The sequence below is a fragment of the Scyliorhinus canicula genome, chromosome 7 (assembly GCF_902713615.1).
Source record: "Scyliorhinus canicula chromosome 7, sScyCan1.1, whole genome shotgun sequence".
Classification (NCBI taxonomy): Eukaryota; Metazoa; Chordata; class Chondrichthyes; order Carcharhiniformes; family Scyliorhinidae; genus Scyliorhinus; species Scyliorhinus canicula.
In genome coordinates this window covers 43449017-43556252 of record NC_052152.1, presented here as the reverse complement: position 1 = coordinate 43556252, position 107236 = coordinate 43449017, and the positions used below count along the sequence as shown (strand labels likewise).

Genomic DNA, 107236 nt, shown 5'->3' with positions numbered 1-107236 from the left:
TACCATTACTCTATTCATTTCTTCTTGTGCCGTCAGTCCACTATCTCTTGCTGACTCTCCAGGCATTATTCTTCTTCTCCTTGTTCGTACAATTGGTATTGCCCAATTTTGACAATATTCATTGGCTAAATCTATTGCATTGTGGATAATTTCGTCATTCTTCAAATTCAAGATATGAATAAGTCCTCTCAGATCACAAGAAGCTTCATGGAACCCCAATTTCGGATCCTGCAAACGTTTTGAGACTTTATCCACTGATAAAACTGAGTACCAAAAATTTAATAAAGCTATAAACGGGAACTGTTGAATAGAGTTCAGTAGCAATCCTGCATCAGATTTAGTTTCCCTTGAAAATTCTCCTTCCAGCAGGTGTTGAAGGCTTGCAATAACGTTGTCACACTCTTCGTGGATTACTTGCACAGCATCATGGCTGGAACTCCATCTTGTGTCACACTGTCTTTTCACAGTCCGAGTGACAAATGATTTTAACACTTCCCAACGAAAAGTAGATGAAGAAAAAAAAGTAGAGTTTTTCTAGAATGCCAAAAAATGTAACAACAGGTTGCACCTCACTTGCATGGACACAGGACAAATTGAGGCTGTGGTTCTCGCAGTTCACAAACACAGCTTTTGGGTTAACTTCAAGAATTTTTTGTTGAACACCTCCTCTCACTCCAGCCATAACTGCTGCGTTATCATATGCTTGACCGCGACAGTCATTCATGGAAATTTTGTCTTCTTCCAATTTTTCCTGAATTTTATTTACTGCATCTTTCTTGTTGACTTGAAAAAATCCCAGAAATGTCTCCTTTATTTCTACTTTTCTGTTTTCATCAATATGAACGTAACGCAGAATTTCAGAAACCTGATCTTCATGGGCAATATCTGGAGTTGAATCCAGCATTATGCTAAAATATTTTGCGTCCTTAATTTTGGAAATTATATTTTTCTTGACAGTTTCACCAAGAAGATTGATTATTTCGTTTTGAATTCTGTTGGACAAGTAGGTGACACTTTTTGGTTTCTCTTTCCCTCTCTGCAAGTGTTTTGCTAAGATGTCATCATATTTGGCCAAAAGTCTGATTGTTGCTAGAACGTTTCCTGTATTTTCACTGACTGTCTCCCCTGGCTCTGATAACCCAGATATTCCTTCTCCTCGATGTCCACGATAGGCCAGATTCTGTTTTGCCAGACAGGATATAACCTCGACAATCTGTTCAGTTATAGCTTTCCATCTTTTCTTTTCAGCAGACATTTGCTGTTGAAGTTCAGCATCTATCGTAGTTGAATGATGGAGTCGAACTACAAGGTTCAGGTATTCCCTCATGTGAGCTCTATGAGAAGGGCTTTTCTCATGGTCAGGTATTGTTGGATTTAATTTTCTCCAAGTGGAGAAACCGTCTTCCTTTCCAAAGTTTGACACAGACAACAAATGCTCCTTTGAAAACAAAAAGCAAACAAAACTAGCATACTTTCCGATATGGAGAGTATAACAACCATTTTCTCTCCACAATTTCTCCGTTTGTGGAAACTTTATCAAACCACTGTTTGGAAAATGATCTCCCATCCTTCTCAGCAAATGGACCACTTTTATTCTGATATCTTTCAGGGCCATGTTGTAATATTGTCATCTTCAAATGATCTGGAATTGGTTTCTTCAAACAGCCAAAATCGCTTCTTTGCAAAAATATGCAAATATCTTCTTTATTTTCTTCACATGGATCATCATCCTGACAACGAGACTGAGGAGAGAGAGTATTATGTTCTGACCGAGCTGAATCCGTATCAGAAAAATCCTTCTCTGCACCCACATCATCTTTTATTTCTCCAGGTTCTCCTACTTCTTTACTTCTTTTTATCCATGCATCTAATGCCCCTCTTTGATGGGACTCTTCTTCGACTCTGGCCCTCTTTTTTTTCCTGTTCTGTGCTCCACTCGGTTGTACACGAAATACTCGTAACATTTCATTTTCTATCTCAAAAACCGTAAGACGCATGAGAAAATGGGAAGAAAATGGTAAACAATCGGTCAGTTGCAGACGGATAAACCATATTTCATTTCTTTGTTCCTTCGTATCAAATTATTTCACACTGATTCTCCACTGATAATTTTGTGCAATTTATATCATAGACTTGCAAATTAGTGGTATCTGTATTCGAATATTAGCATGTTAAGGAATAAATGTCTCCTATTCCGAGATTAAATGCCATAGCAGTCCTCTGATCATCCAGGCTTCACTCTTACTACATCCCACGTAAATATTTCATTAAATATCGCCAGAAAACCTATAAAAACCGTAGTTGCACCTGGTCAAGGTAAAAGAACTAATCTAGATGCACAAAAAGCTGAAGAAAAGACGAGTTATGACTCGAGGAAACGCAGGAACGAACAGCCACGTCTGCTTGTTGCTTTTGATGGTTGCACCACGTACATCATGCGCATGCGTGTGGGGGGGATGGGGAGAAGGACCATTTTCTCTAGACAGAAAGGGTACACCATGTTAAAGGAATAAAGGGCTAACAACTGCCTCTGCAGTGTGGTGAGCCTCCAAAAATTGATTTATCACCGCTGAAATTTTAAAATTACTATCTTATCTCCTTCTCTGGGGCAGCACGGTGGCCTAGTGGTTAGCACAACCGCCTCACGGAACTGAGGTCCCAGGTTCGATCCCGGCTCTGGGTCAATGTCCGTGTGGAGTTTGCACATTCTCCCCGTGTCTGCGTTGGTTTTGCCCCCACAACCCAAAAAATGTGCAGAGTAGGTGAATTGGCCATGCTAAATTTCCCCTTAATTGAAAAAAATAATTGGGTAATCTGCCACTGCCCCCCCTCCCCCGCTGACAATTACCAACTCCTAAAGAAGGAGATGAAGTTTCCACCTCGAGTAGAATTCCCTCCTCCAACCCCCCCGATGGCAAATGAATCTTCTTCAAGTGCAGAAATTTCGATAGGTTAGCAATCGAACCACTACCGCCAGCCCTGCGGGATGCAAAAAGCTGGAAGGGCATTCAAAGAGGAGACAGAGAGCATAGAGTTTCACTCTATGCGGATGACCTGCTCCTATATGTCTCAAAGCCTCAGGAAGTACTGAAAAACATTTATGCAAATCCTGAAAGAGTTTGGAACCTTCTCGGGTTACAAGCTCAACCTGGGCAAGAGTGAGGCATTCTATGTGAGCCCAAATGGGAGAGGACAGAGCTGGATTTCCCTTTTAAGATAGCCCAAAATAGATTCTGATACCTGGGGATCCAAATAGCCAGAGACTGGTTACAGATCCATAAGTAGAACCTGACAAGCCTGGTGGAGGAAGTCAAACAGGACCTGCAAAAGTGGAACGCACTCCCACTCTCCCTGGCGGGGAGAGTGTAGACGATCAAAATGAATGCGCTGCTGAGGTTCCTCTTCCTGTTTAGATCCATACCGATGTTCATCCCAATGGCCTTCTTCCAAAATGTCTACAGCTTAATCATGGCATTTGTGTTGGGGGGGGGGGGGGGGGTGGTGAGAGGTGGTAAGAATCCAAAAGTCCCCAAACCAACACTGCAAAGGAGGAAAATTAAGGGTGGCCTGGCATTTCCAAATCTGCAGTACTACCGCTGGGCAGCAACAGCAGAAAGAGTGAGGGGATGGGTACACAAACCCAACTCGGAGTGGATGCGGATGGAGGAGGCCTCCTGCTAGGGGATGACCCTCCGGGCCCTAGCCATGGCAGCACTCCAATCCCCTCGACAAAATACGCATCCAGCCCAGTGGTAGCGGCCATACTGAAAGCGTGGAACTAATTAAGGCAACACTTCGGACTGACCAAGATGTCCCCCATCTGCGGAAACCACAGGTTCCCACCTGCCATGCTAGACACCACCTTTAAAAAATGGAGACAGGACGGGGGAACGCTGATAGTTAGGGACTTCTACATAGGAAACAGACTAGCGACTCTGAACCCACTGACAGAGGAATGAGAACTACCGACAAGACAGGAAATGAGACGCCTACAAATTAAACACTTCCCCCGCAAAGAGACAGTAGGAAATGCCAGGGACCCGGAGACCACACTATTATAGGACCTGATGAATACAGACAATAAGGAAGGGGGGTTCTGTGGGAAAATGTATGGACAGCTACTGGACAGGGCCTGAATGCCGCTAGACGAGACCAGACGGAAATGAGAGGACGAATTGGGTATAGAGGTGGGTTGGGGACTCTGGAGCGAAGCAATGAGCAGGGCCAACTCCACCTCGTCCTGTGCAAGGCTCAGCCTCATGCAGTTCAAAGTGGTTCACATAGCATGCCTGACCAGAACCAAAATGAACAGGTTGTTCCCGGAAGTGGAGGACAAATGTGAAAGGTACCAGAGAGGCCCAGCCAACCACACCCACATGTTTAGGGGCTGGTTTAGCATAGTGGGCTAAACAGCTGGCTTGTAATGCAGAACAAGGCAGCAGCGCGAGTTCAATTCCCGTACCGGCCTCCCCGAACAGGCAGCTGGAATGTGGCGACTAGGGGCTTTTCACAGTAACGTCATTGAAGCCTACTTGTGATAATAAGCGATTATTATTATTATTATTTTGGGCCAGCCCCAAACTTTCTGGGTTCTGGACAGCCTTCTCCGAGGTGATGTCCAAGGTTGTGGTGGTGAGGGTGGAGCCATGCCCAAATCTGGCAATCTTTGGGGTATCGGAGCAGCCAGAGCTACACATGGGGAAGAGGGCCGACATCCTAGCTTTCGCTTCCCTAATCGCACGCCGGAGAATCCTGCTTGGCTGCCGATCAGCAGCACCACCCACAGGTGCAGACTGGCTACCACTTGCAGAAGATCAAATACGCAATCCAAAGGTTGGAGGAAGGTTTCCTTACAGCATGGGGGCAATTTGTCGGCCTGTTCCAAAACCTGTTCAAGGCCAACAGCAACTAGTAGAGAGGAAAACTGAAAAGTAAAAAAGGAATGTCAGGGACGCACAAAGCAGGGGGAGGGGGGTGGAAGAGAAGAGGGAGTCTGAGGGGGGACAAAAGGAACAACGCGACGAGAGGGAGAGGGGATAAAACACCACCAACCCATCCACAAGGTGGACGCAGCCGAAATTGGCAGGAAAAAAGGAGGAGAATCGAGGTGGAGGGGGGACACTCTCCCCGAATGAGCAGCGAGGGCATCGCGGGGTTGGGGGAGGGGTGGATAGGAAGGGGGGGAGAGGGTAGCACACTGAGTCAGATGGCAACAAACTGTAAATAGATAGACATAAGAAAAACATTTGTATTAGAACATAGAACATAGAACAGTACAGCACAGAACAGGCCCTTCGGCCCTCAATGTTGTGCCGAGCAATGATCACCCTACTTAAACCCACGTAACCCGTATACCCGTAACCCAACAATCCCCCCATTAACCTTACACTACGGGCAATTTAGCATGGCCAATCCACCTAACCCGCACATCTTTGGACTGTGGGAGGAAACCGGAGCACCCGGAGGAAACCCACGCACACACAGGGAGGACGTGCAGACTCCACACAGACAGTGACCCAGCCGGGAATCGAACCTGGGACCCTGGAGCTGTGAAGCATTGATGCTAACCACCATGCTACCGTGAGGCCCCATTGTGCAGTAAACAAACATGAATTGCAATGTTTATGAAACTGAAAATGCCAATTAAAATATTTTTTTTTAAAATAAATTCCGACAGGTCACCCAACCACACCATCGCCCTTGGTGGCTCGGGAGCCTGCCACCCTAGCAAAACCTTCCTCTGGGCTATCAGGGAGGCAGAGGTCAAAATATCAACTTCTTGCCCCTCCCGCACTCCTGGCTTGTCCAACACGCCAAATATCGCTACTCACTGGCTCGGGGCCGCCTTTACCCCTAAAATCTCCGACCTTGACCCCGAAAAGGATGCCCTAAATCCCGCCAATTTTGAACATGACCAGAACATGTGTGTGTGGTTCGCTGCCCCCCTTAAACATCGCCCACATCTATCCTCCACCTCTGGAAAGACCCATTCAAAGAATCATAGAAACATAGAAAATAAGAGCAGGAGGAGGCCATTCGGCCCTTCGAGTCTATACCACCATTCATTAGGGTCATGGCTGATCATCCAACTTGACAACCTAATCCCACTTTCCCCCCATATCATTTGATCCCCATCGCCCTAAATGCTATATCTAACTGCTTCTTGAAAACATACAATGTTTTGGCCTCAACTACATCCTGTAGTAACGATTTCCAGAGGCCGACCACTCTCAGGATGAATTAATTTCTCCTTATCTCTGTCTTAAATGGTCTACCTCCATACCCTCAGACTGTGAGCCCTGGTTCTGGACACACCCACCATCAGGAACATCCTTCCTGCATCTACCCTGTCTAGTCCTAGTCGAATTTTATAGGTTTCTATGAGATCCCCCCTCATTATTCTGAACTCCAACGAATACAATCCTAACCGATTCAATCTCTCCCCATACGTCTTTCCCGCCATTCCAGATATCAGTCTGGTAAACTTTCGCTGCACAACAGCAAGAACATCCTTCCTCAGATAAGGAGACCAAAATTACACACAACGTTCAAGGTGTGGTCTCACCAAGGCCCTGTCTGATTGCAGCAAGACATCCCTGCTCCTGTGCTCGAATCCTCTCGCTATGAAGACCTACATACCGTTAGCCTTCTTTACTGCCTGCTGTACCTGTATGCTTACCCTCGGTGACTCGTATACGAGGGCATGCAGGTCCTGTTGCACATTCCCTCTCCTAATTTATGGCCATTCAGATATTAGTCTGCCTTCTCGTTTTTCCTAGCAAAGTGGATAACCTTGCAATTCTCCAAATTATGCTGCATCTTCCATTCATTTGCCCACATGCACATCTTGTCCAAATCACACTGATGGATCTCTGCATCCTCCTCACAGTTCACCTTCTCACCCAACTTGCTGTCATCTGCAAATTTACAGATATTGTTCCCTCATCTAAATCACTAATATATATTGTGAATAGCTGGGGTCCTCGCAGTGATTCCTACTGTACTCCATTAGTCATTGGCTGCCAATTTGAAAAAGACCCGTTAATTCTACTCTTTGTTTAAGACCATAAGACCATAAGACATAGGAGTGGAAGTAAGGCCATTCGGCCCATCGAGTCCACTCCACCATTCAATCATGGTTGATTTCAACTCCATTTACCCGCGCTCTCCCCATAGCCCTTAATTCCTCGAGAAATCAAGAATTTATCAATTTCTGTCTTAAAGACACTCAATGTCCCGGCCTCCACCGCCCTCTGTGGCAATGAATTCCACAGACCTACCACTCTCTGGCTGAAGAAATTTCTCCTCATCTCTGTTCTAAAGTGACTTCCTTTTATTCTAAGGCTGTGCCCCCGCGTCCTAGTCTCCCCTGCTAATGGAAACAACTTCCCTACGTCCATCCTATCCAAGCCATTCATCATCTTGTACGTTTCTATTAGATCTCCCCTCAACCTCCTAAACTCCAATGAATATAATCCCACGATCCTCAGACGTTCATCGTATGTTAGGCCTACCATTCCTGGGATCATCCGTGTGAATCTCCGCTGGACCCGCTCCAGTGCCAGTATGTCCTTCCTGAGGTATGGGGCCCAAAATTGCTCACAGTATTCTAAATGGGGCCCAACTAGTGCTTTATAAAGCCTCAGAAGTACATCCCTGCTTTTATATTCCAAGCCTCTTGAGATAAATGACATTACATTTGCTTTCTTAATTACGGACTCAACCTGCAAGTTTACCTTTAGAGAATCCTGGACTAGGACTCCCAAGTCCCTTTGCACTTTAGCATTATGAATTTTGTCACCGTTTAGAAAATAGTCCATGCCTCTATTCTTTTTTCCAAAGTGCAAGACCTCGCACTTGCCCACGTTGAATTTCATCAGCCACTTCTTGGACCATTCTCCTAAACTGTCTAAATCTTTCTGCAGCCTCCCCACCTCCTCAATACTACCTGCCCCTCCACCTATCTGGTTTCCTGTCTGCCAGCCAGTTTTCTATCCTTCTCAGTACACTAACTACCCTTAATCCCATATGCTTTAATTTTACATGCTAATATTTTATGTGGGCTTTGTCAAAAAACTTCTGAAAGTCCAAATATACCACATCCACTGGTTCCCCTTCAGCAATTCTACCAGTTAAATCCTCGAAGAATACCAGTAGATTTATCAAGCATGATTTCTCCTTCATAAATCCATGCTGACTTGGTCCAATCCTGTCATTATTTTCTAAGTACTCTCCTATAAACTCTTTGATTTAAAATAAAAAAATTTAGAGTACCGATTAATTTTTTCCAACTAAGGGGCAGTTTAGCATGGTCAATACATCTAGCCTGCACATATTTGGGTTGTGGGGGCGAAACCCACGCAAACACAGGGAGAATGTGCAAACTCCACACGGACAGTGACCCAGAGCCAGGATTGAACCTGTGACCTCGGCGCCGTGAGGCAGCAGTGCTACTCACTGCACCACCTTGCTGCCCCCTATAAAATCTTTGATAATGGATTTGGGAACTTTCCCCACTACTGATGACGAGAATTGGTCTATAATTCCCTGTTCCAGGCACTACCCTCTGTGTAAAAAACATCCCTCGCACATCTCCTCTAAACTTCTCACCTCGCATCTTAAACCTATGCCTTTGACTATGGGAAGAAACCGGAGGACCTGCAGACACGGGGACAACCCAAGGCTGGAATTGAACCCCTGGAGTCCCTGGAGCTGTCAGGCAGCAGTGTTAACCACTGTGCCATTGTGCCACCCACATTCAGCTAGGTGAATTGGACATTCTGAACAGGACCTGGATTATGGCGACCAGGGGATTTTCACAGTAACTTCATTGCAATGTAAGCCTACTTGTGACAGTAATAAAGATTATTATTAAGACCCATGCTCCTCTGGATCCCCCCCCCCCCCCCCCCAGGTCTAGCCTGCACATCTTTGGGTTGTGGGGGCGAAACTCACGCAGACATGGGGAAAATGTGCAAACTCCACACAGACAGTAAGCCAGGGCCGGGATCAAACCTGGAAATTCTCAGCACTGTAGGCAGCAGTGCTAACCACTGCACCACCATGCGCCCTTGGTCTACTGAGTAATTGAACATTTCCAAAAGGTGAGGCCCCAGCTCCACCGTGAACTTTCTCTAAAATTCCACTTGGAATCCTTCCAGACCCAGAGCCTTCCCAGACGGCATTGAAACGATACATCTCTTCACTGTCTCCAACCAAAGTGGGGCATCCAGACCATGCACTTTCCCCTCCTCCAGCACCAGGGAGTCCAAGCCTGTCCAAGTCCCCTTGCCCGGTGGCTCCAATCTGTAAAGCCCCTGGTAAAAATCCTCAAACGCCCCATTCACCTTACCTCGGTAAGTGACCATCCCACCCCCGGGGTCCTTTATTTGCCCAATCTCTCTCAAAGCCTCCTGCCATCTCAGCTGGTATGCCTTTCCCCCCATGTTGTATATAAAACCCCATTGTACCTGGTGGCCAACTGCTTTCCCTGTAAGGCAACAGTTCAAACTCCATCTGGAGCTTCTGACTCTCTTTAATCAACTCCTCCTCTACTGCTGATTCACTGCCAAAATGGCCTCCACCACTGTCTTTCCATCCTCCCCACCTTCTCCCTATGCACCTTTACCAAAATTAGCCCGCCCGTGATTATCGGCTTTAACGCCTCCCAGAACATGGATGGAGAAACCTTGTTGCTTTTATCGAATTCAACATACGTGCCTAAAGCCACTCAAATCCTCTCACATGCCCCCTTTCTGGTAACAGTGCCACATCTAACCTCCATGGCAGTCACTGGGTGCCCCCCTTCTCCATGCACAGATCCACAAAGTGCAGCACATGGTCCGATATGACAATCACTGAGTATTCTGTGACTACCACCCCTGGAAGCAGTGCTTTATCCACAATGAAAAAAAATCAACACAGGAGTATACTCAGTGTACATGTGAAAAAAGAAAACTCCTTCGTCCTCGGGCGCCCAAACCTCCATGGATCCAAACCACCCCACCATCCCCCGTTATCCACTCCATGAACCCAAACAACTCCTTCGCCACCCACAAAACATCAGCTAGAGAACATGTATGGCAGAGCAGACTAGAAGACACTTTATGTTGAAAGGCATCACAGGCCAAAAGAACAGAGCACTCAGGGATACTGCAGAGGACAGAGCTGAACTGAAGATTTGAGGTGTCAGATTCAAGTAGAGACTGTTGAAAATAGTGGTTTTCCTCAAACCAAGCTCTGCGAGATTTGATCAGACAAATTTCAGCAATGACACGTTGATACCAGGAGAAAATAACGCTCCTCCATTCCACAGTTGGCAAAAACAAACCATTGTTTTGAATCAGCTTTAAACAAGGTTCTACTTGTAGGTACTTGCAGCTGGAGCTTGTTAATTAGTTAATTAGATTAGGCCAGTTTTCAGAGGCTAGAGTCACAGTATAAATCTGAGCTAGTTACAGTGCAGACTTTGTTTGCACTGGAGTGCTGAACTGGTTGCATTTGAGTGCTACAGTGAGAGTTTGGTGACTGAGGGAGTGAGATGAGGAGGGAGTAAGGTGCTCCTTACATTTCATTTCCTATATTCATCAAAGAGCGTGAAGGGAGTCAGGAGTTTAGAGTACAGCTGACTGGAAGCAGAGTCGGAGGGCGGAGGTCCAGTTGGTCTACGGGGCAGCTAATTCTGTAAAGTAAGAGGGGATGGAGGATAGGGCAGTTGCAAGCTCCTCCTGTAGGATGTGGGTGGTGAGCGATACCACTGGTGTCCCCGCTGACTATACCTGCGGGAAGTGCACCCAACTCCAGCTCCTCAGAGACCGTGTTAGGGAACTGGAGCTGGATGAACTTCGGATCATCCGGGAGGCAGATGGGGTTATCGAGAAGAGTTACAGGGAGGTAGCCACACCCAAGGTACTGAACAAGAGTAGCTGGGTTACAGTCAGGGAAAGGAAAACTAACAGGCAGACAGTGTAGGGATCCCTCGTGGCCGTTCCCCTTCAAAACAAGTTTTGGATCCTGTTGGGGGGGATGACCTACCGGGGGAAAGCCCTAGCGGCCAGGTCTCTGGCACTGAGTCTGGCTCTGGGGCTCAGAAGGGAAGGGGGGAGCATAGAAAAGCAATAGTAATAGGAGATTCAATGGTTAGGGCAATAGATAGGAGATTCTGTGGTCGCGAGCGAGACTCCCGGAAGGTATGTTGCCTCCCGGGGGCCAGGGATGTCTCGGATAGTGTCTTCAGGATCCTGAAGGGGGATGGTGAGCAGCCAGACGTCGTGGTGCAAATTGGTACCAACGACGTAGGTAGGGCAAGGGGTGTGGAGGTAATAAACAAGTTTAGGGAGTTAGGCTGGAAGTTAAAGGCCAGGGCAGACAGAGTTGTCATGTCTGGTTTGTTGCCGGTGCCACGTGATAGCGAGGCTAGGAATAGGGAGAGAGTGCAGTTGAACAGGTGGCTGCAGGAATGATGTATGAGGGAGGGCTTCAGGTATTTGGATAATTGGAGCGCATTCTGGGGAAGGTGGGACCTGTACAAGCAGGACGGGTTGCATCTGAACCAGAGGGGCACCAATATCCTGGGCGGGAGGTTTTCTAGTAATCTTCGGGAGGGTTTAAACTAATTTGGCAGGGAAATGGGAACCGGATTTGTAGTCCAGCAACTAAGGAAGCCGATATTCAGGACGCCAAAGCACGTAGTGATACAGTGGGGAAGGTAACACTGACAAAGGAGAGTACTTGCAGGCGAGATGGGTTTAAGTGTATATACTTCAATGCAAGAAGCATCAGGAATAAGGTGGGTGAACTTAAGGCATGGATCAGTACTTGGGACTATGATGTGGTGGCCATCACGGAAACTTGGATAGAAAAGGGGCATAAATGGCTGTTGGAGGTCCCTGGTTATAGATGTTTCAACAAGATTAGGGAGGATGGTAAAAGAGGTGGGGGGTGACATTGTTAATTAGAGATAGTATAACAGCTGCAGAAAGGCAGTTCGAGGGGGATCTGCCTACTGAGGTAATATGGGTTGAAGCCAGAAATAGGAAAGGAGCAGTCACCTTGTTGGGAGTTTTCTATAGGCCCTCCAATAGCAGCAGAGATGTGGAGGAACAAATTGGGAAACAGATTTTGGAAAAGTGCAGAAGTCACAGGGTAGTAGTCATGGGTGACTTCAACTTCCCAAACATTGAGTGGAAACTCTTTAGATCAAATAGTTTGGATGGGGTAGTGTTTGTGCAGTGTGTCCAGGAAGCTTTTATAACACAGTATGTAGATTGTCCGACCAGAGAGGAGGCCATATTGGATTTGGTACTTGGTAATGAACCAGGGCAGGTGATAGATTTGTTAGTGGGGGAGCATTTTGGAGGTAGTGACCACAATTCTGTGACTTTCACTTTAGTAATGGAGAGGGATAGGTGCGTGCAACAGGGCAAGGTTTACAATTGGGGAATGGGTAAATACAATTCTGTCAGACAAGAATTGAAGTGCATAAGTTGGGAACATAGGCTGTCAGGGAAGGACACAAGTGAAATGTGGAACTTGTTCAAGGAACAGGTACTGCGTGTTTTTGATATGTATGTCCCTATCAGGCAGGGAAGAGATGATCGAGTGAAGGAACCATGGTTGACAAGAGAGGTTGAATGTCTTGTTAAGAGGAAGAAGGAGACTTGTGTAAGGCTGAGGAAACAAGGTTCAGACAGGGCGCTGGAGGGATACAAGACAGTCAGGAGGGAACTGAAGAAAGGGATTAGTAGAGCTAAGAGAGGGCATGAAAAATCTTTGGCGGGTAGGATGAAGGAAAACCCTAAGGCCTTTTACACATATGTGAGAAATATGAGAATGACTAGAGCGAGGATAGGTCCGATCAAGGACAGTAGCGGGAGATTGTGTATTGAGTCTGAAGAGATAGGAGAGGTCTTGAACAAGTATTTTTCTTCAGTATTTACAAACGAGAGGGGCCATATTGTTCGAGAGGACAGTGTGAAACAGACTGATAAGCTCGAGGAGACACTTGTCAGGAAGGAAGATGTGTTGGGCATTTTGAAAAACTTGAGAATAGACAAGTCACCTGGGCCTGACAGGATATATCCAAGGATTCTATGGGAAGCAAGAAATGAAATTGCAGAGCCATTGGCAATGATCTTTTCGTCCTCGCTGTCAACAGGGGTGGTACCAGAGGATTGGAGAGTGGCGAATGTCGTGCCCCTGTTCAAAAAAGGGAATAGGGATAACCCTGGGAATTAAAAGCCAGTTAGTCTTACTTCAGTGGTAGGCAAAGTAATGGAAAGGGTACTGAAGGATAGGATTTCTGAGCATCTGGAAAGACACTGCTTGATTAGGGATAGTCAGCACGGATTTGTGAGGGGTAGGTCTTGCCTTACAAATCTTATTGACTTCTTTGAGGAGGTGACCAAGCATGTGGATGAAGGTAAAGCAGTGGATGTAGTGTACATGGATTTTAGTAAGGCATTTGATAAGGTTCCCCATGGTAGGCTTATGCAGAAAGTAAGGAGGCATGGGATAGTGGGAAATTTGGCCAGTTGGATAACGAACCGATAGAAGACAGAGAGACAGAGAGAAGACAGGATGGCAAATATTCAGCCTGGAGCCCAGTTACCAGTGGCGTACTGCAGGGATCAGTTCTGGGTCCTCTGCTGTTTGTGATTTTCATTAACGACTTTGATGAGGGAGTTGAAGGGTGGGTCAGTAAACAGATGATACGAAGATTGGTGGAGTTGTGGATAGTGAGGAGGGCTGTTGTCGGCTTCAAAGAGACATAGATAGGATGCAGAGCTGGGCTGAGAAGTGGCAGATGGAGTTTAACCCTGACAAGTGTGAGGTTGTCCATTTTGGAAGGACAAATATGAATGCGGAATACAGGGTTAACAGTAGGGTTCTTGGCAATGTAGAGGAGCAGAGAGATCTTGGGGTCTATGTTCATAGATCTTTGAAAGTTGCCACTCAAGTGGATAGAGCTGTGAAGAAGGCCTATGGTGTGCTAGCGTTCATTAGCAGAGGGATTTAATTTAAGAGTCGTGAGGTGATGATGCAGCTGTACAAAACCTTGGTCAGGCCACATTTGGAGTAGTGTACAGTTCTGGTCACCTCATTTTAGGAAGGATGTGAAAGCTTTGGGAAAGGTGCAAAGGAGATTTACCAGGATGTTGCCTGGAATGGAGAGTAGGTCTTACGAGTAAAGGTTGAGGGTGCTAGGCCTTTTCTCATTAGAACGGAGAAGGACGAGGGGCAACTTGATAGAGGTTTATAAGATGATCAGGGGAATAGATAGAGTAGCCAGTCAGAGACGTTTTCCCCGGGTGGAACAAACCATTACAAGGGGACATAAATTTAAGGTAAATGGTGGAAGATATAGGGGGGACGTCAGAGGTAGGTTCTTTACCCAGAGAGTAGAGGGGGCATGGAATGCACTGCCTGTGGAAGTAGTTGAGTCAGAAACATTAGGGACCTTCAAGCGGCTATTGGATAGGTACATGGATTAGGGTAGAATAATGGAGTGTAGATTAATTTCTTCCTAAGGGCAGCACGGTAGCATTGTGGATAGCACAATTGCTTACAGCTCCAGGGTCCCAAGTTCGATTTTGACTTGGGTCACTGTCTGTGTGGAGTCTGCACATCCTCCCCGTGTGTGCGTGGGTTTCCTCCGGGTACTCCGGTTTCCTCCCACAGTCCAAAGATGTGCAGGTTGGGTGGATTGGCCATGGTAAATGCCCTTAGTGTCCAAAATTCTATGATTAACCTAGGATAAAAGTTCAGCACAACATCGTGGGCCAAAGGACCTGTTCTGTGCTGTATTTCTCTATATCTATATCTATTGTTTGCAGCAAACTACCCAGCCTTCAGATCAGCAACCACGACACCACACAACCCTGCCATGGCAATCTCTGCAAGACGTGTCAGATCATCGACATGGTACCACCATTACACATGAGAACACCACCCACCAGGTACGCGGTACATACTCGTGAGACTTGGCCAACGTTGTCTACCTCATATGCTGCAGAAAAGGATGTCCCGAAGCGTGGTACATTGGCGAGACCATGCAGACCCTGCGACAACGGACATCGTGCGACAATCGCCAGGCAGGAATGTTCCCTTCCAAACGGGGAAGCACTTCAGCAGTCAAGGGCATTCAGCCTCTGATCTCTGGGTAAGCGTTCTGCAAGGTGGCCTTCAGGACGCGCGACAATGCAAAATCTCAGAGCAGAAACTTATAGCCAAGTTCCACACACATGAGTGCGGCCTCAACCGGGACCTTGGATTCATGTCGCATTACATTCATCCCCCACCATCTGGCCTGGGCTTGCAAAATCCTACCAACTGTTCTGGCTTGAGACAATTCACACCTTTTTAACCTGGGGTCACTCCTATCTCTGGATCTGTAAAGACTTAATTACCTGCAAATGCTCACATTCAAAGCATTGTCTTGCATCTTTGACTTTGTCTGTATATATGTTTCTGGAACCTACCTCTTCATTCCCCTGAGGAAGGAGCAGTGCTCCAAAAGCTAGTGATTTGAAACAAACCTATTGGACTTTAACTCCACATCACAATTATATCAAAACCACTACAATGGAACATAGCAGCTTAAGCAGTTGTTCACCATCACCAGCAAAGGACAATTTGGGATGGGCAACACAGCTTGCCGGTGACACTCAGCCCCCCCTTGAATGAATGTAGGGTTTCAAAAAAAACAAGGAAGATATCTTTGTTCCACTGAATTTGTTACAGGGTATGTATCTTTATTTACAGAGTCTGGTTTGGTCACATTCAGAAGCGGGTTGCCAGTCAGAGAGCACCTGTGAGCTCACGTGCCTGAGGTCACCTGTTTGGAGGGTGAGGGCTTTTATTGTGAAAGCAAGTCAGCTCTGCCCCTGAAACACAACAAACCGGTTCTGCAGGAGAGGGAGAGAGAAAAAAACACCAAGCAGGAGGCGGAGAGAAACTGCCAGTGGCATTTATTACCGGAAATCTGTCCGGCACTTGGCGATGAGTTTGGATAAGTGAAGTAAACGGGGGGAGAGTTTAAAAGGAATTAGCCATGAAGAAACTCGGAGCTTTCATCCTGTTCTCCTTCACTCAGACAGGTAAGAAAAGCGATGGGGAGGGCGAACCCCCTCTGTGCCAAGAATTGATGGCCCTTGGCAACTAACCTGTTGTGTGGAGATCGTGCTCTGTCTTGTAATCCCCACAAAGAATGGAGCGAGTTTCTCTCTCTAATTACCTGGGCGCGCCTGCGTGCTGGCCTCGATGAACAGGTGAGTTGGGATTGATCCAATGTTGAAAGCTCAGAACCGCTTCGAAAGATCAACATCTGCCTTCAGTGAGGGACAGCCGGTGTTAGTTATTGGGAGGCTGACTGGGGTAAACTCAAGGGATCGATGTCGTGGATGGTGCCGCTTTCAACCAGGCAAACCTCAACCCAGAGCCAAAGCGGAGGATTGCACTGGTTCTGTAAACACTCTGTGGGGGAAAAAAATGTCCTGAATTCCTTGTCCAATTACTGTTTTCTTAAGCGAGTAAAATTGTGCTATTTTTTTTCCGATGATTTTTTCTTCTTCCCTCCATTTGTTGGTTTTGGGGGGAGGTTCTTAAACTGGTCTAATATGGAAGGTGTTCTGGGTGGACTCGTCTTCCTCATCGCTCCTCCAATACCTGAGTTCCAGGTATACCTGCGTTACAGCGAGCAGAGCAGAACCACCCCGTGTAACTGCACTTCCACCTTGTTTATCATTGTCTTGGCGTATTCCTAAGAGTGTTAGTGGAGGAGTTTAAATGCAGGGCTTCCGAGAACAATTTTTAATACTTAACTAGGATGTACTTTTTATTATTTCATGCACTATTAGTTAAGTCACTGGAATTTTATATAAAGCTTTTTTTTAACAAACTAAAGTAACCGATTTCCATTACAGACTTTCTCATTTCATCCCCCCTCCCCCTCAGTCATTCTGTTTCACTGTTCACAATTGAGGTATAAAGGGATTGTATTTTTAAATTTGAGGTCAAATGAAGGGATTTTTTTTGGGGGGGGGGGGGGGGGGTGAAGCAATGGTTGTAGCCTGCGTATTAACAGCGGAGTCTGAGGGTGCGACTCTCCCCCAAAATTTCTGAGACAATTTGTGGTGTTTTGTTCCGGGGGTTTTCTGCGGGCGAGTTCCCCACTGCTATTCAATGATATTTCGTCATTATTTTGGGCCCTGGGGAATTTCTCACTGGTTAAGCTCACACTTGGAAAAAAATGTCAGCACTAGGGAGCTGAATTCGGAGATCGAGCTGTCAATTCGAAAGGGTGCCCCGATCACCAAGTAAGCTTGTGGGTGCCCCACATCCCATGGAAAATGTGACCCCTGCCTGCACATGGGCATGATCCGACAACCCCCAAGTGAGGACACCCTGCTGGGGGGTCCCTCCTCTTCAGCCCCCTTACAGCACCCTGCCCTTTCAGGATCTCCACCCATCATCTCTCCAAACTCCAAGGCCCCAACTAACCTGCCCTGCACTCTCCACCCTTCAAACCCACCCTCCTTGCATGGGCATGGCCCCTCCTTCTCACCCCTGACCCTTAGTGCCATCCTGGCACCTGGGCATCCTTACACTGCCACCTGGTACCCAGGCAGTGCTCCTGTCAGCTTGGCAGTACCACACAGGCACATTGGCAGTGCCAGGATGGCAGTGCCAATGTGCTCAGGTTCCAGGGGGAGGGGGTCAGAGAACCCTGACCACCCTGGAGGCTATGGCACCCGTCTGTGCCTTCGCTAAGTAGGCCAGTGGATTAGCATTTCCACCTATGTACAAGGCCCATGTGATTTACATTGCCATGGTGTAGAATGCAGAGGGAGCCATTGTAAAGATCAACTTGCAGGCTTTCCTAGAATATCTAGGACAGAGGTTTTGTGTGTTCAGCAGAGGCTGCATGACTCTTGTGAACTGCCATAGACAGATGTGGGCGCAAGAAGGTCTGTAGATGAAGTGATGCATGCCGCAACTATCTTGAGGATTCTGGGAAACACATCCTGATGTGACCAGAGGGAAATAATTATCTGGAGAGCCTTCACTGCTGGTAGTGGATGTGGGATATTCTCCAAATCTAAGTTACTGCTTGGAGAAAATGGGGAATTTGTGAAATGTGTTGAACTGTTTGTTCAAAGGACTCGTTCCATGAAGTGTGTGATGAGCATAAAAGGGGAATGTTCCTTTGTGCAGTAAGTGCAAGTTGCCTACAAAAATATTGGGTGTGATTCTCCCAAAGTGCAAGCTGCGTGTTTCTGAGTAGTGCCTAGAAACAGTAAGAAGTCTTTCAACACTAGATTAAAGTCCAACATGTTTGTTTCGGATCACTAGCTTTCAGAACACTGCACCTTCCTCAGGTGAATGGAAGGAGCAGTGCTCCGAAAGCTAGCATTTGAAACAAATCTGTTGGACATTAACCTGGACTTCTTACTGTGCTCACCCCAGTCCAGCGCCGGCAGCTCCACATCATAGTGCCTAGAAACATATGGCTATTCAACGCGACTCACATTGTATAAGGGGCCTGAATGCAGAACACTCTGCCTAGGCCGAACATACCCCCGTTTTGTACAGTGGGAACTTGGATGGTGCCCCAATCTCCAAGGTCCCCAAAATAATCCCTGACCTCCCCCAGACATGCGAGCGTCCCCAGCCCAATCACTCGTGCAAACAAAATGGCAGCTTGGGATCTTGGCAGTGCCTATGCCAGCTCACAATGCCATCTGGGAACCTGGGCAGTGCCAGGTTGGCACCCAGGTGGCAGTGCCAGGGCAGCAGGCTGCCACTGATGGGGTACCCAGGTGGCACGAGCAGTGCCAGGGCACTACCCTGCCCAAAAGGCATGCAGCTGGGGGCCTCCGAACCCCTACAAGCGCTATTCTGTCTGGTCCCTGTTCATGGGGATCAGTGCCGAACGGCACTTGCCCGAGATCTCTGAGGCAAAGGGGTTGAATCCCAAACCCTCTGGTATTTGTGAATCCGCACGTTAGAGTGAGGCTTATTGCCCCTCTCTAATATGCAGATTTGCCCAAAAGTGATCCTGCCCATTGTGGGCAGGATTCACATTGCAACATCTTGCGAGATTGTGTTGAATCTCTCAAAGCATTGCGAGCCAGGTATATCCCAGGAGCAGGGTCTCATGGCTTTCAACGGCTGTGCTGTGCCACAGCGAGCTGCTTTTCCAGCGCAGCGTGGCCGTTGGATCGTGCCTTGTGTTTCTTCAAGTGCTTTGTTAGTCAAAGTAGTGTCCTCCTTTCCAACTATGAACTGGATGTTCAAATTTTTTATAAACATTAGCGGGCTCCGTAGGGATTATAACAAAACTAATGAGAAAACAACCATGGTCATAATGAATGGGGTAGCAGACTCGAAGGGTTGAATGGCCTACTCCTATTTTCTGTATATGTGCTTCTGTGTGGATCCTGCACATCACCCTGGTTTTTTTTGTAATATTTGTAAACTCTTGCTATTGCTGCATTCTGTAGGATTTTTTCAGTGTGATTTATTTGACCATGGGTGCTTTCCTTTTTCCTTTCAGATACCACATTTCGCAGATAAGTGTGGTAGTTTGGAGAATTATTTAGTGAACAAATTACCTGAACAAATGTAGTATTTACACAGTGCAAATCAACTTTATTTTGCTCTTCCTCTAACTTCCCAATCTACCTAAGCCTGTCTTTGCAAGACATTGTATGCTAAAAATAACAACTTTTCTGTTGCTTATCATTCCCAGATTTCTATGCAACACATCTCTCATATGATCACTGTACTGAAAATCAATAGAAAACGCAAACAGTCCTGGCTGTTTAACGTTACGAATAAAGGCGTTGTCTGATATCTGCATCCGTTTTTGATTTGCATTGTGCCTGCAGGTCAAGGACGTTGTTCTGTTTGAAACTGCTGCTCTAGTATCACTCTCCCTGTCCTGTACAATTGTATTTCACTGCATTTCGAATTAATACAAAGCTGAAAACCTCATCAGTATTTCTGTTTTTGATCAAGTAATAATTTAAAAAATTAAGGCTCTACCAATTGAAATATTGAAGCAAATCCTTTTGCATCACATTTAATGTACATTCCATGCTTTATGCTGTAAGCGGTCTTATCATTTTTATTTTATTGTCATTTATGGTTACAGTGAAACTTGGCTCACAGGTACCAATGCTTTGTACCTTACTTTTCTATCCTGATTTTAATTTCTGTCCTACCCAAACGTGTGAGTCCCCCGAGTCTGTTGGTGTTGAAAAGACGTGGGTTAAGTATCCAGATTATATGTCTGCTAAAGATGTGACATTAAAAAAAAAGGGGTTAACAGCTAGGCAGACTGTGATGTCACTCATGGGAGGGAGTGATCTGTTTCTGTTTCATTTTCAGCCCTGCCATGTGTCTGTATTTTTTACACCTCTGCTCTTGGGCGGGATTCTCCACGAACCGGCGGGGCGGGCCACTCCGGCGCCGAGGAGTGGCGTGAACCACTCCGGCGATTCCGCACCTTCAGCGGCTAGGCTGGCGCCGGAGTGTTTGGCGCCACGCCAATCGGTGCCAAAGGGCCTCCGCCGGCCGGGACGAGTTGGCGCATGCATGGGAGCACCAGCATGTGCTGGCGTCATCCCAGCGTATGCGCGGAGGGTATCTTCTCTGCAACAGCCATGGCTGAGGTTGACAGCAGCCGGTGCAGAGGGAAAGAGTGCCACCCCCCCGGGCACAAACCCGCCCATGGATTGGTGGGCTCCGATCGCGGGCCAGGCCACCCGTGGACTCAGGGCCCCGTCAGTAAGGGCCTGTTGTGATTTACGCTGGCGGGACCCGCCAAAAACGGGTGGCCACTCGGCCCATCGCGGGCTGGAGAATCGCCGGGGGGGCCGCTGCCAGCAGCCGCTGACTGGCGCGCCACGCTTTCCGCCCCACTAAAACCCTGGTGCTGGAGAATTCGGCAGCTGGCGGGGGCGGGATTCACATGCGCCCCCCCCGCCAAGCGATTCCCGACCCCGCGGGGGTCGGAGAATCCCACTCTTTGTTTCTGAGGAAAGGAAGTTGTTTCTCAGACTGACTTCTGAAAGCTTCTCTCCAAAGGACTTTTTGTGCAAATCTGTAAGCCACAGAGTGTTAACTTTATGACTAAGTCGCGTTTCACGTGTGTCTGGATTTTGCTTAATTGACATTTAGAAGTGGATGAGGAAGTAAACTCCAAGACCTTTTTTTATTTTTAGACCTGTTTAACAGTTAATTGAAAAGCTGTTTTTTTTTGTCCTGGATGTTAATGGGTTAATCCTATGTTAATATGGTTTGTATTAATATAAAAGATCCCTGGTTGTCAGTGAAATCACTCCTGGAATGAAGTATACTTTCCTCACAGTTTATAAATTTTGGGGATCTCATCTGGTTTCCTAATATAAATTGGGATCTGGTCCAGGTATCGTAAGACTGGTTTCAGGATGGCTAAACCAATCATAGGCTATTGAAGGATCTGCTGAACCACATTAAGCACTTTCAAGCAGGGTTTTTCAAAGTGTGGGTCGTGACTTGATGGTAGGTGTCGGGAGAGTCGTGGAGTGATCAGTTGCAGCGTTCCTGCGGTGGCTGCAATTGCGGGAGAAGCGCTCAACACCCACTACCTTTAGGGGCAGCAGGGTAGCATGGTGGTTAGCATAAATGCTTCACAGCTCCAGGGTCCCAGGTTCGATTCCCGGCTGGGTCACTGTCTGTGTGGAGTCTGCACGTCCTCCCCCTGTGTGCGTGGGTTTCCTGCGGGTGCTCCGGTTTCCTCCCACAGTCCAAAGATGTGCGGGTTAGGTGGATTGGCCATGCTAAATTGCCCGTAGTGTCCTAATAAAAGTAAGGTTAAGGGGGGGGGGGGGTTGTTGGGTTACAGGTATAGGGTGGATACGTGGGTTTGAGTAGGGTGATCATGGCTCGGCACAACATTGAGGGCCGAAGGGCCTGTTCTGTGCTGTACTGTTCTATGTTCTTGTTCTATGTACCTAATTATTTATTGAAAATGGTCTGAGCAGGGTGGCACGGTGGGGCAGTGGTTAGCACTGATGCCTCACGGCCCCTAGGACCTGGGTTTGATCCCGGCCACGGGTCTGCGTGGGTCTCACTCCCCACAACCCAGGTAGGTGGATTGGCCATGCTAAATTGCCCGCTTAATTGGAAAAAGAATAATTGGTTACTCCAAATTTATCTTTTAAAAATGTCTTGCCGCACTGTATAAGCAAGGGTCGACCTCGTGTTCCCAAGCAGAGGTTGCACTAACAAAACCTTCACACCTTGGAGCAATTACTGTTCTTTCACATGTTGAATTCAGAAGATGATGGTAGTGATGGAGGCTCAATTCAGCATATACCAGAGGAAGACAGTTTCCTGGCATTGTTAAAGCAAGGGGCAGATGGGCCTCAGGACTGTGCAGCACATTGTCAATGTGAGCCGCCCAAGTTCTGCAGCAACAGGTAGAGTTAGCAAATGGGAACTGGAAGAAATGGAGCTCGAGCAAGTGTCAAGTGAAAGGACTAAACCTACTGTCACTTTACCCCAGAGGCAGTCCAGTTGAGTAGCACAACTCAAGAGCATGACCCAGACTCTTGCACCAGATGATGTGGAGAAAGGTGCTATGATGCCCCAGATGATCATGCAGATGAACATCGGCTGACCAAGTCCCAATAGAGATGAAAGGTCAAAAGTCACAAGCATGTGTCAGGAGATGGAGTTGGAATATTACAGTCAGCAACGTCTCTTAAGCAAGCGGGAGACAATTAATGCGGTCCGTTTAGATGCAGAATCAAGCTAGACTCTGTTTTTGGAACAAGGATGCCTGGATCTGATCCTTCAAAGCTCCAGCTAACTTTATACTTTTGGAGAAACTTGTGGAACTAAATGTTGATTCTGCAAATGCCACACCACACCACTGGGTTCCATGTCATTTGTGGGACGGTCATGCAGGTTACTGGTGATTCCTGGTTGCTGATGAGTCAGGCTGGTGACCAGTATATTCTGGAATGCTTGATATAATTGCCTTCCCTTGTGTACATTGTAGCCATCTCAGTTGGCCACCTACAAAGGACCATGGGAATTATGGTCAACCCAGAACTCAGACAGACTCCGAGCTTGTGTGTGTATTTGCAACTCAGATAGCTAGACGCGATCGAAAACCCCGCTCGTTTGCATTCTAATGGCCCATTTTCCCAGCACAATAGGACTGCATTCAAGAAACCGATACAGTCACAGACTGATTGGCGCCACTCCCTTTTTACTCGGGGAGCCCAAACAGCCAAGGTCAATGACCGCTAAGGACACACCCAGCCCATTAAGGCACCCGCCCCTTTATTGGCCAAAATCAAAGGCAGTGATCGAAGTCTGTAGAATTATTGGGTCCAAGTTAAGGACCGCCCCAAAGAGCATAATCCCAGAGGGATAAGAAGAGACACAGCCATGTGCTCGGTCTCTCTTGGATTCCGCCTATGCCAACCCAAGTGCAGCATAACGACCAGACAGACAAGTTCAAAACCAACGATCGCTACCAGACGGATGAGCCCAGCAGAAACCGAGCTACTTCTTCCACCCAGCCACGCAAAATCCGGACAAAGGCCTTGTCCATCTGCATAGAGCCGGTTGCTCTGAAGTTGAGTATAGGTTACTGTAGTTGTTAGGTGTAGTTTGACCTGTAATGTTTTGTGTTGCATGTTGAAGTAATTTTTGTGTGTAAATAAACAATCTTTGAACTTGAACAGACTAACTGGTTGTGTGGTCCTTTGATTGATATCCGGTAGCCTTGTGGTGGTATCATTTGATACCTGGCAACTCTAAAGAGCATCATCAACATTTATTTATTTATTACATTTATATTTAAATATACATTTAGAGTACCCAATTATTTTTTTCCAATAAGGGGCAATTTAGCATGGCTAATCCACCTGCCCTGCACATCTTTGGGTTGTGGGGGTGAAACCCATGCAAACACTGGGAGAATGTGCAAACTCCACATGGACAGTGACCCAGAGCTGGGATCGAACCTGGAATCTCGGTGCCGTGAGGCACAGGGCTAACCCACTGTGCTGCCCACTAAAGAGCATCATTATTAATTGGCAACTTTACTCTGGTGCCGAAAGGGCAACAACATGCACATCTCTCTAGATTAAAAGACTGATCTCGCTCACCACATCTCCAAAACCCAAATGTGCAGAAAAGTAGAGTTTGGAGAAATTTGAGATGTATTTACTTCTATCTTGCAATGATGAATGCAGTCTTTGTCTTTCATTTGTCTTTTTTGAGCTGATTGGGTGTGAATGCCAGTCCGTCTGTCCCAGGACCACAAGTGTGACTAACACTGCGGTAAAGTATTCGTTCGTTGCAACAACCAACAAACACACCTGAGGAGGTACATTAACCCCTGGCTTACCCACCCTCTCCAACAAATTGAGGGAGCTCAATGAAGATTGACACCATCCACTTATTTGCCGCTTTCCCTTTGCCAATTAACACAAGGCTGCCCTGCCCCAGCTCTGGTATCCACATCATTCTCAGTCTCATGTTCCTTAAGCCTTTTTAAAATATATATTTTTATTAAGGTGTGTGTATGTGTATATCTCTGCACACCAAAAAGAGCAAACTGGAACCTCTTTTGTGTGTCTCTCTCTGTCTCTGTGTCTCCCTCTCTCTGTCTGTCTCTCCCTCTCTCTGTCTCTGTCTCTCCCTCTCTCTGTCTCTGTCTCTCCCTCTCTTTGTCTCTGTCTCTCCCCCTCTCTGTCTCTGTCTCTCCCTCTCTCTGTCTCTCCCTCTCTGTCTGTCTCTCCCTCTCTCTGTCTCTGTCTCTCCCTCTCTCTCTGTCTATCCCTCTCTCTGTCTGTCTGTCTATCCCTCTCTCTCTGTCTCTGTCTATCCCTCTCTCTCTGTCTCTGTCTATCCCTCTCTCTCTGTCTCTGTCTATCCCTCTCTCTCTGTCTCTGTCTATCCCTCTCTCTCTGTCTCTGTCTATCCCTCTCCTCTCTGTCTCTGTCTATCCCTCTCTCTCTGTCTCTGTCTATCCCTCTCTCTCTGTCTCTGTCTATCCCTCTCTCTCTGTCTCTGTCTATCCCTCTCTCTCTGTCTCTGTCTATCCCTCTCTCTCTGTCTCTGTCTATCCCTCTCTCTCTGTCTCTGTCTATCCCTCTCTCTCTGTCTCTGTCTATCCCTCTCTCTGCCTCTCTGCCTCTCCCCTCTCCGCCTCCCTCTCCGCCTCCCTCTCCGCCTCCCTCTCCGCCTCCCTCTCCGCCTCCCTCTCCGCCTCCCTCTCCGCCTCCCTCTCCGCCTCCCTCTCCGCCTCCCTCTCCGCCTCCCTCTCCGCCTCCCTCTCCGCCTCCCTCTCCGCCTCCCTCTCCGCCTCCCCCTCCGCCTCCCCCTCCGCCTCCCCCTCCGCCTCCCCCTCCGCCTCCCCCTCCGCCCCCCCCTCCGCCCCCCCCCCCCCCCCCCCCTCCCCCCCCCCCTCCGCCCCCCCCTCCGCCCCCCCCTCCGCCCCCCCCTCCGCCCCCCCCTCCGCCCCCCCCTCCGCCCCCCCCTCCGCCCCCCCCCTCCGCCCCCCCCCTCCGCCCCCCCCTCCGCCCCCCCCTCCGCCCCCCCCTCCGCCCCCCCCTCCGCCCCCCCTCCGCCCCCCCCTCCGCCCCCCCCTCCGCCCCCCCTCCGCCCCCCCCTCCGCCCCCCCTCCGCCCCCCCCTCCGCCCCCCCCTCCGCCCCCCCCTCCGCCCCCCCCCTCCGCCCCCCCCTCCGCCCCCCCTCCGCCCCCCCCTCCGCCCCCCCCTCCGCCCCCCCCTCCGCCCCCCCCTCCGCCCCCCCCTCCGCCCCCCCCTCCGCCCCCCCCTCCGCCCCCCCCTCCGCCCCCCCCTCCGCCCCCCCCTCCGCCCCCCCCTCCGCCCCCCCCCTCCGCCCCCCCCTCCGCCCCCCCCCTCCGCCCCCCCCTCCGCCCCCTCTCCTGTCCCCCTGTCTCCCTCCCTCTCTGTCTGTCTCTGTCTCCCTCCCTCCCTCTCTGTCTGTCTGTCTCCCTCCCTCTCTGTCTGTCTGTCTCCCTCCCTCTCGCTCCCCTCGCTCCCTCCCTCTCGCTCCTCTCTCCCTCCCTCTCGCTCCCTCTCTCCCTCCCTCTCGCTCCCTCTCTCCCTCCCTCTCGCTCCCTCTCTCCCTCCCTCTCGCTCCCTCTCTCGCTCCCTCTCGCTCCCTCTCTCCCTCCCTCTCGCTCCCTCTCTCCCTCCCTCTCGCTCCCTCTCTCCCTCCCTCTCGCTCCCTCTCTCCCTCCCTCTCGCTCCCTCTCTCCCTCCCTCTCGCTCCCTCTCTCCCTCCCTCTCGCTCCCTCTCTCCTCCCTCTCGCTCCCTCTCTCCCTCCCTCTCGCTCCCTCTCTCCCTCCCTCTCGCTCCCTCTCTCCTCCCTCTCGCTCTCTCTCTCCCTCCCTCTCGCGCTCTCTCTCTTCTAAACCTCGCTCTCTCCTCCTCTCTCTCTCTAGCTCTCTCTCTCTCCCTCCTCCCTCTCTCTCATCTCGTCCCTCGCTCTCCCTCTCTCTTCCTCCCTCTCTCTCCCTCTCTCTCCCTCTCTCTCTCCCTATCCCTCTCTCTCTCGTCGCATTCGGTCTCCCTCGCTTCTCCTACCTCTCCGTCTCCCTGCTCTCCTCCCTCTCTCCTCTCCTCCGCTCTCCTCTCCTCCCTCCTCTCTCCCTCTCTCTCTTCATCTCCTCCAGCTGCCTCTCTCCGTCTCTCTTCCCTCTCCTCTCTCTCTCCCCTCTCTCTCTCCCTCTCTCTCCCTCTCCTCTCTCCCCCTCTCGCCCCGCTCTCGTCTCCCTCTCTCTCCCTCGCTCCTCCTCGGCTCCCGTCCCCTCTGATCTCCTCTCTCTTCTCTCCCTTCTCCTCTCCCCTCTCTCTCCACCTCTCTCCCTCTCTCTCCTCCTCTCCCGCTCTCTCGCTCTTGGAACCCGAAATGGGTTCCTCAATTCTCTGGCCCCTGAAAAGCGGCGTACTCTGGAGGACACCGTGTATCCCCCGCCTGCGGCCATTGCTTGAGACCTGCCCTGCTATTCTCCACCCCTGACTGGCTGAAGTCCCGACGGTGTATTTCTAATATGGTCCCAGCCGTTCGGGAAACTCGCGAGGTGGGTGCGGACTCCGTTGTGGTCTCCGTGGTCGGGGGCGGGATGATCGGAGGGCGGGGGGGCCTCATACAAGCGGGCGGTCCTGGTCAGGCGGGTGGCTGATCGAAGGTCCAGTTCCGTGGTCTGGGTCCGCCATGGAGCAGGGCGCGGTCACTGGAGCCTGCCGCTGGGGGGCGGGGGTGTGTATCTGGAGCTGCGAGCTTCACGAAGGCTCCGTGCGAACCCCCTGCAGAGCTGTGAATCTGTGGCCTTTTGACGCCAGTTTTTCTGGCATAAAAGACCACAGTTTTCACGATGGCGTGGGGACATATTTCCTGAAACGGAGAATCCAGCCCCATGTTTCTGGAATCAATCTAGTGAACTGCCTCTGATGCAATTACATCCCTCAAATAAGTAAGAATCATTTTATCACAAGTAGGCTTACATTAACACTGCACTGAAGTTACTGTGAAAAGCCCCATTCATGAATGCCTCAATGAGATCTCCCCTGATTCTTTGAAACACAAAGTCGCCACATTCCGGTGCCTGTTCGGGTACACAGGGAAAATTTAGAATATCCAATTCGCCTAACACCTTGGGGATTTTCACAGTAACTTCATTGCAGTGTTAATGTAAGCCTACTGGTGACAATAAAAGGTTCTTTATTTTATTTATGTCTTTAGGGACTTGTGGGGGGAAACCTACGCAGACATGGGGAGAACATGTAGACTCTGCACCGACAGTGATCCAAGCTGGGAATCGAACCTGGGACCCTGGAACTGTGAAGCAACAGTGCTACCCACTGTGCCCAAAACTGTACACAGTACAATGTCTTGCATAGTTGCAGCAACACTTGCATACCTTTTTATACTCTATTCCTTTAGCTACAAAGATCAAAATTCCATTTGCCTTCCTCATTGCCTGCATACTAGTTTTCTGTGATTCATGCTCAAGGGCACTCATCCTTCTGTACTGAAGTTCATCTTGATTGGGACTACCTCATGCATCCTTGACCCAATTTCCCTTGACTCTTGATCACCCAACTTCCCTTTCTTGTCTCTCTGCAAACTGACATTGCGAATAGTTCCCTTTTCTTTGGGTACTGTTTCCCACCCTTTCAAACAACCATTGTCACCAAATGCTGTCTCCCTACTCCTCCTCCAAGAATATCTGCTATCAACCTCTCTCTTTACCAACTTCCATCCTGTCTTCATATGTCACCTCCCTACCTTTCCTGTAACCCAATGTTTGAATGTCTCTTTTGTGAGCTGCCTAGCCTTCCCACAGCACTGAAAAGACCCCAATTATAATCCCAAAGATCCCATCTTAAAATAATTTCCAATTTAGCATGCCCAATCTACCCACCCTGCACATCTTTGGGTTGTGGAGGTGAGATCCACACAGACACTGGGAGAATGTGCAAGCTCCACATGGGCAGTGACCTGGGGCCAGGATTGAATCCAGTGCCGTGAGGCAACAGTGCTAATCACTGTGCCATCCATCCTTGTGACCGTGACTATGGTGCATTATCGTTTATGCAGCTTTGAAAAACGTGGCTCCCTTCTCTCTCCACACATAGAACCGTACAGCACAGAACAGGCCCTTCGGCCCTCAATGTTGTGCCGAGCCATGATCACCCTACTCAAACCCTATCCACCCTATACCCGTAACCCAACAACCCCCCCTAAACCTTACTTTTATTAGCACACTACGGGCAATTTAGCATGGCCAATCCACCTAACCCGCACATCTTTGGACTGTGGGAGGAAACCGGAGCACCCGGAGGAAACCCACGCACACAGGGGGAGGACGTGCAGACTCCACACAGACAGTGACCCAGCCGGGAATCGAACCTGGGACCCTGGAGCTGTGAAGCATTTATGCTAACCACCATGCTACCCTGCTGCCCCGCAGGTCTGACTGCAGGTCTGACTGACACATGCAGTCAGACCTGCTGCGATTATCCAGTATTCTGTTTTTGTTGTGCATTGTCCTTCCTTGTAATCTCTGCAGCATTTTATACCATCCTCCTCCAACATTCCTTCATTGCCCAGCTGAATGGGACATCACATAAGCTTTGTTTTTCTTTAATTTGCTGAAGTATCCATAGCAATAGCCTCTCGACCCACCCCTGCATCATTAGCTATGCACATCATCCAAAGACATGGGGTCAGGTTTCACGTAAAGTGATGGCGCACAGCTCCACTCTGTACATCACTCTTTACTGTTCTGCTCTAACCTCTTGCTCAAAAGATGGTGTTCAAGTACCACTTTTCATGTTCAAATTTCTGAATGACATGCGCATTTCTGAATGACATGCGCTATCAGAGGTGCTGTCTTTCAGCTGTGATGTTAGATTGAGGCCTTGGCTCTTGCATGATGCAAGAGATCCCATGGTATTGTTTTGAAGGAGCATAGAAATCTCCTAGTCTATAGATCCTTCTGCTAATATCACTAAAACTGATTATCTGGTCACATCACATTGTCTTTTGTGAAACCTTCCTGATAACATTTTGGCACCTGCATTTCCTGTAAAAATCCATTAAAGTGCTTTGGGAACTCCTTGGAGGTCCTGAAAGATGGTATATGAAAATAAGTATTTTTCTACACCGTTTCTCTGACACACAGCTTGTTTGACATCAGGTTCTGGATGAGCTATGGTTTCCTTCAGTTAAACAGTAAACAGCCCTCACTGCTAATTCCAACCCTTGACACCAATATCCCCCCCCCCCCCACCCTTTTTGTTCCTTGTGTCAGGGTGTGATTCAAACCAAATATCCTGTTTGATGCTGAGCTTCTGATATCCTCTCCATCACAATGATCACCTACTTGCATCTCCAAACTCTGCCTTCTGTCAGCCCTCCTGCTGAAACCCTCATACCTTATCCATGTCGTTCTCTCTTTCCGACGTTGTCTCTTGGCTGGCCTTCCATCATATATCCGGTGGAGCGATGTGAAAACTGTTCCCTTGCAGTGTGTATCGAGCCATCGTCGGAAACCCGTAGAGGAGAATCATTGGCGATAGTGCTGGCTATCATACCTACTCTATGCTTCTACTGCTCGGATCTATTCGAATCCAATCTTCACCGTCTTATCACAATAAGAATCTTTTATTATTGTCACAAGTAGGCTTAAATTAGCACTGCAATGAAGTTACTGTGAAAATTCCCTGGTCGCCACATTCCGGCGCCTGTTTGGGTATACGGAGGGAAAATTCTGCGAATTCTGGAACTGCGGCGCTGGGGACCCGGGTTCGAATCCCGCCTCTGGGTCACTGTCTGTGTGGAGTTTGCACATCCTCCCCGTGCCTGCGTGGGTTTCACTCCCACAACCCAAAGATGTGCAGGCTAGGTGGATTGGCCACGCCAAATTGCCCCTTAATTGGGGGAAAAAAAATAATTGGGTACTCTAAATTTAAATTAAAAAAATAATTCAGAATGTCCAATTCACCTAACAGCATGTCCTTCGGGACTTGTGGGAGGAAACCGGAGGAGACCCACACAGACACGGGGCGGGCGTGCGGACTCCACACGGACAGCGACACAGACAGGGAATGGAACCCGGGTTCCTGGCGCTGTGAGGTCACAGTGCTAATCATTGTGCCGCCCTCTGTGTCACTGCTGCCCTTATGTGGAGGAGCACTCACGGTAGGGCCTCACGGTAGCATGGTGGTTGGCATCAATGCTTCACAGCTCCGGGGTCCCAGGTTCGGTTCCCGGCTGGGTCGCTGTCTGTGTGGAGTCTGCACGTCCTCCCCGTGTGTGCGTGGGTTTCCTCCGGGTGCTCCGCTTTCCTCCCACAGTCCAAAGATGTGCGGGTTAGGTGGATTGGCCATGCTAAATTGCCCGTAGTGTAAGGTTAATGGGGGGATTGTTGGGTTACGGGTATACGGGTTACGTGGGTTTAAGTAGGGTGATCATTGCTCGGCACAACATCGAGGGCCGAAGGGCCTGTTCTGTGCTGTACTGTTCTATTCTATTCTATTCTATCCCACGGGAATTCAGCCTTTCTAAAATTCTTCTGCCCGCCCATCTGCCATGTATTCATTGACTTGCATCGGCTTTTGTGCCACCTTCACCTCAAGTTAAGATTCTCACCCTTCAATTTAAATCCTTTTAGGGGTTCACCATTCCATATCTGTTACTCCTCTACTCCACAATGCACCCAATACCTTGTTCATTCAACTTTCCCCTCTTGTACACCCCTATTACCTGTGCCTTAAGCTGCCAATATCCTATGCAATGGAATTCCATCCCTAGACAGCTTCACCTCTTAAGTACCTTCCTTATCGGCCAGCTCTGTTTTGGAAGCTGGTGAGTGGTGAGGGTGCTGGTTCCTCTTGCGGAGTGCAGTCGGAGTTGGGTTTGTGGCACCATAAGCAGCTCAGCTGTTAAAGGGGGGAGGAAAAAGGGAAGAGCAATAGTGATAGGGAACTTGATAGGGGAACAGACGAGCATTTCTGTGGACATGATTTCAGGATGGTATGTTGCCTCCCTGGTAACGGGGTCAAGAATGTCAGAGCAGCTACAGGATATTCTTCTGAGGGAGGGTGAACAGTCAGTGGTCATGGTCCACATTGGTACCAATGATTTAGGTAGCAAGGGGAATGAGGTCCTGTAATCAGAATATAGGGAGTCAGGTAGAAAATTAACAAGCAGGAGTCGGGTAGAAAATTAAAAAGCAGGACTCCACGGTAGTAATTTCTGGAGTATTCCCAGTGCCACGTGAAAGTAAGTACAGAAATAGGAGGATAAGGCTGTGCATTGCTGGAATGATAGCACAAGAGGGTGGGTTTTTAAATTCCAGGGACACTGGGACTTCTCTGGGGATGATGGCACCTGTATAAGCTGGGTGGGTTGCACCTGAACAGAGCTGGGATTGAGTTCCTTGCTAGTCCTCGCTAAATTCTGGGAGTGTACCAGAGGATTGGAAAACATCCAATGTGACTCCCTTGTTCAAAAAGGGAGAAAGGCAGGGATATATTGACCAGTTATTTTAACACCTATTATTGGCAAGAAGCTGGAGTCAACAATAAAAGGGGAAATGGCTAATCATTTAGGAAATATATGTTAATATAGGGAATATAATAGAACATAGAATTTACAAATTTAGGAAATATATGTTAATATAGGGAATATAATAGAACATAGAATTTACAATGCAGAAGGAGGCCATTTGGCCCATCGAGTCTACACCGGCCCATGGAAAGATCACCCCACCTAAGCCTACACCTCCACTCCATATACCCCACCCTACCTAAGCCTACACCTCTGTAACCCCATCTAACCTTTATGGACATTAAGGGCAATTTAGCATGGCTAATCCACCTAACCTGCACATCTTTGGACTGTGGGAGGAAACCGGAGCATCCGGAGGAAACCCACGCGGACACTGGGAGAACATGCAGACTCCCCACAGACAGTGATTGATCCAAACTGGAAATCAAACCTGGGACCCTGAAGCTGTGAAGCAACTGTGCTAACCACTATGGTAACGTGCCACCCAAGATATTAATGAAACCGATATTAACTATAACAATTGATGACATTGATTACCAGTACTGATTAATTAATTAATTGAATTTAAATTTCACCATCTGCCATGGCAGGATTTTAACCTGTATCCTGAGAGTCTGGATTGCTAACCCAGCGACGTTATCACTAGGCCATCAGCTTCTCCCAAATTGAAGTCCCAGATGACCATAGGCTACTTCACCCTTTTTTGAAGGGGAGTGCTGACTGGTGGTGATTTAACCTGTGGATCACCACACCTCAGGCAAGTTTGAGAAGGCGGAGCCTTCATGGATTGGATTGGATTGGATTTGTTTATTGTCACATGTACCAGGGTACAGTGCAAAGTATTTTTCTGAGAGCAGATCATTAAGTACATGAAAGAAAAGGGAATAAAAGAAAATACATAATAGAGAAACACAAGGTACACAATGTAACTGCATAAGCACCGGCATTTGATGAGCATACAGGGGTGTAGTATTAATCAGGTCAGTCCATAAAGAGGGTCATTTAGGAATCTGGTAACAGGGGGGAAGAAGCTGTTTTTGAGTCTGTTCATGCATGTTCTCAGATTTTGTATTTCCTCCTGATGGGAGAAGTTGGAAGAGTGAGTAAGCTGGGTGGGAGGGGTCTTTGATTATGTTGCCCGCTTTCCCCAGGCAGCGTGAGGTGTAGATGTAGTCAATGGATGGGAGGTAGGTTCGTATGATGGACTGGGCGGTGTTCACGACTCTCTGAAGTTTCTTGCGGTCCTGGGCTGAGCAGTTGCCATACCAGCCTGTGATGCAGCCAGATAGGATGCTTTCTATGGTGCATCTGTAAAAGTTGGTAAGAATTGATGTGGACATGCCAAATTTCCTGAGGAAGTATAGGCGCTGTTGTGCTTTCTTGGTGGTAGCGTCGACGTGGGTGGACCAGGACAAATTTTTGGAGATGTGCACCCCTAGGAATTTGAAACTGCTAACCATCTCCACCTTGGCCCCGTTGATGCCGACAGGGGTGTGTACAGTATTTTGCTTCCTGAAGTCAATGACCAGCTCTTTAGTTTTGCTGGTATTGAGGGAGAGATTGTTGTCGCTACACCACTCCATTAGGTTCTCTATCTCCCTCCTGTATTCTGACACGTTGTTAGTTGAGATCTGGCCCACTATTGTATCATCAGCAAACTTGTAGGTGGGAGTTGGAATCAAATTTTGCCACGCAGTCGTGTGTGTACAGGGAGTAGAGTAGGGGGTGAAGTACACAGCCTTGCGGGGCCCTGGTATTGAGGACTATTGTGGCGGAGGTTGTTGTTCGTTCTTACTGATTGTGGTCTGTCGGTCAGAAAATCGAGGATCCAGTTGCAGAGTGGGGAGCCAAGTCCTAGGTTTTGAGCTTTTGATATGAGCTTGGCTGGGATTCTGATGTTGAAGGCGGAGCTGTAGTCAATAAATAAGAGTCTGATGTAGGAGTCCTTGTTGTCCAGATGCTCAGGGATGAGTGTTGGGCCAGGGAGATGGCGTCTGATGTGGACCGGTTGCAATGGTATGCAAAGTGCAGTGGATCAAGGCGTTCTGGGAGCATGGAGGTGATGCGCTTCATGATCAACCTCTCAAAGCACTTCATTACGACTGAAGTCAGGGCCATCGGACGGTAGCCATTGAGTCAGTTTGCCTGGTTCTTCTTTGGCACTAGTATGATGGTGGTCTTCTTGAAGCAGGTGGAGACCTCGGAGTGGAGTAGGGACAGGTTAAAGATGTCTGCAAATACCTCTGCCAGCTGGTCTGCACAGGCTCTTGAGTGCACGACCAGGGATCCCATCCGGGCCCCGTCGCCTTCCAAGGGTTCACTTTCAGGAAGGCCGATCTGACTTCGGAAGCTGTGATGGTGGGTGTGGGTGAGTTAAGAGCTGCTGGGGCATTCAACAGTGGATTGTTGGTTATCTGCTTGAACCGAGCATAGAATGTATTGAGTTCATCAGGGAGGGGTGCGCTGCTGCTGGAGATACAGCTCTGCTTCGCTTTGTAGCCCGTTGTGTTGTTTAGTCCTTGCCACAACTGCCGAGACTCTGTCTGTGATGTTAGCTTGGTCTGATATTCTCTCTTCAGCATCTCGGATGGCTTTGCGGAGGTCGTACCTGGATTTCTTGTATAGGTCAGGGTCGTCTGACTTGAACACCTCAGATCTGTCCTTCAGTGGGGAGTCAATTTCGCGATTGAGCCATGGTTTCCAGTTGGGGAATGTACGTACTGCTTTCTTTGGCACGCAGTCGTCCACACATTTGCTGATGAAGTCTGTGACGGTGGTGGCATATTCATTTAAGTTGGTCGCTGAGTTCTTAAATATGGACCTGTCCACTGTCTCTAAGCAGTCACGCAAGAGCTTTTCTGTTTCCTCGGACCAGCACTGCACGACCTTCCCAGCTGGATTCTCCCGCTTGAGTTTCTGCTTGTATGCTGGGAGAAGGAGCACCATCTTATGGTCTGATTTCCCAAAGTGCGATCGGGGGATGGAACGGTAGGTGCCCTTGATTTTTGAGTAGCAGTGGTCAAGAGTGCTGTCTCCCCTGGTGGGACAGGAGATGTGCTGGTGGAATTTTGGCAGTACACACTTGAGGTTGGCTTTGTTGAAGTCTCCAGCCATGATGAACCAGGCCTCCGGGTGTTCTGTTTCGTAGTTGTTTTTAACTGTGTACAGTTCGTCCAGCGCCTTCCTCACTTCTGCCTGGGGTGGGATGTAGACTGCTGTGATAATGGAGGAAGTGAACTCGCGTGGAAGATAGTATGGGCAGCACTTCATGGTCAGGTATTCCAGGTCTGGGGAGCAGTGAGTCGCCACATCCAAGCACCAGGAGGAGTTTTTTTTTTAGAGTACCCAATCATTTTTTTCCAATTAAGGGGCAATTTAGCGTGGCCAATCCACCCCGCGTGCACATTTTTGGGTTGTGGGAGCGAAACCCACGCAAACACGGGAGAATGTGCAAACTTCACACGGACAGTGACCCAGAGCCGGGATCGAACCTGGTGGCTGCAGCGCTAACCCACTGCGCCACCGTGCTGCCCACACCAGGAGGAGTTGATGAGGAGGCACACCCCTCCACCCTTTGCTTTGCCTGATGACGTGGTGCGGTCCGCCCGGTGAATTGAGAAGCCTTCCGGTTGTATGTCACAGTCCGGTGAGGTGGGGGTGAGCCATGTCTCTGTGAAACAGAGCACACAGCAGCCTCTTACTTCCCTCTGAGATGTAAGTCTAGCATTAAGTTCGTCCAGCTTGTTTTCGATCACTTGGACGTTTGCCAGGAGTATGCTGGGGAGAGGGGTCTTGAAACTCCGTTGCTTCAGTCCAACCTGCAGACCGCCGCATTTCCCTCGCTTCCTCGGATGTCGGCTGTGGCTGGATGGTGCTGGGATCCGATGGGAGATGTCAGCCCTTGTGGAAGGTAGGTGGTTGCATCTGGCGGGGTTCAGGGCACTGGTTGAGGTAGAGGGGTTGCTAGGGGGGCATGTTTGCCGTTCTGTGGGCACAGGAATACCTTGCAGCGAGTTCGGGTCCACGTGCAGGGTCTCTGCCATTTCAGGAGTCCTGGATCGTGGGCAGGGGCTTCCTGAGGAAGGTTTGGATGAGTTCCGTGGTCTGTTCCCTCCCTATGCGCTCCTGGGGTCTTGAAGTAGGCCCGGTCGGGCCTCCATGTGGATTTTTCTTTCCCCATCTCCAGGTAGGTCAAGTCGCTGGGCGGGCCCCTCCGGGTCGGGTCACTGGGCGGGTCTCTCTGGGTTGGTTGGGTTGGGTCAGGTTTCGTCATCGGAGATCTGGTCGGGAGCTCCAGGGACTGGGCCGGGCAATCTGGGGGCTATGGTCGGTTGTTAGGCCTGGTTGGGACCTCCGAGGTCTGGGTCGGCTCCAAATCGAGGGTCGGGACTTCACTTCCAGTTTGGGCCCTATCCACTTCCAGGTCGTGGAGGTCAGGTTGGGTCAAAAGGTCTCCACGGGCCTCGGAGGATGGTCAAGCCTGCAAGAAAGATAAAAGAGAGAGATTAGTAATATGTTAGTCTTAGAATTAAATTTTAAAAGATTAGAACGAGTATAAGTTAAGCAAAAAGTGGATCTGTTGGGAAGAGCTCGCAGAGAGTCTCCTCGCTCCAACGCCATCTTGGTACATGAATAACCTGAGTCAGTACAGGAATTGAACCCAAGTTGCTGGCCTTGTTTTGAATCACCAAACCAGCTGTCTAGCCAAGTGAGCTAAACCGGCCCAAATTTAAGGGGTGATTTGAGTGTGGCCAATCAACCTACCCTGCATCTTTGGGTTGTGCGGGTGAGACTCACGCAGACACGGGGAGAATGTGCAACCTCCACGTGGACAGTGGGCCGGGATCGAACCTGGGTCAGAGGCAGCAGTGCTAGCCACTGCACCGCTCTGTTGCCCTTGAATGTGTTAATGTATGCCAACTTGTGACAATAATTATAATGAAACCCTGTCAACATGATTTTAAAGGTAAGTCCTCTTTGAAAAATTTGCTCGAATTCTGAGGATGTAACTGGAGAGTAGCTAGAGGGGAATCTGTAGGTGTAGTGTATTTAGATTTGTAAAAGGCATTTGACATGGTGCCACATAAGAAGCTGGTGCACAAAGATCCATGGAATTGGAGGAAGTGTGTTAGCATGGATTGAAAACTTTCTGTCACATGCAGAGTTGGAATAAATGGGTCCATTTCAGATTGGAAGATGGAATTAGTGGAGTACTGCAACGATCAATACTTGGCCTGCAATTGTTCATGGCCTGAAGGAAGGAACTTGATGTAAGGTTTTCAAATTTGCTCATGATATGAAAATGGGTGGAAGAGCATGTTGTGATGAGACTATTGTGATTCTGCAAGTGTATATTGATAAATTGGATGACTTTTTAAAAATAAATTTAGAGTACCCAATTAATTTTTTCCAATTAAGGGGCAATTTAGCATGGCCAATCCACCTAGCCGGCACATCTTTGGGTTGCGGGGGCAAAACCCACGCAAACACAGGGAGAATGTGCAAACTCCACACGGACAGTGACCCAGAGCTGGGATCGAACCTGGGACCTCGGCTCCGTGAGGCAACAGGGCTAACCCACTGCACCACCGTGCTGCCTGATAAATTGGATGACTGGGTGAAAACCTGGAAAATGGAGTTTATTGTGAGGTCATGCAGTTTGGAGGAGGAATCAAAAGTCAGATTATTATCTAAATGGAGAGAGATTGCAGGTAAGTGAAGTTCAGAGAGATCTAGGTGTTTTAGTGCATGAATCAGGTCCAAGAAGGCAAATGGCATTTTGGCCTTTATTGCAAAGGGGTTGGAGTTTTAAAAAATAAGTAGGTTTTGTTGCGATTGTACAGGTCAGTGAGACCTGGAATACTGTGTACAGTTTGGTCCCCTTTCCTAAAAAAGGATGTAGTAACATTGGAGGCGGGCTAATTCCATAAGCCATAGGAGCAGAATTAGGTCACTTGGCCCATTGAGTCTGCTCTGCCGTTCAATCATGGCTGATATTTTTCTCATCCGCCTTCTCCCCATAACCACTGATCCCCTTGTTGATCAAAAACCTATCTATCTCTGTCTTAAATACTTAGTGATTTGGCCTCCACAGTCTTCTGCGGCAAAGAGTTCTACAGATTCACCACCTTCTGGCTGAAGAAATTCCGCTTCATCTCTGTTTTAAAGGATCGTCCCTTTAAATCTGAGATTGTGTCCTCTGCTTCTCGTGTTTACATTTGTAGGAAAAATCCTCTCCATGTCCACTCTATCCAGGCCTGGCAGATTTCCCCCCTCCACCTTCCAAACTCCAACTAATACAGACCCAGAGTCCTCAACCTTCCTCGTACAACATGCTCTTCATTCCAGGGATCATTCTTGTGAACTTCCTCTGGACCCTTTCTTCAATCCTTTGGGGCCCAAAACTGCTCACAATACTCCAAATTAGGTCTGACGAGAGCCTTTTATAGCCTCCGAAGTACATCCCTGGTCTTGTCCTATCAAGAGAGACTAAATAATCTGGGTCTGTATTTCTTGGAGCTTAGAGTGAGGGGCATCCTTATTCAAGCACAAGATTCTGAGGGCATGACAGGGAGTAGATGGTGAGATGTTTTCACCTAGTTGGAGACTCTCAAACAGGAGACATAGTTGCGTGACAACGGTCGGTCATCTAAGACTTGAGGTGCGCAGAAATTTCTTCTTGTAGACGGTGGTGAATCTCTGAAATTCTCTGCTCCAGAGGGTGGTGGAAATCGATCGTTAGAAGTATTTAGAATTAGAGGTGGATAAATACTTGATCAATGAATAAAGGCGCTATGGGAAAATGGCACATATAAAAGGAATTGAGGACTGCATAGACCAGCCATGATACTGAATGGTGGGGAAGAATGGAAGGGCTTGGTAGCCTACTCTGCTTCTGTTTCTTGTATAGTGCAAGGGATGAGTTTTGCTTGTGCTGTCAGAAGGGAACTTGGCAGGGGTGTGGGAACCAAGAGGAAATATTAGAGGGGAGTACCAGGATGCACAAAATACTGAGGGACACTAAGCACCAGTATAGAGAATAGTAAGTTGATAAGTGAATTCAGAGTAAGGGAGAAAGTAATGAAGTTTAAATCGGGGTTACTGCATGTATCTGAATGCACAATAAGATTGGCAAATTACAGGCGCAGATAGCATTCTAGAAATATGATGTTGTGGTAATATGAGACCTGGCTCAAGGAAGGCCAGGGCTGGGTGTTAAATATTCCTGGGTGCAAGGTTTTCAAAAAAAGATGAATGTCCGAGGTATACAGCATGAAAACAGGCCCTTTGGCCCAACTTGTCCATGCCATCCAGTTTTTACCACTAAGCTATCTATCTCTGTCTTAAAGACACTCAGTGTTTTTAATTGCCCTCATTTACCATATTCCTCTATATCCATCTTTCCATCATTCCCATATAATTGTTGATGCTTTTTTAAAAGACCAAATTGCACTGCCTCTACTACTGCCTCTGGCAGCTTGTTACAGACACACACAGCACCCTCTGTGTGGGGTACAATTGCTGCTCTGGGCTGTTTTGTATCTCTTTTTATCCCCACCCCCCTTGTCGCCACATCCCGGCACCTGTTCGGGAACAGAATGTCCAATTCATTGACATCCTTCGGGACTTGTGGGAGGAAACTGGAGCACCCGGAGGAAACCCATGCAGATACGGGGAGAACGTGCAGACCTCAGAGCTACCATGCTGCCCAGTTCCCCCTTCCATGGAACCACCATCCTCCTCTAGAATCCTCTTATAACTCACCGATATCACCCCACCGACATTAACACCTCCTACAGCGAGGAGGCTGGCGTTGTCGGGGGAAAACTTTGTTGCAAAATCTCGAACCTGCAAGTACCGAAATCCTTCTCCCTGTGTCAACCCGTACTTCTCTCGAAGTTTGCAAATCATCCTCCAAGAAACGGATCCTTAATTTCCTTACTCCCCATCTGGAAACTTTGCATCCATTCTTCCCGCCTTGAACCCATAATTCCTCCTAATCGGCATCTGGCCCCCGGAAAAATGCTGTCGAAACTGCCTCCAGATCTTCACCACCGGACTCCTCAAATACTTGCCCAGGTGGTGTCATCGGGAACACTCTCAACCCCAACCCCCATGAGCCGCCCTCCACCTTAACCCACCGGTACTTCCCTCCCCAACCCAGCCACGCACCTTCTCAGCATTTGCCACTCAGTAATAGTGCAGTAAGTTTGGGGGCCTAGCCCCCCCCACAGCCCTCTCTGCAAGACCACCTGCCTAACTCTGCCCCCCCCCCCCCCCCCCCACCTAAGTAAACGTGGTGACCAATTTGTCCACCTCCTTGAAGAAACATTTCCGTAGAAAGTCTGGCAGACACTGAAATAGGAACAGAAATCGCTATCACATTCATTTTAACTGCCTGCACATGGCCCGCCAACAACATAGGGAGGTTGTCCAAATTGGCCTTCACCCTCCCCGCCAAACTAGTAAAATTTATACTTCGGAGCCCACCCCAATCCCGCGTTGCCTGCATCCCCAAATACCTAAAGTGGGTTACCACCCGACAAAATGGCAGCTCCCATTCCCACTCCCGGCTGGGAAACCATAAAATACTCGCTCTTTCCTAGGTTCAGTTTATACCCCAAGAACGACCAAAATCTTTGGAGCAGCCCTATTATATTCCACACCAACGTGCTCGACTCTAAGATGTACAGTAGCAGATTGTCAGCATTTAAGGATATCCTATGCTCCAACACCCCCTCCTCGGCGCGATGGTCAATAGTCAATGCAAGCAACAGGAGGAACATGGGACAACCCTCCCTCGTACATCGGTGAAGAGCAAAGTACCGAAATTCATATTCGTGTGAACACGCTCCTTGTACAACAGCCGCACCCACACCACAAGCCTCGGCCCGATTCCAAACATTTCCAAGACCGCCATCAAATAACCCCACTCTACCTGATCAAACGCCTCTCTGCATCCAGTGCCACCACCATCTCCATCTCCTTTTCCCTCAGCCCGCAACATGATCACATTTAACAACCTTCTCGAATTCGATGTTTACTTGAATAGAAAAGAATTGTACAGGATAAAGATAGGGGAATGGCTCATTTGCAGCGCCAGTGCAGACATGATGGACCAAATAGCCTCCTGCAATGTAACAATTCTGTGAACAAACTTGTCTGAGTGACCTGTACTATTCAACAAAGAGCAAGGGGATGCTCTGGCTGATATTTATCCCTCAACCAGGTCAACTGATTTATCTGGTTGATTATCTTGTTGCTGTTTGTGCAATCTAGCTAAACATCGATTTAGCTGCTGTCGTTTCCTGCATTCAATAGTGACGACACTTGAAAAAGCACTTCATTCATTGTACTATGCTTGCAATATTCTGAGGTCCCACAAATTCCTCCTTTTCCTATTTGTCTAATCCTGGTAGAAAACCATGGATTTTGTTGTGGTTGTAAGCAACGTCTTGCATTGCACAAGTGTAGGAAGTATCAAGTATTGTCCTACTAGTACGCTGCCATACTTTACCATTCAAACTAAAGAAAAAGACAGATTAAAAGAACATCAATGAAATATTGAATCTACAAAAATTATGAGACATATATCCAAATCTACAGTTCCTTTTTTTAAAAATAAGTCAATTGCACAGAACGGTAGATGATCAGTGAATGTGGAGTTGGTCCGTACTTGAGTTTTATTTTAAAATATTGCTCAATTCTTGTGTAAATTTCCTCGATTATGTAGCTAACAGAATACTAATTGTTAATATCTAACTGGACCTTGTCTTGCTAGTATAGTAAAGTGGGAAAACATCGAGATAGCAGAGTGAAGAAAGATGCCAAGATAGGAAAATTATCAAAATTATAAAGCGTCCACTCCCATCAAAAAGACCAGGATGTTGAGACTGTTAGTGGGAATTATTTGTACATATGAAAACATCGGATTGGAACGTCAGGGCTCCCCTAGGAGATAATACTTGGAGCCTTGAGGTAAGAGACGACAATTGAACATAGATGTATATGAATAGCACAAGTGATGATGTGATACTCAAATGACAGATACCTGGGAATTATTCTCAGGGCTGAAGATGATTGGGATAATAGAGGGGGTTAACTAGATAAAAGCTGGGGTAAAGATTAAAGCCGCGCTTTCCCCATCAGATTTTCCCAGTGGAGAAATCTGCAAGAGGTGAGAACAAACCAGACGAGGAGCAGGGTGGGGAGAGAGACACACACAAAAGGTGAGCCCAAAGACCATTTTTCTGCAAAAAGTAATCTCGTGACTGAACCTTTTGCTGGTCTGTACCCATAACAATCAGGGGTTCATAACTTCAAAAAGTGAAGTGATGACTGCAGCAGGATTTCACCCCTTGTCAAGAGGGAAAGAAAGGAAATAGAATTTCCGAGTCTGACCAACAAGTGCCTTGGTAGGGTCAGGATCCCCTTTGGAAATGTGGAAACGTTTACAGACAAAGATCAAAGGCACTTGATAAAAATCAATAAAGAATGTGTGAGAATAGATAAATTTGTCCTAAAATGTTAAAACGGAGTAAAAATTAAACAATATTCCTAATAATGAGATACATAGAACAACGGAACCAGAATGCTGCTGGTTCAAAAATCTGGAACCTCCTTCCTAACAGGACGACAGCGGTTCGCGAAGGCAGAGCCTCACGCAAATTCTCAAGGGCAATTAGGGTTTGGGGAATGGGTAATAAATGAGCAATGCCCACATTCTATGAATGGAGGGAATAAAAAGAACTGATGGTTGGGTAACTGTAGACAACTCGGAGACAGTACTTGAAGATCAAGAAGGCAAAAAAAACCTTTGGGTTTAAGGCACTCATCTTTGTATTCTGAGATCATGGGATTATTAATCAGAAAGATAAAGGGATCAGAGTGATTTGAATTTGTGGATCCTAGAATCTGCCAACCAGAGAAATAAGAGATTGAGTGACTGAACCACAGCAATTTTTTTGAGATGAGCAGCCGCGTAACCCAACGCATGACTGCTCTGTTGCAGTATCTCTCCTGAATGCTGGCACAGCTGTGAGTTGACATTCACAAAGCTAAAAGACAGTTAAAGCAGCAGAGAAGGTGTTTGGAAAGAGACTTGACAGAAAAGTGATGAACAAACCTCAATGAGAAGAGGATCATCCTCCTGTGCTGTCCACAGATTTGAGTTGCAGAGAAGATGGGGGTGACACAGGCAATTGAGCCTGCAATAATTGTGGGAGGGCGATGGTGGAAACTTTGGTTGGTTGAGTAAGATTGGGAAAGGGTGAGGTATGTTACAGGGGAGAGAGGGACAACAAACCTTCAGTAGTGACAGCCCATTGCAATGACTACGATTGGGGAAATGGGAAGGCAAGGGCCACAACAGGGCGATTATCACAACAGCAGAAGAAACCTCGATGAATTTTTGGAATGGAAATTTTGAGGTCTGCAAGAGGAAAATGTACTGGATGTGTGTAATAATGTAATACATTGTACTATACAGCTGCTGTAATTAAAAAAAGGGGAACTAGTCTTTTTAAAGAGAAGCTTTAGAGTAAAGCCAACTACATAAAAGCATTGTAGTTTGAGCTACTACTTTTGGTTTAGTGCACTTTCTGCTAAAAGCTGCAAAGCAAATGGTCGTTTCCATTGCAGAAATATATTGAGGGACTGCCTTGTATCTCGAGCAAATAAATTCCTAAGTGCTTATAAAGCAAAGGCTGACAATAGTGAATTCAAACTAAAGCTCTTCTATTAAATTGGATTTTTTTTTTGGTATAAATTTAGAGTACCCAATTATTTTTTTCCAATTAAGGGGCAATTTAGCGTGGCCAATTCACCTAACCTGCACATCTTTGGGTTGTGGGGGTGAAACCCACCCAGACACAGGGAGAATGTGCAAATTCCAAGCAGGCAGTGACCCGAGGCCGGGATTGAACTCTGGGCTGGGATTGAACCCAGGTCCTCAGCGCCGTGGGCAGCAGTGCTAACCACTGCGCCCTTGTGCTGCACAAATTAGATTTATAATTACTCACAATTTGTTGTGCATGATGATGGCTTCACTGCCAGGATAGGTACTATAGGTAATAATTTGCATTTCAATATCCTCTGGGGGTATATTGCGGTCCATTCCATCTCCCTCAAGCATTGAACCTGTCCAGTTTCCTTCCACTTTGGGTAACAGTTGATGCCTCTTGAGAGGCATTGTATTTTATGTTGTGCCTTGGAAGCCATGAAAATTCCAGGAAATATTCTGGATGTGCTAGGGTATCTGATTTCAAGCTGGCCAATGACTGAATCGCTATCACTGGCTGGGAGGAATCAGCATCATCATCCATAAACCCATTTCTGATGCCTTTCGAGGGAGGTAACGTTTTGGGGGAATGCATTATGTATGTTTTGTGAAATTGGGACTTGGCTAGTCTGTGATTTCACCGCTTGTTTTTGAATCACCAACCAGCACACACTCTCTAGGCTGCTGTGAGATGAATGGGCAAGGTTATGGAAGGCTGGTGGTGCCTTTGGAACAGCAGCAGAGAATAAGTTACCACCTTCTTTAGAGAAATGGAGGGAGCCATTCCAACATAGTTTCTCAATTGGTTTGTATACTTCAGCAAGCCTCAATGTTTCGAAGTGTTTCACACGAGAGTAAATGCTAAAGTATAGTCACTGTTTTTAAATAGGAAAATGTGACAGGCTTTCGTGCATAAAACAAACAATAGCAAGCATTGAAATGAATGAGCTATTAGTTTTGTTGTGATAGGATCTTCCACAGCCAAATGAACAAGCAGGTAGACTCTTCCTTTAGTACAGTAACTGTTTTAGGGTGGGGCCAGTGTGTGTGCAACTCTGACTCGAGATGCAAGATTGCCTGCAATCGAGCCAAGCTGGGTTTTTTCAAAATTGCATTTAGATTGGACCTGCAGTATATTCCAAGATGTTCACAACTGATTAACTTCTTTTGAAATGCAGTCTTTGTTCCATGGGCAACGATTTGTATCAGTCCCATTTAATTTTCTAATCCTGGTCTTTCCACTCTGGTGCGGAATTCTCCATGTTTGAGGCTCAATGCAGTGCCGGGCCGCACCTGCATCTTTCCTGTTGGCCAAAATGGTGGGATTCCGTGCCGGATTCTGCAGTTGGAACCTCTATTTATGCACAGGTGCATTGCCCTTCCAAGTCACCTGGTGGGCACGCAGCAGATTCGTCTGCCTGCCATCAGCTGACTGGTTTGAAAATCTCGGTACCATTATTAAATACACACTCATAAGCACACTCCTCTCTCGGCTCATGTGTCTTCACTAGACCGTGCAGGATATCAGCAATCCAGAGGGAAAAGACAAGCAATCTCCAGAAGAAGTCAACCACCTTCTCCGCCATCAGCTGCGATGCAACTTGGACCTCTACCTACAGCATCTGGAGTCTGTGCATCCCATTCCATTAATAGGTCATCTATCCTCTAGACCCCTTTGTTAGCTTACAATTCAGTCGGGGTAAAACATTCCTCCCCTTGGTCGCTCCTCTGCTTCCGTTGTTAGACTTTTTTATCATTATCCATCTCCTTGCGCCCTCTGCCTGCTAATGTGAATGCTTACACTCCACCATTGGACGGACCTTTAACCTTTTGTTGCAGCGGCTGCATGGTCCCACAGCCTATCCTGTCCAGATTTCAGAACATGGTATATGGTACCAGGGGGTTGGCAACCCTTGTACTCTCCAACCCAAGGTGTAGTATTGATCCAAGACTGTGAGATAGGAGGGTCCATGGATCCAGCAGCACAGTGCTGTCCGTGGGGAAAAGCGCCATATGGAGATGGGAGGGCAGGAACCCGTCAGCCCTGGCAGAGTGGCAGTGCAGCACTGTGGCAGAAAAGCTTTGTTGCACTCTCCTCAAAGTCTGTTATGAACTGAGAACTGCCTAGTGTTTGCCACTCTTTATCAATCAGGTTTTATACTGATGTAATTTCACACTGGCATGATGCAAGATTGGGAGGTCTGATGGGATTCTGGCCAGCAGCTGTTCTAATGAGCATTCAAGAGATGCAAATTCCCTTTTCGCCAGCAGGAAGACCGATACGCCATTGGGAGAATTGCAATGTGATTTAATGGCGGTGAGTTGCCAGCTTTTTGCTCCTGTTAGATCCTCCAATTCCACTTACCATGAGCAGGAAGGAGAATGTTGCTTTTTTTCTTGTAGTGTTGGGACCCTGATGAAATATCACTTTTGGGGAAACCTTGATTTTCATATTGTATCTTTTACACTTGTCAACTTAAACAGCGCAATTGTGAATACAGCCCAAAACAATAAGCGGATTGCTTTTTGGTTCTACACTTCCGCTTTAAACCTATTACACAATGTTGGTTAATTCTTGATTTTTATAGTCATGGTGCTTGGATAGGGGCAGCTGCTGGTGTAGTGATAATGTCATTGAACTAGTAATCCAGAGGCCAGGCCCAGAAGCATGGATTCAAACCACACTAGGTTGCTGGGGGAATTTAAATTCAAAATAAATCTGGTAGAAAAAGCTAGTCTAATGATGACCATGGCACTATTGTCGATATTTAAAAACTCATCTCATTCACGAATGTCGTTTAGGAACAGGAAATTTGCCATCTGTACCTGATCTGGCTTGCATGTGACTCTATAGCTGACTTTTAGCTGCGCTCCAGCTGCCTAGCAAGCCACTCCATGGCAATTGGTGATGGGCAATAAATGGTCACACTGCCAGCAATGCTCACATCCCATGAAAGAATAAAGAGGGGAGGGAAATTAAATTGCTCACTCCTCCACCAAGGCACCATAGTTGCAGTATATCCTGTCAACTGAATAAACTGCTTCAACTCCCCAAGCTTACACACATAACCTTTCTCTCCTCAACTACATCAAAAAATATAGGAGCAGAGCTTCACAAGGACAGTGCCAATTCTAAGTTGCACCATTTTGTATTGTTCCTTGGTCAAAATCAAGCAATAAAAAAATGCAGCTTTACCAGCATAACCAAAACCCTGAGAATACTTTCCTGTAGTATTCTCGCTGTCAAAATCATGTATTTAAAACTGCCTGTTCCATTGGCCACTCTGGGGATTAAAGTTTTGGATGGAGCTAATGGGATAGTATCACATGATCGGCATTTTTATATGTAATTACAACAACCTTTTAATATAGCAAAATGTCCTAAAATGCTTCACAACACGAACGTGACAACAAATTAAATAAGTAAATATCAGGAGCGACTTAAAGCGGTTGGATTCGGGGGAGGCAGGGGTGTTGTAAAGGTGTAGAGGGGAACAAAGAGGTATTTAGGAGGGAATTTCTCATCTCAAGACCTTGATACTGATGGAATGGCAATTAATGGTGGAGCAAAGAGTGGGGGTGGGGTGATGTAAGTGTCCAGAGTTGGAGGGACACTTGAGTTCCTGACATCGATCGTAATGGGAGTGCTTAGAGAGGTTGGTCATGAGGCACATCAACTCCATACTCCCAGAATCCCAAGATCCACTGCAACCAGTCCACAGCTTATGCCACCATCCTTGGAGCATCCCAACCTGTGTTTATGTATTTACATTAATGTATTTTCTTTTCGTGTATGGAATTATCTGTCCGATAAAGAAATCCAATCCAGTTCTCCGAGGGTTGCATGGTTGGGGTGTGAAACCGTGGTAGCCCTTAACTTCTCATCCTCGTGTTCAAATTCTGTCGAGAATTGTGTCATTGATAAACACGGAGGACTGGGAATGTTGGCTGACTTTCAATTTTATCCTGTCTCCCTATTTCCCGACACTACAGCAAATTGTGAAACTCTGCTGCCACCCTGGATTGATTCTGAGGACTGGCTGCTGTAAAGGCTTCAGATTTGGGGTCTGGGACCATCCTCCTCATTTAGAGTCAATCTAGTTTGATATAAGTAGTGTAGGTGATTTAGGACAGAAGAATTTGGTTATTCTCAAGTTCACATAAATTGGAGAATGACCGGCCAGAAGTACATTTGAGTAGTTGAGTCTGCAGTGTGTTAGGTACACTGGTCTAACACTGGATGCAGCTTAGATCAGAAAGATACTCCAGACCTTGAAGTTAGTTCAATCAGGTTTATTGAACTAATAGCACAGTTATTCACAGTTCTCTGTGAGTTTGACTCTCTGCTAACTTAAGTGTGGTGACTCTGTCTGACTGAACCAGACTAGCTCTTAGCCATGTGGTGGAGGTGTGAGATTGTAACAACACCCTTGACTGACTCGCGATGTTCATCAGTGGAAAGAGGCGAAGTGTGAGTGCCTTGTGTCTTTTATAGTCCGATTCCACCACTGAGTGTCTTGCCTGCTTATTGGTCGCGTCCTGTTCTGTGCCCATTAGCTGCTTGTCCGTATATCATTGTGTGTGTCTGCATATCATGACATGCAGGTGGTAAAATCCTGGATGAGCGATTCAGCAGCATATTAGCTAAAATATTCTCTGGATATTTCTGCGGTCAAGTTTTTTTTTTCTTTTGAAGGTTCACTGGAAGGTTAGATGGATTGGCATTGCTAAATTGTCCCATTGTGTCCAAATATGTGCAAGTTGGGTGGGGTTACAGGGATAGAGCAGGGGGCGGGCCTGGGCCTAGATATGGTGCTCTTTTGCAGACTCGAAGGCTGAAATGGCCACCTTCTGCACTGTAGGGATTCTACTGTCCTACTGTCTAGCTGTTAGAACACAGAATATTCCAATAGAATTATACAAAAATTAGTATACTATTCATACACTCTGACTTTCTCAATACCTGTCTCTAAAGTTTTTTTCTCTTTTTTGTGTTTGCAATGGATGGGATGTTTTACGAGCTTCCAGATGAATCATGTATTTTGTAGTTTGCGCAAGCTGAAATTTTCCCGCTAAAGAATGAAAATTAAACGTTAATGTTTTTTTAATAGACTTTAAGTGAATAAAAGGTGCAGAATAAACGAGAGCTGAAGTTAGTACAATAACTGTCCGCGTACTGCTATCAGATACTGTCGCTATGTGCAACCATACTGTGGCAATAGAAATATTGACGTGTTTCCAAAGCTAAACTCTTGTTCTCTTTTGGCCCTACTGCAACAGACCTTTCTGCTTCAATGGGGTTTGCAGTTGCATGACATTCTCTTTCTTCGGCTCTCTGGTTCCTTTATATTAAAGAAACAAAGTAAATGTCAACTTTTCACATACTTGAAGCCTGATTCTGCTCATTCAAAATCTGTGCGCATCTACTTTCCACCAGGTGTCATTGACAACACTGAGGACTGGGAATGCTGGATTACTTTCAATTTTGTCCCCATTTCAGAACACCTACTAAGTAGCACCCTAGCCCCTCCTGCCACTCCTGGCTGTTGCGGAGGACTGGGTAGAATAAATGCTTCAGATCGGGGATCTGAAACCATCCTAATTATATTGGGAGTGATTTTCCGTTGTTAAAAGGTGATTTTAATAGGAGCTCTGGAACAAAACCATTCGAGCGTGGCTCTATGACCTCCACCCTCTTGTTCACAATTTAACATTTCTTTCGGCTGTCTCTCCGGAGCAAGGTCTTTACAGACTTTTAAAATGTAGATTAGTGCATTTCTATTATTTTCTGACTAATCCACTCCACCAGATAAATTCCTTCACAGTTCGCGTCCCAAAAATATTTGTTTGGAGCCTGCCAAAGGTTGTCATATTTCATGCCGTCTCCAAGCAACAATCCTGAAATATAAAACCCGCCTCGAGCATTTATTGTGGGTAATTGTTAACTAGCTGTTGATGGAGTAAAACTGTTTGCTGCAAAGGTGGCCAGCAGCCATGATGTGGTGAGTTGTGCAATAACCAATTGTTGCATTCTAATCTGAGTTTCGTTTGAAACTCAGTTTTTGTTAACCCTTTAAGGGCAATGGACTAAATCATGTTTTGTTTCTTAAAATGCAGCATTTACTGTTTTTTAAAACCCATTTATATTATTTGTATTCTCCAAAATAGTCTATCAATAACGTGTAATTGAGTTTTTTTTGTACAAAATATAGTTCCTAATCTTAATATCGGTTCAAGATATTGTACATGCTGCACTGACGTGTCTAGTACAAAGAATGGCAGAAACAAACTCATCAAGTCAGCATAGGTTTTCTTTAACATGGATTTTTAGCCACTCCTTTACCACACCTAGAGATGGTGCATCAAGGGGTTAGACATAGACAAAGACATAGAACAGTACAGCACAGAACAGGCCCTTCGGCCCTCGATGTTTTGCCGAGCAATGATCACCCTACTCAAACCCACGTATCCACCCTATACCCGTAACCCAACAACCCCCCCCCCCCCCCCCCCCCCCCCCCCAACCTTACTTTTTTAGCACAGTAAGAAGTCTTACAACACCAGGTTAAAGTCCAACAGGTTTGTTTCAAACACGAGCTTTCGGAGCACGGCTCCTTCTTCAGGTGAGCCGTGCTCCGAAAGCTCGTGTTTGAAACAAACCTGTTGGACTTTAACCTGGTGTTGTAAGACTTCTTACTGTGCTCACCCCAGTCCAACGCCGGCATCTCCACATCATTACTTTTTTAGGACACTACGGGCAATTTAGCATGGCCAATCCACCTAACCCGCACATCTTTGGACTGTGGGAGGAAACCGGAGCACCCGGGGGAAACCCACGCACACACTGGGAGGACGTGCAGACTCCGCACAGACAGTGACCCAGCCGGGAACCGAACCTGGGACCCTGGAGCTGTGAAGCATTTATGCTAACCACCATGCTACCGTGCTGCCCACAAAGTTAAAGTGGAGATTCTATTTTCCTGATTAGATTGGCTGCTGCTGCTATCTTAGTTGGCACATTTCTAGCAGTTTGTGAGGCCTTGCCGTAGACAGGCAAGGGTGTTATAAATATGCAGAAGTCAAGCCCTGGCATCATTTTACCACGCAGCCATGTGACCTAAACACATGCCAGGTTCACCAGAGAAACTTTGCAGCAGACAAAAGTTGATCAAGAAGGGAAGATACTTAATTTTCTTTTATTATTAGCCATAAGAGCCCTGCCCTGGGCTTCCTCCCTTTCCTTTGACTTGTGACTGCTTCCGGAACCCTTGCAATATGCTTAGCTGACTGCAGGGGAATCTACTGGTGACCAAAATCCCAGCTTGCCAAGTATTAGTTCTGATTGAGATCGGGCCAAGACTATGGGCATAATTTAACAAAGTTTCTAAAAAGTGTCATTTGTGGTGCCTTTGCTTTGAGTGCTTAGGTGGCAGTGACAAAGTGCCTGCATTCCAGGGGGAGGGCCAGGGTGCCACCCTGCACTATCCCTGGCTACCCAGGATGAGTACTGAATAGCGCCTGAATGGGGACTCCCTGAGGAGGCCAATAGGTACTGAGTATGTAGGTTTAAGGCTTACTTACGTGAGCGCGGCTTGGTCGTGCCCATTGTGGGTGGGTTCCTGACCCCAATGCCTTGCAGGACTTTGGTAGATCCCGCAAGGTGGCATGTAGGAAAGCCCATGGGAGGCTTAACCTGGCAACCACTGACCATGTCCCATTGGGGCGCAACATGGCCGGTAGATCGTGCCCTACAATTGGAAATGGAAGTGGGGCCCATATCCAGACCAAACTACATCACTGCCCAATGCCATGCTGAACTTGTGCCTTGAGTTAACATTGGGATTCTAGTCTAATTGCACCATTCTACTTCTCCATTCTTGTACTTGATATTACTTGAAAGCCAGAATATTAACGGCTATCTTGTTTCCTTTTTTACCTCAAAAAAATAAGTTGACTAGTAAGTTTCAACAGTGGTTTGTTTCAGGATATTGCAAACTCAAAATAATATTCTCCGCTTCACTTCAGATATGAAGATTCCCCTCTTCACCTATGGAATCAAAGCCTTTGAAACACTCCTTTTTTTCATTACCGGAATATATTGGATTTTGGACCCTTTGATATGCCTGTTTAATTACTGACTGACACAGGAACAGTCCTGAAATGATGTACAAAAAGCTCAAACATTTTCAATTAATTTTTGTATATTTTAAACTTATTCTGTTTATATGACCACCCTGGGTATATTGAATATACTTATGCTAAAGTATTTGAACTGTAATAAATCTATTTTGTTCGCTGTTTGTTCACCATGTGCTCGTAAAGGTAACAAAGCAGCGGTGTGGTGATTAACCTCCATACTCATTGATGCACTTGGTTTTTTTTTTCACATGCTGATTTCCCAACAATTAAATGAAGGTCTATGGGGATTCCGGTGGCGGGCATGGTGTGAGTGGGCGCACATTTCGCAGCTCCTGCTCAAGGTGGTTTTGTTGGTCCTTTTCCCCAATTAACAGGTGGATGTTTTAACAGAAAAAGATGCAGGAGTGGTGGAGGAAGACTATACTCCACCGGTGAATGGATTCGTTGACCAGAAGTGGTTTTAGGCGATAGGAGCTGTCGGGATCAAGAAACCTTTTCTGCAACACAGGGAGAGCAAGGTATCATCTCAATGATCGATGGAGCAGCTGGCGGACCTTTTTGAATGGAAATGTTAAGTCAACAGAGAAGAGAAGCTCTGGAAGACTTGGCGAAGACGGTAGAGCCGCTGAACGCGGGGCTCGATCGTCCAGAGCTTGAAATGGGAGACCTAAAGTCAGGCGATTCACAAGGCAGAGGAGACGGTGGGGGAGCATGAGGAGCAGCTTACTTTGTTGGTGGCCGAAATCGGGATGTTGAAGGATACCCAGAAGCAGCTCAAAAGAGAAAGTGGAGGATCTGGGGAAACTCTCCCAGAGACACAGGATTGTGGGATTGCCAGAGAGCATTGAGGGAGCGGAGACTGGTTCTTGTGTAGCCAAAATGCTGGAGGAGCTGCTGGGAGAGGGGGCCTTCGACTGGCCCCTGGAGGTGGATACGGTGCTGATGAAGAAGCCGCAGGCAAATGTGCCACTGAAGGTGATGGTGATGAGGTTACACGATTCCTTGATAGATAAGGAAAGGATAGAGGTGGGCCAGGCAGACGAGGAGATGTATCTGGGATGGTGACGACCTCTGGCTAAGTCAGGACCTGGGTGCACTGACTTACCAAGAGGAGAACTGGTTTCAACAGAGTATAAAGTCTGCACTCTTAAGAAGTGCACTGTTCAAGAAGGGGGTGAAGTTCAGGATGTTGTACCTGGCCTGTCTCTGGGTGACCCACAATGGTCGTGAGTATTACTTGGTACACCAGAGGAGGTGATGGAGTTTGTTAGAGACAATGGACTGGCAGGAAAAGGAGGACATTGAACTTTGGAGGAGATGTTTCTGGATGTTGGCTCTCTCTGCCCGCCCCCCCCCCCCCCCCCCCCCCCCTTTGCTGGGGAGTTTGGGGTTCTTTTTTCTTTAATGTTATTGTTCCTTTCCTGTTTCTCTGGGGCGTGGGGGTCGGAGAATCTTTATTTCCACTCCGGCTTATCTGATCAGATGCTGGATGGTCGTGCTTGATGCGTGCATCTTTTTTTCCTCCTCATGTATTATGCTCCTTTTTTTGTCGTTGTTGTTTACACTGTGGGAGAGTCAGCAGGGGGTAGAGGGGAATCAATAGGGGATAGGATGTTAGGTGCCATGGGTGGGGATTGCCAGGCTAGCTGGGTCGGCTAGTTCACAGGAGCGCAGTGGGTGGGTTGGGGGGGGGGGGGGGGGGGTGAGCAGGTGACTGTGTGTGCTGGTGGGGGACTGCTGACGGGTGGGGCTTTTGAAGTACGTTTGGAGGGGGAGGTTGATCAGACATCTGAGGGCGGACCTGGAGGGTGCGTGACACGATCTGGAGGCTGGCCCAAGAGGGGCTATGGTTGATCGGCAGGGTTGGGGGGGGGTGCGAGTGGGTAGTCAAGAGGTCTCGCATGTTCGCACATTTGAGGAGCTTATAGGTGGATGTGGCATTCTTGCAAGAAATATACCTGAAGATCGGTGATCAGACCAGGCGAAGGAAAGAACAAAGAAAATTACAGCACAGGAACAGGCCCTTCGGCCCTCCCAGCCTGCGCCGATCCAGATCCTTTATCTAAACCTGTCTCCTATTTTCCAAGGTCTACTTCCCTCTGTTGCCGCCCGTTCATATACCTGTCTAGATGCCTCTTAAATGATGCTATCGTGCCCGCCTCTACCACCTCCGCTGGTAAAGCGTTCCAGGCACCCACCACCCTCTGCGTAAAAAAACTTTCCACGCACATCTCCCTTAAAGTTCCCCCTCTCACCTTGAAATCGTGACCCCTTGTAACTGACACCCCCACTCTTGGAAAAAGCTTGTTGCTATCCACCCTGTCCATACCTCTCATAATTTTGTATACCTCAATCAGGTCCCCCCTCAACCTCCGTCCTTCCAACGAAAACAATCCTAATCTACTCAACCTTTCTTCATAGCTAGCATCCTCCATACCAGGCAACATCCTGGTGAACCTCCTCTGCACCCTCTCCAAAGCATCCACATCCTTCTGGTAATGTGGCGACCAGAACTGCACGCAGTATTCCAAATTGTAACATGACCTGCCTACTTTTGTACTCAATACCCCGTCCGATGAAGGCAAGCATGCTGTATGCCTTCTTGACCACTCTATCAACCTGCGTTGCCACCTTCAGGGTACAATGGACCTGAACTCCCAGGTCTCTCTGTACATCAATTTTCCCCAGGACCCTTCCATTGACCATATAGTCCGCTCTTGAATTTGATCTTCCAAAATGCATCACCTCGCATTTGCCTGGATTGAACTCCATCTGCCATTTCTCTGCCCAACTCTCCAATCTATCTATATTTTGTTGTATTCTCTGACAGTCCTCCTCGCTATCTGCAACTCCACCAATCTTAGTATCATCTGCAAACTTGCGAATCAGACCACCTATACCTTCCTCCAGGTCATTTATGTAGATCACAAACAACAGTGGTCCGAGCACGGATCCTTGTGGAACACCACTAGTCACCCTTCTCCATTTTGAGACACTCCCTTCCACCACTACTCTCTGTCTCTGTCAGGTCTTCCACTCAGGATTAGATATGAAGATGCGGGGGAGCAGCACCCACAGTGGAGATCAGATGGGGGATTATTTAGCAGATTAGGTTTGTGAATGGGTGATGGCTATTTGGGGGTATGTCGAGCTGAGTGCCACGGGTGAGGTCTCATCCTCCTCACTATGGGAGACACTGCTCATGTTTGCTTTGTTTGGCTCCTTGTTCCGCACTGTAACAAATCACTGTTTTGTCGATGTGCCATTTGTCAATGTTCTCTGTTGATTATTCTTGTATCTGTGTACGTTCCTCAGCCGCAGAAAAATACTTTTTTCACTGTATTTCGATACATGTGACAGTAAATCAAATCAAGCAGTGATCGGGGTGGGGAAGTTTATATCTATTCGGGCACATAGGGACAAGACGGAGTGGGCTGAGATGGCGAGGTTGATGGGAAGTATTCGGAGGCCTCAAAGGCTGGACTGTTGAAACTCCAGATGGAGTTTGGACTGATATCTACACGTAAGGTGGTGGGGCAGCTGAGTGGTCCCTGCCAAATTTGATGAATTATTACTGGGCAGCAAATGTAGCCGTGGTGAGGAAGTGAATAGTGGGGGAGGGGTCGGTATGGGAGCAGCCTCTTGTAAGGAAATGAAATGAAAATCGCTTATTGTCACAAGTAGGCTTCAGTGAAGTTTCTATGAAAAGCCCCTAGTCGCATAGGGGCACTGTTGTCGGCGTCTCTGCTGTTCTCGTCGGCCAGGTACTCCACAAGTCCAGTGGTGGTGGCGGCCCTGAGGGTGTGGGGACAGTGGCAGCAGCACCTGAGGCTGGAGGGGGCCTTTGTTTGGACAATGGTATGCGGGAGCCATAGGTTCACTCTGGGCTAGATGCGGGGTTCTGGGGATGGCAGCGGGCGGAGATTGAGCGGTTTGGGGACCTATTCATTGGGGCAGCTTTTCCTGTTCGGAGGGGCTGGTAGAGGAATATGAGCTGCCCAGCGGGAATGGGTTCTGGTACTTGCCACCCTTTCCCGACCAGTTGACCCCGGGTTTGCAGGACAAGCTGGTGCCGAAAATGGGTGAGTGAGGGCAAGTGTGTCAGAGATCTACAAAGAACTAATGAACTGGGAGGGCGCCCCTGTTTTCGGGCCTGTCTGAAGCTGGAGGGATTCTGGTGAGGGTTTGCTGACATTATGTTTGAGGTGTTGAGGGTGAAGGCGGTCCGGAGTCCAGAAGTAGCGATTATTGGATTATCGGAAGACCCAGGAGTCCAGGGGGCAAGAGGGGCCGATGTGCTGGTCTTTGCCTCCCTGGTAGCCCGGAGACGGATCTTGCTGGAGTGGAGGGACTCTGGGTCGCCGAAACCAGGGGTGTGGGTGAGCAACCGCACAAATTCCTCCGGGTTGGAAAAGATAAAGTTCACTGAGGGGTTTGCCTGGAGATGGAAACCGTTATCGACTACTTCGAGAATAGTTAATGTGGCAGCGAGGGTGGGGTTGGGGGGGGGGGGGGGAGGAAGAGAGGGAAGAGGAGGAGAAAGAGAGCGAGGAGGACGTGGGGTTTAAAAGAGAGGTAGGGGAGGTGAGAGGTAGTGGCAGGGAGGGTGGACTGTGGAGTGTTATGTATTTGTTATTTGAATTCCTGTGTGCTCTTTTTGGTTGTGTTTGTGCATACATACAAATGCCTCAATAAAAAAAATTAAATGAAGGTCTATTTGTTTACATCTGATACTAAAACAGAGTAAATAATCTAGAATAACCGGAGTCACCGGGTGCCTGATTAAAGCTGCAAACAAATCCAAAAGGTTCAGATAACACTAACCGCAGGAGGTCAAAGCTTCGGCATTGATTAAATGTTTGATCTTTGCAATTTGTTTGCCTTGCTATGCGCCATTTAATATATTTCTGTATTTGTGATTTAGTTTTTGTTAATATGTTAGATTCAGAAATGGGCAAGTTCAGCACACCCAACTGCATCTACGATTCAAGTTTCGTCCCTCGATGTTGCCGTTTGTGGAACACTTGGCTATGCCAGATAGTCTTGCTTTATTGAGGATGCAGAATTCTATTCCATGGTGTTGGTGTTTTGGTGATTATGGGAACTGGTAGGTGATGAAAAATGGCAGTGTCTGGTTGGGCAGAGGGGCGGCTGCTGCCAACCACCTCTGTTGCAAACCATGCCAATCGCCGTTTTGCAGAAGGTGATAGCCAGGGTTTTCAGAATCGGCAGATTGTGTGAGGTCAGTCAGCATCTAACGTTGATTTGACAACTTGCCTCACTGGCCTAGTTGCAGCTCTCTTACACATCTTTGAACACCTTGTTCAGTTGCAGAAGAGATCCCCTCCTAATTCGGAGGCATTGCTATCTGTGAGTTGCTTTTGACTGGAAGAACTGGGCTATTGGAGAAATTGTGAAAAATTAGGCAAATCAGCAGAAAGCTTGGAAGGAGCTGTGGGCTTTTGAAAGGCTTTGGAGTACATGTCATGTTCCCAGGCATGAGGCTGTGGTTGCAGCCTCTTTGTATTGCAGAATCTGTACTGTATGTTCTATGTATGTATGTAATCAGCTGATGATGGAGCAGAGACACTAGAGAAAACGAGCCATTGCAGAAGGAGGAAAAAGTAGGGGTTGTCAGCAGGATGCATTGCCCATCTAGGGTTTCCATGAACACGTCAACCTGCCCCTAAGCCAGGAGTAGTGTGTTCAGTGGTGAGGTTTCACCTGTAGAGGTGGACACCAAACTCCCACCTTCTGTAACTGAATCTGCCGCCACCAATCAAGGCGAGAATGGCTCAACCATAGAATCCCTACAGTGCAGAAGGAGGTCATTTGGCCCATCGAATCTGCACCGGCCTTTGGAAAGAGCATCCTACTTAAGCCCATGCTTCCACCCTATCCCAGTAACCCCACCTAACCTTTTGGACACCAGGGAACTTTACCATGGCCAGTCCACCTGCCCTGCACATCTTTGGACTATGGGAGGAAACTGGAGCACCCGGAGGAAAGCCACGCAGACACTGGGGGAAAAGTGCAAACTCCACACAGTCACCCGAGGACGGAATTGAACCCGGGTCCCTGGAGCTGAGGCAACAGTGCTAGCCATTGTGCTACAGTGCCAACCAGTGGCTGTAAAGGTTACCATGGCCCTCATTTCTACACCAGTGGGTTGTTCCTGGAGTGAGCTTGGAGGCATTGCCATCATTTCATAATTCACCAACCGTTTCTGCATCTGGAAGGTAAGCCCTTTAGTCCAAGAGAAGAAACTTATGCCAGCTCTTCGGTTCATTGTGGTTTTTTTTTAGGATAGCTGGCTTCCCATAGAGCAGGCAGCCAGCAACATGGCCTTGTGGACACCATATTGCCATGGGGCAATGCACCAAAATACAATAGGTATCATTCACTTGACATGCAATCATGCCCATAGCTTCGTTCTAGTAAATGCAACAGTCATGATGCATTTGTCCTGTGTCACTCCACCGCCTATTCATGGTACGATTAATTTTGGTGCTGAAACCTAAGAAAGACAAAGACCCAACGGAATGTGGGTCATACAGACCCATATCTCTGCTGAATGCAGACGCCAAAATACTGGCCAAAATCCTAGCCAAGAGGCTAGAAGACTGTGTACCTGAGGTGGTCACAGAGGACCAGACGGGCTTTGTCAAAGGTAGACAGCTTACCGCGAACATCAGGCGCCTGCTGAACGTGATAATGACCCCCTCCGGGGAGAGAACACAAGAGGTGATCGTCTCCCTGGACGCAGAAAAGGCCTTCGACAGAGTCGAGTGGAAATACCTCATAGAGGTACTGGAGCGGTTCGGGCTTGGAACAGGGTTCACCGCTTGGGTAAAGCTCCTGTACAACGCTCCCATGGCGAGTGTACAGACCAACAATACCAACTCCCAATACTTCCAGCTGCACAGGGGCACCAGACAAGGATGCCCACTGTCCCCGCTGCTGTTCGCACTAGCAATTGAACCGCTAGCAATCGCGCTCAGGGCAGCAAAAAATTGGAGGGGGATCCGAAGGGGAGGTAGAGAGCACAGAGTCTCACTCTATGCGGATGATCTGCTCCTCTATATCTCGGACCCACAAAGCAGCATGGACGGAATCATCGCGCTCCTGAAAGAGTTTGGAGCCTTCTCGGGCTACAAACTCAACATGAGCAAAAGTGAGATCTTCCCAGTACACCCGCAAGGGGGGGGGGGGGGGGGGGGGGGGGGCAGCACTAAAGGGGCTGCCGTTCAATCAAGCCCGACATAAATTCCGCTACCTGGGGATCCAAATAGCCCATGACTGGAAAGGGATCCACAAATGGAACCTCACCAGCCTGACGGAGGAAGTTAAAAAGGACCTGCAAAGATGGAACACACTCCCGCTCTCCCTCGCGGGGAGAGTTCAGACGATCAAAATGAACGTACTGCCCAGGTTCCTCTTCCTGTTTAGATCCATTCCGATCTACATCCCCAAGGCCTTTTTCAAAGCGCTGGACAAACTCATCATGGCGTTCGTATGGGGGGGTAAAAATGCTAGGATCCCAAAGAAGGTCTTACAAAAAACAAAAACCAGGGGAGGGCTAGCCCTCCCGAATCTACAATTCTACCACTGGGCAGCAACAGCCGAGCGAGTAAGGGGATGGATCCAGGAGCCAGAGGCTGAGTGGGTGCGTGCGGAGGAGGCCTCCTGCATGGGAACTTCCCTCCGGGCCCTCGCCACGGCAGCACTCCCATCCCCACCCAAAAAACACTCCAGCAGCCCAGTGGTGACAGCCACCCTCCAATCCTGGAACCAACTGCGGCAGCAACTTGGCCTGACCAAAATGTCGAACAGGGCTCCCATCTGCAACAACCATAGGTTCACACCAGCACTGACTGACGCCACCTTCAAAAGGTGGAGGCAGGACGGGGGGACACTGACAGTCAGGGACCTATACACGGACGACAGGATCGCAACACTGGACGAACTGACAGAGAAGTTTCAGCTAGCTGGGGGGAACGAGCTACGGTACCTGCAGCTCAAAAACTTCCTACGAAAGGAGACAAGGACGTACCCACAACCGCCACGACAGACACTACTGGAAGACCTACTGGACGCAAGTATCCTAGAGAAAGGGAACTGTAGTGACATGTATGACCGACTGGTAGATAGGGACGACACCGTACTGGACGCAACAAGAAGGAAATGGGAGGACGACCTGGGGATGGAGATAGGGTGGGGACTCTGGAGCGAAGCACTGCATAGGGTCAACTCCACCTCCACGTGCGCAAGGCTCAGCCTGACGCAACTAAAAGTGGTACATAGAGCCCACTTAACAAGAACCCGTATGAGTAGGTTCTTCCCGGAGGTGGAAGACAGATGTGAACGGTGCCAAAGAGACCCGGCCAACCACGCCCACATGTTCTGGTCTTGCCCCAGACTCGTGGAGTACTGGACAGCCTTCTTCGAGGTTATGTCCAAAGTGGTGGGAGTGAGGGTGGAGCCATGCCCGATAGTGGCGGTCTTCGGGGTTTCAGAACAGCCAGATCTATTCCTGGGGAGGAGGGCGGACGCCCTTGCCTTTGCCTCCCTGATCGCCCGCCGTAGAATCCTGTTTGGCTGGCGGTCAGCAGCACCGCCCAGAGCTGCGGACTGGCTGTCCGACCTCTCGGAATCTCTCCAAATGGAGAAAATCAAATTTGCCATCCGAGGGTCGGACGACGGCTTCCACAGAACGTGGGAGCCATTCATGCAACTGTTCCGGGACCTATTTGTGGCCAATGTACAAGAGGAAGAATAGTCGGGGGAAGGTAGCGGGAGGGGGGGGGGGGGGGGGGGGGGGGGGCTACAGGTTCGGTACGGGGGTTCGATGGCTAGCTAAGGCCCAAAACCAAACTAAATAAACATGTTGAGGGGGGGGGGGGGGGGGCGGGCGCAGTTACTACTACGAAGATGCTTACCTGTAAATATGTATGTTAATTTTTGCGTGTTTGTTTGTTGTTTTTTTTTGTTCTTTTTCTCTCCTAACAATTTGTAATTTGTTCAATATAAAATATGAAAACTGAATAAAAACATTTATAAAAAAAAAAAATTTTGGTGCTGAATCTAGCGCAGTATTTTTCAAACTTTGTTTTTCCCCGGAACCCACTTTTACCAACCTGTCTACCTTCGTGACCCATGCCGACTGACCTTCGCTACACCATTTTCAGTTATCTTTGATGCAACAGGTGAGCCTGCTTGGTCCTCACAATTTCCCTTGCTCTGCCGTACACCTGCTAAGGACTTCAGCTGATGGTTTAAGGTCAAGCTACATCCATAGACTCCCTACTGTGCAGAAGAAGGCCATTCAGCCGATCGAGTCTGCACTGACCCTCCGAAAGAGAAGCCTACTTGGGCCCAATAGCTTGTCCTGCAACCTCACCTAACCTATTGGACACAAAGGGGCAATTTATCCTGCCCAATCCACCTAACCTGTACACCTTTGGACTGTGGGAGGAAATTGGAGCACCCGGAGGAAACCCATGCAGACACAAGGAGAAAGTGTAAACTCCACTCAGTCGCCCAAGGTCAGAATCAAACACGGTGCTGTGAGGCAGCAATGCTAACCACTGAGCCACCGTGTGGCCCCTTGAAAATTAAGAGGTTTGTCCTCTAGCTCGCGTTTTGAGGGTTTAAAACTTTCATTTGCCAGTACTTCCCTGCATATAACACACATGGGCTTTGCATCGTGATTTGCGTACGCACAATTAATTTTTAAATTTTTTTAATCATACCCCTTTTCCAATTAAAGGGGTAATTTAGTGTGGCCAATCCACCTACCCTGCACATCTTTGGGTTGTGGGGGTGAAACCCACGCAGGTCCTCAGTGCTGCAGTCCCAGTACTAACCACTTTGCCATGTGCCACCCTTGAGTAGGCACAATTAATAAAGCCATACCTCAAGAAATCATCTTTGTACCGTTTTGTTCCCATTTTCAGTTTTTGCTTTGTTGACTGTTGTTAGCTCTCTATAGAGCTGTTTTGTCCTGCCATGGACACTCCTGAGGACCGCTCTCTCCAGCAGATTCACCTGTGAGATCTTCGCATGTTTGTGTCTTGGCCCTCTCTTCCAAATAACAAAACAATCCATCTTCAGTTCTACATAGTCATGTTTGCTTGCAACTAGAAAATTGAGGAATCTCTCCTCTGTGATTTCACAGCAAAAGCACAGACATGCATGATGTCAGTGTACATGCTGGGCGTGTGACCTGCTGTCTGCCTCTGCTTCTAGCCGGAAGACTGCATTGTTCCATTTAAAAGCCAGACACTGCTACCATTCTCGATTTGAAAGCTGGTAGAGGCCATTACTCCCGGGATCTTTTTGATTCAATTTGAATTTTTTGTAAGGCTTAAGTAGAATTTGAAGTACCTGACACCGACCACCTTGATTGTACTTTTCAAAAGTCTGGTTTTATATGCAGCCTTGAACTTGTTCTTTATTTCACGAACTCTCATTTTGCATTCAGTATTTTAAGTATGTAGCAGCGACATAGAATGCACTTTGCAGCACAACGTGCCAGAGTTATATTGCAGAATCCCCATATGCAAACCGTTGACACATTTGTGAAGGCTGCTCGTTGAATATTTATAGTGTGCTGCAAGAAATGCATCTGGACAAGAATCAAAGGGCAGGCTGTAAGGGATTAATTAAACCTCCAGGCGAGTGCATATGTGCCAACACCCACTGTCTACTTCTAAAATAGTCTATTACCTGAACTCTTTGATTATACTAGAACTGGGAGGATATATTGATCAGGAAAGGTTGAACAGATTGGGAATATTTTCTCTGAAAAAGAGAAGGTTGAGTGGTGACCTGATACATGGCTTTGGATTTGGTAGGGTAGGTATGGAGAAATTGCTTCCACGTACATGGAGTCCAAACCTGGAAATCGTGGTCAGGACTTTCCGAGGTCAGGGTGACCTTGATGGAGTGCGTGGGGAATGTGGAGGCGGGCCAATTGGAAGGCTCACCTAGGTTCTACAACACGGCTGCCTGTTTCCACTTGTTGTTTAAACCTCAGATCACCCATGCCCATGTGTATCCTTACCACTGGTGGCTTAGTGGTCATGCCACTGTACCAGAGACCTAGGCCGATGCTCTGGGAGTACTGGGTTGCACAGCAGCTGGGTGCAATTTGAATTGAATACAGTTGTACAGGGTTCATTTGGTGAGACCACACCTGGAATACTGTGGGCAGTTTTGATCTCCATATTTAAGAAAGGATATACTTGCATTAGAGGCAGTACAGCGAAACTGATCCCTGGAATTATGAGGTTGTCCTATGAAAGGCTGAGTAAATCCATTTATATTCCCTGGAGTTTAGGAGAATATGAGAGAATCTCTTATGAAACCTATAGAATTCTAAAGGGGCCTAATGGGGTGAATGCTGAGAGATTGTTTCCATTGGTCAAGGAATCTAAAATAAGGGGGCACTATCTCAAAGTGAGGAGCCAATCATTTAGGACTGAGATGAAGAGAAATGTCTTCACTCGGGGTAGCGAATCTTTGGAATTCTCAATCCTAGAGGGTTGTGGATGTGCCATCGTTAAATAAATTTGAAGCTAGGAGAGATAAATTTTGGTCTTTCTTTCTTGGAGTTGAGGGATATGGGGGGGGCAGGCAGGAAAAGGGAGTTGGAAGCCTAGCCATGGTGGTATTGATTGGCAGAGCAGACTCAACGGGCCATGTGGTCTACTCCTGCCCCTATTTCTTATGTTATCTTGTTCTTCGTGCATAGTGTACTATGTATAGTCTTTAGGAGTTGGGCAGTAATGGGAATTATTTTTAAAACTTTTTTTTTAAAAGAAGAAAATATGAATTATCACTGGTACTGGAAAGGGAAAGAAAACTACTCTAGTGCAAAATCTTGTGTCTATTAGGTTTGTAAAAAAGGCATATTCTGTAAATCATAGAATTTACAGTGCAGAAGGAGGCCATTCGGCCCATCGACTCCTGGAAAGAGCACCCTACCCAAGGTCAACGCCTCCACCCTATCCCCATAACCCAGTAACCCCACCCAATAAGGGCAATTTATCATGGCCAATCCACCTAACCTGCACATCTTTGGACTGTGGGACGAAACCGGAGCACCCGGAGGAAACCCCCGCACACACAGGGAGGATGTGCAGACTCCACACAGACAGTGACCCAAGCCGGAATCGAACCTGGGACCCTGGAACTGTGAAGCAATTGTGCTACCCACAATGCTACCGTGATACTGTAAATACAGCTTTTTAAAAGTTTCAGTAGCTTTCGAGTCCATAGACCACCTGCTGAGCTGAAGCGATTCTCCGATTTTTGAAACATGTATTCATGGTTTTTGGAACTCTGCTACAGTTGTCATAACAAATTCTTCCAGCTACATTAATACATAAACACAGTGCTGCAGATGCTCAAAATCTAAAATAAAGTACTTGGAAAAACTCAGCAGGTCTGGCAGCATGTGTGGAGAGAGAAACCATTAACGTTTCCAGTCTAAAGAGTGAAATGTTTGGACTCCACATTAACTCTGTTCCTCTCTCCACCGATATTGCCAGATGTATTGTTTAAAACCGATAGTAGAATGCATCTAATTTCCATTTCAAAGTAGTGTGTCAATTATTGGAAGGGTGTAGGTGTAGGAGAAACATGACAGTAGAGGCTAACAGGGCATGGCATCTGTATGTGTGACAACACAACATTGGCCAGTGTAAGGTTCAATAGAGTACATGTATAAAACCCATACTTCAAAAATTGTGTGGGGGAAGTACACTTTTCCTGTGGTCCTCACAATGCTGACCTCAGAAGAAGTGTGTGAATATATTGCACTGAAGGCCTTCCTGACCTGCCAAAAGGCCACAGGAAAATGGCGTGCTTTTAAAAAGAAAAATTATTTCAATGTGTCGTTGGCTAGGGCAACAGTTATTGCTCATCCTAAATTGCTCTTCAAACAGTGGTGGTGAGCCACTGCAATCCATGTGGTAACGTAGGTACACCCACAGTGCTGTTTGGAAGGGTATGCCAGGATTTTGATCCAACAACAGTGAAAGAACGACTATATAGTTCCAAGTCAGGGTGGTGTGCAGCTTAGAGGGAAACTTGCACGGGGTGGTGTTCCCAGTTATCTGCCGGCTTGTCCTTCAAGGTGGTAAAGGTTGTGGGTTCGGAAGGTGGTGAAAGTAGCCTTGGTGAGTTGCTGTAGTGCATCTCGTAGTTGGTGTACACAGCTGCCACTGGGCATTGGTAAAGGAAGTGACTGTTCAAGGTGGTGCATAGGGTGCCAATCCCAGAGGAACACTGGGGTGCATGCCCAGAGATCCTTGAAGACACCAGGATGGGTAGATAGTGTAGTTAAGGCATATGGAATACCTGTGGAGAGATGGAGACGGAGTGGTATTGTCACTGGACTAGTGATCTAGTGTAATTCTCCAGGTCTTGCTTCAGTATCTGAGGAGTCGCGAATGGTGCTGATAATTGTACTTTAATCAGCAAATATCCCCATTTTTGACCTTCTGATGGAGAGGGTGCATGTGGAGATTATTTTTGTTGCAAAATAAATAACATCAATATTTTGCAACCCAGTTCAGACTTCCATTAAGAGAACATAAATCTAGCCCAATTAAGAGTCACTAATAAATGTATTGGGGAATTCAGGACATCTTCACCTAGAATGTAGTACCATAAGCAAATAAGAACTAACGAGTAGAAGCTAGATAGGCACATAAGGAAAGAGCAATAGGAACGTATGTTGATAGCCTCCTCCCACCATTTTCACCAATACTATGTGGAATATAAATGCTGGCGTAGACCATTTGGGCCGAACAACCTGTTTGATGTACATGGTGATGTAATGCGCACTTTTCTCAGCACATCCAATACAAGCAATTTTAAAATTTGTTAGTGCGCAAATCATTTAACACCATGCAAATAAGAGTTGAAAACACTTGCTCACGCTCCAATCTCCTTTCAACTTGCACAAGATCTCACTGGCATCTAATCACTGTTTCTATCTTAACCATTCATATTTCCATACCATCTGCAGCCTATATTTGTTTCCTTCCCTGGGAAAAATACTGTTCCCAACTTTCTGACTAATGCCCCTTTCACCTCCTTTCTTTCCATTGTAGTTCGTCACTGGCAATACCAGTAACCACATTGATCGACGCATGAACTCCCTTGCTGGCATCTTCACTGCTATTCTTGGGACTCTCTTTGCTCGCAGACTGTGACCACAATTTGTTTTAATCCTGTGGGGCTCATTTCCATCTTGGTGTTCAGCTTTCAGCTATTAAAGTAATCTGATTTGTTTTGGAAAGATTTATTTATTTAATACTCACTGATGCCTAGAAAGGGCTTATTTTTTCCCTTCCCCACATATTTTAAAACACAACTGAACTGTTTCTAATTGGATAAACTATGGGTAACTTATTGTGTGTAGGCTGTTCTTTCCTAAGACCTGTACACTTTACTTGTTAACCAACCTCTGTCCATATTAACATAAAGCATGTAAACATGCCCTGTCCTGATGTATCCTTCTTTATCCATGTCGCGTTTGTAATTCTGGCATTTAATTTGGTCTTTTTCTGTGTTACACCAGCTGAACTTTGTAGTAATGTCCTTCAAACCTTCCACTATTATAACACTATTATGTGTGTGTGTGTGTGTGTGTGTGTGTGGGGGGGGGGGGGGGGGGTGAGAAGAAGGGAGAAGTTCTGGAAAATGTCTTCCATTCCCAAATCCAGTTATTATAATAAGAATCTTTGTTGTCACAAGTAGGCTTACATTAACACTGCAATTAAGTTACTGTGAAAAGCCCCTAGTCGCCACATTCCGGCGCCTGTTCGGGTACACTGAGGGAGAATTCAGAATGTCCAAATTACCTAACAGCACGTCTTTCAGGATTGTCGGAGGAAACCGGAGGACCCCATGCAGTCACGGAGAGAACGTGCAAATGTCCTCCTTTTGCAAACAAAAACTTGTCTTCGTGTGATTTAGCAGTCTCCTAGTTCTCAATCCAAAATATGTAACATTCCTAAACAGTCAAGTCAGTACTTGCACAATTAAATTCCTATTAGAAAATCCTAGTTCTGCAAGATAAACTGGTTTGGGGAAGGCAGGGTTAAAAAATCTTCCTACTTTTCAAAACGCTGATAAAAGATTGCTCATCCCTGATACTATGCCTTGATTTAAATATGTTGTTTCTGTAGAAGTTGCAACATTCAATCTCTGAGACTATCCAGCAATAATTCTTTCAATAACATTGAAAATCGTATTGTTGTAACATCCCCAGAACTATCCCAGTAATGGGGCTTTCTCAAATATTTTCTCAATCAATTAATAAAACAGCCGTGGTGCATGGTTCACTTGGGCATTCTTCCATCTGGATTGTTCATCCTGTCTTCACCCTCTGCAGCAACTCTGAGCTGCTGTTTGCGAATTATTAAATGGTGGGAAGTCTGTGTGCATCTAGTAGGGTATCAGAACTCCCATTATTCAGCAGTAAAAAGCATTGCTCTGAAGGTGTACTAATGGGCTTGCCTCACTGGTAGAAGCATTGCTTAAGGGTTATTAACCAGAGGAGGTATGTTAAAATCTTATTTCTGTACATCATGGGGTGATTTTGATGTACTTAGTTCAAACCGAAGTAACTACAGATGCAATATTTTATTCTTCCCAGAGCTCTTCTGTTGATTACCTGTATTTTTTTTTCCTTTCAGTCTGCATTGCATTGCTGGTGACTGTGCAGGAGACCAAACGTGTGACGTTGCTTTTTTCTTCCATTGCTCTGAGATGTGATTATTCAACATCTTCTCAGACTCAGGATGTCGTAGTCACCTGGCGTTTCAAGTCTTTTTGCAAAGATCCCATAATGGAGTACTATTCTTCAGGTAAGCATTGCCATTGAACACTTCCTGATTTTCTTTTCCCATTTCCACATCCTGTTGACTAATCTGTGGAATAACCTTTAGCACCTTTTTATATTTATTGAGTTTTAAATTGGGTATTTTTAAAACACTTGAGAAAAGGGTCAAAGCTGGATATTTTATAATTTTGTGACAAATATTGCAACTAGGTCCTGATGCTATATAGTATACTGACGCTTGACAAATGCATGCTAAATGCCCAACGTCAAAAGAAATGATACAAGACTTCTCTCCTAATAGCGTTGTTTGCTACTGGGTGGACCAATGGTCTGTGCAAGTGGCCATTCTGCATATATGAGCCCAGGCAGTGAGTGTTGTCAACCAGGTGCGATGGATTAAAACAAAATCTGAAATAAAGATCAGAAAATGCTCAACACCCATCAGATCAGGCTGCACCTGTGAACAGAGAAAACAAAGCTAACTTTACCAGGTGGTTGACCTTCATGCACACCAATTGTTGAACTCTTAAGGTGCTTTAAACTGTTCATTTGAGAGAAGGAAGAGATGGAAGCGGTTGAATGGCTGGTCCCATGTTACCATCTCAAGAACACAGGAAACCAACAGTAGTAGGGGAATCCCAGACGGGATTTGTAAAGGGCAAGCAACTCGAGACCAATGTTCAAAGGCTTTTAAATGTTATTATGATGCCCTCTAGAAGGAGAGGGGGAGGGGGTGGAGGTGGTGGTAGCGATGGATGTGGAGAAGGCTTTTGATCAGGTGGAGTGGAATTACTTGTGGGAGGCGCTGGGAAGGTTTGGGTTTGGTGAGAGCTTCACTGACTGGGTGCCAGTAGCGAGTGTGCGTATGAACTGGCTGAGGTCAGGGTAAATTTCAAATTACACGAGGGACGAGGCAAGGGTGCTCCCTCTCCCCGTTACTGTTTGCTCTGGCCATAGAGCTATTGGCCATGGTGTTAAGAGCCTTGAGGAACTGGAAAGGACTGGTTCGGGGGAGGTGTGAAGCACAGGTTCTCGCTTCACGCAGATGACCTGCACTTGTATGTTTCAGACCCGTTGGAGGGGATGGGGAAGTAATGTGGATCCTGGGGGGGATTTGGCAATTTTTTGGGGTATAAATTGAACATGGGGGAAAAACGAGATGTTTGCAATCCAGGCAAGAGGACAGAAGAGACTGGGAGAGCTGCCGCTTAGACTGGTAGGGAAGAGCTTTCGATATCTGGGAATCCAGGTGGCCCGGAAATGGGAGGCACTGCACAAGTTAAACCTATCCCGGTTGGTAGAACAAATGGAAGAGGAATTTAAGAGATGGGACATGCTCCCGCTATCACTGGCAGGGAGGATACAGACTGTGAAAGTGACGGTCCTCCCCAGATTTCTGTTTTTCTTTCAGTGCCTCCCCATCTTCATCCCAAAGGCCTATTTTCAAGCGGGTGAATAAGATTATTTTGGGCTTCGTGTGGGCGGGTAAAACCCCGCAAGTGAAGAAAGTGTTGCTGGAGCGCAATCAGGAAGGGTGGGTTGGCGCTGCCGAACTTCTGCAATTACTACTGGGCGGCTAACATAGCCATGATTAAAAAGTGGGTAGTGGGGGGTGGGGTCGGTATGGGAGCAGATGGAGACGGCATCGTGTAAAGACACCAGTTTGGGAGGACTGGTAACTGCACCTCTTCCGTTTTCGCCGACCCGATAGTCCACAAGTCCAGTGGTGGTGGCGGCTCTGAGAATCTGGGAGCAGTGGAGGAGATAGAAGAGAATGGAGGGAGCATCGATTTGGACCCTGATTTATAATAATCATCGGTGTGTACCGGGGTAGGCTAAATGGTGGGTTCCGGAGATGGTAAAGGACAGGCATTAGAAAGATGGGAGATCTGTTTATAGATGGGAGCTTCCCCAGCTTGAAAGCCTTGGAGAATAAATTTGAATTGTCAACAGGGAATGGGTTTAGGTATTTGGAGGTGCGAGACTTCCTGAGAAAACAGGTTCCGGCATTTCCACTGCTGCCACCACGGGGGATACAGGACAGAGTAGTCTCCAGTACCTGGGTGGGAAAGGGGGAAGGTTTCAGATATTTACCAGGAGCTTTGGGATGTGGAGGAAACCCCGGTGGAGGAGCTTGAGGGCAAGTGGGAGGACAAGTTAGGAGGAGAGATAGAGGTGGGTTTGTGGGCGGATGCCCGGAGCAGGGATAATACATCCTCATCATGTGCCAGGCTTAGCCTGATACAATTCAAGGTAGTCCACCGGGCACACATGACTGTGGCCCGGATGAGCAAGTTTCTCGGAATAGAGGACAGGTGTGCGAGGGAAGCCCAGCAAACCATGTCCACATGTTCAGCACAGGGCTAAATCGCTGGCTTTGAAAGCAGACCAAGCAGGCCAGCAGCACAGTTCGATTCCCGTAACAGCCTTCCCGGACAGGTGCCGGAATGTGGTGACTAGGGGCTTTTCACAGTAACTTCATTTGAAGACTACTCGTGACAATAAATGATTTTCATTTCATTTTCATTTCATGTTCTGGGCATGCCCGAAGCTTAGAGGGTTCTGGCAGGGTTTCGCTAAGGCAATGTCCACGGTACTCAAAACACGAGTGGTGCCAAGTGCGGAGCTGGCGATCCTTGGAGTGTCGGAAGAGCCGGGAGTTCAGGGGGCGAAAGAGGCCGACGTCTTGGCTTTTGCCTGCCTGGTAGCCCAGAGACTGATCTTATTAATGTGGAGGGACTCGAAGCCCCTGAGTGTAGAGACCTGGGTTAGTGACATGGCTGGGTTTCTCAGTCTCAAGAAAATAAAGTTCGCCTTAAGAGGGTCAATGGTTGGGTTCACCCGGAGGTGGCAGCCGTTCGTCGACTTTCTCAGGGAAAATTAAACTGTCAGCAGAAGCAGTATTCCAAGGGGGTGAGAGGGCCGGATTGTAGTTTCATGGTTGGGGTATGTGAAGATTGGAAATGGGGTGGGGGGGGGGGGGGGGGGGGGGGGGGGCGGTGAGGGGAAACATGACATTGTTATTGTTGTTATTATTATAAAAACTTGCAAATACCCTAAAAAATATATTTAAAAAAATAAAAGAAACCAGCTCCGACTTGAATAAAAACAGACCAGTAGGTCATTTGCTGAAGGGAAAGTCTTTGTCTGTCATGAATGTTCAGTGGTGCAACAGCGCCATCTGATGTGAAAACATGGAAATGTAGCACAAACCTGTACGAGCAGTTCCTGTTTAATAGAATCGTGCCATGTGATCGTTATTCCAGTGCTTCATTCTAAAATATTGTTGCAATTTATCATTGCAAGTTTACGTAAATTTCAAATTTGTATCTTGCCCTTCTAGAGATTTTAAATTTCAATGGTTAGTAATCAGAATGAGATGGAATATTTAAGCACTGTACCTGTTTTTACACATGATTGCGATTGCTTTTAAAAGTTGGTCTTTTAATTTGCAGATATTATTTCATGATTAATACTGTTGTGTTTTTACCAAAAAAAATAATGGAAATGTAATACTGGGCTTTGAACATTGGATATGGATGATTATCACAACTCCACAGTAATTCTAATACCCAGCAGGACCTGTTATCAGTTTGACACACTTGGCAACATTCTCTTCATCTGAGTCAGAAAGTTTTGGTTCAAATTTCTCTCCTGATTTTAATGTGGTTCAGACTGGCACTCAGTGCAGTATTCAAAGGAATTCTTCATTGTTGAGATGTCAGTGTTCCAGTGGTTCAGGTAGATGTTGACGGTCAGATGATATAATTTGAAGAAAGGCAGAGAATTCTCCCAGGTTCAATATGCCTCATTCAACATGGTGAAAAGCTATTGTACAGTGTTGTGGCATGTGAAGAATGGCTGCAATGGTAGACTAATTAATAATGCATTGTCAATTTTCTTTTGTAATTTTTGGGACATTTGGAATCTTGATTAATGGGATGCGATGTAAATGCTCACTCAGCTAAATCGCGGGCTTTTAAAGCAGACCAAGCAGGCCAGCAGCACAGTTCAATTCCCGTACCAGCCTCCCCGAACAGGTGCCGGAATGTAGCGACTAGGGGCTTTTCACAGTGACTTCATTGAAGCCTACTTGTGACAATAAGCGATTTTCATTTCATTTCATTTCAAATGCAAAATGTTCCTTTCTAAAAGGATGGATAAATCGGGAATAAATGAGTGAAGCCATCCAAGAGCTCCATTGCAGCTCTTGAAAAGGGAACCATCTTTTTAAAATTCTAAAATGGCAATAGATTGCCAAAATTATTTGCTGATATACACATCGATATAATTTGTCAATTTAAGTCATAGTAACATCATAAAAAAAATACATAAAGGGAAATTCTGATGATCTTAAAGGACTGAGCATGTAATCATGGTGGTACAGTGGTTAGCACAGCTGCCTCACAGCGCCAGTGACCAGGTTTGATTCCAACCTTCGGTGACTGTGTCTATGTGGAGTCTACACTTTTTCTCCCCATGTTTGCATGTGTTTTCTCCGGGTGCTCCGGTTTCTTCCCACAGTCCAAAGATGTGCAGGTTAGGTGTATTGGCCTTGCTAAATTACCCCTTAGTGTCCAAAGATGTGTAGGTTCGGTTGTGGGGGGATGGAGTGGGCCTGTGTGGTGTTCTCTTTCAGAGGGTTGGTGTAGACTCAATGAGCGGGGTGACCTTCTGCACTGTTGGGATTCTGTGTCTCAGCCGCCTTTTTGTACTAGGTTTTGAAAAAATGCTTTAGCACCCACCTTGGGCGAAATTCTCCGACCCCACGCAGGGTCGGAGAATCGCCCGGGGCCGCCGAAAATCCCGCCCCCCACCATGGCAGAAATTCTCCGCCACCCGGGAATTGGCAGGGGCGGCAATCACCCCACGCCGATCGGCGAGCCCCCTGCGGCGATTCTCCGGCCCGCGATGGGCCGAAGTCCCGCCGCTGGCCCCGCAGCCGAGGTTTGAACCACCTCTGGTGGCGGTGGGATCGGCGGCGCGAGCGGGGTCCTGGGGGGGGCGCAGGGCAATCGGACCCCGGGGTGGCGCACCCATGGTGGCCAGGCCCGCGATCGGGGCCCACCAATCGGCGGGCGGGCCAGTTCTGTGGGGGCACTCTTTCTCTTCCGCCGCCGCCACTGCCTCCACCATGGCGGAGGCGGAAGAGAATCCCCCAGCGCGCATGCGCTGGTGGTGATGTCAGCGGCAGCTGCCGCTGACGTCACCACCGGCGCATGCGCGAACCGGCGAAGGTCTTTCGGCCAGCCCCAGCACCGGGCGTCAAAGGCCGCTGGTGCCTGTTTTGGCGCCAGTCGGCGTGGTGCCAACCGCTCCGGCGCGGGCCTAGCCCCCAAAGGTGCAGAGAATTCCGTACCTTTGGGGAGGCCCGACGCCGGAGTGGTTGGCGCCACTCCGCTACGCCGGGACCCCCCCGCCCCGCCGGGTAGGGGAGAATTTCGCCCCTTATTCTTGAAATTGCCGAGTGTGAGTAAGACAACCACTAGATGGCAGCACTAAATTCATGTATAAATATGTGAACCTAGAGGATCTTGGCACTCTTCGAACCAGGTGTGACTACACAGCAGTTACAGACACATATAGCTTAGTTAATTCTTATAGTTAAATACAGCTAATACTTATTCTGATTTACTTTATCACCAGTGATAGTTTTGTTAGAGTGAACAAATGCATTATTATTTAATTTGTTATTCATTAAACCTATTTTGCTTTGAATTGAACATTGGTAGTTTCTGTGAAATCTAACCATCAGATCATTCTGGAAGTAAAGCAAAGAGTAACAACATATCACAAACCAGCAATATAACACTCCCAACCACCCACCTCCACTACTGGTTGCCTAACATGTAACAACCTCCCCGAACAGGCGCCGGAATGTGGCGACTAGGGGTTTTTCACAGTAACTTCATTGAAGCCTACTCGTGACAATAAGCGATTTTCATTTCATTTTTTCATGCAGTACCTTCCTATTCAAATCGGAAAGTGAATACACATCACTTGGTCGGATGATGATTGTCTCTGTCAATCGCATTTTCCCATGTCCGATATTTTGAAACTAACAAACAAAAGTGTTCAACGGCTTTTGTTTTGAGCACAAATTATTTATTGTCAATGTGATTTCTCTCCTGGGTTGCTCTCAGCAGTGAACTGGCCTTTAAATCCTGGAAATTGTTGGCAATTCTATCTATCATTGAAAAGTTACTTATCACTTGAGGTGCAAACGTTTTGGTTTACATTCACTGGTTTAAAAAGTGAACATGAAATGGAGTAAGATAGAGAAATAGTTTGCAAAAATAGACTGGAATGAGAGGCATGATTGATGCAAAGTGACAAAAGTTGTCAAAAATGAGAACTTCAGGGACACTGTGGTTTGACAAGTTGAGCGATCACTTTTAATCAGTTCAAGACAAATGGTAGCTGAAGTAAGCACGTGATGAGCACAGGGAATCCCAAGGGGAGAGTGAAGAGATGATGAACAAGGAAGTGAAAGTGCAAGCAAGTTTCCAAGCCTCCACCTTGACGTGTGAATCAGTTTATTATGAATCTCACAATTGTATACACTGCAGAGGGAGCCCATTTGGCTGTCCAGATGAAACATTCTCCCACCAACCCTTTTTTTAAAAAGAAATTCCAAATAAGGGGCAAATTTAACATGGCCAATTTAGTACCCTGCACATCTTTGGGTTGTGGGGGTGAGACCCATGCAGACACGGGGAAACTCCACACGGACAGCGGCCTGGGGCCGGGAACAAACCCGAGACCTCGGTGCCGTGAGGCAGCAGTGCTAACCTCTGTGCAAGGCACATTCTTCATTTTGGGATAGCAGTCTAATTACCTTTTGAATGCTTCAATTGAACCTGCCTCCACAGCACTCTGTTAGTTCATTCCAGACCTTTACACTTGCTATTTGGAAAAAAGATTTTCTTGTATCGCTTTGCTTCTTTTGCTAGTTACTTTAAAACTGTGCTCCCTTGTTCTTAATCCTTTCATGAGTGGGGACGGTTTCTCCCTCTGTGCTCTGTCCAGGTCCCTCGTGATTTTGAATGCCTCGGTCAAATCATTTTTCAGCCGCCTTTTCTTGAGGAAAACAGTCCTAACTTCGTAACCGCATTTCCGCAAATTTATTTAGCTGTTCCTCATTTGAGCTGAAACAAACATTTTGGTAATTGTGTAGTTGACCTCTGCTGTATCGTTCAAGGTGAGGAATGCTGCTGCTAATTACTCAACTAGAGAACATTGAACTGGATGAGCGAGGAGGAAGAATTGAGCAAAAAACATAAATTACAAAAAGATATTTTGGTGATAATTTGTCCCATAATAGCAAAATTAACACGACTTGTCAAATAATGAAGCCAGACACAACCCACAGGATGAGAAGAAGAATTCTAAATTATTTAACTAGTGTAACTAAGTCATACAAGCATTTTGGTTGAAGAAGTATTATTGTTAGACAATAGAAAGACAGGTTGTTGATGGTAAGAAGATCAAAGATGCTTTTACCTACATTTAAAGTAAGTGAGGACTTGTATCTAAGCGCTAAGTCCTTTGATAATAGGATGTGAGGAATATTATAAGTTTCAGTAATTGGCAGATGAAAACATTTTATAATTGCATTAGGGTAAGGTTAACTAGATACATTTTAGATTACATAAAGATGGTTTGAAAATCTATTAATGTATAGGAAGTCGGAAAAGCAAAATCTGTGAACAAATTAAAAGCAAGAAATGTTTGGGGGAAAAAAAGGAGAAGCAATAGATCTTTGCGGAGAGTGCAGGGCAATTGGGTTATTTCGGACCCTATGAGAAATGCTCCAGCACCTGATGCAGCCTTCTTTGCTGCGGTAGTTCTGTGGTCTTCTGAAAGGCAGTGGTAGTACACATTGAAAGGACTTTCATCATTCCAGTGATTTATGGAACAATTTTCTACCATGACCCATTCATTTCAGGAGCGGTAAGAAGAAAGAAATGGATTTAGTTTGTGATGAATTTTCTTTTTCTCTTCCAGCATACATTGCTATGTTGAGCATGGGCCAAGATCCAACCACTGACTGCCATGATGACCAGCGGACTGTGCGAATTATTGTTCAGAAAAGGGGACAAAATGAGCCGATATTAGGACATGAATATAGACAAAGGAAGATTACCATTCAAAACAGTAAGCATCACATTGAGACTGACTGAAGTTGGGGGAAATCCCTACCAACCGTTGTAATAAGATGCTATGATTCTATTAGCTGGCTAAAAGTTTCACCTGTATTCTACTAGGATTAGGGATCTACATGCTGAGCATAGCATAACTAAGATCCTGCTCACTTTAATAATCTTATTAGTGCCACAAGTAGGCTTTTATTAACACTGCAATTAAGTTACTGTGAAAATCCCCTAGTCGCCACACTCCGACGCCTGTTCGGGTACACTGAAGGAGAATTCAGAATGTCCAATTCACCTTTTGGGACTTTATAAATATGCACCACATTACAGTGGGCAACATAATCAAAAGACCCCTTTCCTCAAAAGACCCCTTCCCACCTGAGTTATTCTCTCTCCCAACTTCTTCCATCAGGCAGGAGATACAAAAGTCCTGAGAACACGCACTAACAGCTTCTTCCCTGCTGTTACCAGACTCCTGAATGACCCTCTTATGGACTGAATTGATCTCTTTGCACAATTTCTCTATTGAGTAGTACTACACTCCATATGCTCACCCTATGTCTACGTATTTACATTGTGTATTTATGTATGTTGTATGTTTTTCATGTATGCGGGGGCTGGTTTAGCTCACTCAGCTAAATCGCTGGCTTTTAAAGCAGACCAAGCAGGCCAGCAGCACGGTTCGATTCCTGTACCAGCCTCCCCGGACAGGCGCCGGAATGTGGCGACTAGGGGCTTTTCACAGTAACTTAATTGAAGCCTACTCGTGACAATAAGTGATTTTCATTTTCATTTCATTTTTCATTTGTCTGGACTGTATGCAGAACAATACTTTACACTGTACCTCAGTACACATGACAAATCAAATTCAATTCTATATCCCAATTATCAGAGTCCTGATTTAAAGAAACAATTCCTTGGGAGGGAGCAGTGTGAAGGGGACAATCATTTCATTATGGAATCTCTGTCATATAAATATCCATTGAATGGATTTAAAACACAAAAGGATCCTGAGAGACCTGAAACAATGCATTTATTGACTTTCCCTCTCTATTCTATTCTTTGCTAAACTTGTATCCTAACATTGCCTAAAGCTGTTTGTTCCACTGACTAACATTAAACACACAGCCAATGTCATCTAAAATGGTATATATTTTCTTTGTAGAAGCTGACCTGTGGATTAGTGAAGTGATGTGGTGGGACCATGGTGTTTATTTCTGCACCGTTGAGGCACCAGGAGACACGACGGGAGACTCCGACAAAGAAGTTCGACTTATTGTTTTGCGTATGTTTGTTTCCGTGTTAAGCTCTTTATAAATTATCAGTTCATTTCACTAAAATAGATCTGCAGCATCATAAGGACTAAATAATCGTTATTTGTTTGTTTAACCATTGTGATTTGCTCACGTATTTAGATCGTCACTGTAACAAATAGGAAAGGTTACTACTAACAATCAGTAACCAGTAATCCACTCTGAAGCAACCAGTCAAATTTCTAATTTTCCTCCTTCAAGCTAGTGGTCTAGGGGCAGCTATTACCACAAACCAAAAATTCTCCACGTGCTTTAAGTAACCATGTATGTTCCCGACAAAACCAGCTCTAATCAGATAAACTAACCAACCCTATTTTGACGTCAAAATAATGGTGAGGTTGATAGCTCTCGCTTTTATTTATGTATAAATGGTGCAGCAACTTCCGAGCAAAGCAATTGGAGAGTTAAATATGAATGTCCAAATGTCTCTGCCCAAGAGGTGCTGCTCTATCATTAGCTTTGTGAAAACAACTTTCATTATCAATAAGATAAAGCTGTTCAGTATAGCACAATAGATGATTCAAATTATCTCAGATATTGAAGGCGAGAGTGTAAGAGTACCCTTTTAAAATGATGAGGATTGATGACTTTCAATCAACTTCTCTGGCATAGAAAAGTAATTCTTGTAAGTGCAGTGGGGAGGAGGAACATTTCCCCAACATTTTCGGGGAGAAAATTCATCGGACGGCATTTCATGGTCCCCTGCTGGCACGTTTGCAACCCATAAAGCTCCCCGTGTGGCCCTCCCATCACTCTCAGCAATTTTACTGGATGGGGAATCTAGGACTAAGACGGCCAGCCTGCCTCCCCTCCTCCAACATGAAGCCTGTAATTGGCTAATTAAGCAGTACTTCTGAACTGCCTCAATTTTGACGTTGGCAGGCAGGAATTGGGGTGGAGGAAGCCCAGCAGGTCATCCTGCTCGGGCCTCTGACCTGAAGAGAGGTGAAACACCTCTCTTGGGGACCCCCTTTCCACACCAGTTATCCCTTGGTGCTCTCCACTTCCTGCCCTCTCCATCAAGATGCACACTCTCCTCTCCCCACTGCCTACTCGCCAACTCTTCTGGCCTCGCGCAACTCCTTCACCTTCTGAGACCCCCTCGCCAATCTGGTCCCGGATCAGGTCTTAGAATCTGGCAACTGCTTGTAGTCCCAGTCCGTACCACTGCTGCAGCTAGTGCCACCGGAACTACAGAACTGCTGGCTAATCAGATTGGGGGCCAGCTCTCTGAGGCAGGACATCCACCCCTTGTTCAAGAAGAAGACCCGCCTCCTGCCAAGTGTTAAATGGCTATGAGGCTGCCTTGATCGGTAATGATTTGTTTCCCACCAACTATTTAGGTGGAGGGGCACAAAAACCTATCATTGAAAAATTCTGGCCATTATGGTATTGCCTCGAGAGGAATTGTTCCTCACAGAAGCACAAGGACGTTGGTATTTGAATGGTTTGAATAACTTCGGTTGAATGTCTTGAGAGCTCCCAATATTTGCACTTGTTTGCAAAGTACATCAGTTAAACAAGTCAGCTGCAATTCACATATTTCTCCCAATATTTGCACTTGTTTGCAAAGTACATCAGTTAAACAAGTCAGCTGCAATTCACATATTTATTTGCAGTAGTCTGCCTTCCTCTCTAACAATACAATAGTTCACCAAATCAATTGTGCCTATTAACGTATAGAAATAAAGACTAGGTTGAGGATGTGTGTGCGTGGAAAGATGTTTCAGTCCAAACCAGTTTCTAATGCCTGCTTGTAAATATAAATATGTAAAGATAAAGTACTTGGGTAATTTGAAACTGATTGCTGGCAATCACTTAAACTAAGTAGAATGGTATTACACAGAAACACTGGGAATCCTTCCTTGGCAATGGATTATTTTACAATACTGTCTATTAATCCCTATCTTTTTTCCTTTGTTTCAGATTGGCTAACTGTGATATTTATTATCATGGGTATTTTGCTATTGTTCATATTGATTAGTATCTGTTGGTGCCAGTGCTGTCCACAAAAGTGCTGCTGTTATCTCCCATGCATCTGCTGCCCAAAACATTGTTGTTGCCCAGAGGAAGGTAATATCTGTTTTTCAATTAATTATCTCCTTTCCACACCTCCCCCTATAAAATTGTAGCTAGTGACGTGGAAGAATTTGCAACTGCCAATCCAGTGACCAAGTGACTATGATAGTTTAAGTTGAGGTGTACAGATATATTTCTTAACAAGCCAAAGTTCATCATGAGTATTTCGTCTTCATTCTTGAGACATCATCATCACTGACCAGGTCAGTTTTATTGCCCATCCCTACTTTCCCTCGTATAACCCCATGGCTTGCTTTCAAGCCAGAACACTTCAGAGGTCAGTTAAGAATCAACCACATTGATGTGGGACTGCAGTAGGTCAAAGTGTGTAGGGGCTGTAGGTATCCTTTACGAAAAGACATTGGTGAACCAATTTGTATTTTACCACAATCCCTGATCATTATATACTAAATGAGGCTTTTATTTTTAATAAACTAAATTACAATTCCCGTTGGGTGACTGAATTCAAACTCTCATTCACTTATTTGACTTACTAATGCAGACATCGGGATTGCTTCTGTTAGTTGGGCCAAATAGCCTGGTTCTGTGCTGTAGATTCTACATAGTCAGCTGATTTTTGGGCCAGTGCAAGGGAAAAAGACAGTAAATCATTATTTTAAAAATTGGTTCACTAATATTCCAACCAGATTTTATATAGCCCCTATACCACAATATTTGGCTAGTCTTTAATGCCTTCTGAAGTATCCCAGCCCACCATTCAATTGTTCAGGGCATTTATACATGGAGATTTGCTGATATCGCTGCCATTAGTTAACAGTGGGGAAAAAAAATAAGGCCAGCACGGTGGCGCAGTGGTTGGCACTGCTGCCTCAACGCCGAGGTCCCAGGTTCGATCCTGGCTCTGGGTCACTGTTCATGTGGAGTTTGCACGTTCTCCCCATGTTTGTGTGGGTTTTGCCCCCACAACCCAAAAGATGTGCAGGGTAGGTGGATTGGCCACGCTAAATTGCCCCCTTATTGGAAAAAATGAATTGCGTACTCTAAATTTATAAAAAAAACAGTGAAAAATATTTCAAAGACAATGCTCAGAAGTTTCCAATGTTCTGACATTCTCTTTGAAGTGATTGTTGTTGGATCCAGATTTTCCACCTTGTCCTTACAGCTACTATGCTCCTGTTCTCTGAATATGTGTCTGATTAATTCTATCAGCTCTATTTGCTTTCACATAAACAAATTAAAATTGGGGATTTGGTAATTATGTACAGCCCAATGACGCAGTAACTAACTAGACTATGAATAGTGTGTCAGTTATTTGGATGCCCAAATAATTTCATCACAATCCTGCAGTTGCTTCATGATTATATGCCTACAACTGTCGGATGGGAGATCTGAAACCGACACCTTGAAAATCCAGGCTGGGGTGCCCTCTCAAATCAATAAAAGACCTGTTGTACAGAGCATTTGTCATCACCACATTCCTGTACTGCAGTGAGTCCTGGACTGTGTCTCAGCAACACAAAAGAGGGCTAGAGAAATGTCGGGAATGCAACCACTGCATGCTCCAAATTTAGTGGAAGGATTATTGAACAAATGCTCGTGCCCTCCTTTATGTTAGCTCCATAAGCATTAAGGAAAAACCCCTACAAAATCAACTTTAGACTGGCCACTGGGTTCAGATGCAAAAACCCTCTCCCCTGCCGGGTCCTATTTTCTCAACTCAAAAGGCCAAAGCTTCGATGGAGGATAAAGAAGACGCCTCAGGGACTTTTGAAGCTTGGTGCCATTGACTTTCATCATGTTCTTCTCGATCATTTAGAATGGAGACTACATTTCCATCAAGCTGCATCACACTTCAACACCTTTAATGTGGCAGAGCTGCAGCAGAGAATGAAAGAAAAGGAAGCAAATCCTGCACTCTGGGTCCCACTGCCATACATGTGTACTGCTGTATGTGCCCAAAGATATATGGGTCAAGAATCCATTCGCTCAGTCACATGAAGACCCACAATGAAACTTGTGACCAAAGTAGATGTCATCCTCAAATCAAGGGAGAGCCAGCAACCACCCAAGGGAGTGCGTAAAGAAGGATTGTGTAGAGCTGTATCTTTTTTTTAATATTGTGATGTTCTATGTGACAACTAGGAAGCCAGTTAATCTCAGTTGACTAGATGGTTAATGGTTCTGAATAATACCAGCAGCTTGTGTTTGATTCCTATTCTGGCTGAGATAGACTTAGTACCTGTCCTCTCACCTTCCCCCAAGAGTGGAAGACTAGACAAATCATCACAAATAAAATCTGCCAAGAAAATACCCCAGGATGAAACAGCAGCAGATACTAAGCCAAAGACCTACCTTCGGGAGGAACACGCGTGTATTAGAGAATCCTAAATTAGAATTGGATATTTTCCCACTGTGTCATGATATTTCATTTGGAACTGGATGCAATATTGAGGAGTGCTGATTTCTGCCATTAGGAGTGTGAAGAACTAAATTTTCTTTTAGAAAGGGATCTCTCTAGATTTGGCACCACTGAAGCAGAAAAATCATAATCTGACATGAGTTGCATTTTAGTTTGGGGAATTTATTTACAGTCACTAGATTGCAAGTGGGGTGTTCATTAGTCCCAAAAAACCATTAATATCTGGACAGTTCACTTTTTGGATTATGGAAGGTTTAGTTTTGCTAGCAATAAATTTGAAAGATCAGTTTAATATATAGATATATAATCAGAAAATGTTGGAAACACTCAGCAGATCTGGCAGCCACCTGTAGTGAGAGAAAGAGTTAATGTTCCGGGTCTGTGACCTTTCTCCCTTCACAGCTGCTACCTGCACATTTTCTGTTTTTGCTTCACGTTTCCAGCATCTGCAGTCCTTTACTTTTGCAATTTTTATGTCTGGCAACTAAGTGAAATTCTAGCAACCATTTTAGATTATGATTCGTAATGTACTAGTTATAAATTTCACAGTTATGAAGCCTTTGCTAATGTTTTTGAATAAAATGGTTAATTGGGGCACTGCCTTTTTTTTAAACATTTAGCTCTTGCAAGGCATGAACTAGTCAAACAGGCGAAGAACGGAATGCTGCCATGGATGTTTAATAGGCCTATGTACGCTGAAGATGAAAGGAATTCCCAGTTAAACTCATTCTACATGAATGGGCCATCACAAAGAGGTATGTAGTCCCTAGTATAATTTGTTGCTGCATATATTTGAACTGATGGCTTATTTTTATTCTCTTTCTTTTTCCCCCTTCCCAGTTCCTAAGATATGGTAATATAACATTTATTTTTCACCACTATGCACCAGTAATTTTCAACAATGAGCTGAGGCACCACTGAAAGAAACTTCAAGGCGTTGCTTTTCCATTGTATTTTTTTCCTGCTCCAAGTTTTATTCTAATTCATATAATATACCTTTCATTCAATTCCACTTTTCATAAAAATAGTTTTACTTAAAAAGCTGCACTTTAAAAAGAATAAAAAGTGTGCACACGTGGTCTCTGTTTGGGACTACCGTTAATGCATTTAAAAAGAACCATATGGTGAAAGTAACATTGCCATTCCTGAAACTTGCTTGTAGGGGTAAAACTGGACAGTTGACCATCTCTATTATATGCTTTGTTCAATTATAGGACCACATAATTGTTTTCAGCGTAAAAGGAAACCATTTGGTGCATTGTGTCAGCACAGGCTCTCTGAGTGAGTGATTCACTTAGTGCCATTCTGCTGCCTTCTCCCCACTTCCCTGCACATTCTTCCTCTCCAGATAACAGTCTAATTCAGAATGCCTCAATTGAACCTGCGTTCACTGCATAGACGGTGCATTCCAGACCGTAGCCATTTGCAGCGTGAAAAGTTTTTCCTCATTGCTAGCTTTTGTTTATTTTACGAATTATTTTAAATCTACGGTCTCTTGTTCTTGATCCGTTCATCAGTGGGGACAGTGTCTCCCTATTTATTCTGTCCAGACCTCAGATTTTGAATACCTCCTGTCAAAACTCCTCTCGGCCTTCTTAACGGAAAACAGTCCTAACTTCTCCAGTCTGTCATCATAACTGAAGTTCATCATCCCTAAAACCATTCTCTTCAATTCTTTCTGCTCCTCCCCAAAGCCTTCGCAGCCTTCTTAAAGTGAAGCACCCAGAACTGGGTGCAATACTCCAGCTGAGGCTTAACTAGTGTCTTCAAACTCAGCTGGAGAATTGAATCCAGTTCATGCAACATCTCTGGGCCTATTCATTCACTCTTTCCCTGTGGGATAATTGAAAGCCTATTAAATAGGATTACACAGCACAAAAACAGGCCAGTAGGCCCAACCGATCCAAGCTGGTGTTTTTATTCCACTCGAACCTCCTACCATAGTTTCTAATTTCATATTACTATTGTGACCATCTATTCCTTTCTCCCTCAAATGCTTGTCTAGTTTCTCCTTAAATACATCTATACTATACTCTTCAACCTCATACTCCCTGCATGATCATAGAAAATAGGAGTTGGAGTCAGCAATTCAGCCCATCAAAATTTCACCAATCAATAAGATTATGGCTGATATGATTGTAGCCTTCACTCTACTTTCCTGCCTGCCTGCATCCATAACCCTTAACTTCCTTTTATAGATCAAAAATCTGTCTAATTCAGCCTCGAATATTTTTAATGACTCGGCCTCCACTGCTCACTGAGAAAACAGAATTCCAAAGAATAATGACCGTCAGAGAATAAACTCTTCTCATTTCCTTCTTAAATGAGCAATTCCTTTTTTAAACTCTGCCCCCTTGTACTAGATTCCACAATGAGGAGAAATATCCTTTCAGCATCCACTCCGTCAATCCCCCTCAGAACCTTGAATGTTTCAAAAAGATCATCTCTCATTCTTCTAAACTCCAATCGGTACTGACCCAATTTGTTCTCCCATTCTTCATAAGACAGCCCATTCATTCCATTAATCGGCCAAGCAAACCAACAGCTTCTAATGCAAGTATATTCCTCCTTATATAAGGCGACAAAGTCTATAAAGTTAATTTGTGGCAAAACTTCTCTACATTTATACTTCATCCCCCTTGAAACAAGGTCAACATTCCATTTGCCTTGCTATTATAACAACATCTACATTCTTGCCACCCCGTTGGAAAAAAGTGTGGTGATATGCTTGTGCAGTTTTGTGTATATAGTTGTCCATCAATGTATATAGCTATCGGTGAGATCTAACCATGTAACTCGAGTAATCCAGCAATTGGTAGTAAGTCGTGTAAGAGGATAGTCACACTAGAAGTAGCTCTGGGAGAATTCATTGAATTCATTTATTCATTACTGTCCGTATCACAATTCGTTAGTCATCTTTCCACGTGTTACTGTTGTTAATAAATGATCTTACTAGTCAAAGAACTAGATGTTCTGTGTGCATCGGTGCTACGGCCATAACACTGAACATAACACTGAACATAACTAGATGTATCCTCTGAATTCTATGTTGGATTTCTTAGTGACTATCTTCTATTGATGGCCTCTAGTGGAAAATGGCTCTTCCCCGCAAGAGAAAATGTTTTCTCTGTACCCAATCTATCAAAGCCTTCTACAATTTTGAGAAAATAGACATGACCTGTGAAGTCTTTCCTGATGTGTATACTCAATTCTGGTATCATCCTTGTAAATCTTCTCTGCACCCTCTCCAGTGCCTCTATGCTTTTATAATATGGCAACCAGAACTGCAAGTAGCACTCTTGTCTAACAAAAGCTTGATAAAGATTTAACATAACTTCCCCATATTTGTGTTTTTGATAGCTTTCCCTTTCGTAATGAAGTATTAATATTGTGATATATTTGTTCCTCTACCCCACCTAGACTTGCACCTCCCTAATTTTTCATGTACCACCTCACATTTGTTTGTGCATTCTGCAAGTTTGTTAATGTCCTCCTGTAATTTTCTTGCCGTCCTCCTGAACGTTAACTACCTCACCCACCCCCACATTTGGTGTAATCCACCAATTTAGATATTGTTTGTAATCAAAAATACAATGTCCAAATGTAAATTGTAACCAGCAGTGGTTTCAACACTGGGCCTTGTGGAACATCACTTACCATCTTCTGCCACTCTGAATAACTGCCCTTTATTCTCACCCTCTATTTTCTGGCTTGAAGCGAGCTGGCAATTCATTCTGCCATTAGCCCCCTGGCTCCACATTCTCTGAACTTATTCATTTAGTCTATTATGGGGCAGCTTCCAAAGACCTTTTAAAAATCCAAATAAATTGCATCTACTGCATTACTGTTGTCTTCTCTCATGGTATAACGTTGATCAAACAAGATTTTCTTTTTTGAAATCCATACTATTTATCATATTTATAACTTCTAGATGTTCTTCAACTCTCTCCTTTAGGAAGGATTAAATTTTTCCTACCATTTGAATTTAAGCTGACTGGTCTATAATTCCCTGAACATGTTCTATCTCACTTATTAAACAGAGGAACTTCATTAGCTATCCCACCAGTCATCTGGCAGTGTACCCGAGTTTACAAGTTATGAAATATGAGTAGTAATGGGCCTGGTTCCCCCGCATCACATTTGGGGGTTAGCCCAATGATGCGTTGGGATATCCCTCTAGGATGTTCCTACATAAGGGTCTACTCAGTAATTGTCCAGCAGCGCTAACCATAGGTGGCATGGTAGCGCAGTGGTTAGCACTGTTGCAAACATTCTTTTTTAAATTTTAAATGCACCGATCATTATTCATCTCATCATTCAATATCATGTTGTATCTCCCTTGTAAATACTGAAGTAAATGATTATTTTATATTTCTACCATCTATCTCTCTCCTGTGATACTATCCTGTCGATCCCTTAATTGTTTTATTTCCATAAGGGTCTTTTATTTTTATTGATGTGCCTGTATAATAGTTTGCTCTCTTGTTTTATGTTTAATGATTTGATTTCATTGTTCCTCGTTGCTTTCCTAATAGCCTTTTAGAACTGTATACCTATCTCTTCATATCCTCTCTCTTTTTTACATAATGCTTTTCTAATCCTCAATTATTCTCTTATGCCTACATTCATCCATGGAGTCTCTCTAGTGTTTTGTTTGTTCTTTCCTTTCAGTGCAATATATATTCCAGCACTCTGTTGAACACTATTTTAACAGTCCCATTGTTGTTCTACTTTGTTATTTGTCAATAAAATTGCCCATTTTCCCAAATTCCCTCAAATCTGTTTTTCTCCAATTTATAAATTTGGGTTTTCACTACACTTTATGTCCTTCTGTATCAACATCTTAAAAGTGTATTACAATATGATCAGTATTGCCAAGATGTTCCCTACTATTTCTCACAGCTCTGGTTTACCCCTAATTCTAAATCCAATGATGCTGAGATGCCGGCGTTGGACTGGGGTGAGCACAGTAAGAGGTCTCACAACACCAGGTTGAAGTCCAACGGGTTTGTTTCAAATCACTAGCTTTTTGAGCACTGCTCCTGCGGCAGGTGAATGAAGAGCTAGGTTCCAGACAATTGCCAGGCAAGAATGTTCCCTTACAGTTGTGGAACACTTCAGCAGTCAAGGGTATTCAGCCACTGATCTTCAGGTGAGCGTTCTCCAAGGCGGCCTTCAGGACACGCAACAGCGCAGAATCGCCAAACAGAAACTTGTAGCCAAGTCCCGTACTCGTGAGTACGGCTTCAGCCAGCACCTTGCATTCATGTTGCATTACATTCATCCCCCCCCCCCCCCCCCCCCCCCCCCCCCCCCGGCAACCATCTGGCCTGGGCTTGCAAAATCCTACCAACTGTCCTGGCTTGAGACAATTCACACCTCTTTAACCTGTGATTATCTCTCTCTCTCTCTCTCCAGTTGCTCCATTTGGACCTGTAAAGACTTAATTACTTGCAAAGAATCACATTCAAATATCGTCATGCATCAACTTTGTCTATATATATATATAATATAAATATATATATGTATGTATGTTTCTGGAACCTACTTCTTCATTCACCTGAGGAAGGAGCAGTGCTCCGAAAGCTGGTGATTTGAAACAAACCTGTTGGACTTTAATCTGGTGTTGTAAGACTTCTTACTCTAAATCCAATAGCAAATATTCCCTTGTGGCGTTTTTTACAAATTCAGTTAGAACAGAGTCCTGGACAGATTGGAGGAACTATATGCCCTTATTCTATTTACCTAGCTCTCCTGTTCAAAGAATTGCAGGGTAGTTGAAATCTGCCATGATGATGATTCTGCATTTTGATTCTTCCCATATTTGTCTGGACATTTCTTCACTGCCGCCTTTCCATTATTAGCTGCTCTCTAGACCACACCTGATGGATCCTTTTTATTACCTTTAATCTCTTCCCATGAGGATCCTGTTTTTGTCTTGCACAATATTTCCCAAACTGGTTTCCACAGAACTCCAGGGTTCCATGGTAAATTTGAAAAAAGCTGTCTCCCATCTTGTCCAATGGGAGGTGGTTTTCACACTGCATTGGCTACTGACAGGTGCACTAATCAGCTGCTTAGAAGCCAGGCTCTGATTGGATGAGCTGGAAACAGCAGCAAAGTAAGTCCCGTGTAAGAGCAAAGACAAGCGATGATGGAGCAAGGAATGCAGCTCTCCATTTTCCCTCTCTAGCTTTGCCAAGTAATTATACACTGTAATGTTTAATTTCCAGACCTGATTATGCTGCAGCTGTGTTTCAGTAAACCCTGCCAATGGTCCCTCCCAATGCATGATGTCCTGCAGCTCCCACATTATATTAGCTCAGTTGGCTGGACAGCTAGTTTGTGATGCAGAGCAAGGCCAATAGTGCGGGTTCAATCCCCGTTACTCATGAAGACCTGCCTTTTCAACCTTGCCCCTTGCCTGAGGTATGGTGATCCTTGGGTTAAATCACCATCAGTCAGCTCTCCCCCTCAAAGTGGAAAGTAGCCTATGGTCAACTGGGTCTATGGTGACTTTACTTACTTACATTACTGTACTGACATTTTAACTTTTTTTAAATAGCATTTTCTGTCACTATCTTTAATCGCTTTTAGACTCATTCAGTATAACTCTACTAATTCTCTTGCTATCAATGCCGTCACTTATTTGCTTCCCTTATTCTATTTGAAGGTGGTTCAAAAGCTTTTATTTGAAAGTTTAATCTCTCTTCATATCTTTGTTTTTATTATATAGATTTTTCCACCAAGAACAGCATACCATTGACTATGATCCCTTACAGTTCCTACCCAAACCCTTCTGTTAAGATGCTGGACTATATAGAAAATGAGGTGAAAAACTTAAACACTGTACAGCCTTTACAAAATGGAATCCGTACAAGTGGCAGTGCACCTCCCAGCGTGCTTTCATCACTGAACGAAGTTGGAATTAGAGAAATAGATCGTCGTGTTATCCATCTACCTCCCATATTGGAGACAGTCCGTGAAACCAGCCTCCCTTCATCACAACAAACCAGTAATTCCTCCCGGAGGCATAACCAACGAAGGGCTAGAAGCCATGAGGATATTTTGGATATGGGCCTCCCCAGGAATCAAAGATCTCGAGAAGAATCAAGGTCTAGTCGGAGTTCACAAGACCAAAGAACTAATCGATCTCAAGGGAATAGGAGAGACAGTTTTGAAGATGGTCGACAGAGAGGTCAGTTGGTCCCAAGAAGACAAAATTATGGGGATTATAGTGATGATTCCGATGATGGTAGGTCAAGACCCAGCAGTTCAAACCAGCGGCATGGCAGAAGAGGTTACGAGGAGGACAGGAGACCACATCATCGAAATAATAAAGATTATTCACCTGAAAGAAGAAATAGGCGCAGAGACCAAAGCTATTCTCCACCTCGTGGAAGACGACAAGGATCATGGAGTTCTCTGGATGATTATGATCACCACCCTCGATACGACAGGGTTCGACGGGATGATCGAATGGCAGACTGGTTGGATAACTTGAAGAAGCCATTTAAGTATCATGAGAAGCCCCCAAGCTACCATTCTGTAGATGGAGGATCAGAGCAAAGCAGTGCACGAAGATCTAATAATGGACGACAGTCAGTAAGTTGGTTTTCTTTTTGTTGTATTATTAAGTATGTTTCGGAACATTTAACGCAGTCATTTCTGTCCCTCAGACATGAGTTATAAAAATTTCTTAACTTGCTTCTCCGCTCTTTTGTGTCGTATGCGTTTGAAGATCACATTGTTTGGGTGCTCTGGAGTGCAGAATGGAAGTTGGCACTTCCGATTCTTCCTGAAAGCAAAGTTCTTCATCTTGACTGGGCCATATGTGAAATCATACCCTACAGGGAAAGTTCTTACACCAGCAATATTAATAAAAGAGCCTAACCATATAATTTCATTCATGTAATCAGTTCAGTATTGTGTTTAAATATCAAATTCCAGTCCCTGAATGCTATAATGGAGGCCCAGCTGTAGACATCAGTGTAAATTATGATCCTGAGTTGCTGTGCTGTTACTGTTTGGAGATGGCAAACTATTACTTCTTGCAAGTACTCAAAAATTGAAGTGCTATTTTATGCTGTTTGATTTTGTATTTTATTCCACCCGGCCCATCCTCCCCCACCATTCACCTTATAAAAATGAGGTTGCAAGAAATAAAAGAAATTTGTAAAATAGGTCATTTTTAGTATGTAGTGTTGCTCGCAAAAAAAACATCAAATGAGTGTAACATTTTTTGTTGTTGACAGGAACGAGGCAGTTCTCGCAGTGGTAGAAGTGTAGTGATATGAAGAATCCTCCACTTGTCATATTCCATGATGGATATCTACTGGGTGGGTTGTAATATAGATGCCGACCTTTGACATTCCTTTTAAGCATATGTTTTCATCATGGACTTTCAGCGGAGCGAACTGAAGCTCCAATTTTATATGACTTTAAGAAATGCTTCAGATATGTGACTTTGCAACACAGACAAGAAAACTTACTGTCATTTCTCCTGATTTTAAAATGAACAAAAATAGAGGTGGATACACATTAGAAAATAGAATTGTGTTAATTTAATAAAATAACACTCACTTCACATGGAATTGATGCTACAAGGTCCCTTCCAAACTGTCCTTTGGATATATTTGTACCAGGCCAAACAGGATTGGTAATTATTTTCTATCTTTTGAGGGAATACGCTGCGACCCCGCTACAACGTGATCCGTGCTGGGAGGTGGGGGCGCACACAGTCATCACCAGGGCCCTGACTGCATGTCTCCCCCTGCCCCTCCCTTCAAGTGGCTGCCTCTCCACCTCCGTGTTCCCAGAGAAAGGTGCAGTGACCACTCGGCTTTGGGATAAACTTCTGTAAAACTAAGAGCCAGAGTCTGTGTGGTCATTTGTTTTCACAACCAGGGTGCATGCTTGGCTGTACTCTCACCCTCATGAACAGATGTCAGCCCACCAAAAGACTACAGTCCTGGAGATGGTTGAGTCAGGGAGTCCAGAGGTGGTTACAGCAACAGCAGGACCTGGGGCAGTTGGAAGTGTCGGGGCTGAGAGGAAGCGCAGCCTGCTGCTTTCACAGATATAATGAATGCCTTGTCAGTGAGAAAACATCCAAACCTCCCAGGCCAGGGAGCGGTGAGTGATTAAGTACCATTTGTGAAAGGCATAGAATAGTGTCATTTTGAACTCCTGAAATAGAAAGGATATCAAATTAATAGAAAAAGTGACATTCCGGCATACCATGAAGGACAATGGGGTAGAATTAGGAAGAGCAACTTGAGAAGTTTGGGCTTTTGCACTAAAGCTGCAATGAGGTTGAATGAGAATCCTGAGACTGGGAAGCCACACACATGCTGCTTGGTGTGGGGACAAGGACAGGCCATCTTGCCCCAAAATCGATCCACGCACTGGACCAGGTGAGGAGGAAAACCCAGACTGAAAACCCACTTCCCAATTTCAAATGAATTTCACCACGACCAACAGTATGCCACCAGTAACAAACGCAAGGTCAATGATGGTTAAACCTATCTCCTTTCTTGGCTCTGGTCCCCTCCCCCCTTCTGTGGTGACCAGGGCTTGAGGCCTTGTCTATCTCTAACGCTGCTTCTTAGACAAAAAGGTGAAGTTTTATTAGTTAGCTCTGCTGTTTGGTACTTTTTATTGGTAACTTTTATTGATTTCTCAGTTTTTAAATTCTCAATTTATTGTTTTGACGTTGTTGCTTATGTTTTCTTCATATTTTTTAAAAATCATGTTGTGCAGAAGGGAAATGAGAGGATCGCAAGATTGCTTTTTGGAGGGCTGGCAAATGGGGTTAAACTCTGTGTGTTGGAAATGCTCAGCATATCTGAAATCTGTACTGGGAGAAACCGGGGTCAATGACCCTTCATCAGAGCTAGTGAGATCGTGGACCTGACGTTTTGACTCGGTTTCTCAGGGAGGCACAGTGGTGCAATGGTTAACACTGCTGCCTCAAGGCAGCAAGGATCTGGGTTCGATCCCGGCCCCGGGTTGCTGTCCGTGGTGGGATTTTTGCAACTTGTGTTTGCTCCTTGCCTCTTCCTTTGCTAGATGTAGGATATTCTGAAGTTACATAATCCTTACATTAATTGATTTCTAATTGGCCTCCAGCCGTCTCAAGTGATTTCTCCACCTATTGGATTATTGTATGGGATAATGGCAGAGACTCGGTCTCGATGTCGTTATTACCTCCTTCAGCTTACTGGATGTCTTGAGAGATTGGATCTGTTGGACTGGCAAATACATATATCCCTATCCAAAATTCAACCTATATTTAGAGAAGCCTATATTTGGGGTCCAAAAAGAATCTGTGTTATTCAGAGTTCTAGCACACTGCATTATAGTGGTGTCCCTGTATATAAGAATATTCCTTCATGTCACAAATAGGCTTTCATTACACTGCAATTAAGTTCCGGTGCCTGTTCGGGTACACTGAGGGAGAATTCAGAATGTTCAATTCCCCTAACAAGCAAGTCTTTCAGACTTGTGGAAGGAAACCCGTGCAGACTCTGCTGACAGTGACCCATGCTGGGAATCGAACCTGGGTCCCTGGGGCTGTGAAGCAACTGTGCTACCATAGCTTAGTTCATTATACTAACTCTTGAGACGACCAATGGACATTTCAGTCACTCACAAACTATTCTCATCTCTAAAGAACATGTATAGTTTGGAAGAAAGGATTACAACTGATTGTGTTACTAGATGATTATTGTAGTCTGAAAGACTAGTAGATCAAACATGTTGGGGTTGTTTCCAGATTGAGTTATTTTTAAAGTATCGCTGTTTGCATATTCTATCTCATTTCGTATAAATTAACTGTACTTTGGAATAAATATTTCTCTTGTTGTACCATATTCATTTCCTAAAGGAAATTTTGTAATTATGGGAAAGTGAAATGAATCAAAATTAAACTTGTATATTAATAGATAGGGGACCTGTCTGTCTATCACTTACTGTTTTAATTAGACAGCATCTAATTTTATTTTATTCTGTGCTTAGGAGACTTTTCATGTTTATAACTGGCCGTTGGATGATGTCAGCAAGAATGTATTAAAAAATTAATTATCTTCAGGATACTCTGTTTCATTCAGGACCCATGCTGTGGTGTTCACTGCCTAAACTTCTCTGCTTCCCAATCTCCTCTACTACCCTTTTTTAAACCCACATCTTTGACCCAGCATTTCACTTGGATTGGGGAAAATAATCTTTAACCAGGTGAAATTTGAACCTGTTTACAAGTGTTGATGAAACCAGGTTGATTTTTCAATGAGATATGTGGGGCAATTTCGTTTCCACACTCCTGCCTTCCTCTTCCAATCCTGGCCAGGAAATATCTTGATTTGACACTTTATTCGTCATGCACATTGATATGAAAGAAACATTTGTTTTATTGAAATCTACATTTTCTAGTTGTCAATTTAAAGAAAACTTCTTTCTTATTGTGACAATATATACGATTGAGAAGCTCATTAGGTTCCCAATAGAAAGTAGGGAAATCGGAATCCTCATTGGCCTAGTCCCGCTCGCCTGTCTTATTCCCGGAACCTTGCACATTCTTTCTTTTCCGATAGTAATCCAATCCCCTTTTGAATACGTCGATCGAGTCGAACCTGCCTACACCACCTTCTCAGGAAGTTCACCCAGACGGCAACCACACTCTGGTGAAAAATGTTTCCTCACATCACTTCTACGCCTTTCGCCAATTATTTTGTACTCTCTCCAATGCCTTCACATCCTTCCTCAAGTATGGTCCCTAGAATATTCCAGATGAGGCCTAACTAGTGTTTTATACAACATGTTCTCTTTAGAGTGAAATGCAGGAGCTGCACGCCCAGAGAACATTGGTGGCAGAAATCTCCCAAGTGTTAACGCCAGGGCAGGATTTGTGGTGTCCAACAACAGCAGAACTGGCACTGCACCGTGACTGATTCAAAAACCATTAAGGGGCTAGCACCGACGCCAACACAACCGATTCCAATGAGAAACTGCGGGATTCTCTGGGTTCGCGATTGACACGCTGGAGGCTGAAGAGCTGCAGCCACATATTTACACTTTGCTCTCCACACACACACATCCCAGCCAACGTGATGGCAGCGAGGAGAGCGGCACCCCGTTTTACGGATGCGAGCTTGACATCAGGGAAGCAAAGGCCACAACGTCGGCCTCTATCCCCTCCTGTACGCCCGGGTCTTCCGACACCCCAAAAATCGCCACTTCTGGACTCATCACCACCCTTGTTTTCAGTACCCGGGATATGACGTCCACAAATCCCTGCCATTATCCCCTGCGTTTTGGACAAGCCCAGAACATGTGAACATGGTTCCTCCCCCACATCTAGCACACTTGTCCTCCAACCCAAAGAATTTGCTCATCCGGGCCACCGTCACGTGGGCCCGGTGAACCACCTTGAACTGAATCAGGCCGAGCCTGGCACATGTTGCGGTTGCATTTACCCTCCTCAGAGCGGCTGCCCATACGCCTCCCTCCACCTTCCCACCAAGCTCCTCCTCCCACTTAAGTTTCAGTTCCTCGGTCCATGTCCTCCGCTCCCGTAAGCTCTCCTTATAAATATCCGAGACTCTCCCCTCTCCTACCTCACCCCTGGAAATTACCCTGTCCTGGGTCCCCCTTGGTGGAAGACGTGGAAAGGACGGGACCTGTCTACATATGAAATCCCGCACCTGCAAGTACCGAAGGTCATTCCCCTCGCCAGCCCGAACTTCTCCAGTGCCTTCAAGGCTATGTTAGCCGCCCAGTAGTAGTTGCTGAGGTTTGGCAACGCCAGCCCCCCCTCGCTACGGTTCCGTTTCAGCATCCCCCTCTTTACCCGCGGGAACTTCCCCGCCCAAACATACCCCAGGATGATTTTATTGATTCTTTTAAAGAAGGACCGCGGAATGAAAATAGGGAGTCACTGAAAAATAAACAGGAATCTCGGGAGGATCGTCATCTTCACCGTCTGTACTCTCCCCGCTAGTGACAGCAGGAGTGCATCCCACCTCCAAAACCCGCTCCTCATTTGCTCCACCAGCCTGGACAAGTTCAACTTGTGCATCTTACCCCAGTCGCGCGCCACTTGTATCCCTAGATACCTAAAATATTCCCCAACCAGTCTAAATGGTAGCTCCCTCAGCCTGTTCTCCTGACCCCTCGGCTGCACCACAAACATCTCGCTTTTTGCCATGTTCAATTTGTAGCCCGAAAACCAGCCAAACTCCCCTTGTATTTCCATAATCCCGTCCATCCCTGCCGCTGGATCTGACACATACAAAAGCAGGTCATCCGCATAGAGCGAGACCTTGTGTTCTATCCCCCCCCCCCCCCCCCCCCCCCGACCATTCCCTTCCATCCCCTTGCTGCTCTCAGAGCAATTGCCAGCGGTTCTATGGCCAATGCAAACAGCAGTGGAAAGAGGGGGCATCCCTGTCTTTTCCCGCGGTGTAGTCTAAAATACTCGGATGTCGTCCTGTTCGTCCTGACACTAGCCTCCGGGGCCTGATATAGCAGTTTAACCCAGTCCACAAAGCCTTCTCCAAACCCAAACCGTCCCAACACCTCCCATAAATAGTCCCACTCCACCCGGTCAAAAGCCTTTTCGGCATCCATTGCCACCACTCCCTCCACCTCTCTGCCCTCCGGAGGCATCATAATCACATTGAGTAGCCTTCTTAGATTGGCTACCAGTTGCCTGCCCTTAACAAACCCCATTTGGTCCTCCACAATCACGCCCGGTACGCAGTCTTCGATTCTGGACGCCAGGTTCTTGGCCAGCAGTTTAGCGTCTACATTAATCAGGGGGATTAACCTATAGGACCCACAGACCTCCGGATCCTTATCCCGTTTTAATATCAGCGAGATGGTGACTTGCGACATCGCCGGGGCTAACACCCCATTGTCCCTCGCCTCGTTAAACACCCTAACCAGCACCGGCCCCAGTATACCCGCAAACTTTTTGTAGAACTCCACTGGCTACCCATCCGGCCCCAGGGCTTTATCCGACTGCATGGCCTTCAGGCCCCCCCATTACTACTTCAGCTCTAATCGGGGCGCCCAGCCCCTCTACCATCCCCCTGCCCACCTTTGGGAAGGTCAGCCCATCTAAGAAGCGCCTCATCCCCTCCGGCCACGTGGGGAGTTCCGAGGTATACAGCTTACTGTAAAAGTCCCTGAATACCCTGTTCAGTCCTGCCGGGTCTCCCACCCGGTTCCCTGCCCCATCCACTACCGTCATTATCTCCCTGGCCGCCTCCCTCTTAAGTTGCTGTGCAAGCATTCTGCTGGCTTTCTCACTATACTCATACACCGCGCCCCTGGCCTTTCTAAGTTGCTCTACATCCTTCCCAGTGGATAGCGCTCCCAGCTCCGCCTGCAGTCTCCGTCGTTCCCTAAGTAGCTCTGCCCTTGGGGAGTCCGCATATTCCCTATCCGTCCGTGTCATCTCCTGCACCAGTCTGTCCATAGGGGCCGACCCTATCCGTTCTGTCCCTATGGGCTCGGATTGAGATCAGTTCCCCTCTCACCACCGCCTTCAGCACCTCCCAGAGCACCGCTGCTGACACTTCCCCTGTATCGTTGACCTGCAGGTAGTCCTGCATGCATTTCCCCACTCTCTCACACACCCTCTCATCTGCCAACAATACCACCTCTAACCTCCATTGTGGGCGCTGGTAAATTTCTTTGCAGACCAGCAGGTCGACCCAATTTGGAGCATGGTACGCAATAGTGATTGCCGAGTATTCTATTTCCCTCACCCCCTCCAAAAAGTCCCTACTCATAACAAAGAAGTCAATACGAAAATAAACCTTGTGAACATGTGAATAGAACGAGAACTCCTTCCCCGTCGGTCGGCTGATTCTCCAGGTGTCCACCCCCCCCCCCCACCCAATTTTTTCCATGAACCCTCTCAGTTCTCTTGCCATGGCCGGGACCCTGCCCGTTCTGGAGCACGACCGGTCCAGGTCGGGGTCGAGGATTGTATTAAAATCCCCACCCATAATCAACTTGTGCGAATCCAAGTCGGGGATTTTCCACAGCAGCCTTTTGATGAAATCTACATCATCCAAGTTTCAAGCGTAAACATTCACTAGGACCACCTTCACCCCCTCAAGCTTGTCCCGGACCATGAGACATCTACCACCCCCATCCGCAACTGTGCTGTCCACCTCAAACTTAACCCATTTGTTAATCATGATCACGACCCCTCTGGTCTTGGCGTCAAGCCCCGAATGGAAGACCTGGCTAACCCAGCCCTTCCGTAATCTAATCTGGTCCGCCACTTTCAATTGTGTCTCCTGCAGCAACATTACATCCGCCTTCAGAGCCCGTAAGTGTGCGAACACACGTGTCCTCTTGACTGGCCCATTTAATCCTCTAACATTCCAGGTGACCAGCCTGGTTGGAGGGCACCCTGCCACCCCCCCCCCCCCTCCTCCTCCCCCCCCCACGCTGATAAGCCATCCCACATCTTGGGCCCACCCCCTGCCCATGTGCCGCGCCTCCCCTGGTCCGCCTCTTGGCAGTTCCGACCCCTTCCCTGTTACCTGGTTCAGTTCCCTCCCTCGTCAGCAGATCATCTTGCCCCCCCCCCCCCCCCCCCCCCCAGCAACAACCCCCTGTAACCTAACCCCTGCCATATACTGGCTGTATACACCGCCCCCCCCCCCCCTTGCTCCCGTTGACTAGCTCAAAGCAGCTAGCCTGGTGGCTCTCAACTCCGGCGCCACCATGTCTCACACCTATTGTCCCCCCCCCCCCCCCCCCCCCCCCCCCGCCCATCAACACCACCTCTCCAGAACAACCCTGTTCGAGCAATCACTCTGGGGCTGAGACAGAGAGAAAACAAACAAAGAACAAAGCCACATTCCCAGAAGAAGAAAAAGCAAAGAGAACCCGAACAGCCCCCCAGCACCTTAAACTTTAACTATCACTCTGGCTTTAACTTTAAAACTTTCAGACAGGCAAACACAAACACAAGAACACCCCCAATTTTAAGTAAAAGAGCATGCCGAACGACATCGCTGACACGAAACGCAACCTGTGAACAAATGCAGACATCCCTTAGCTCACTCTAACTTGAGTCAATGGGTCCTCAGTTCGGCACCAGTCCATGCCCCTTAGCGAAGTCCATCGCTTCCTCCAGGTCGTCAAAATAATGTTGCTGTTCCCGGTATGTGACCCAAAGCCGCGCCAGGAAAAGTAGCCCGAACTTGACCTTTTAAAACAGAATCTCTTTAATTTGTCTATAGGCTGCCCTCCTTCTAGCCACCTCCTGGCTCAGATCCTGGTAGATGCGCAGGACACTATTGTTCCATGAGCAGCTCCTCGTGCTCTTGGCCCACTGTAGAACCCGCTCCTTGTCCATGAACCTATGGAACCTGACCACCATTGCCCCCTCCACCCCCCCTCGTGGCTGCCTCGCCTGCACTCTGTGTGCCCTGTCCAGCTCCAACGGACGCGGGAAGAAATCATCCCCCACCAGCTTCTGCAGCATGTCTGCTACATATGCCATGGCATCCGCTCCCTCGGCCCCCTCCGGGAGCCCAATGATTCTCAGGTTCTGCCGGTGAGACCTGTTTTCCAGGTCCTCCAGCTTGTCCATCAGCCTTGATTGCTGCTCCTTCAACTTACTAATTTCCACGTCCGCTACTGTTTGGAAATCCGCCTGCTCTTCCACTGTCTTCTCCAGTGCCTGGACCTTCTTATCCTGAGCATCCAGTCTCTGGTCAAGTCGCTCCACCGCTTTCTGGAGTGGTTCCAAATTATCCCGCTTCAGTGCTGTGAAGCTCTCTTTCATGACCTGCAGCATGTTGTCCAGTGCTGTCTGGACCGTCCTTTCCATGGTCCGTTCATCGGCCATCTTTCCTCCCACTTGAGCTTCCACACCACCTTTGTTCAGCCCCATCTTTCGCCTGTTTTCGCTCCCTCCTGCTCCTTAAGTCCAGACAACTCTGTATGGATTCAGATCTAGAGTGCTATTGTTTTTCACTCCAGTACTCAAAAGTTCAAAAAAGTCAGGGAAAAAGGTCTTAAAGTCAGACCGGAGCGAGAGCCACCAAATGTGTGACTTACTCCCTCCTAGCTGCCACCGGAAGTCGTATGTCTCTTGTTAACCAGACCCGACAGAAACAGTCCTAATCCTGCTTTCTCCCCATAACCTTTGATCCCATTTGCCCGAAGTGCTATTCTAGCCGCCACTTGAATATATTCAATGTTTTGATTTGATTTGATTTATTGTCACATGTACTGAAGTACAGTGCAAAGTATTTTTCTGCGGCCGAGGGAATGTACACAGTACGTACATAGTAGACAAAAGGATGATCAACAGAGAACATTGACAAATGGTACATCGACAGAACAGTGATCGGTTACAATGCGGAACAATGGGCCAAACCAAGCAAATACATGAGCAAGAGCAGCATAGGGCGTCTTACAGGGAACAGACTCATTGAGGAGTCCTGTAGCTGTGGGGAAGAAGCTGTTCCTATGTCTTGATGTGCGGGTCTTCAGCCTTCTGTATCTTCTGCCTGATGGACAGGTCTGGAAGAAGGCAATGCCTGGGTGGGAGGGGTCTCTAACAATGCTGTCTGCCTTCCTAAGGTGTATACAGAATCAATGTAGGGGTGGCAAGCTTGTGTGATGCGTTGGGCTGAGTTCACCACACTCTGCAGTTTCATGCGGTCTTGGGCCGAGCAGTTGCCATACCAGGCTGTGATACAGCTGGATAGGATGCTCTCTATCGCACATCTGTAAAGGTTTGTGAGAGTGTAGCCACCTGAGTTGGCCACTACCCCACACAAAATGGAGAAATGCAAAGACAGCAGGGAAATTGGACAATCCTAGAGAAACAAGCAGTTTGCAGACTTTTCCTGTGTATTCTGCCTGCAAAGAAAGCAGACAGCACCAAAACCAGCAGTTTGCATATTAATGAGCGATCCCCGGGAACAATGGCTACAACGATTAGCTACATTTGGGGCATTCTATAGCAGGTCAGACTTCTCGGCGCCAACGGGAGTCGATCGAGAAACAGCCCCAGTATTGGGGAATTTAAACCAATCGATTGGTATGGGATCCAATTGATTGAAAGTACGCTCGAGGTCCGGCCAAAAGGGCGCGAAGCCCCTGGGACCTATAAAAGACAGGTCCCAAGTTCAGTTCACTCTCTTAGCTGGCCCTCCCAGCAGAACACCTTAGCAGCTCTGGAAGAACTTGACCGTAAGAAGGAGAGGCCTGGCCGATTGCTGCACCACCAAGTAAGTGTCATACAACACGCTACGAGATAGACACTCCTGACCCCTTAGTCCATACCAGCTGGAAGCCTGCAGATCCAGTACAGAGCAAGAGGCCATTGTTCCCTGATCCGGCGGGTTCCCTTATCCAGATAAGTATTGGCCTATTAGTGGTAGGAATAGTTTATTAATAAACTATTTATAAACGTGTCTTGTTTTGAACCTTACTAATTGGTGTATTGAGTCATTGATTTGAACTTGAACCAGATCGAGCAACAAGAGTCGATGCAGACATGCCAAATTTCTTTACTTTCTGTAGGAAGTAGAGACGGTGTTGTGCTTTCTTGACTATTCCATCAACGTGAGTGGACCAGGACAGACTGTTGGTGATGGTGACCCCCAGGAACTTAAAGATCTCGATCCCCCATCTCCACTTCGGAGCCATTGATGCAGATGGGAGTGTGTGTCGTGCTGCGCTTCCTGAAGTTGATGATCAGTTCCTTGGTCTTTCCAATATTTAGAGAGTTTGTTTTCGGTACACCATGCAACCAAGTGATTTATCTCCCTTCTGTAGTCTGATTCGTCGTTGTTTGAGATACGGCCCACCACAGTCGTATCATCCGCAAACTTATAGATTGAGTTATAGTTCAATCTTGCCACACAGTCATGTGTCTATAGAGAGTACAGTAGAGGACTGAGCACATATCCTTGCGGGGCTCCGGTTTTGAGGTCTATTGTGGAGGTGGTGCTGTTGCCTATCCTGACAGATTGCGGTCTGTTGGTGAGGAAGTCGAGGATCCAGCTGCACAGGGAGGGGGTCAAGTCCAAGATTGCGAGTTTGGTTAATAATAATAGCCTATTGTCACAAGTAGGCTTCAATGAAGTTACCGTGAAAGAGACCCCCCCCTACCGCGCATGCGTCGGTGGTGACGTCAGCGGCCGCTGACACACCGGCGCATGCGCAAACCGGCGAAGGCTGGGTAGGGGAGAATCCCGGCCCTTATATGGGAACAGGTTATGTGCACCCTACACCACCAGAGATGGGACACCTGGGGCAGGCTCAGGTGGCCTGTCAAACGATCATCAACCAGACCATTGGCTGCTGAGACCCCCTCCTGAGGTATAATTGGCAGAAAACCAGAGGAAATGGCAAAAGGATGTGAAGGATGGCGGATAAAAACAGGCACTCCGGCCCCCTCGAAAGCAAAGAAGATCATCAGCATACAAGGACACCCCGTGTTCGACCCCCTTACTATCCCTCTCCATCTATCCAAAGTTCTTGGAGCAATGGCCAATGCCTCAACTGTAACATGAACAGGAGGGGGGGGGGGGGACGTGGGGCACTCCTACCTCATTCCCCTGCGCAACTGAAAATAACCCAAGCTCACATAGTTTGTACAAACATTAGCCTTGGGTGCCTTATATAACCAATCCCACACCACACCGAGTCCTTATTCCTCTTGAGCAAAGCGAGATGGAAGCTTGCCTTATTGTCTCTGGGAGACCCCCGAGCCCTCAAACATTTCCACCAGCAGCAGCAGCACCAATCAATCAGCAAATGTTTTATAAAACCCCACCGGGAAACTGTCTGCATTCTCACATTTGGTGTTCTGACCTCCTCCACCCCCAGCAGCCCCTCCAACCCTTCCCAATCTGCCTCCTCCACCCAGGAACACTCCAAACCCTTCAACATATCCGATGACACATCCAGAGGCTCTGACCTATAGAGCATCTCAAAAGCCCCATTCATTTGATCCAGCGCCGATAAACGTAACACCCCCCCCCCCCCCCCCCAATCAATACAATTTACTGGGAGGCCACCTGCGACCTCAGCTGACCAGCCAAAAGACGACCGACCTTCTCCCCATATTCGTACATTACCCCCCTTGAGCACCGCAAATCCTTATCACTAGAGAGCAGATCAAATTGCATCTACAACTACTTTCTACTAGCCAGAACCTCTGGCATCAAGTCACTTGAATATTTGCCATCCACCTCCAGGATCTCATCCACCAATCACGGGCGCTCCTCTTTCCCGTCTCCCTGTCCTTATGTGCCTTGTACAAAATTACATCCACTCACATCACCACCTTCAGGGCCTCCCACAGTACCGAGGGCAACAGAAATCATCTCAGCTTTACTGCCCACTTAAATAAATACACTGCTAGACCATAGTGGTGCAGAGGAACCATAAGCACATGCAAATTATCATTTAGAAAGATAGAAATAAAAACTGACATCCCAGTATTTACGTTTTTAATCAAAAATAGGCACTTGTGACAAATGTTTCAAATGCAGTATTTTCTCATGCAATATTAAAATACACAAGACACATACAAGAGCATTATAATAGTCAGTATTCGGTATTTTAGAATCAATATGCTTCTCCCTGCTTTACATTTTTCCTCAGTTATATTTCACTAAATTTGTAAAGATTATTCCTTTATGGGGATATTTCAAAAACAATCAAAGCAATGTAAATACCAATTTGTTCTCAACCTTATAATTGTTTATAGAAAAATTAAGTAATTTTGTCCCAACTTATTACATACTATATAGGATTTTAGTGCATTCATATGAAGTACAAAAAGACATTTTATTAATTACAATAAAAACATGAAAAATATTTTACTTCAACTCCCAGTTAAAAGACAAAGCTTATCGGATTTTAGTGCATTCATATGAAGTACAAAAAGACATTTTTATTAATTTCAATAAAAACACAAAAATTATTTTACTTCATCTCCCAGTTCAAGTTCAAAGCAAGGTTATGAAATAGTCAAAATTGCAAGACAGTTCCAGCAATACTACAAACTATGCAAGATCATTTATAATGATTGATTTCTTTAATTGGTTCAAATGAGCATTTGTAGCATCACTTCCCTTCCCTTTCTGTTGCAGCAGTCTTAAATTGAGGATAATCCACAAAATCCAGTGCTCGGATAGTCAACGTTCACAATTTTTGTTCACCTGGAGTAAGAAACCAGATATTACAATGGAATTAAAGGATGAGTATATTTCTCCCTTGATATAAATGTAATGAGTTTATGCAGGTTATGAATTAGGCACAATCTGTTACTCCTGTATAATGTGTTTGAACTCCAGTTTCAATGAACGAGGAATATGTGCCAACTGAATCAAATGTTAAAAAAATTTGTGCTGTGCTTGCGCATTTTAGATCTGCAAGAGGTAATTTTAATAATTGGACTCAAGTCAAAAATGACTAAGTGTAAAACTGGGAATGAGGTACAAAGTTAAAAGGCTGTTTTGAAGGCATCTCTGCAGTCAGTACAGCCAAGGAATGCAAAGAGGTTGATTTTAAATGAGGGTCTTGAAGAGCAGCAGGAGGGGCAGACTTGTTTTGAGATGGAATTCAACAGTAGAGGCCTAGATGGCTGAATGGAAGGTTGCCATGATGAGCAAATGCCAGTCTGCAATGTCTGCCACCTGAAAGCTCTACGTCAAGGAGTATCTTCTAACATGTGTTCATCCAAGTTAAGAACTTCTGCTATCAGGGAATAGCAAAGCAATCCACAAGTCCACCTCTCAGATGCTGAACACCAGCACAGGATTTACAGGACAGAGTACTTGATGAAGTGCACAGCATGGGAGGAACTGCTGGCAGAATTGTAAAAGGCTTAAATGGAGAATTCTAGAATTAGCGATTCAGCAAAAAAGTGCTCCAACAACTCATGGTGCAGCTCACGAGATATGCCTATAAATAGCTTCTCAGCTCTGCAGTTCATGCAATCATGAATCATACTGAACATTTAAATGCATTTCCGCTGCGCATACAGCACACCAGAGGGGTTGACATCTACAGAAGTCCATAACCTTCAGTACAGCCTGAGCACAGTGCAGACCACATGTAGAGCATGCACTGTAACAGGCTCATTTGTCAAGAGTTCAAACTCAGACATAGCTTCCATCACAAATGCTTTGGGGTTCTGAATGGTTTGGCCTACTTCAACAACCTTACTGCTGCTCAATAGTGTGCTCCCGCAGTATGCTGTAAATGTTGAAGGGGCACCCACAAGGGGCAATAGTTGGAGCGGACACCAAGGTGGGGTTATCTGAGCAATTCTACACTAAGATCCAGGCACCTTGTTAAATTATTATAGGCCCAGGCTATTATACCTTAAAATCTATGGCACCTGACATTTTGCAGCAAACAAGAGGCGCAATGAAATACTGGAACAACTTCATCTCAAACAGATGGTCACTGACATATAGCAACCATCACATTTACTGCTTCTCTCTACAAGGACGTTAGCAAGAGCAAGGACACACACCATACATGGTTAGAAGGAAAGATTGGGTCTTGTGGCATTATTGAATAAAAATATCAGGAATGATTTCAAAGTTCTGCATTTAAAAGAAGTCATGATTTGCTCAAGTTCAAACTTTTCTTATTTTTATGTACTACTTTGAGCAGTTCATTGTCGTACCGGGTTCATTCTAAAAACATCTCCAAATCAGCTGGAGCAAAATGTAACAGGGCTGTCACTGCCACATGGGAAATAGGCACAGCAAATGGAGTGATGCACTATTTTTTAAACTACTAAATTAATCATAATGATCATCACAACTGGTGATTCTAAAGCAAATCAACACATGCTGCTCCTTTTAAAGTGAGTAAAAGTAAACTTCAGTTTGCTGAATTCCCGCAGAGCTGTATTATTAGGAATAACTACTGGCTTTGCTTTTCGGTTTGGATATTTGGACTGAGCACTCAAGCAGGATCCAACCCATCTCTACAAACTGAAACTGTTAGAAGGTGTTTTACCATTTCCTTCATATTCAGGCTTGACACTGTAATATTCCTCTGGTGTTACTGTTTTGATTCCACCAAAGTAATCCAGGACCCAAATGTTGGTAATGTTGAGCTTGGCAAAGTACCATCCATGATCATGTGGCCAGTCAGGCATTGCTGGATGACGGCTGAAGAGAGCTTCTTTGGCAAAATCGATTTCAGTCTTGTTCACCTGAAAAATTAATGTAGAGAATTCATCCTCTCCATAACTCGGTTCAAGGGCAATAAATGTCGGCCTAGGTAGCAACGCCCACATCCCACGTAGGAATTTTTTTTTTTTAATTTAAGGAAACTAGAAAGTTTTTCTTCCATTGATCATGATGAAGGCAGTGTCACAGATCAAAGCTGGCAAGAAGTTGCACCCAACTGTCTCACCCTCATAACAAGATGGCTGCCATGCAATTGAAGAAGTGGGAGGAATAGTCTAAAGGTTTTGTGAAGTCACAAACTGCGGCACAAGTCCTAGTGGATATTTTTGTTGATGCAAATGTGCGCACATGGTGTCTTTATAACAAAACCGTCTCAAGAATGCAAAGATTTATTTACATGCAACTGGAAAAAGCGTCCATAAAAAGAAACTCTCAGCACAAGACATTAAAAAAAAACCCTGAAATGGTGAAATAATGCAGGTTTAATTTACTGGCAATTCACTGAATTCCCTCACTCACACTCCTATGGGAAGAAATATTGTTAGTGGGGCTAATGTTGCATGCTTCCAAGCACTCATTCGGAATGCATTAACCGACAGCCAGGAACAGAAAATGTTCCTGTCAAACCAGAGAGATTGTGCTGAGTAATGGTAGAAAGCCGAAGGTTAAGGAGAGGTCAGAATTTCTCATACTAAACTGCAGAATACCATCATAATTGTTCCAGAGAGAATCACACGACAACACAGTGGAGTTTGGGGATCAAACTTTTGTTTCCTACAGTAGTCCGTCTCTGCCAAGGACATAGCCAGCGATACTTCTGCATTAGCCTACAATAAAATTAAAAAGTGAGGCAGTAACATAGAATAGAAACCAAAATGTCAAATTATTCACAGTGATTTACACTCAGCAAGTATCTCTTAACAGAAGAACATTTAGTTCATCATGCCCATTCTAAATCTTTGAAATTAACTCCATCCTAATTCTGATTAGTTCCATCCTTACTCCATAGTTTTGCAAAATGTTCCTTTTCAAAGAATACATCTAATTCCCTTTTGAAGATTACTACTGAATCTTTTTTATCAACCCTTTTGATCAGTGCATTTCAAATCTCTGCGTAAAATATTTCTCATCTACCATCTGATCTTTTGCCAATTATCTTAAATCAGTGTCCTCTAGATACTAACCATCCTATCAGTAGAAACAGATTCTTCAGCACTGTCAGAAATCCCTCAACATGTTGACACTTCTTTGCTGGAGGACAATAATCACAAATTCTCTAGTATTTTAAGTAATCTCTGGTAGAATTCTGAGAATGCTCCTTCATGGTATGTGAGGCCCTGACATCCTTGTTAAAGTCTGGTGACACATTATCCAGCAGCACTCAGTGATTTTTTTATTATTTGTTCATGGGATGTGGGCATCGCTGGCTGTGCCAGCATTTATTGTCCATCCCTAACTGCCCCGCCGCCCCCCCCCCCTGCCCCCAGGGCAATTAAAAGTCAACATCATTTCTGGAGTCACATGTAGGTCAGACCAGGTAAGGATAGCAGATTTCCTTCCCTAAAGGGCATTAATGAACCAAGTGGGTTTTTATGACAATCGACAATGGTTTCATGGTCATCATTAATTAATTCCATATTTTTATTTAATTCAAATTTTGCTGTCTGCAGTGGCAGGACTTATACCCAGATCACCATGTTTAATCAGTTTATAAACATTTAACAAGTCTCTTGCTTTTGTACCCCCCAAGGCTCCATAAATCTCATATGCATAATGGCTTGATCAATTTGTTTAACCACCTTCAAAGATTTATGTATGTGTACCCCAGGTCTCTATTTTTGCACTCCATTTAGGTTGTACCATTTAACATATATTACAGCACCTCATTCCTTCCTCTGAAAGTAGAGGGCATCCAGCAGAGGGCAGCAGAGCGGTGCTACTGATTGGCTGTTCTGGGGAGATTTGCATACGTGCAGTGCGGTCAGCGTAATTTGAAGGTGTACCTGTGCAAGAGACCCGAGGTGTTCAAGTGAAGGCAAGCATCCAGCAGAGGGCTGTTCCGGGTAGATTTGCATACATGCAGTACGGTCAGCGTAATTTGACGGTGGTTTGTGAAGGGGCTGTTGTCAAGTGACAGTTAAACCTGAAACACTTCCCCAGTGCTTCCCTCCCTCTCCCCTCGTCTAACCAAAAATAAAACAACCGTGGTTT

General features: G+C 46.2%; 2 protein-coding genes across 2 annotated transcripts in view; one reads left to right on the top strand and one right to left on the bottom strand.

Annotated features, from left to right (window-relative positions):
• Window positions 1-15877: 15877 nt before the first annotated feature.
• On the top strand, window positions 15878-92912 carry LOC119968909 (immunoglobulin-like domain-containing receptor 1). The gene is made up of 8 exons (XM_038801889.1): window positions 15878-16097; window positions 67748-67918; window positions 75901-76050; window positions 77212-77331; window positions 79286-79432; window positions 82439-82573; window positions 88555-89423; window positions 90074-92912. Exons 1-8 carry the CDS (start codon window positions 16052-16054, stop codon window positions 90113-90115), a joined length of 1680 nt encoding a protein of 559 aa, XP_038657817.1. The 5' UTR covers window positions 15878-16051; the 3' UTR covers window positions 90116-92912.
• A 9390-nt stretch (window positions 92913-102302) lies between these two features.
• creg1 (cellular repressor of E1A-stimulated genes 1) overlaps window positions 102303-107236 on the bottom strand; it is a 10969-nt gene continuing 6035 nt past the window's right edge. Inside the window, exons 2-4 of the mRNA XM_038801886.1 lie at window positions 105733-105852; window positions 104850-105048; window positions 102303-103033 (exon numbers count right to left, since the gene is read on the bottom strand). Of these exons, the coding sequence (XP_038657814.1) occupies window positions 103017-103033; window positions 104850-105048; window positions 105733-105852 (336 nt within the window). The 3' untranslated portion in view covers window positions 102303-103016. The remainder of the gene's footprint in view (window positions 103034-104849; window positions 105049-105732; window positions 105853-107236) is intronic.

Bases quoted from the DNA above. Each gene is read 5' to 3' on its own strand.
- LOC119968909 (XM_038801889.1), top strand. From the start codon at position 16,052: ATGAAGAAACTCGGAGCTTTCATCCTGTTCTCCTTCACTCAGACAG. The intron at 67,919-75,900 runs GTAAGCATTGCC...TTTCTCTTCCAG, and splicing joins AATGGAGTACTATTCTTCAG to CATACATTGCTATGTTGAGC. The intron at 76,051-77,211 runs GTAAGCATCACA...TTTTCTTTGTAG, and splicing joins GAAGATTACCATTCAAAACA to AAGCTGACCTGTGGATTAGT.